This window comes from Accipiter gentilis, chromosome 19 (genome assembly GCF_929443795.1).
Source record: "Accipiter gentilis chromosome 19, bAccGen1.1, whole genome shotgun sequence".
Taxonomy (NCBI): Eukaryota; Metazoa; Chordata; class Aves; order Accipitriformes; family Accipitridae; genus Astur; species Astur gentilis.
The window spans coordinates 27,052,936-27,194,758 of NC_064898.1; the positions used below are offsets into that span (position 1 = coordinate 27,052,936).

General features: G+C 47.3%; 5 protein-coding genes across 7 annotated transcripts; 3 read left to right on the forward strand and 2 right to left on the reverse strand.

The window, feature by feature from the left end:
- Positions 1–208: 208 nt before the first annotated feature.
- POLD3 (DNA polymerase delta 3, accessory subunit) lies at positions 209–30,395 on the reverse strand. 2 transcript variants are annotated; one of them, XM_049823266.1, is made up of 12 exons: positions 30,241–30,395; positions 28,532–28,587; positions 25,936–26,038; positions 23,438–23,477; positions 21,688–21,820; positions 18,602–18,866; positions 17,173–17,245; positions 14,595–14,757; positions 13,163–13,275; positions 7,357–7,454; positions 6,431–6,512; positions 209–2,753 (listed from the first exon to the last, which is right to left on the reverse strand). In XM_049823266.1, exons 1-12 carry the CDS (start codon positions 30,298–30,300, stop codon positions 2,548–2,550), a joined length of 1,392 nt encoding a protein of 463 aa, XP_049679223.1. In that variant the 5' UTR covers positions 30,301–30,395; the 3' UTR covers positions 209–2,547. The 2 variants fall into 2 exon arrangements, with proteins under 2 accessions (XP_049679223.1, XP_049679224.1); XM_049823267.1 differs by having other exon boundaries at positions 210–2,753; positions 7,357–7,451.
- A 16,042-nt stretch (positions 30,396–46,437) lies between these two features.
- LIPT2 (lipoyl(octanoyl) transferase 2) lies at positions 46,438–48,572 on the forward strand. 2 transcript variants are annotated; one of them, XM_049823562.1, is made up of 2 exons: positions 46,438–46,901; positions 47,942–48,572. In XM_049823562.1, exons 1-2 carry the CDS (start codon positions 46,445–46,447, stop codon positions 48,172–48,174), a joined length of 690 nt encoding a protein of 229 aa, XP_049679519.1. In that variant the 5' UTR covers positions 46,438–46,444; the 3' UTR covers positions 48,175–48,572. The 2 variants fall into 2 exon arrangements, with proteins under 2 accessions (XP_049679519.1, XP_049679520.1); XM_049823563.1 differs by having other exon boundaries at positions 48,127–48,572.
- A 2,617-nt stretch (positions 48,573–51,189) lies between these two features.
- KCNE3 (potassium voltage-gated channel subfamily E regulatory subunit 3) lies at positions 51,190–52,124 on the forward strand. Its single transcript, XM_049823094.1, has one exon. The coding sequence runs from the start codon at positions 51,312–51,314 to the stop codon at positions 51,618–51,620; it is 309 nt and encodes a 102-aa protein (XP_049679051.1). The 5' UTR covers positions 51,190–51,311; the 3' UTR covers positions 51,621–52,124.
- Positions 52,125–62,901: 10,777 nt separating this feature from the next.
- PGM2L1 (phosphoglucomutase 2 like 1) lies at positions 62,902–103,910 on the forward strand. Its single transcript, XM_049823093.1, has 15 exons — positions 62,902–62,987; positions 63,082–63,288; positions 77,016–77,183; positions 84,246–84,352; positions 86,553–86,637; positions 87,599–87,682; positions 89,285–89,478; positions 90,420–90,609; positions 90,852–90,949; positions 91,758–91,938; positions 93,565–93,658; positions 94,832–94,961; positions 96,314–96,503; positions 97,033–97,166; positions 99,467–103,910. The coding sequence occupies exons 2-15, from the start codon at positions 63,178–63,180 to the stop codon at positions 99,567–99,569; spliced, it is 1,869 nt and encodes a 622-aa protein (XP_049679050.1). The 5' UTR covers positions 62,902–62,987; positions 63,082–63,177; the 3' UTR covers positions 99,570–103,910.
- A 3,799-nt stretch (positions 103,911–107,709) lies between these two features.
- Positions 107,710–113,634, reverse strand: TPBGL (trophoblast glycoprotein like). Its single transcript, XM_049823500.1, has one exon. The coding sequence runs from the start codon at positions 113,598–113,600 to the stop codon at positions 112,524–112,526; it is 1,077 nt and encodes a 358-aa protein (XP_049679457.1). The 5' UTR covers positions 113,601–113,634; the 3' UTR covers positions 107,710–112,523.
- Positions 113,635–141,823: the final 28,189 nt, after the last annotated feature.

A 141,823-nucleotide genomic window follows, 5' to 3' on the forward strand; every position in this document is an offset into this window, starting at 1 on the left:
TTTCCTTTTAACCAGGAGCTGGGGGGACCCAGCCCCATTCCTCACTCCCACACAGCACTTGGGGACGCTTTGGCCTCACCAAGGGGGCATCCAGGGACCTGAGGCCCCCCTGGGGCTGGCAGCCCATGAAATACAGGAGTGTGGAGTATTAGATCATGATTTTTGGAAGTCTGAAGTTCGCCTATGTCCTGCTTCTTCAGACATTAAGTCATTTTCCTGAGGAAGTTGCATATGACGTTGATCTGGTTATAGAGGGAGTCGGGGTGGAGCAGCAGGCTCCAGCTAGACCATGGTAGAGGTGAGGTGCAAGAGCACTAGGACACTATGTCCTGTCAACATCTGCCACAGAAATCAGACTCAAGGGGTCAGTTCAACACAGATCCTGATAGTTTGAGATGTTCTCACCCACATTTCAGATGCCCTAAAATGCTCAGTTTAATGCTTCCAGCCCTGGTTTTGATGGAAGAACTCTTTACCCATGTCACCAGTGCTATTCTTCCACACAGTCAAATGTTACAGCAACCACTGGAAATCAGGATGTAGCACATCTTTTAATGAACAGCAAGGACAAAAGAAAAATCTGTATTTAATGTGTTTTTGTTACTTATCATCACTTTTCAAAACACACCCCCATTTCTACCAAGAAAAAACAGAAACACTACAGCAGTATTTTTATTTTTTTTTTAACAGTTAAATTTTCTTCAAAGAAGTTAGAACAAGGTTGTTCATTCTTTCCCCATGGACCTTTGCTGCCCACAGCACTCCAACATACCATGGGAGCATGAAACCTTTTTCACCTTGTGCAGCAGGCTCGGTGTTTGGATGTCTGCAAGGACCGTGCCAATTCTGCCTTCCCTCACCCATCTTCCCATTATAAGTCTCCAATTCAGAAAGTCCAGAGTTTAAGTTCTTAACGCTTCTGAGGAGCTACATGGGGAGAGTGCTGAGCTATGTATGAGGTTACCCTTGAACAGCCCCGACAGCAGCGATCCACGCAGTGAGCAGCTGAACCCAGCCAGCCAGGACACAAGCACGGGCACAAATCAAGAGAGATCACTGGTTTTAAGCAGATCCCCTCACATCTGTTCAGGATGCAAGCTGCCTAGGGTGACAGTCAATTCACCAACCCAATCTCCTGGTCAGAACGAGTGTGTAAATACACTCTGTTGGCCCTTTTACTGGCCACAGGTCAGAATACTTTCAGCTGGGTACACGAAGACATTTCTTTCTTGGTCACACTCTTTAGACTTCATCTATCTTTCTGCCAACCACAAACACTTTATAAACCAATACGTGCATACATATCCGTACGTACGTCGGCCTAACACCACTCAACAACTGATGACATCAGTTGCCCATTTGGGAGCCTTCACCAGGCCAAGCTTCAGAAATGCTTAGCACCCATCCTCTGGAAAATCTGCCCTTTTACATATATCTATCAAATTTAGCACCAGAAAACCAGAAGGCATCCAAAATGACGACTCATTTCTGATTAATGGGACTGCAGTGCTTTATTCATCTCCAATAACTGGTTCCTCAGGACCATTCGCTGTGACACACTTCCTTCAGCAGGCAGATGACGAGATGTCCTAGAAAACAACTCTTCTGTTGTCTGGTTTATGCCTGTAAAACAACTTCAGGCAACCCAAAACCTACAAAACCAGAAAGCAGCATGCAATTCTTCACAGACAACGACAGCAGGTACCTCACTGGCGTTATCAGAACTGCCCTCTAATCACCCTTCCCTTTGACTCATTAACTTTCAAGGTTAAAGATAGAGTTGCTTGCCCAATAACAGCGAAGCCTTCCCCCAATTACACTGGAGCCAATTGTGTGGGAAGCCTCAAAGATGTTTTTGCAAAGACAGAGCACCAACAGTGTCCCGGTCTATAATTAGGCATCTGAGCAATTTACAGAGGATATGTTCAAGGAAGAAAAGAGTAAGAGAATTTTATATGCCCTGCTTTGTCCAAAAAAAGATTATGAAAGGCAGAGCAAAAACTATTTACCAGTCTTAGGGGGAAAATTAAGTTCACTTCATTCAGTTAAAGCTGAAGCAGATGTTCAATATTTGTGTGTATGTCTGAAGACCTGCTACATTACAGCTTCTAACCAACGTGAACATTTAGATCAATCTAGAGATCTGGGGGTGTAAAAAGAGGGAAAAAAAATGCCACAACTCAACTCCTAATTTAGTCCATCTACCACTTGTGGAACAGGCTTCAGCACTGAACAGGTGAAAGACCATATTAAAAAAATAAAATTTCATGTGAATAGATTAACAGTCTTTCAAGAGTTCCTCTAGATTTTGCTTCTAGCTGGTGATTCCCATACTGCTTAATAAAGACGACTGAAATTATTGCAGTAACAAATAAAACTCTTCTCTGATACAAAATCTAGTCCAGAGGGCTTACTTACACAGTAAGCAAGATATCTTACGTAACTGAAGATTGCATGTTGTTCTCCTCCAACGCAGCAGGTTTCAGAAAGCCACACAAAAAGAGAAACACTCCCAAGCTGCCAAGAGGACCAGGAGAAAGACCCAGTTCATTTCTTCTGAAAAAAACCCATGATGGAGACCTGTTTGTTGGCTCTGTTGGCAGTGGCTGCCCCTTTCTTCAGGTTCTTCCTTTCTTCCTTTGGTTCTTTCCTCATAGGAAGCACAGGCTGTTTGTGTGCAGCTGGTGGCTTGGACTTGGCAAAGTCATCCTCGCTATCCGTACAGGATTCACTCTCGTAAACCTTCTCCGTCACTGGTTAAGAGAGAAGAACAGATGATGATGGTTAAGCCTGTGTACCAAAGAGCAGAGACCTCCCCACTGCAGCCTTCCCACTGCGTTTCTGGAAATAAGCCTTTTGGGTTCAAGGAGTACAAGCCAGACACAGGAATTCAGTCCATTGCTCAAGGTTATGCAGTAGATCCAGACGACTGGACTGGCTTTCCGTATACCTAGTCAAACTGCCTCCCCTCTTTCTTAAGTATAAGATGGCACCTCTAATGTCATCCAGGTCTTTCAAAATAGCTTGGTGTCACCACACACATTCATTTCCAGGCCATATGCACACCTTAAACAGCAGCAGCCCAAGGGTACCCACTCAGAAGGGCTCTTGAGAGGAGAGCTCCCTCTCCAAACCTATCCAAGCATTGCCTGCTTCTAGAAACAAGGCCCAACTGCGCTGAAGACCATCAATTCATCTTGCAGAGGCTGACAAGGAGCTATCAAAAAGTGATAAAACTGAATGAGACCAGAGTCTGTAGTTTAGCATTAGATGATAGAACACCTATTTTATGGTTAAAAACCACCATTCTGACTTGGTCTGATTTCCACAGGGGCCAAAGCAATCAGATTGTCTTGAAATCCAGACAAGACAACCCAGAGACAGACCCAGCCTTCACTCACCAGCACTGCACACATCAGACAGCCGGGGAGGAGTAAAGCAAACGTAGCACATCTCAGAGATGAGAGAAGGAGCACAAAACCTTGGGGGCAGCTTCTTTCTATACAGGTGGGCAAGCAGGGCAAATATAAAGAAATCCCTTACAAAAAATAAAACCAAACCCGTGACTGAAATCAAGGGCTATGACTGAATGGGATTGCCAGCTCACTGCTGTCAGCATCCAGTGATGGAAAGCTAAGGGATATAAAACAACGCTCACGGAAATTAAACTGGAGTCAGCTCCACTGATGTAAGCCATCATTAGATACTAGTAAATGTTGTTATATCAGCTTTCCCAGCAGTGCTCTGGTATTCTTCTAGTAAGCCATTTTTCTTTAGCAACCGTATTCTTTTAAACAGATGTCCTAACTTCCCTTCTTCTGGGAAACTGGCTTTTACTTGTATTAATGCATCAAAATAAATAAGGTTTTCTACATAACCAGAGACCGGGAAGAGGAATGGTATGAAATCCTGCTCTGCAGTGCTAGCAGATGCTCAAACAGGGACTGTAAACCTAAGCTAACCTCCTTTCAGAGGCAACGGGCTTTTCAGTGAGCAGCTTTAACAGACCACTGGCCACTTACTGAGCTTTAAAAAGTTGTCACGTTGTTACCCCTGTCAGTAACTGTTGGTAACTCCAAAAGCGTGCACTTAATCCCCTCCAATTGCAAGATAACACAGTTTAGATCAAATTTCTTTTACTGAGATCTCAGCTGAACTTAAAAATTCTGTATTTGCAGCAGCTGTGGGCACACAGGTAGATACTTAGCAGTGCTCAGCTCACAGCCAGACTGGCTAAATCACGATAACTCAAATTACATGAGCTCTAACTTAAACCAGTGCTGTAAGACAAATTTACCTACAATGTACACATATATATTCCAATATACAAGTCCTTGTGTGTCCCTTCAAACTTTAGAAAGTACAAGGTATAAATGCACTAGCTTAAACCTCAGTAATTCCCCTTCACTATAGACTAAGAGCAGGCACTCAATTGAGTCACAGCTGATGTGCCTTGTGCTTAACTCCACAGATACTTTAATTGCTCAATTTTCCTCAGGGCTAATCCCTAAATTGGTTTTGCTTTTTGACACCAATTCCTTGTTATTGCAGCTATTGTGAAAATGATCACTTAAAATCACGGAGAAATACAAAGTACAGCCTAATCCTAATGTTAGGATTTAATGTCTCTTGAAACCCAGTCCTTGTTTAAAAAAAAAAAAAAAAAAAGACAGCAGGAAGAGGGGGGAAAAAAGCCCCTATAGTTCAAAGAATAACAACAATTTACATTAGCCCAGGAGATTTGCAAGTTATTTAGACTTCAAATGATTAGGCCTGTGCATGGAAAGGGTGGGGAAGGGAGGGGAGGAGAGAAACTGGACAATAACCAGACAGCAAGTTCTGCACAACAGACTGGTAGGTTTTTAGTACAGAAAGCAGCATCTCCTCCCTACCCAGTTCCTCAGTATCCCAGCTCCATCCCTCCCTCCTCCCTAGATGATCTGTCTCCCAAAGGCACAACTGGGGCTTGCATTTCCCTTTTCATAAAATGGTAGTGGATATGAACTGTAAAACCAAAGGTCTGGATTTCACAAGAGACTATTAAACCCCTTGGGGTTAGGGAGAAGAGAAAGAAAGGCAATCTTCCCAGCCCTGATATGTTTGCAAAAGGCTGAACAGAAAGAGAAGAGCACTCTTCGCTGGAAGCTGAACCCGGAACAGTCATTACTGCGAGCTCTGGACACAGACCTTGTTCAACTCAACTCCCCAGCTAACGCTTTTTTGTTCCATTTTCCTTCCAAGTGTTTTAATGGTTCTATCTGGGATGGGAGAGCAAAACACCCCATAACGCAACTAGCCAAAGCAGTCAATAACTTTGTGCAAGTCCAATTTTTTGACAATAATCCAGTACTTAAGACTTCAGTTACTAGCATAGCCAGTTGCTGAGTGCTAGCTTTATATTTCTTTAAAGGAGACACACAAAGTTAATAGGAAACATAAGATACAACTACACAGACAGGTGCAAACAGACACAAGCTGACTCACGTCCAGGCAGCTCCAAATCTGGGCCAAGCAAGCCTGTATCTATCTATGCTTATGCACAATGACAAACCTGTACAACCACAACAGATCTTCTCCTAGAACTGGCTGAGCTCCCTTGACATCTACTCAGATCAGCAAGGCTGGAGAATGTTAAGCATCCCATACAATTGAGCTGACAACAGCACTAAAAAAACCCCCACATTCCACCCTCTTAAAATTTTTAAAATCTTAAACAAAAAAAACCAAAAAAAATATTCTGAACTCCTGCAGCTCTACTTCAATGTCAGGACACAGAGGAGGACACAAGCACAGTAGTGGTATGCAGCTTTCTCCAGGTCACAGGAGGAAGCAGTGTCCAGTCAGGCTGGAATTCAAAGCCTCTGGCTCTCAGTACTTCTGTAGAGACTCTCTTCCCTGCTGAAAGCAGAGCCATCCTTATCAGAAACAGAAACCCTCTCAAGGATTTAGGCCCCAACTTATTCCTTGTTTATCTGGGATACTTGACGTTTATATTAACATATAATCAAGCTCTGCTGCACAGCTCTGGATCTATCCCCAAAAGAAAAAGAAAAAAAACCAAAAAAAAACAAGCCACACTTCTCCCACCCAGAATTTATCCTCAAACCCAGACCTCTCTCTGCACCATCTTTAAAAGTTTGTGTCTTTGGAAAGGAGAGCAAACGAAGGAGGTGCTCATGCTGGCAGGAGGGAAGGGAGAAGAACTGAAAGGAAATCTGTGAATAATCAAAAAAGAGTAAGGATTCAGCCCCAGCTCCATGACTCCCTACCCAGGCCTTCACCAAAAGGGCAGTTACCTCAGTCTGGGAGCATGAGGTTGAAGGGGAATAACAAAGTGATTTTGTGAACCTCTTTCAAAGCCTGGGAGAGGCTGGCCTGTAAAAATCTTCAACACATCTTCAATGAAGTCAGTTCCACTGAGGTATCTTACCCATGCAGCCTTCCTCTTCGTCAATAAACATCTTGGATTTCAGCACACGCTTCCGTTTCCTCTTCTTCCCTCCAGCTGAAACCTGAAGGACATTGCGATATTGTGAGAAATCAAGAGTCAAGACCCCATGCGCGTACACAGGTCATAAAAGCATCAGCCCCAGGAGTGAAATCTATTCTCTCTAATGAAGCTGAGCATGGATTTGATAACTAATTCTGTCCCTTCCCAGGATATCCTAGTCTCATTTTTGCTAATGCCACAATTTTCCCCATCCTACCAGGACAAATTTCAGAGACACAAAATACAACTTAAAGGAGACAGCAAGCTTTCCTGTCTGCCAGCACAGGGGGTACATCCCTTTTCTGGGGTCTGTAACATTTTTAGTTATGCGAGAAGGTGGCACTGGGGTTCCCCAACATACCTCTGAAGAATGAGGAAATAACAAGGTGTGCGAGACTTCAGAACCCCTGCTGTGACAAACAGCTGGACTTTCAGCAAAACTATGCCTGTTTTCTCAGCTCAGAGGTTAACTTCTTGCCAATCACAGCCCACCACCCTTACGCAGCAGCTTCCCTGCGATACAAGGTTGAATACCAAGAGTCTCTGGTTTCATTTCTGGCTCTGCCCTGACTCCTGAGGCCAAGATTCAGAGGGAAGAGCATTCAAATACAAGCCACAATTCATAGAACCATTAGGAGGGAAAAAAGAGAAGAAAATAGAAAACTGTGCTGTCAGCAGAAAAGCTAGAATTTAAATAATAGTCTAGAAAATGAATGAACCAGTGAACATGGTGGATTCTTTCAAGCAGGATGATGTGATGGACTTGACAGGCAAACAGGACCTCTCCCTTAGCATCTGAAAAGTGGCTGGGCAATCCCCATCAAGTCGGATAAAAACAGAAGTTAATCACCCTAACATGCTCTTACCTCCGTGGATGCAGGCTCCAGTTCAGTTTTCAGAGCAGGTACAGGAGGTGGAGATGGAGCTTTCTCTTCCTCAGGCATGGGAGATGGTGGGATATCTGCTAAGATGATGAACATCTTGATAGTACGTGGGTCTAATGCCCCCTTGCAGCTACCCTTTTGTCTCAGATCACTTCATTTAACTCTGAGCAATTGCTTGTAACCTGTATTCAGATCAAGGTTTACAAGTTCTCACTCAGATTCGTTTAATTCAAGTCAGGACAAATCATCCAAAGCAGTCGGCCTCCAGCCAGACAGCTTGTCCTGTGCTAAGGTGCTATGCACTGCAGTTCCCAAAGGAAGGAGGATGGAGGGTGGGATAGGATGGGAAAAGTGCATTTCAGATTTTTGGTAAACCAAAAATCAGTTCCACCAAATTAAAAAGTAGGCACAAAACCTGGTATGTTTTAGCCATATATTTCACTTGCTCATTAAAAAGAGGGACTGTAATTTGTTTAGAAATTGAAAGAGTCAGGGTTTAAGACTATGCATTCCCAAGTCACTGGATGACCTTAGTTTCTCTACCTCTCCCCCATTCGTAAAACAGTTACTGCTTCACAGGTGGTGCTACACATCCCAAACAATTCATGCCATTAGCTTGGAACTACCTTAATCCATGAATTAAGTGCAATATACTATTACCCATCCTAAAAGATTGTTAAGGGACACCCCAACCTTTCATTTGTAAAACAAAAAAAAACCCAAACCACCCCAAAAAACTAAGCCCATTCTCTCATCTGCCATCATCTATGCTGTCCTCCTGGTGCAAGGACAGAGAAAGTGGAATCCTTTTAATGCCTGACCTGACTGAAATGGTCAAGGTCACCTTCACAAATTTGTACAGAGCAAAACCAGCTCTGGAGCCTCCACCAGCAGTGTCAAACAGGGCTTTAGTGAGACTAGCAGGGCTTATAGACAAATGAGAAAGCCAGGGTCACTCTTCTGTGGGGCTGGCAGAGGGACAGAGCCGTGACGGTGAAGAAAAATCAGCACAGGGCAAGAGGGGAAGGAGCAGCACCTTGCACCACGCAGCAGGCACCATGACTAATCTAAACGGCTTTAAGGAATCCTCTCCAAATCCAAGTGAGAAACGCTGCCATGCAAGTCCTCAAATGTGGGGGAGAGCTAGGAACATGGGGGAAGAAACTCCTCATCTGACCTATTGCTTAATAACAACAACGATGCTGCAGGACGGGAGGACAGAGAGCCTGCTTGGCTTCTCCTCCCAGCTCTGCTGGCTGTAGCACTGCATTCATGCTGTCGTTGTAACACAAATTCTGGATCTGTAGCTGTCCCAACCGATTAGGTCAGTGTTAAGAGTTATGACTGTGCCAGGCATATGGCCAACTGACCTTCATAGGTTAAGAAGGGCTCAAGTGAAACAGTGGTTGGCTGCCAAGGCTAAATAATAAATTACATTCTTCAAACAAGGACTCAGCCTCCTAACTACTTCAGTAAGCGAGGCACAGAAATGCAAACAGAGTGGGATAACATGACTCGGTATTTCACCTTGCTCCAAAGAGCTGGATCTGGCAGCTGTGCAAAGATAAAACCCAACAACGGATCTGCTCTAAGGTGCTAACTGCTGGGGCAGCCAGGACCACAGCCGAGGAGCTGCAGGGAACTCAAAATTCTCAATATTTATCATAGTCTCACAGCAACTGCAGGCTGAAGCGCCCGTATACTGCACAGCACCAAACCTGCTTCACAGACAACCCAGGCTGGCCACATCAATTTGGAAATATTTTTAAGAGAGCATAGGCTGAGGGCTGAAAACCAGCCTGGTGAAAAACTGCCACCTCTGGCATGCTCAAGCAGAGGCTGCTGAAGGTATTTTCAGCATGTCAACTCCACTATGCTTGCTTGGGGGAAATTTGGGCTTTTTTTCAGCCTCCTTCAAACAAGTTCTCCCAGTTTTTGGCAGGCAGAAGGCACCTTCTCCCCACGTCAGTGTTTCGGACTACCATCAAGCTGCGTCTCTATTACTTTATTATCCTCTTCTAGCCAACACAGCCCTCTGACATGTGATAACTCCTGAGTCAACCTCTAGCTGCTGCCCACAGTTTACTCAACAGCAACAGCTGCATGAAATGGATACAAGTTGGGCAATTGGATGTACCAAAGATGTAAATCCTGGCTTTGTTCAGTTTGCTCTGACCCTGCCTGGAAAAACTGTGAGAAGCTTTAGTGCTTCTGCTGCGGCTCTCCGAAACCGATAGAGTTTGTAGGTTACAGTGCCACTGAAATCACCCTCCAAAGTGGCTGTAAAACACTTGTCAACACAGCGAAACGCTGCCTGTGTTGGTATAGCTGAAGCTGCCAAAACCTCCTGTCCTCTGTGGACACACTTGTGTAGTTTATTCTGGCACTGGAAGCAAAACAACCTGCAGTGACTAAGGCACCCTCATACCAATATAACTTTTTAATGAAAAATCATTTAAATGGAGAGGATTGTGCCTTATGCCCTCCCTGTATTTTCAACTTGGTACAATGTGCTGACACTTGTGTAAGAAGAGCTTATTTTGGGCTAATTTCAGTACATTAAGAACAGACTAATATAGAACAACACGAAAGACTTGCCCTGACATAAAAGCACCCATACAGTGCTTCGCATCAGTCGTATGGACCCAGTTTCAAACCCACAAACTGTCGCTAAGTCTGCCTGAAAAAGGGCAGTGGTTTTACTAGCAGTTACACAGGTGGAGCCCTGTCTGAACGCCATTCAATCACAGCAATGGCTGCGGACAAGCGTCCCCTTTTATCTGCAGCTGCACCCGCAGGAAAGGTTAGCACCCCTGCCAGAGGCCATGCCTCCTTGAGTTGCGTGGAGCAGCCTGTGCAAGCACCTCCTCGTTTGCTTCGAGCAGAGGTCAGACAGGTTAGCGTGGCGTGTTAGCATAAGCAGCAGCTAGACTGTTAGCCTTTGGTATCTGCTCTGGTGGTGTAGCTTCCCATATTGCACTTTGCATATTTAAAACTTACCCTTAAATCATCTACGGGTGAATTACGCAGGTGGTGGATGAACCGTGCCCTGTCTGGCAGCGATTTCCAAATGCTGTGCAGCATATGGTGCCTTCCTCCCTGCTCCCAGAGGGATGCAGTGTGGAACAATGTCACTCCAGGCCCCATTTTGCTCACTGATGCTGCTGATTAAAATTGCCCCTGCTCTCTGGAGAAACCCGTTTCCAACCTTTCCAAGGGTAAACACTCTCAAAGTCCAGCTGCTGTATGGTTTTTTTTTCTTCATTTGTTTCATCCAACTTACATTCTTATACTTGAATACAGAACATAATATTGCCTACATTACCAGTTTGGATTCAGTATGAATATTTCAAAGAATTCAAATCTATCTTCTTTCATCCAGTTGGATTTAGAAGGGCAAGCAGCAGAACCAAATGGCTGAATGCAGACCTCATCAGGGTGGTTTGGATAGCCATTAGCTTAAAAAGGAAGAAGAGAGAAGCTCTCTCGATTCTCATCTTTCCCTTTTGAAAGGTAATAGTTCTAAGCTAATCTGAGTAATATACAAATTTATGTACACACACTATAATTTCCATAAATTTACAATTCTAATACACAACACAAAGCTGATCCTTAACATAATGGAAAGAACAAAGAGGACTACAATGCAGGAGGAGCAACAGTGGTGACAAGAAAATTCTCCAAACAGAAAGTCAAACTTTCTGCATATATCTCCAGTATGTTAAATAGGAATAAACCAAAAATCAACCCTCCGTAACAGACGAGTGGGTAGGTAGCCTTACTTGTACTGTTTTCAATGTCTAAAGCTACTGAGAATGAGGTTAATAAGACAATTGGGGTCCCAGCCTGACCAGAGGACCAGACCCATGGTTTCTAATTGCAAATCCAGTTAACTCACACTTCAGAGCACAAACAAAACAAGGCAGAACAACTAAACAGACCTACTGTGTGCACTGAGGTAGAAGTATACGCACAGACTCTAGAACACACCTTGGAAAAAATTAAAACAGAAGGCACCACATTCAAAGGCATTAACCAGTGAGCACATGCTAAGGTAATACAGGTATTCAACAAGAGACCAGAGACCTCTAATACTCAAAGCCAAAAGTAGATAGGCAGCAAGCAGGAGTTTGCAGTACCGTCTACAGAAAGCGCTCCTCGATTTACGACAGTCTTATAGCACTGCTCTTAGTCCCAGAAGTTAAAAGAGCTCTAACAGAAATAGATAAGGAAAACAGACCGTGCGGTCACCTCTCGGCTTGCTGTGTGCTCAGAGCACTGTTGTGAACACAGGATGCTGGGGGTCCCCAACTCACAGTAGCCCAAGGAAGACTGAACCAACAAGCCTTCATGATTCAAAGAGCAGCCTCTCCGCACAGCCCTACTGCATGCCTGAAACACAGGGCTCATTTCTGCCTGCTCTTGCTAGCTGAGAACGGATGAGCTGAGATTCCAGCCCAGCAAGGAGCAGTGCTTCAAGTGGCTAAATGGGCTGATTTCAATCTTCCCTCTTCAGAGCTAAACAACGCAGCTTGTCAGTAGGCTGAGTGATGAGTAAATGGAAAGACCAGATAATAGCTTACAAACATCTAAAGAAATAAATACCAAAGAGTGTGGGCATATATATTTTTTTATGGCCAAACAAGGAGCTGCACACAGGAATGTGATGAAATTAAGGCTGATCATGAAGAACAGCTTCCTGAGAGATTTATCATCCTGTGGAATAGTCTGAGTAGAAGTGATGGATGCCTGATGACAGAGATCACTTGAAATTATGCTGGGCAGAAAGAAACCATGAAAATAGGCCTAAGGTGGCATGGAGACTGCTAAGATATCCAACAATATTCGCCTGTCTAACTTGTATTACTGATTCTCTTAATTTCGTGCTTGTTTCTCATGTGCTAGCCGTAGTAAATAAGCAAACAGCTTCAGCTCTCCTGCTGGAGTCCACCTCCTCGCTAATACAACCTGTTTGCCATTTCACCTTTTTTTACTGGAGCTGTACACCAAACTGGTGGTTTCAATTATTTGTCCATAATGATCACCGAATTCTTTTCCTGATCAGCTTGTTGGATGACTGTTCCATTTCACACATACTCCCTAGCTCAATCCCAATTTATTTTCCAGTTATCTATATTGAACGGCATTTGTCACCTCAATTATCCAAATTCTTTGGAATCTGGCCCTGCTGTTGCTCATTATAAGCCCCAATCTTGCGACGTTCTGGGCACCCTGCTCCTATCAAAGCCAAGAGCCACCGAGGAGACGCAGAGTCGCATCGGATATGGCTCAACTGTTTTGCCTCCAGTTTCTCTATTAATTTTTTTTTTTTGGAAGTCTTGCTTCCAATGCTGTCTTCCAAACCATTTCTATAAACAGACAGAATAAAGATACTAAAAATGACCCTGGGAGGGGGGAGGTCACTTTGCGAGTGTTTACTCACCAAATAAACTGGTTATGACCAGTCCTACAATTCTGGAAGGCGCGATATCTTTCACAAGAGATTTGAGAACCTCCTTCCCACACGTCAGTATGACTGGCAGCACACTTGGTGAGGAGACAGCCAGATCTGAGCTAAGCTAAAACAAAGACTGAATGACTGAAGCATCTCAAATGTATGCCCAAGTGCCTGCAGCACAAGATAAACAGACAGCTCAAGCTACAGCCATTTGCACGGTCTTTAGTCCTCTAAACTATTCCCTCAATCGTTGACCAACAGCCTTGGATAGTAATATTGTCTAAATCAGGCCCCTGACCTACATGCCTTGTTGTTTATGCATCTTTTTACCTTCCTCATCACTGCTGTCAGACTGAAGTTGTTTGATGCGCTTCCTCTTTTTCTTTAGATTTTCAGGAACTCTTTCTTCCTCGTTATCCGACTTGTCCACCCTCTTCATTTTACTGCCACAAAAAGGAAAAAAAAAACCAACCAGGAACAAACGTGTTATCCCTTGTGTGTGGATGAAAACATCAGGCATGTTTAGATGAGCATGCTCCTGACAGACGTACTCCTAGCAAAGAAATCAAATACCTCTGTACCTCTTAAAAACATGAGCATCACAAACGCTGAATTATACTTGCCTATATGATCAGGCATAGGTGCACAAGCATTTTCATGCCTCTCATCCTTAGCAATATCCAAGTCTCCAAAACAAGGAGGATTTCTTTAGCCCCTCTGCAGTTCAATGTTTTGCCCAGTACCTCACCTAGCTTGGCCACAGCAACCTGGCAAGAGGGCATTTCTGATCTTGTCTCTATAGCTCAGGCTCCCAAACACTAATGTCCCCAACAGCGTCGCTCAGAAGCTCTTTTGACAGACTGCTTGCCACTGACTGACTATGAGGTAGTGTCTCAGAATCCTGGAGCCATTTTTAAAGACTACTGGAAAAATAAAATAGCTCCTTTCTTTTTAATGTTGGCGAGACGTGTCAGACTAACAAGCCTGGAGGCTAAAGGCCCACGTATCCTCATAGAGCTGGTACAGCCCAAGTGGCCTTCCCAACACCACACTGCCAACATGCAGTTTCCAGGCCCTTGGCTTTTTGAATAAGATTATCAATAAGACGACCAGTTAGCACTAACTGCCATGGTGGGCTGGGCGGTATGCTTACCTATTTAGTTAGAAACAGATTGAGACCACCAATTAATTACTCATAGGCCACCAGAGAGCCATCAGACTGTAATGATTTTTTGTCTCTGTCAGTTTGGGTTGGATTAAACACAAAGGGCTGAACTTAAAATTTACTTGGAGTTGCAGCCCAAAGTAAACCAGTGGCATTGAAAGCAGCAGTACATTAACTATGGAAATCAACAAGCAGAACTTTGTGTGCTGGAAGCTGTGTACATATAAGCTTGGGAATATAGTACCTTCCCTGCAGTACAGGTGCTCCTGCCAGCCCCCACAGATTGCCTGCAGGGTCTATACCAAGTCTGCTCACAGCGTGAGGTTGTCTCATGGAAAGCCACCCCCTCGCACTGAAGACTACCTGGACCATGTCCCTTCCCATTTCCAATGGCACAAATGGCCCTGAGGCATCTACAGCACTAAATGGAAAAGAAATATTAGGAAAGAATTCTAAGAGAGATAATTTTAGCCAGGTTTAATGCAATTTAGTAGCTGGAAACAGGAGGTGAGCCAGTGCTGTATGACCAGCCAGCTCCATGCAGGCCATTGACAAGGAGGTTAACAGATTACAGGGAACCTGAATGACGTGGCCCACCTTTTTTTGTCCTTTTGCTGAATTCTAGCAGACTCTGTTTTCTTCCCAGGTTTCTCTACTACAGGATTAGGGGATGACTCTGGTTCTGCTACAGGAACTGAAGGCTTGACTACTTCTTTCTCCTCCTTTGGCTGCTCAAGCACGGAGTTGACTTTGAGTTTATCTGTGAATAAACCATTAAAAAAAGAACAAACACTGGGCATTCAGTATGAATGACAACTTACAAAGGAGTTGGCTAAACAATGTGCACCAAGAATACAGAAAACACTACGGATGATATATAACAGCATTAAGGGATCTAGACTGACCAAGCTGTGTCATAGATGACAGAAGGGCATGCTTAAATTTCTAGCTGATTTACCAGTTTGGTTCTGTTCCTGATGGCACAGCCCAAGCATGCTGCAAGCTGAGTGTTCTGCAGCAGTTGAACTCTGCAGAAGAGGGCTAGGAGGCAGCAGCAGAAGCCCTGACAGTCACCAGAACCAAAGGCACCACAGAAGGGTTGGAAGCCCCTCTTCTAGACAGCCCCCTTGACATAAAACCATGTCCATCTTTATAGTCAGTTTATCCCTTCTAAACAAGGGTTTTAGTCAAGCATGAAAGTGCCCAGAAACAGGAGAATCGGGACTGACGAAGAGCAACAAGAGGTGTGCGCAGTCTCCATCCTGCATAACATTAGAGACCATGATTAGTATTTTCAGTAATGTTCTCGTCCCACCCCAACCCCAACGTGATCAAGAACCAGCCTCTTTTGCCTACACAGCACCACATACAAGGACAATTCAAAAGGCTTAATCTAGTACCAGAGAAGAGATAGCAGGTGGGAGTGGACAGCAAAATAATATATTTATCAACCTGATAGGTGGTGCTGTTAGCACACTAGCACCTAATTACAGTCTGTAAGCTTCACTCAGCAGCTTTACACACACCCCACCAAAAGAGAGGAGCAGACAAGTTTGAAACCTGTATCATCCCAAGCACAAGATGTCCGAGTGAAGAAAAAGGATTCAACAATATCTACATTGTCAATAGGAACAGAGGCTGTCGAGAGGGCTAAGACTTCATGCCAATGCCTTTCTGACACTGCTTGGAAAACAGGTTGGCTGCTTCATCAAGCAAAGGAAAACATCTCATACATAAGAACTTGAATGACAGCTCTCTTATTTATGATCAACAGCAGAGAGCCGAAGGACCTAATTATTGCTAACTCAGGACCTTCTGGCAATGGTGTAATCTCTTGAAGCCAGGAGAGATGTGCAACATGTCGGGAATAAATCTTACTCCTGGAATCACCCTATCTTTTCTATACACATAATCATTTGAGTTCTGCTTGGTTTGCTCCTTCCCTGCAGCCACCTCACAAGTTTCCTTGAAGTGCTCCCTGACAGCACTCAGCAGAGAAGTGAACCCCATGGGAAATTGTGGAAATGCATCCACAAAGCTTTCTCCATCACCACTGGGTTATCTTTACCACAGAATTTCAACTTCTTGGGTTTTCAGCATATGAACTTTGGTCTAGGGCTCTTCTCAGATCTTTAGTATTTACTTGAGTTAATTGTAGTTAACTGTGCTTAGGCTTGTGAGGCTTAGGCTGAAAGTGTCCTCAGTCTCACAAAAACAGGAACTCAAAAGTGCCCAACAGTACTGTGCCTTGTGTGTTCAATGCTGGAACTGTAACCTGCAAACTGACAGATGCCTGTTAGAAAGTGAACCTTGCCATTTACTCTCTCCCAGTAACTCTTCTTTGAATCCTCTTGTACTTGTTATTATAAGGGCATCTTTGAAGAAAGTCCTACAGTCCTTTTCCAATGTCTATTTAAAAGCTTCAGCATATTTTCTTTAGACTTGTATAATTTAGGTCAGAAGGGACCTCCAGAGGCCACCTAGTCCAAACCCCTGCTCAAAGGGGAAGGCCACCCCTCATTTTTATCCTCCAGTTATTAGCTCTTCAGTTTTCAGTAAAGAAATTAACCCTAAATCTAACTATAGACTCCTCAGTGATTTGTGATGAAAAGCAAGCATCATTAACACACCCTGCAGAACAGGTTTTGGCAAACATTTTACCAATAGCTAATCTTCCAGCCAGAAGTACTCACTTTAAATCAGATTTCTTCTGCACTAAAAATCCTTCCTGGGTTAGTCTGCACAAATATGTCATTTTAATTGATCTCCATCCAGCAAGCTTTTTGTCTGAAAAATTCCACTTACAACCTTTAATTTTTGTCTTAAGAGCCGCATACAAAAACATTAACCCCTCTGAGTCCAAAAGAGCAGAAGAATAGTATGGAGACCTGTAAGAAAACAGGGGATATAAAGAAAATCCAACAAGTTGGGTGGGGCAGGGGTGGGAAGGAAGAGTTCTGCTCCTTTCTGTTTATGCCTCCTATCACAGCTGCATAACAAGACATCTGGTATCACTGATTTTTTTTTTAATTGCCACTTAGCAAAAAAAAAAAAAAAAAAAAAAAAAAGAGATTTCCAATATCCCTCAAGATTTTTATTTTTGTTATAAACTACAGCAGGCTGGTCCCCGACAATAATGGTTTCGGAAAACAGATGCATGTTATAAAGCACTTACTCATGGCAGCTTTTCCAAAGAAGTTGTTCATTATGTTGCCCTTTGCTGGTGGTTTGCTGCTTACTGCAGACACCTAGAAGCAAACAGAGGAGTAACCACAAGAATTATTCATGCAACACAGCCCTCAAAATGCATAGTACTGCTTCTGGACAAGCAAAATAAATATGTATAATCTGTTGACTGGTCAGTGTCTTTAGATTTCAGTGTGTGTTTAGGAGAATTTGAAGATACTAGATATTACATGCATCAAAGGGTCGAGAGTAAGTTACTTACAACTCCTTAGCTAGGCCTTCAAATCTAACTTGGGTTGCATTCCCATCTGATGGCTGACAGTGTTACTGAAATAAGTGGTTGGGACTTGGATCAGTTCCCAGTAAAAAACTGTTCTTTTTGCAAACTATCAGTGCCTCAATTCATGGTAACCGACAGAGGAAAGAACACAGATTGGCCAAACCATGAAGACTTTATCCAGCTACTCTGGCACGTACACTGTTCTGCTGAGCCGTTTGCAAAAAATATCACTGCTCTTTCCACTAATATAGCCACCACCAAAGTGAAAAAAAATCACACACAGAAGAAAAAAAAAACCAAACACCTAAGGAAGCCTGGCCTCCTAATACCATTTATTCTCATGGAAGGAGAAGGAAAAAAGGGCAACCAGACACTGAAGTTCCCAAAACACACAGACACACAGATTTCACCAGTTCTAAATTCACTATAAAAATCAGAAAAATGAACGAAAATGTACTCAGCTGTTATAAAAAAGCCAAACCATATGCAGGGAACATTACCATTTTAATTCCCATTTACTGGCCACATTGCTTTAAAAACAATTACACTAATTTAAATGTAATCCTATCCTCGATAAAACAGCAGTTGAGAAGATAAACAATTTAGTCTTGCCCAGGTCAAGCTCTGAAACTTCCATCGCAGACCAAGTTTAAACACCTTGATACTTTTAAGACCTGGACTTCTCACGTTTCACTTACTGCTCAAAACAAATCCTTTTAAGCACAATGGAGAGAGCAAGATCCTCAACTGGTGTATATATTGGCATAACTGAAGACAACGGAACAACTGTCTCAATAATGCAGCTATGCTGGTTTATACTTGCCGGAGATTTGGCTCAAGGAAGAATGTTGAAGCGCCAAAGTTATGGCAAATATACATTTGTGGATAGATCAAGAATGTGGCACAATACATTTTTTCCTAAGATGACTGACAGAAGGCACATCTGTACTATACAGTTAAATATTCACAAGACAGTGACTGAGCATTCCCAGTGGACAGCAAGTTTAGCACTAGAAGCAGTGGACGAGGCTGCACTATGGTTGTTAAGGTTATTTAGGTCGAGTATGGGCGAAGCGAGAAGAGCGGTTCATTAAAGCTATTAACCCAGAGGGCTGCCAAAGGGTCTGAGGTAACTTACGCCTGGGGCCTCCTTAGCCTCTGCTTTAGTTTCTTTATTTGTGTCCTGGGGTTTGGAAGCCGCTTTTGCTGCAAACATTCCCATGATCCCTCTGGGCTGCTGCGCGGTCTGTTTTGTGGTCGATGGACCGTGGCCGTTGACCACAGGTACGCTGACAGCATTCGTGTCACTTGGTGTCTGGGAACCAGCCTGTACAGACGTCTGCACTTGAGAAACTTCGGCTGACGTCCTGGGGACTGCAGCAGCACAGTGAATGGCACTAAACCTGCGTGATGGAGCGAAAAATTTAATTAGCCTTTTAACTTCTTATTTTTCACCTCAGTTTCCTCTCTGGTAGAGCCTTGCTTCTCTGGTCCTGTGCTCTCCTGTTATGGAGAGGAAAGGAAAAAAAAAAAAAAAAGGCAATTTAATTTGTGCATGGGATAAGAAAGGCAGGCTGGCACAGAACAAGAGCGTTGGAGACCTCTACTGAAAAGATCAGCTGAACCTGTCAGCAAGAGCCAGAGCATTCAAATGCTAAACAAGCTGTTCAGATTTGGGGGGGGGGGGGGGGGGGGGGGGGCACAAAAAGCCCGTCTCCACACCCAGGGTGGAGATGGAGCAGACTGCATTTTATTCCTAAACGGGTTACACTCTCTAAAGTTTGCAGCATAAATTGTATGGCTGCCTGATGACCTAAAACATTTACAACTTTCAGATGCTTTGACAGTCCACTACTGCTGCAACAAGCAGCCACAATCGCACCAGCCAGGTAAGTAAATCACAACTGAAGCTACACTACTTAAATGGCTCAGAAGATATCCACGACATTCAGACTTAACTATATAAAGTCATTTTCATGTAATCACTGGTAGACAGAGATACATCTCAGCTTGTAACAGTCTGAAACGTGATTGTTTGGGGATACAGATATATAAGAACTAAATGATGTGCTCACAGTTACAATACAATTCCCTGACAGTCAGGAATAGCAGCACCCAAAAATAACTGAACTCTACTCCCCACTGTGCAAATCACAGGCGAGGCTTTCCAGATTTCCTACAGAAATGCCACAAAAGAGCACAGACTCACGCCTTCCAATCCACTGAATTACACAGCGTATTTTTATTTGCATAAGAAACAAACCAGTCTTCTGCCAATTAATTTCTGTGCCTCAGCATTAGCGGCTCACATGCACAGTCCACTTCTAATCAGATCAGGAACTGTAACGTATTAACAAGACAACACCATCTCTACAGCATTTCTAGGCTGCAGCAGCAATCTCTTGACATTCAGACCTTTAAAGGAAGGAAAGAAGACATTGAAGAAAAAAATATTCCTACTTTCAATTTGTTTTCAACATGGTCAACACCACTCTCTGGACAGCTTTCACTCCTACTCCACGCATATCCATAAGTTACACCAACAACCCTCCAGATTACAAATAATGTTTTATCATCAATCGTTATATTGACTGTGCAGCAAGTGCATCTAAACCTCACACATTCCAGGCGCTTGGAAGTTAACTTGCCTCAACGTTGCTGTGTGACTATAGTTTATGGGCTTGATCCAAATTCACAAAATAATCACTGAAAAAACAAGCAATGCTTGGACTATGCTGTGCAAGCAAGGAGCTGCTTCCACTTGGAAAGCTGACATAGCAATATACATTAAATCCAGTTATTTATATTAGTACACCTAGCTGCCTCCACAGCATAACAGGTCCCATACAAACACAGAAGAGAATAAGGATCTTGCCTCAGAGCTTATGAGATATATGGACTGAGAGGGAAGTATAAGAAGCCAGCAGGTTCTGTTTGCTATAAACAAGCACATAGTTAAACCTCTGTCTTTTACAGGTACTGCAGGAATTTTGCCCCAAGTGTAAGAAACAATTCATGTAGTTGACAAATGGGAGGGAACACGGTCAGTCTGAATTTAGTTCAGCCAGGTCACAAATGAAGAAGCTGAATTTTTCTTAAGTTTGCTTGGGAAATCCTGCTCCAAAGCCAGGCAGAAATTTAAACATAGGCTTCAGAAAGCTATTTTAGAATCTGAACTCTCTAAACCTTCTGGATGCACCAGTCTGAAAGGCAGACTCCTCTAAGACACAAGTATTGCCATGCAGGGGTGCCTGAGAATAAACAGACTGGAACAAGACAACTGCAGCCAAACCTACGGCACACATCTTCACTGAAGCAGGGTTTTCTAGCACTTACTAGGGTATTGACATTCACATTTGAAATGCACAACTTCTAGGACATTATTTTTTCAGCCACTCTCTTCTCAATGTTTTGAAGACAGCTACATTTCTACTTTCAAATTCTATACTCTATGACACAACATTCAGGCATCCCCCTTCTAAACCAGATTGGTCATGGCACTGTACATCCTGATTACATCAAGCTGAAGCTGTCGTGGTGGAAACAACATATAAATGAAAAGCCACAGCTGCCAGGCACTGTTCAGGAGAGGGGACAATGACCCCTGGAGACTGAAGTCCCTCTGAATTCCAGGACAACCTTTCTCTAGTTCAACCATGAAGGACATCTGTGCTGCTTGGTCTGCTTTGTATGCTTCCCCTGTGCCTCAGGCTCTCATCTTCTATATGGAGAATGAGCTCCTGCAGGACATCTTCAGGGAGGTGGATGAGTCCAGTGGATGAAAACAAAAGGCAAGCTCATGTTAGCGCTTTGCTGAGTGCATCACTCATGTTGTTATAAGTCTGTTTCAATTTACTCTTCCTGTGTGACTGAGAACTGGATAAAAACGGTCATGATGAAGTGTGGCCTAGAAATGAGTAAAAGGTTTCTAGCCATCAGAGAAGAAAGGTACTGGAACTGTCTGCCCACTGGAGTAATGGAGCAAGTGAACCAACTGTAAGCTGGAAATAGCTTGGTTTACGAAACAATCATACAGCGTGCTGTCTGGGGACTGATCTGGCATGAATTAGAAGATATCTTTTTCTAACTTTCTAAAAATCCAGGCATATCTGGTAACCATTGACTTTTGCTGAAGTGCACTACGTAGCAACATCTCATCAGCCTTAAATCACACAGCATAAGGAAAAAAAAAAAACAAACCAAAAAAACCAAGATGCAACTTACTTGCTGCAGTTGTGCAGGTTTGTCTTGACAATATCATAGTCTGTGTTGTAGAGTGGCCCACTGTCCTTGAGCAAGGCTTTCTGAATGCTGTAGACATGCACACTCGCAATCGTGGCTAGTTTAGACTTCATTGCTGGGGGGGGGGGGGGGGGGTGGGGGGAGAAAAAAGTCCTCTTTTAGCACAGCCTTTACAGAATCAGGTGGTAACTTTAAGTATCAGACTCTACCAAGGATGGAGAAAGACTGACAGAGCACTTGACAGCAAGGACCTGAATATAGAAATGTGTAATGGCACCTTCTTCCAGTGCTCACTAATTGAGAATTCAAGGTAACAGACTCCACAAGCCTGTCAAAACATGTTTTCCACTATACACTCTTGGTTCTTCCACAACTGAATTAAGAGCAATCTCTCTGTGTTTACCTTCAAAGCATCCAGTGTTTGGGATCCAGAATATCTATATGACTACCTAGAGCTAAGGAAGAAAATAGATGGTCATAACTCTGCCCTGCTGGAACCGCTCTCTGCCATTAAGGTGGCATCCACTGTATCGGCTAGTGTCACAGATGTCTTCTCTACTAGTGTGCTGCAATCAATGTTTTGTCTCTTCTATGCTATTTAGACTGTAACCCCCTTGAGACAAGGGCTGTTTTTTTAGGAATTCTTTGTTCATTGCTTATATTGTTCTTTACACACAGTCCTGGTCTGAGACAGAGCTTCTAGGCACTGTAAAAATACACACAGTAATAATTTCTTGGGGCTAGTCCTAGACTATGTAGTCCTACTCCCATCACAAATCTCAGCCTCTTCCAAATGCAAGTCATACCTTTGGCCTGTCTTCTAATACAAAAAACATGAACAACCCTTTCCTCCACAGCAAAACAGAACATTACGCAGCACACATAATTCAACAAACATGACAGATAGTAGTTGCACTGCTTGACAATCTACTACCCTGATGAAGACAACTTTAGCTAGAAATCCACTTCAGATTTCAAAAGGAAAATAAGGGAAGTCTTTCAAACAAGGTTAGAACATTAGCATGGATATTTAAGGTCACAAATGCCACAGTATGTTCTCAAATGCCAAAGATGTTATTTGAAAGGGATGAAGAGCCTGCAGTTGTGTTTCAATTGTTACGGATCAAATCTCATAAGCAGGACCAGACCTGGAAAGATGGTAAGACACCAGACAGTGCGTGGAGAGCAGTTGCAGGAAGCAGTGTTATAGCAGTAGGGTTTTTTTCACCTTTTACTGTGAAAGCAAATACCCCAGACAAAAGTGAGAGCATTCTTGTGGGACGTTTAACTAACACCCACATCACTCAGGGCAAAGCGACTCCAACTGCATTTAACCATTAGCTAGAATTACCTGCTTCAACATCCTTGGGAACTGGAGCTCACAATTGTTCTAAAACACTGTGAGACACTGCTGTACACTACTCAAATATTGTTGCCTTTAAGGAGGAGCCGTCTGGCAGTGGGAGGGAGGTGGAAAAGAATCACTGACTAAAATGTTCAACGTTGGAAAAAAAAAAAAACAAACCAGACCCAAATCACAAGTCTGTGAAGTTACACAGCTGTTGGCTCAGATATTCAAAATTCTGAGAAAAAGCTAGTACAAAACGTACACACCTGAACCCAACAGCCTGACTAGGCATTTACGTGCAGATGGCAAGTTCTGAGCTTTACTCACTTTGCTGTTCTTTCAAAGAAAATAGTTAAACCCACATTATTTTCACGATCTGCTTACCTTCAAGTTTATCCTCTCTCACTACTGCAACCTTGTGGCACTGTAAAAAAATAAACGGCAATCTTAAAATTTGAAAAAAAACTGTTGTACATGACTGATATTTGCAGTTATCTATTGAATAAGAAAGTCTAGTGATTATAGGTGAAGCTTTATAGCTGCAAAGAACACTGCCAATGCCTTTAAACAGTCATCAGCCACTAGTTTTTAAAGCTCTGTCTTCCTACTTTTCTAATAGACTGTTTCACAGACCACTACAACCCTAAAGAAATCCTCTGTCCTCCATTCCTGACACTGGGATACGTGAAACAGATGAAATAAGAACTAAACAACCACGCAGTGCAGTGGAGAAAAGAAAACTAATGCAGCTGATGACCCAACTGCTAGATATCTGCCACACCAGCCCACATCACCCATTTGTATTTAGATGGCCAGTAAACTCTAACATAGCAAGCTGTAGCACAGACAGAGCACCAGAGAAACAAAACACTATGAGAAATTAAACTTTAATTTAAAAGCCAGAAATTAATGTTTCTGGAATTGTGCTCTACAGCCAGTCTTCAAGGACTATACCTGCTCTGTGACATTTAACAAGCTGCAGTTAATACAGAGAGCAGCCAAAGAGACAGACTGGACAAAATCCGACCATTAATTTTGTGTTTAACCAATAACCACAGACTAGCCAGCAAAAGAGTAGGAGGCAAGAAAACATAGGCAACCTGAAACAGTAAATAAAGATGGAGATGCTCCGTCTCTCAGTGAGGCCAATAAAAAGCAGCAAGGAAAGAGTGTGCAGTGCTTAAGACACAATGAGAATTATTTGTGACTGATTTCTATCCGTATTTCCCTTCAGATGAGTCTCGCAGTTGAATCCACAGGCTTGTGGCTACACCTACTGACAGCAGACAGTAGTGCAGGATTACCAGCAAAGAGGGCTGCACCTGAAGCACTTGCATCCCTTTCCTACCCAAAACTGACTTGTGCCAGATACTACCCACCAGCTACTCCAACACCTGCATGTCTTCTGGAAGTACCTTCCAGACCTGACATCTTCTCCCACCTGCTCCGGCTAGTCCTCAGACACCCACTTGGAGGAACTTTAAACTCCTCTTGTGTGGCATTCCTAACCCCAGCATTGCTTCGTCACTGCCCCTAACAACCTTCTGCACCTGCAGGTCACCTTTCATAGCAGGTGCTACTATTGCAGTATTCAAAAACAAGATATCTAAAAACAGGGGAAAAAAAAGTGACCTTTATACGTTTACCTTGGTAGATCTTGTTTTAAAAATATGCAAGCAGCTAAGACAGAGTTAAAAATTATTTGTTCCTGTGTCAGAATTCACTTGTTTGTTTTAAATACATTACGGCAAATTTTAAAAATAATAGAAAGCATTGACAAACCTCTGGCCAGTTCTAGTGAGCCAAGACATGCTACCTTGTTATTTCCAAAAGAAATCCAGGGAAAACTTGTTAAACTCAGGTTATAAATGTGATAGTATCTGTACTGCTTTAAATAAACATATTCCTTTATACAGAACTAATGCAATAAATAATTATCTTCAATTTCAGGCAGATTTTGAGATTTAAAGAGAATATTGTATGCATGTGAACCAGTTTATTATTACGAAAAACAAAAACAGGTTTGTTGGGGGTTTCTTCCAGTCTACAAATAAAAGCCAGGACACCTTGAGATGTACTAATGCTAAATGAAGACTGTGGATTGTATTGTAAGAGATATTTGGGTATCTAAAAACAGGAATAGACACCTCGTGGAATGCCAAAGGCATTTAGTGTTCGGCTATTGAATTCTTCTGAGAGCAAAGGGGAACAGGCACTCAATTTGCTCATTTTCTTTCAAAAACCTCTGGGGTACCTGTCTGAAATTTTAGATGACATTCTTGAAAATCTGACAAGAGCAACGAGAAAAAAATAAATATATTAAGTAGCGATTCCTTTGCTTAGTAACTCAAACCATTCAAAATACAAAATACTGTTAATAAATTTATGCTTCTCTTGTATACCAGGATAAAAAAAAGTTGCTTTATTTAACAAGACTACTTTACTTATTATTCTATTTATTATTATTCTATTCTAACTGAATTCCAAGCTCTCTCCAAGCACTACTCTCCACTCCACAGCTGATTGTGGGAAATGGATTAGCTGATCTCACAAGGGCCCCTCCGGACTATTTTATAATCTTTGCTGTCCAATAATAGCGATAGGATTGAGAGATGCCTGGTAACAGCATTTAAGTTAATTAAAGAAAACCCCTGGTGTGTTATTAGCACTGTATTACCAAATCATGATCAACTGATCTTTCCTCCCCATCATTTGTATGCTGGGACTGAGATAGTGCCTTGTTTTGTACACGTACAGAAACACACTGTGCCTGTTACTGGAAAAAGAGAGCAAGTTCAGCTTTTAACCCAAAGATTACAAAACAAGATGGAAGACACGAGAACAAAGAGCTCACAGACACCTTTGAGAAATGAAACACTCACAATGTGTCCATTCTGGATGAGGTTTCCTGCTACTAAGTAGGTGACATGAAGCTGAGCTCCTGAATTCTCCTTTCGTTTCCTTTCTACATAATCATACAGCATCCTGCACAAAAGAAACCAGTGTTAATCACCTAGAAAGGAAGGAGCCTGTCACCACCCCTTCCGTGAAGCTTACATAAAAAAAAGAGTAAAGCCAGCCTGACATGGAAACATTTCACATAAGCACACTTATTTCACCAGGATTAAATTAATTTTACTGAGACTCCTCTGCCACTTTGGAGAGTCTCAGTCCAACAACCATATAAACCAAAGGTGAAACAAATACAAGTTCTCAAAGCTTTAATAGTTGGTTGCAGATGGTGTCACATCCTCTGGGCAGCTTGTGCCAAAGTCTCCCCTTGAGAAAGGCCATTTCCCTCATTACAACCCAGCATTCTGAAACACCTGACAGAGGAACTGACGTTTTTTGGAACATGATCACATTGCCAGGTGTAGGTATAAAATTCCAGTTACATCCACTGACACAGTGATCAGAAACGGGAGGAAAGAGCATGATTAGTGATGACGAGATTGAACCGAGACTTAATCTTTCAGTTCCCACTTATACCACTGATTTATGATGAGTATCCCACGTGACTGGGCAGAGACACTACCACACACTCCATGAGGATGCCATCTAGTAAAAATACTTGGAAGATCCTCATTGTCACAGAGGCAGACTGCAACTACCATGCTGCCACAGCCAGCACAATCACTAAAATAATTCACTTGTGTTATCAGGCACTTCTCCAGCTTCTAGGAGAGAGTTTAAAGCACAAAGATACCACAGGAGTTCTCCATCTCCAGGTTACTTTCAAGGGTATGAGAAGGTGCCTCCGTTTCACCTGGGCCATCCTCTTCACAGCAAAAAGTTCTCTGGCTCCTTCTAGTTTACTGTATGACCAGAATTGTTCCCAGCAGAGTTCTCCAGTAAGGTCTACACCACCACTGAAGCACACTCAGATTTACACATCATCTAAATCATTCACACACATGCAAAGGAAAGAGACCAAACAAGCTCTTCATTACATTAGATGCCCAAGTTGATTCTCTAGTAGTTTGAACAAGACAGGTGAAGCTGGGCTCAGTACACTGCAGCTGAGCATGCAGCAAATGCCCCTTTAGGTCCAAGCTATAGCCAGAAACAAGGAGAGAAAATATTTGTATTATGGGACTTGACACTCTTACGGAGCCTTCAAATCTTATGCTTAACTTTACTTTGCTGTGTAGCAACAGCCCCAGAAATCTTGAGAGCTCATTCTTTGTTTTATAGTATATTTAAAAGGTTACAGTAATTTTTATTCTTCAAAATACACCAAGACAAGGCTACATATTTATGCTAAATTTGGAGAAGCGAAAACATTCTGACAGCACAGCTGACTTCCCCATCCTTCAAACATTTACCTGTGCCCATCAAACCTGGCAAGTAGTTATTTATAACGGGTCACGCACTACGCAGCAGGGCTATCAGAGCAGATAAGCATTTGCCATACACATGAGCTGCAGCTACTCTTAGTGCGATTTTGCATTTTCCCGACTCTGCTCCCAGCAATATCCACTGATAACGTATGGCATCCTAAGCTGGGTGTATTGGGTTTGCATGGCAAGGTTTTGGTAGCAGGAGGACTTCTGTGAGACACTGTTAGAACCTTCCCCATGTCCAATAGAGCCAATGCCAGCTGGGTCCAAGACGGACTCACTGCTGGCCAAGGAAGAAGTTTGTGGATGATTGTCTCCCATGGGAGGGACCCCGTGCTGGAGCAGGGGAAGAGTGAGAAGTCCTCCCCCTGAGGAGGAAGGAGAGGCAGAAACAACACGTGATGAACTGACCGCAACCCCCATTCCCCATCCCCCTGCACCGCTGGAGGGGGAGGAGGTGAAGAAAACTGGGAGTGAAGTTAAGCCTGGGGGAAGGTGTTTTTAAGATTTGGTTTTATTTCTCATTATCCTACTCTGATTTCATTGGCAATAAATTAAATTAATTTTTCCCCAAGTTGAGTCTGTTTTGCCTGTGACGTGACGGTAATTGACGAACAATCTTCCCCTGTCCTTTTCTCAACCCACAAGCCTTTTGTTATATTTTCTCTCCTCTGTCCAGCTGAGGAAGGGGGAGTGGTAGAGCCTCTTTGGTGGGTGTCAGCACACCACACTGGGATACGCAGCAGCAAATTCTCACAGATGCATAGCTCTGTCTGCTGGACGGGAGCCAAGTTCAGAAAACATACCCGTATTTCAGGATGAAAGGAGCTACATACATTTCTTGTAGTAATATAATGCTAAAACACCTATTCTAACCAACATATTTATGATATAAAGCAGCATAAGGTGTCCAGCTGAGCACTGCTCTCTAAAGCACAACTCTCATCAAAGTTAAGGCAAGACCTACAGGAGGAGTAAGACATGTCGAATAACAAAACCGACTGTACCTGAGAAGACATGCAGGATTTTTAAATATTTCCAGAGAGATAATTTTAATACACCAACCACAATCATGAAAACAGTAATTAACAAGGCTTTGCCACAAAACAAAAGGTTTGTGGGATGCACTAATACTTACTGTTTAGCCTGGTTGACGTGAACTCCCAGAGTGTAGCTTAGCCATTTGTATGTTACCTGTAACAAGGAAAAAAAACCCACTTTAGTAAGAAATCCTCGGTCTCTTGACTTGTTAAACCTCCCATCCTTTGCTTGTTTCATGGGTAAGTCAAACTCTTTAGACCCTACCACCACCCAAGAAATCCAGAGCAAAACCTGTTGGAAGTGAGACCACATGGACACCCACCCACCTATGCTTTAACGAGTAGATTGAATCCCTGAGATCTGAAGAAACTACCTACCCTGAAAGGTGTGGTTTTGGGAATGCCTTCTTGAAATGCCATTGCATAAATGAAAGTCATTTGAAACACCCACACTGCTTAGCTTCATAAAGGAGAAAACAACTAAAAAGCACAATTTTTAATTGAGAGAAGCTCTTATTGCTCTCCCAAACAAATACTGAGGATTTCTTGGATTTCTGCCACCCTCGCCTGTCATGGGGACTCAGGGATATCCAGCTGCATCATAAGTCTGACAGCACAGTGTGCCAAATCTCAGGAGGCTACAGCTTTAAACCCAGTCCTGCTACTGAGTTGCTGTATTATTTAGGCAAGGCATGTCTTTTATACCTGCTTCTCCTCCTGCTCTGCCTTTTTGAACTAATCATCAGGCTAGGGCCTCTCCTGTCTCAAATACAACAAATTAAATTGTTATTAGTCTAGCAGTTTACTGAAACAACCTGTAACGACATAGGCAGTTCATGTTAATACAACTGCTTTGACGGACAAGATGCACCAACTTTACTGTATCACTTCCCAGGCAAAAATCCTTGTTTTGAAAGAAACAGACACACACGCTTACTGATTTTCTGAATTGTCCTAAACAAAGCAAGGCTTCCAAGAGGCTACAGACAATAAGTAGTAATTTTACTTTTAAGCTGAAATAGTGGTCCAGACTGCCTCAATCTTTCATGGAAAAAAACACTATTTCATACACTTGTTGTTTATACCTTGAGCTAAAACACTGCTGTCACTACAGTGGGGTTTGGTTTTGGTTTGGTTTTGGTTTGTGGGTTTTTTTTTTGGGGGGGGGGGGGGGGTGGTGTGTCAGGTTTGGGGGATTTTTTTGAGGAAAAGCAGCTCACCTATTGGGGAGCATAAGGAACTTGGGGAGAGCTCTTTTTCCTGCAATATAAACGACACCATTACCAATTGCCTTCAGAGACATTAAATTAATTTAAAGTCAAAGAGGGAAAAAAAATCCTGACAAGAAAGAATCTCCTGTCCAGCTTAGCAAAAAGCCCACACTAACTCTACCCGTTGTGACCTGTGGAAAAGCAAACACTGCAAACGCACCCGGGCACCGCACATACACCCCCAAAGGTGTCTAAAACTTGAGCAAACAGCCCTGAGGGGAAAGGCGCCCACAGCTGCGGAGGCCTCCTTTCTTCTGCGCCTGCCGAGAGGAGGCTGGGCACCCACGCGTGTCCCGCAGGTGGGTGCGATGGGGGGGGGGAGACCCTGCACACACACAGCCCCCCAGTTCCAGCACCCCCAGAGAGGGTCTGGGGCCCAGCCTGAGGGGGTCCCCCAAACACGCAGGCTGACACACACCCCCCTCAAACGGCAGCCACGCTAGGGGGAGGTGTGGGGGTGTCTCTCCCTCCTGAGGGGGGGTCGCGCAACGGCGTCGGCCTCCCGCACCCCGCGCAGCCCGGCCGGCGGGACTCACGATGCGGTTCTGATCGGTGACGAACTCGTCGATGTTCTCGAGGTAGAGCTCGTCCTCCATGGCGGGGCGGAGCGGATAGGGCCGGGCCGGCTAGGCCGCGGGCGGGAAGATTCCCGCGCAGCTCAGGGCCGCGGCCGCCCGCCCGCCGCCATGGCAACCCGCCGACACGCGGGCGGGGGCGACGGCGGCCGCGCGGGGACAAAAAGGAGCGCGCTGGGCGCGGCGCTGCCGCCGTCGCGTGGTCCCTGTGCCCGCCCCGTTCCGGCTAGGCCACGCCCCGCCGCTCTGCTCGCCCCGCCGCCTCGCGACGTCCTCTCACAGACCCACGCAGTCCCCTCATCGACCCACGCTGGCCCCTCACAAACATACAGACCCACGCTGGCCCCTCACAGGCACACGCTGGGCCCTCACAAACATACAGACCCACGCTGGCCCCTCACACATCCCCACACTGGCCCCTCACAGGCACACGCTGGCCCCTCACAAACATACAGAGCCACGCTGGCCCCTCACACATCCCCACACTGGCCCCTCACAGACACACGCTGGCCCCTCACAAACATACAGACCCACGCTGTCCCCTCACAGACCCACGCTGTCCCCTCCCACAGCCACAGACCCACACTGTCCCCTCACCTGTCCCCACGCTGTCCCCTCACAGATCCCCACACTGTCCCCTCACAGACCCACACTGTCCCCTCACAGACCCACGCTGTCCTCTCACAGACCCACAGACCCACGCTGTCCCCTCACAGTCCCACACTGTCCCCTCACACATCCCCACACTGCCCCCTCACACGTCCCCATGCTGTCCCCTCACACGTCCCCACGCTGTCCCCTCACAGACCCACACTGTCCCCTCACACGTCCCCATGCTGTCCCCTCACAGACCCACGCTGTCCCCTCACAAACATACAGACCCACGCTGGCCCCTCACACATCCCCACACTGTCCCCTCACGGACCCACGCTGGCCCCTCACAGACCCACGCTGTCCTCTCCCACAGCCACAGACCCACACTGTCCCCTCACCTGTCCCTATGCTGTCCCCTCACAGACCCACAGACCCACGCTGTCCCCTCACAGTCCCACGCTGGCCCCTCACAGACCCACAGCCTTCCCACCATCCAGCTGCTCCTTGCCTCCATCATCCCGGCTGCAGGCTGACCCAGCACCTCGTCCCTGACATCCAGGGTGGGATAAGCCGTGGTGTGGAGCAAGGGAGGGTAAAACACCCACTTGTTGGGAATCACCAATTTTCCTTTTGTCCAATTTTCCTGTTTTTTTCACCCCTGCCTGATCCTCACTGGGATGGCGGAGGCAAACCAGGCATTGGAGTCTTGCTGCTCTCTCCCTCAAATAAATGCTGCTGCTGTTGAAAGGCAGGGTGACATGTTATTTTAAACCATTCCTATTCTCAGTTAAACTGTCCCCATATTTCCACTGGTGACCACCTCCAGCACTTCTCACAGCACTTGCTAAATATTACTCTGTGCTTGCTTTTTTTTTTGGAGATAAATAGCAAATGCTGGAACACAAGATTCCCAATCTTTAATTCCCAGTCCTATCCCATGTGCATCCTGTTTTTAATACAGCTTCACAGTAAGCTGAGGACTTCATTGTTACATCTATATTGTTTTTCTAAATACTTCTCTGTGATAAAGTTAATTTAAAATCTGATAAAATCTATGACGTGGTTTTGAGGGTGGGTTTTTTCCCCTTTCAGTGTGGATTATACTACATTTTATTTGCCATGTTTCTTTATTTACCTGTCCTGGCTGGTTTATAGCATGGTCCCAGGCAGGGGCTGTCTGGGTCTGAGAGAAGACAGCATGGGGACGTGGGTCTGCCGTCTCCCACCCTCCCTGGACCTCATCGGCTTGAATCGCTCTGTCTCTGGCACATTTATCAGCTTGGTTTAGCTCAGTGAATTGCTTTTTCCATCTAGTTAGGTTAGCAAAGTGTTGCCTAGAAATTGAGCCTAAGATTTAAATGGTTGGGAATAGTCTGTAGCATATGAGACCCCCCTGAATCGGTTTCACAGACCTCTCCCTTGACTGGGAAAGTAAAATTGTTATGGTAGGGACCTGTTCCCCTGCCGCTGCATGCAGAGGGCTTTCTTCATTTTACTGATGGTTAGGTACAATCAACAGAAAAGAAATAAGTTCTCAGTGTCTATCAGTGCCACGACATCCGTTTCTGTGGGGGAGAACTGATGTGTGTTTCCTCTGCTCTCTGCGTTTTCAGGTGGGCCACAGTGCTGAGCTGAAAAGAAGTGCTTTTAGGGTCAGAAGCGAGTTCCTGTGATGAAGAGATCACTGAAACATTACCTTTATGAGCATTAGGTCTTTTCCTGATTTATGTATTGTCTCGAGGAGTACTGGCATCAGGAGAATCTCAAATGAAATTTGGGTGTGTGAGATGAATGCGTTCATGTATTGGTACTGAGAACTGTAACAGAGGAGAAGCAGAGAGACAGACTCTGCTGGTTTGCAAAGAAAGATCACAAAAATAGCCTTAACATCTCAAAGGGGTAATCTTCCTCTGGGTACCTGAGGTCGTGACACCAGCCTTAACCTTAGTGATGCTGCAAGGTAGACATTTAATTAGCAAGTGCTGAGCAAGAACCTTTCACTCTGTGAAGTCAGAAATTTTCTTTCCAATTTCAAAATGAGCAGGAGAAAGGTCAAAATCATTACCCACATACTACTCTTCATTATAAAAAGGCAATGATTTTTTTTGCAGGTTCTGGGACTTGCTAATTATTCTTGTCACTGGTATGAGACATCTCCAGTTCTGCCCAGAGCTGGTGAAAAGTCATTTTGCAATTTCATCTCGTGAATCAAGTCCTTGGGCAAAAATGCTCCTATCCAACAGTGCTTGAAACACAGCAGCTGAAAGATGAAGAAATGAAAATTACAATCCGTGACCAAAGCGTGGAGCCATTTAATATTAATGTCCTTTTACATTTTTCTTACAGTTAAAAGAAAGGGTGATGTGACAGACAGAACCACTTAAACTCCTGAAATAGCACCACAGAGAGGGATACAAAGAGGCTTGGGGTAAGTTATGAGACTTCCCTGAGGCTGTACATCAGGTCAGGATGGAGGAGGAGAAGAACTATGGTGCACTCATCCCATTTGTGACTTTATGTTCTGAATGCATTGATTCCCATACAAATAGCACAGTCATCAGCTCCAATAAGCTCAAGAAGTGGGTCCATATGAATCTCATGAGGTTCAACAAGGCCAAGTGCAAGGTTCTGCACCTGGGTGGGGGCAACCCCCATTATCCATACAGGCTGGGGGATGAAGGGATGGAGAGCAGCCCTGCAGAGAAGGACTTGGGGGTACTGGTGGACAAAAAGTTGGACATGACCCAGCAGTGTGCGCTCGCAGCCCAGAAAGCCAACTGTGTCTTGGGCTGCATCACCAGCAGCGTGGCCAGCAGGTCGAGGGAGGGGATTCTGCCCCTCTGCTCTGATCGGGTGAGACCTCACCTGCAGTTCTGCGTCCAGCTCGGGGAGACCTTACAGCAGCCTTCCAGTACTTAAAGGGGGCCTACAAGAAAGATGGGGAGGGTCTCTTTATCAGGGAGTATCGTGATAGGACAAGGTGATGGTTTTAAACCAAAAGAGGGGAGATTCAGACCAGATATAAGGAAGAATTTTTTTTACACTGAGGGTGGTGAAACACTGGACCAGGTTGCCCAGAGAGGTGGTCGATGCCCCATCCCTGGAAACATTCAAGGTCAGGTTGGACGGGGCTCTGAGCAACCTGATCTGGTTGAAGATGTCCCTGCCCATGGCAGGGGGGTTGGACTGGATGACCTTGAAAGATCCCTTCCAATCCAAACCGTTCCGTGATTCTATGATCAGCGGAGATCAAACAGCTTGGTAACCGAACACTCATGGACCTCATACTCCAGCTAAGCTAACCAGGAATGTGTGTCATAACCTGGATTTTTCTCCTGTGATCGTACCTCTGCTTGCCCTTCAACCTGGCACATATTGCCACTTTTCAGGTTGTACATACTAGATCCAAGGTGTAAACCAGTTGCATCTCCCTGATATTACTGTAGACAGCAGCAATCTAATTGGAAATTAGTTAGGTCCCTTCTCAGCCCTGGTGGTTTTGGGAGTCCGAGTTTATTCTCTAAGAATCTGGGGTTTCTTTTTGTTTGTTTGTTTGGGGTTTTTTTTGTTGAAAAAGCCAGAAAAGGTGATCTGGAAAGAGATGCAGCAGTGGGGACTCACACAAACCCTGCAGAGCAGTCCTTGGGCCCCAGCAAATTCTCCTGAGGAAAGCAGGGTGTGCAGCGAGCGCCCTAGTAGTACGCACAGCCCAGTTTTCAGTGCCAGCATCAAGACCTGCCAAAGTACAAAATGGCCTTTAAAACATCTCCTTGCAACCTGGGTGGCTTTGTCAATTTTTTTTTATCATAAATCTACTGAATGTTACACTGATCTTGGAAATAAGGACAGCACTAGTTGACTGGGGGGCTGCACAGATCCTTACAGTCTGTAGTGAATGTTAGTTACTTTTGCACATTAAAGTAGAGCCATACAGCTACAGACAGGCTCATTAACTTGAACAAGGAGCTGAAGACTAGAATCCACCCTGTCTCCTTTCCCTGGATGGTAACACTTGTAAATGATCTTTCACAGCTAAGGTATGTAGAGTAATTTTAAAAAGAAGGAGAAATGGGAACTAGAGAAATAATCTCATCATAATGCAGCAAACTGACAGATGCTGAAGCTAATGTGCCTGGGTTTTCTCTCGCACAACTGAAGATGGTAGGGTGTATGAATCCTAATGCAGGATCTGAAAATACTTTGACAGAATTCCCTTAAAAGGTCTGATAATACTCTTTTGTATAAGATTTGCAGTACTTTCATATGAGGCCCTGAAAAAAGGCCCTGAAATATATTAAACATATATTCCTCTTTGAAGAAGAAAAGTGTTATCCCCATTTCAAAGTTGAAGACACTGAAACACAGAGAGGTTATGTGATTTGTCCAAGAATCTTTCAATACTCCCAGGTGTAAAGCCCAAGTATCCCAACTCCCAAACTTTTCTCTCAAAGCACTATAAAGGATTCTTTCAAAGATCGCTTGTTAGAAACTAAATGTCTTGTACTTACAGCTGCCCACAGCCAAAACCACCAGCACCAGCAGACACTGAGCCCGAGGACTTATAATAATGGTTGTTTCACAAGTGCTTTCCAAAAAAACAAAAAAGAATGGGCAGAGTCTCTGGAAATTTATTATATATAGTTGCTGGCAAGCATCTGCCTGAGGAGGAGTTTTGAGTGAAAGGAGTTCTGTTGAAGTTTTAATTAATGCCGTATGAGGGGGGACTTCCTTGAGCAACTGAGCAATGCTGAAGAGAGAACAGAAATGTAGAGATCCCAGTGTCAAAGCACAGTTAATTGAATCTGCCCAAAATTTATCTAGATCCTGGCACCCATTTCCTTTTGGAGCTCATCAAATCTATTAGAGGCTTCTGAAGATCTGGGTTTTGGGCACAAATGCATCCTGTCTGAGCAAAAGTGGAGATTCCAGTTAGGAAATGAAAGTCATAAGACAGATACATAAGGAGGTACAGAGCCTGACCCTCCCCCATTCTTCCACCAAGGTGGGTTGCAAACAAGCAGGTAGAATTAGTGGGATCTTTTCAGTAGGAAACCTGTCTGATGGGCGAGTCATGGCTAAGGAAGGAGTCAAGGCGATGGCTCCTTCATTAACTATACAAAATGGAAAAGCATAGCTGGAAGACTTAGGCTCAAACACAATCAGAAAAACAGTGGGAATTAGAATCATAGAATCATAGAATCATTTAGGTTGGAAAAGACCTTTCAATCATCGAGTCCAACCATAAACCTAACACAATTAATTTGCTTCTAGGCTTGCAAGGGTCAGAATCAGTACAGGCAAGTCCATAAACTAGAACAAAAATTGGCATCACAGGAGACAGCTACATTTGAGACAGATGCATATGTTTGCATGGCTTAATTGTCTTTTCTATGCTCTTTTCTGTGCATTGAGGTGCTCAAAGAGTAAGGCAGTCATAATACTGACAAGGGAGAGGCACCTAAGAAACTACTAAGATAAAATTTCAGGTGGAAGAAGAACATATGAGAAGGAATGCATCTCCCCTCTGACAACCAGAGGAGAACAGCAGTGTGACTGCTGACAGCTGGTTGCTGTCTGTCTTAGCCAAATCACTCCTGGCACCGCTGACAGTACTGACTGCTGTCTCCACTAGCAACATGGAGAGTTTTAGACACCCAGCATATGTGGAGACACCTAAATATAAGTGTCTTAATCTGGAGCTGGTTCCCAGTCCACTCACATATTTTGTGGTGCGTCACAGTGCCACATGCCTTCATGAAGAGAAATGTTGTATTGCTAATGGTACAAGCAGATAGATTTACTTTTATACTTTGTATAGTCTTTTGTGCCAAGATTTCTTGTACTTTTGTATTAAGAGTCCCTTCTCAAAAAATAAAAACGCAAGGTTTAAGCATTGTAGTAGAAGGCAGCACGTGTAGCCATCTGCGAATGTATCAGCCAGAAGAATATAATCTCTGCTACCACCAAGTACATGTTAACACATCTAAACAAAGATGACTGACATGAATGTCTTCAAAAGCATCACGACAAATTTCCAATGTTGAGTCACATTAGTAGCTGGCATTCCTGACTTCAGGTTATTAACTAATACCCACATCTCATTCTGAGCATGTTCGCTGGGCTGTGTGCATGGGAAGGTGGATGGAATAGTTTCCCTATGGACTCCTGTTCTTGATGTCCTTTATTTCAAGATAATTAGTGTGCCTCAGCATGGTGTATTTGACATTTATTCAATAGTAGGATGGGCACAGAAGGAGCTGTGGCAGAACAGCTTGTTTTCTAGCAGTGATGCAGATCTGTTTCCACAAGCAGACAGGCTATTAAAGAAGATAAACAAGAATAACAGCTACAAAATAATGAAAATTCTCTGAAGAATAACTACTGATAAAGCAGAGATGAGAATGAGCAGGAAAGCATCTCCCCAAATACAGGGCAGCGCACAGCTACAGCATTGTGGGGACAAGCAGGCAAGGAGATGTTGGGAGCAAACTCTTAGGAGTCAGCTTAGCTGTGTCACGTACTGTGCCCAGGGTGAGAAAATGGGGCCACTCCTTCCCTTCTCCCTATCCTATTCCCTAGTCGAAGAAAGTTATAAGAAAATTTAAACTACCTCTTGCACTACAAGATCTGAGCTCTGGGAATAGGCTAATGATGGGTTCTTTAATGTCTCTGTACCTCTTTACTGCTAGTGAGATTCAACTTCAAAAAAAGGTGGTTAGTAGATTTGGGGGAAAATAACCCATAACAGAGTTGATAAGCAGGAAGAAACAGCAGTTCTGAAAAAGACCCACTACAGTCATGAGAGGTGTCATCTACTTAACAGAGCTTGCAAATGGGCAAACAGCAATGATAGCTGATGCGGTCTGTGAACACATGGGCCTCATATTGCGGCATGGGCACCACATTTCCAAAATCATTGCTTCTGATGCAATTCCCTGTCTGAGTCAGCAGGTGACAGTTGGACCCCATGCTTGCCTGGCAGCTCTGGAGCTGCAAGCCACCAGCCTGGGCGACGAAGCTCTGCTGCTACTGCTGGGAATAGCAAGAAAGCTACATTACTCTTCAGTTTGTGCAAGCCAGAGCTTCTGCTGCTCTTCCCTGCCTGCTTCCCACCACCCACCGTCTCCTCCTTACTGCCAGCACGAGCATTTGTGCAGGCATGCTGCGAACTGGGTCAGGAAAACTAACTTAGGGTAAAACAAACTTTTTCCTGGACTAATTTTAGTCTGGATGAATCCCTCCCAAACCAGCTCGACACCCTAGCACACAAACACTGCTGCTGGGGAGCAGGAGGATGGTGGCACTGCTGTGTCTGACAGCGTGCAGGCTTATGCCATTTCGAAGTGTTGATGAAGTGGTGGCATGAATCATAGAACCATGGAATCATTTAGGCTGGAAAAGACCTTTAAGATCATCGAGTCCAACTGTTAACCTAACACTGCCAAGTCCGCCACTAAACCATGTCCCCAAACACCACATCTACATGTCTTTTAAATACCTCCAGGGACGGTGACTCAACCACTTCCCTGGGCAGCCTGTTCCAATGCTTGACAACCCTTTTGGTGAAGAAATTTTTCCTAATACCCAACCTAAACCTCCCCTGGCACAACTTGAGGCTGTTTCCTCTCATCCTATCACTAGTTACCTGTTAGAAGAGACCAGTACCCACCTCACTACACCCTCCTTTCAGGTAGTTGTAGACAGAGATAAGGTCTCCCCTCAGCCTTCTTTTCTCCGGGCTAAACAACCCCAGTTCCCTCAGCCGCTCCTCATAAGACACGTACTCCAGGCCCTTCACCAGCTTCGCTGTTCTTTGGATGTGCTCCAGCACCTCAAAGTCTTTCTTGTAGTGAGGGGCCCAAAACTGAACACAGTATTCGAGGTGCAGCCTCACGAGTGCCGAGTACAGGGGGACGATCGCTTCCCTAGTGCTGCTGGCCACACTAGTTCTGGTACGAGCCAGGATGCTGTTGGCCTTCTTGGCCACCTGGGCACACGGCTGGCTCATGTTCAGCTGGCTGTCGACCAACACCCCCAGGTCTTTTTCCACCAGGCAGCTTTGTTGGGGTCGTTGTGAGCCAAGTGCAGGACCTGGCACTGAGCCTTGTTGAACCTCATACAAGCTGTTGCTTCACAGCAACTTCAGCTTATGCAAATTGTGGCTGAGATGGGCCCGCTCCCCTTGATCTCCACTGCACAGTGTGCACTGGCACTTCTGAAACCACCTGCTGGGATGCCTTAAAGAGGTGAGCAAGCTGAATTATAAACAAATATCTGGGTTTTGGGTGAACAGGGTTGTGTGATCCCAGGAGGAACTGTGCTCTTGCACAGCTCCAACAGGCATAGAGTCCCGAAGAAGAACCGCTGGCTGGGGAGGGCACACAGCGATGCCACCCGACAGTAGCCACATTTAGCAGGAGTGTACCTTGTTCTGGGCGAAGTCACTCACTCCATGAGAACTCTGGGCAGATACAGATCCTCACTTGAATGCAACAATTTTTTACCTGGCAAAGGTCGGGGAAGGAAAGTGCACACGTTCAATAAGTGTTAAAATAAACTCCCATGACGCACGTGGCCCCGCAGCGTGCTGGAGTGTTTCTCTAGTGGTCACAACAATCGCATTACTCAGCTGGCATCGTGTTTGTTTTGCTGGTAACAAAATTATATACATCCTCTTCCTCCTGCAGTCCCATGCACTTTCTCTCACACTCTTGTTCCCTCTTTTTCTTCGTTTCACTGTAGCTATTATTGTACTGTGACATTTCGCTCCTGGCTTGACGTTTTTGTCTGGTTTACGGAAGGAGTGCGCAGGTCTTAATACATTACTCATCATTTTTTTAAGAAAAAGTATCTTTTTGTCTTTTGTTTTTTCCTCCTTTAAGTTTCCTGCTTTGAGATTTCTGGATGATTTCCTGACCCAGGTTAACGTGCCTTGTAACTGTGAAATTACAGTTTTCACCTTCAGGGCACAGTGTGTGTGTGTTTTGGTATTGCAGATTGGCTTGAGGGTAAGAACGAGTTTATTGAAGTTCTTAGCTGAGGATTTCTTTTTGGTTTATGAAAATGCTGTGGGGACTGGTTCTGATCTCAGTCATACTTGCTTTATACTGAGGTAACTAGACGGGCACAAGTCGAAACAAGCGAGGTTCGAACTGGATGGAAGGAGAAGCTTTCCCTCCATGAGGATGGTCAAGCAGTGGGACAGGACCCTGGGAAGGTTGTGCATTGCTGTTCTTGGAGGTTTTCAAGACCTGACTGGATAAAGTCCTGAGCAACCCAGCCCGATCTCAGAGCTGACCCTGTTTTGAGCAGGAGGTTGGACCTGAGACCTCCTGAGGTCCACTCCATCCTGAACTGTGATCCTACAAATGAACTTCTGTGATACCTGCTTTGCAGCATGGAAATGAGAGAAGCAGCAGGTCTCTAGTACAGAAGAAAAGAGAAGAAGGGGTAAGAACTTCATTAAAGCCTTAAGATTTATGCTTTTGAGTTTAAAAAGACTTTGAAGACACTGAGCACTGCTAAACAGCATTTTTTAAATTTTAAAATTCTTTCCACTCAGAATCTAAAAGCATTTAACAAATAAAGGCAAACACAGTTGTTTCCACATCACACATGAGTACTCACATCTTTTGACCCCTAACGAGTCTCCTGCCTAGTCTGGGTCCCCAATTCCCACAGCTCACACCTCTCCTGGCTCGTTCTCCGACAGAAGACCACAGAGTGCAGGGAAAAAGGATCATCTGAAGTACAATCATCCCAAAGGGATTCATCCCAGTGCTTCCCACAGGGGCTGACTCCCTGCTGCACAGCACGTGCCTGCGGATGGCTGCACGAGAGGGGTGATGCCAGTGACCTGCCGGCTCTGCAGTAAATAGGATTGCATTTGGGGCTCGTGTGCACCCCAGTGCTGCACGGACTCCCTTAGCAGAGGCTGAGCCAGCAGTGGTTTGCTGGGGGGGGGATGCCTGTGAAAAGATTGGCCACGTTACCCCAAACTGCCAGTGAGGGAGGATGGGGAGCAGGGAGAGTGGGAGGAGGTAGCAGTAATTCAGAGGAGCTGGCCCTGACCTGCAGAAGTCTTGGTGGGGTGAGGAAGAGACAGGAGAAATCAGCGTCTCAAGCTAATAAGGTAGAGGCAGCCATCGCATTGCTGTCTGGAAGGTTGCTGTGGTGGGTTCATGGCCTCTGAGGCCTGCTTTAGCTCAGATTTGGGGAAAAAGGCAGTGTCTTCTGACCCATAACTGTCCCCCATGATGCCAGCCCCGCTCTCCTTCTAGTGACGCTCAAATAGCAAGTACACAGACAGTATAAACTGCAAACCTGCACCTGAAAGTAGCTGAATTCAGCCACACCTCTGTATTTTAAAGGGATATTATTGGTTCAAACACAACTAGAACAGCAACTCCTGCAAATCAGTGTGTGCCAGTAAAAATGGAGTGGGTATCTGAGACGTCTTCTCAAACAAGGTACCCTTATTGCAGCTGCAGCTCACAGCTCCCACATGGACATTTATGGGTTCATCTGCTCCTTGTCACAGCAAGAAAAAGCACCAGGTCTGATCCCTGACAGTTGGAATAAATGATCTTTTTTCCAGTCTGATGTCTGAAATAAGACCTTTTAAAAGAGACAACTGCTTCAAAGCGGAAATAATTTCTCTCAGGAGATTAATCCCTGAAAAAACCATTCTGAACTGGCAGGTTTTTGGCAGCAGAAAGAGAAGACAGAAGGAATAGCAATTTTTACCATCCCGACTGTCACTTTTCACATTTCTTTGAGCAGAGCACAAAGAGAACAGTATCAAATCAAAAGCATCTCAAAATTCATGCTGCGTAGAGATAAAAATGAAGTAGCTGAGATTTGGGTGTGAAGAACTTTACTCACCAGGATGGCAGCACCAGGCCTTGCTAGGGGAGCCACAAGCCCACATTTCTGTTTTCATAACAGTAACTTCTGTCTACTTTGTGCTCATTTTATTAATCCTCTGCCCACATCAGTCCCTGCCTGCATTAGTCTCTGCCTATACTGTGATTGCCAGAGCAGTGTAGCCTGGCATGGCATCTGCAGTGGTCCAGAGGTAGCCAAGACACACATTATTTGATGTAACAGATGAAGTTTGGTAGTGATTTCAAATCAGCACAACTAGGAGGTAAAATGCCTTCACTGCACTGAAACAGCCATCCCTTGCAGAGGGCCTTGCTCTGATCTCTACACATCTGGGCTATGGCTCTGGAGAGATGTCATAGAATCACAGAATCACAGAACGGTTTGGGTTGGAAGGGACCTGTCAAGGTCATCTAGTCCAACCCCCCTGCCATGGGCAGGGACATCTTCAACCAGATCAGGTTGCTCAGAGCCCCGTCCAACCTGACCTTGAACATGTCCAGGGATAGGGCATCGACCACCTTGCTGGGCAACCTGGGCCAGTGTTTCACCACCCTCAGCTTAAAAAATTTCTTCCTTATATCTAGTCTGAATCTGCCCTCTTTTAGTTTAAAACAATTACCCCTTGTCCTATCACTACAGGCCCTACTGAAAAGCCTGTCCCCATCTTTATGTAGGCCCCCTTTAAGTACTGGAAGGCTGCTGTCTCCCCGGAGCCTTCTCTTCTCCAGGCTAAACAATCCCAACTCTCTCAGCCTGTCCTCACAGCAGAGGTGTTCCAGCCCTTGGATCATTTTTGTGGCCTCTTCTGGACCCGCTCCAACAGGTCTGTTGTCTCTCCTGTGCTGAGGACCCCAGAGCTGGACGCAGAACCGCAGGTGGGGTCTCACCTGGCCATGTCCCCAGTGTCCCTTCTGGGGCTGCTGTCCCCAAAGACCTGCCAACATCATTGCGTGATAGCCCGCTCTCTAACTGAGCTCTTCCAGAGGATCCTTCTTAAAACCAATGCTGTGATGAGTGTTTAACCTAACCGGGATGGTTTTGGCAGGTCTGTGAAGTCGTGTTGGTTGACCAGAGGGGAGGGTGACCTCTGGCAGGGTGGCTGGTCAGCAGCTGGGGACAAACCAGAGACAACGGCATCTTTGCTGGGGTCGATGAAGGCCAAAGCATCCCAGCTTTGTGAGTGGAAACACCAGCTCCCAGGGGCACAGGAAGCTCGGAGGAGCGGAGCTGCCTGCCATGTCTGCTCCGAGATGGGTCAAAAGATGACGACGGCTGAGAGAAGGACCATCAACACAGAAACTCACACGGGCTCTGCCCCCTCTCCCCAGGTGCAGCAAGGAGCTTCCTTAACTACTTCCTTAATGCACCCTGTGGTGCACGCACCCTGCGGCACAGCCTTACACGTGTGTTTCCTTGTTTTTCTTCCCCTTTGTCACAGCCTCGGAATGTGATGTTTTTATCAATGAATAGATGGGGGGGTGGGGTGGGGAGACAACAGTTCTGGCTATCGGTCACATCTACTAGGATCCTGCCTGAATGAACTGGAGAGCTCAGCCCTAGCAATTCCCTCTCAGCATCCTCAGGGAAAGGTTTATTATGGAATGAGATGTATTGAAAAAGTTGGTCCTTCCAAATGACTGCAGGACTGGCAGCTAGGGCTTGCAGCACTTGATTGATGCTGGTGTCCTGTGTGGGGAGGTTGGCTGACCCTTCCAGGGTATTGCACAGGAACCTGTGGGCATGCAACTGGTGTAACACGTATCAAGGAAAAATAAATCCATAGCTTAAGCACACAGCACCACCTCCTTACGTACCAAGCCAGGAGACCTCTCTATCACTGGAGGTCTTAGAGACCCAGCTGGACGTCAGTGGAGATGGCCAGCCAGGATCAAACTCCTCCGGGGCAAGGGCGACGGATAAGGTGACCTCTGAGCTCCTTCCAGCCCTACGGCAGAAGGGAGGCACGTGGCGATGATTCCAGAAACGCAGCCAGGGATGCTCTGATGTCTTCGGGATAGGCTTTTTCTTCTGAGCTTGTGTAGCTCATAGCACAGCTGGGCTCTAGCCTACGTGCCAAACTCCTGCACTCTTCAAATAATTCAGGTAATTAGTACAGGCAAACAGAGCAGCCGGTAGCCCTGTTGCTGCTGTGGCCCTCAAGTACAATTTGCTTGAAAAAAACCCACGGGATTTTGCTGAAAGACTTGGGGCTGTCTAGGGAGGGGGTTGCTGTACCTGCAGGTGCGAGGAGCAGCCCAAGCTGGGCACTCCGCTCCTGGCTCTGCCTGTGACAGCTCCATCACCTCTCCATGACATCCCGGCCTTGCCAATGTCAACAGGAATTTTGTCCCGGACTTCATGAGAGCCAAGGTGTTGCCCTTTGCATCCGTCTGTAGCTCTCTGTGAGCTGTGACAGTCCCTCTTGCCAGGCACCTGTTTCACAGCCACCACCTTCGTCCTCCCCTCCCCTTCCTGCTATTAAGCCCTGACTTGCGTTAGCTCTAAAGCTCCCCAAGGGAGGCTCTCGTGCCAGAAAAACGGGCTCTGCAATTAAAGGAATCGGTGAGGATTCAAGAGACTCAGCTAACGTTTAAGGTACCCAAAGGAAAAGGTACGACAGAACAGCAAGTAACTGTACCTTGAAGAAAAAAATACCACTTTAAAAATACTCAAACCCTGACAGAAGGATAAAACGTGACCCATCCGTGGCTCCCGTCCACACAGATTTCCTCCCTGCTTCAAAAGCAGGATATTGACAGTAAATACCCCAGCGACGCAACCACGCTCATCTCTGCCGTCTTATTTACAAGGATCCCAGACCTATTACACACAACTCTCCTCATCTTACGCATGCAGCGCTGCGACAAGCCAAAAAGGAAGAGCATTTGGCTTTGATCTTCAGCAAGAAGTTGATGCTTAATCATAAAAAAAAGGAAATAACTCAATACACACACAATGTTGGTGCAAAATACGAGCCGCTCCTGCCAAGGGCAGAGGCCTGGAGCAGCTCTCCTGAAGTCGGTGGTTGAGGCGATGATCCCACCCGAAGCAAGCTGGGTGCTGCTCCACATGCTCGAATACGAGCTGACGTGCTCACCTGGTGAGGTTTATGGTGGTTTTTTCCCCATTTCCCCGCTCCCCAGGCTGTATTAATTTCATAAGCCATTATAGCGCTTGCTCCTTTTCATCGAGAAAATGACTAAACAAAGGGAAGTGCCTTCCCTTCCTTGCAAATACCCGCACAGAAGTTAACACTGTTGTCAGACGACAGCTGAATTACCTGCGGTGACCAAGGGTAGATTACCAGCGAGGCGTATTTTTGATAAAAACAACAGTTTATTAACACCGTTGATTGCTCTATAAAAACAAAACATACTTTCACACGCTTAATCCGGTCGATAAGTTGGAAGGACTGCAGGCTGGGAACGGTTTGCTCAGGTTTTAATGGTTGACTCATTAGCGGTCCAGCTAGACTTGCTTATTTTCTACATTTGGAATAAAAAGGTGAGGTGGGAACGTCTTATCGCTTTCAAAGCCATGGGGTGACTAATTGCAGCGCAGATCAGCGCTTCGGCAGCACAATAACCTTATTTACAGTCCACGACCTTGAGGTACCACCCCAGAATCCCAATTTTACCCCATTTTGAGCAGGTCTGCGATTGCCCAGCCCACCCTGACCCAGCCCCACCGGGACGCCCCATCCCCGTGTCCTGCCCTCACCCCCTGCCTGTCCTCCCCTCGCCCCGTCCCCCCCCTGGTGCCCTGTGCCCCACACCCGACGGTGACGGGGGCCCTATCTCTCCTCCCCATGCCCCCTCCTGCACCCCTGGGCCCTATCGGCCACCCCCAGGCCCCTGACCTCGTCGCCGTGCCTTATCCCCCCTCCCCAGGCCCCGTCCCCTATCTCTAACCCCCATCCCCGGGCACGATCCCCCCTGTCCCCAATCTCCTACCCCCTGTCCCCATTCCCTCTCTTCCATCCCCCACCACAGGCCCCATCATCCCCTGGTACCCTGTCTTGGGCCATGTCCCATGTCCCCAGGCCCTGTCCCCCATGTCCCAGCCCTGAGCCACCATCCTCTATCCCCCTGTTCTGTCCCCAACCCCTGCTTGTCCCCTATCCCCCCATCCCTGTCTCCTGTCCCCAATCCTCCATCCCTGGTCCCCCCTGTCCTGTCCCCAACCCCTGCTCGTCCCCTATCCCCCCTATTCCTGTCCCCTGTCCCCATCCCTCGCACCTGTCCCGCATCCTCCAGCTCTGTCCCCTCTCCCCTGTCCCCACCATTCCTGTCCCCTCTCCTCTGTCCCCATCCCCCGTGCCTGTCCCCTATCCCTCCATCCCTGTCCCCAATCCTCCATCCCTGGCCCCCCCTCCCCTGTCCCCAACCCCTGCTCGTCCCCTATCCCCCCCATCCCTCTCCCCTGTCCCCCATCCTCCATCTCTGTCCCCTCTCTCCTGTCCCTACCCCCCCGCTCGTCCCCTACCCCCCATCCCTGTCCCCCACCCTCTGTCTCCGTCCCCCCCGTCCCCGTCCCCATCCCCTCCTTCCCCTTCCCCCGCCGCCCCGGGGCTCCCCCCCCCCCCCGCCGCCGAGCTCCGCTCCTCCCGTCCCCCCCACACCGCCTCCCGGCGGGCCGCGGCCTGCCGGTCTCCCGTTCCACCCGGTTCCGCCGGCCGGCCGCCATGTCGCGGGGCCCGGTGCGGGTGCTGCGGCTGGGGCTGCGGCCCTACGCCGAGGCCCTGCGGGCGCAGGAGCGCTGCGTGGAAGCGGCGCGGGCGGCGCGGCTCCCCGTCCCCGTCCCCGGGGAAAGCGTGGTGCTGAGCGAACCGGCGGAGCCCGTCTACGCCTGGGGGCTGCGGGGGGGCCCGGAGGCGGAGGAGGCGGCGCGGCTGCGGCGGCGGGGCGCGGGGCTGGCGGCCGTACGGCGCGGCGGGCGGATCACCTTCCACGGGCCCGGGCAGCTCCTGGCTTTCCCAGTCCTCGACCTCCGCCGCCGCCGCTTGCCGCTGCGGGGCTACGTGGAAGCGCTGGAAGCGCTGGTCCTGCGGCTCTGCCGCCGTTTCGGCCTGCCCGCCGCCCGCGCCCTCCCGCCGCCCTTCACCGGCGTCTGGATGGGCGACAGCAAACTCTGCGCCATCGGTGAGCGCCGAGGAGGAGGAGGAGGAGGAGGAGGAGGAGGCGGGGGGGGGGGGGGGGGCATGGGCCGAGGTGGTGGTGGTGGTGGAGCGGGGGGGGGGGGAGGACGAATTCGGGCCCCCGCAGCCCAGCCGGGGCCTTGCACCCGGAACCGGGGCCCAGCGCTTTGCACCGCGGCCCTTGCAACCCGCGGCTGGGTGCTTGTGCCCTTGTCCCCCGCCTCGCCCTCCTCTCCTGACCCCTTGCCCCCAGCCTTGTCCCCTTTTCCTGCCCCCTTGTCCCCCACCTCGCCCCCCTCTCCTGCCACCTTGTCCTCAGCCTTGTCCCCTTTCTCCTGCCCCCTTGTCCCCCCTCTCCTGCTCCCTTGTACCCCGCCTTGCCCCCTTCTCCTGTCCCTTGTCCCTCGCCTCGCCCCCCTCTCCTGCCCCCTTGTCCCCCGCCTTGCCTCCGTCTCCTGCCCCTTCGTCCCCTTTCTCCTGCCCCCTTGTCCCCTTCCTTGCCCTCCTCTCCTGCCCCCTTGTCTTCAGCCTTGCCCCCTTCTCCTGCCCCCTTGTTCGCCTTCTCCTGCCCCCTTCTCCCCAGCCTTGCCCCCCTTCTCCTGCCCCCTTGTCCCCCGCCTTGCCCCCTTCCCCTCTCCCCCTCCCCAGGCCCCGTGCTGTTCCCCTTCAGGCCAGGCAGACCCCCCACCTCAGCCCCATGTCCCGCACCCCTTCCTGGAGTCCTGCACCCCCAGACAGGCTCTGCTGCCTGGGCTCGGAGCGGGGGTCTTGCAGCCCGGATTCCCCTTTGCACACACTTGAAACCCTAGCGGTGGGAGGTGCTGGGGGATGAGGGGCTGGGGTGGAGGGAGCCGGAGACGCTGTGCCCCACCTGCCCCGAATTTGGGGAGTCTGCCTGCAGGTTAGGGGGTTTTGCTGGCAGAAGCGGGGAATGCGGCATGCAGTGGGGTTTATAGTGGCCTGAGCAGCACAAGCCACTAAATATCTCACGCCGGGGCATCCCTGGGGATGGGTGCTGACGGGTGGGTGCTTTGACCCCCCCAGGGGTGCACTGCGGGAACCACATCACCTCCCACGGGCTGGCACTGAACTGCTGCACCGACCTCACCTGGTTCGACCACATCGTCCCCTGCGGGCTGGAGGGGAAAGGTGTCACCTCGCTGAGCCGCGAGCTGGGGCGGCACATCACCGTCGACCACGTCCTGGAGCCCTTCCTCGATTCCTTCCAGGAGGTGTTCGACTGCACCTTAGTCTTTTCGGAAGACCCCGGGGACTAGGAGAACCAACAGCACCTCCGCTGGGTGTTTCGGCAAATCCTTGGCGTGGCCGACGAATGGCAAAGACAAGAGCTCTCGTGCCTTTGCCTATAGAATGTGCATGAATGGTGACACAGAGGTTTGGGCTGTTGCTTAAACATCCATACTGCCATCGGGGCGGCTTTCCCCAGCCCCGCGGGTCTCCATACCTTGGCTGAGACCCCCAAGGGTACCAGTACCACGTCCCTGTCGCTTGCTGGGGAAATGGCCAAACAGTCACTTTTGTGTGGTTTTTTTCTACCTCCTCCCTGCCAAAATCTGAAATTTGGGTGAATGCTCGCATGCCCTTCGGACAAGAGGAAGAGGGATCATTGCTGCGTAAAAAGAGGCAGGTTTTCTATAAAGAGAGTTGCTGGGAACTTTGGCTGCCGATCCTTTGCTTGTTTATTTACCCCCAGACTTTATGAATAACAACCTTTTTCTTGCCCTGTGCCCAGAGAAATCCTCGCACTGCAAAAATCCTCACCGTGGTGTCAGGGCGGGTGGAAAATCGCTGATAAGAGGCTGTAAACGGTGGTTGAAAGGCCACCGGTGCAATGCCGACACGGTGGGAAAGCGGGAGGAGGAGGGGAAGGGGTTGGGGTGCCCGAGGAGACAAGTGGCAGCCATCCCGGATCCCGTGGGACCACGCAGCGTGGGATTGAGTGTCCCGGCTGGGCAGTGATGACCTGCTTCTGCTGGGCCCGTGGTGCTGGAGGAGATGTCACTGGGGTCTGGTGCAGGCGGCATCAACTCCTCCAAAATGGCTGTCCTGGCCGTGTAGCATCCACGTGGGCTCGCAGCCACTGTCCCGGTTGAAGGGACACGGCCACCCTGGGGTCCCAATGGCACTGGGGTCCGTGCCCATCAATGCAAACCTATAGGTAGACACATATAAACTTGATTTTAATAAACAGGTTTCTGAAGGGGTAAGAAGCCAGCCCGAGGCTGAGCTCCCCAGAGCTGCCTGCCGCCCCTCGGGGATGCTTGCGGCTCTCCTGGTGCATAGGCAGGAGGGGCAGCACCCAGTCTGGGCTCCCCGAAACCTTGCCCTGTTGGTGCGTGGCACGTCCACAGCCATTTCTGAGTCACCCCGGTTACTGGCAGACCCAAAGCCTGTGTCGGAGTCACTGACCATGGGCAGTTGGGAGCAGCCCCGCAGCCAGACAGATGCTTTGGGGTCAGGAGAAATGGAAAATGGCAAATAAAGTCCCCACGCCCCGCTCAGAGCAGGACCTGACCCCTGCCTGCAGCTCCCCCCCACTGCTCCGGGCCTTCTTTCTGCCCCACAAGCTTTGGGGTACCTCTGCCGCTGCGCAGTGCTGGTGGGTCCCCATGAGCCACCCATGGGTGCCTGCCCGTGGGCACCCACCCCACAGCCCCCAGGGCTTTTGTGCTGGGAGCAATAGGGCTGGAAGGGCCATGGTGGGAGGGGGCTTTGGGAGGGAAAATCCTATTTCATGGAGCCAGCTCAGCTCTGGGAAGGGATGGTGAGCGGGGACGAAGGCACCCCAGGCAGGCTTGGTGCCCCATGCGAGGGCTTGGGGACAGCGGGGATGGACGGAGGAGGGACAGGAAAGCGTGACCGGCAGCGTGTGCCAAGAGGGAAACGCAAGGTCCGGCTCTCCCGACCCCGTAAGGCCTCCAGTATCCGGCCAGGGCGAGGGGGCCATGGTGGGACCCGTGGGGTTGGGGACAGGCTGGTGGCCCGTGTCGGGGCTGGGTGGCTTTGGCAGGTGGCTCTGCCCCGGGAAGGGGAGGAGGCTGTGCGGCACTCCCAGCCCGGCCGGCATCCCTTGCCACCGCCCCGCGATGCTCCAGTCCCGGCTCAGCCTGGCAGCAGCACAGGCAGGGAGGGCACCCTGGGTGAGTGCGATCCCCCCTTCCCACCTCCCCGGTCCTCCCTTTCCCTCCCTGTCCCTATCCCCCGCCCCTAACGCGAGGTTCTCCCCATGCCGCAGCCCATCTGTGCATCTCCTCCTGGATAAGTCCAGATCTTGCCCTAAATCTCCCAAATTCAGCCTCTTCCTGCTTCAAACTTGTCTCTAAGTCGGGAAGACAGCCGGGGCTGAGTCCATCCCCGTGGGCTCATGGCTGCTCAGCCCCATCCTCCTCGCTGCTGGGGTCTCGTCCTGGGAAATGCACCTTGGGTTTGGGGTGACCTTTTTTTTGGGGGGGGTCAGCTGCCTGGGCATGAGGCAGAGCTGCCAGTGCTGCAGGCACAGGGTGCTTGGGAGCAGGGGGGGACGGGGTGGCTACCCTGGGGGATTTAACATTGGACAACAGTGGTTTGTGGGGCCGGTGTGTCCCGAAGGATGGCACACATGGGGGACCGTGTCCCCGTGTCCCTTCCCAGCCGGCACCTGCTCCAAGGCCCTGGCGAGACACGAGGGTATGTGAGGGCACATGGGGGTCCAGGGTGGGCTGGCAGAGGGGGTCTGGGACCCATGGGGGGGGAAATCCCCAGGGGGGTTTAGGGCAGTGACCCCTTGGGATGGGTCCACAGGGGTGTGTGGGGAGCTGTGCCCCTCTGCCGGGGCAGTTGTGACTCCTGGCCTCGGGCTAGGACCAACGGGGAGAAAAGGGGGTCCCTGCTCAGCTGGGGGGGACCTGGCCTGGAGTGAGTGGGGTTGATGCATGGCAGGATCAGTCCTGGAGCTGTTATTTAGGGTGGGGGACCCCAGACAGCCCCCCCCAGGGTCCCTTGGGTGCTGGCTCTGCACCCTGGAAGGGTGCAAGATGCAGGTGGTGCCCACCGTCACCACGCATCCCTGTGGGGAGCAGGCTTTGAACAAAACCATCCTGGCACCCTGGGACAGCTGTGTCCCCACATTGTCCCCAGCCCCAGGGAAGAGATGGGGGCAGGCAGCTGCCCCGAAGGTCTGGGTGCTTTATTCCCTCCATGGAGGAGTGAAATTTGGGGAGAAGTCTGCCACGAATGCAAAGGGTTTGGATACCCCTGCTCCTACCCTTGCTGTGTGGCAGAGACACTTCAAGGATCATTGTGGGGTCATCGTTGGGTCTGGCGGGACATCCCTGGCATCGTCCCGGAGGCACTGCTACCATGAGGGCAGCCCCAGCTGAGCCTCCCTGTCCTTCCCCACAGCCTGAAGCAGGACATGGAGGAGGACAACCGGACAGAGACCTGGCACCGAAGCCTCCAGGCAGTGCTTAATGCCTTGAACCAGACGCTGCATGGGGTCATCCTCTGTCCCACTGACCGCCCCACCACCATCGCACGCAACGCCAGCACCCGCGCCGGCCATCCCGGCCGCAACGACAACGCCTACATGTACATCCTCTTCGTCATGACGCTTTTTGCCGCCACGGTGGGGAGCCTCATCCTGGGCTACACCCGCTCCCGCAAAGTGGACAAGCGCAGCGACCCGTACCACGTCTACATCAAGAACAGGGTCTCCATGATCTGAGCCCGGTCCCGACACCTTGGTCCCCGGGAGCTGGTGGGTTTGGGGTCACGTCGCTGCTGTGCATCCCACTGCTTGTAGGATGGGGCAGAGCTGCTGGCCAGCCTGGCCCCAAAACTGCTGGGAAACTGCCCTCCCACCCCCTGTGCCCCCATGGAGGTGCTCAGCCCTGGTGTGAGTAGCGTGGGGACATCCTAGCTGGGTAACAGCTCCCATCTGGCAGGAGCTGGCAGGGTGCAACCCGTGGGCAGGTCCCGGTTCCGCACACCCACCTCGGCTGAGCCCTTGGGCGGGATGGGGATGGCAGAGGCAGCTTCTTTCCCACCGTGGCCTGTCAAGGCTGGCAAGGGTCTTCAAGGAGAAAAATTCACCATTTCCCCGCTCGGATCAGCCAGCGTTGACCTCCGTGGGCTCCCAGCAGCTTCATGACATGGACTAGCGGGCTTTTCTGGTGCTAAAACCCTGTAATTTTTGAGCCAGGCTGGGCCCCGCTTTTCTGGTGGGGAATTAAAGGAGGTGGCGGTTTCCAGTGGGGTTGCGTTTGCTTCTTCTCCAAGCAAAGTGCTCTCTCGGTGCCGGGGGCGATCTGTAGGGCACCTCTCCATGCCGGTGCCCTGCCCTGGCTGCCAGAGCCCAGGAGATGTGGTGAGGGCTAAACCTGCTCCCTGTGTGCTGCCGAGGTGGCATCAAGGGCAACTTCTTGGTGACATCGCAGCCTCCATCCCAGGACGCGAGATGCTTCCTCTCCGCTGCCATCCGGGGAGCATCGCTTGATCCACGGGCACACGCTGCGAGCATGGCCCAAGCCTGGCCGGAGGCATCTGGCTCTGCATGTCCCCAAAGGTCTCTCTGGGCTCCGGACGGTGATGCTGGAGTTTTTCCTGCTTCCTTCCTGCTGTCGGCTGTAGCTTTGGCCTTTTGTACCGCAGGTCCCAAATGTGTTTTCCACGGGGCAAGGGCGCAGCGGTGGACGGGAAGGGGATGTTCTCGGGTGCTGCTGGGGTCCTTGGCTTCAGCTCCGCTATTAAGCTGGCTGGGTTTGGGACTGGCCTGTGGCATGGCTGGTGTCCAGGACAGTAAATGTTCCCGTCTTTCAAAACAGGCTGTGGGGCAGCATCGGTGACCCAGTCCCTCGCATGTCTTAACCCGTTAATAATGGCATAATTAATATCTTTAATTGCAGCTAGATTAGCTGGCCCATAGGGGCCTTTCCGCCTGCATTCAGAGGTTAAACAAGGCTGCGATGCCTGAGCCCAAACAGTGACGCCAAACCTTAATCCAAAAAATAATACTGGATGTGAGCTTGTTTGGGGTAGGGCTGGAAACCTCGGCACCAGAGGCACTGGGATGGCAGCAGCTCAGCAACCAATTCCTGATTTCCCATGCCTTCAGCTTGGGCACAGAACCTGAGGCAAGGGGTTTTGGGGAGCCCTCGGGGGCTGCCTGCTTTGGGGCTGAGCCCGCTGTAAGTTCTGAGCTGGGCATGAGGTGCAGGTCGGGCTTTCTGGGGACATGGGAGCAAATGCCACCAACGTCCCCCGGCACTCAGCCCAAGCAGGAAGTAGCTCAAGAGGCTTCACTGTGTTTGTCTTGCGGTTGCAGCGCTGGGAAAGGAAAATAAACCCTTTATCTGCAAATAATTCAGGGGAATTGGGCCAGGCAGGGACAGCCGAGACGGCAACAATCCGCCGGGTTGCTTTGTGCAAGCACATACCACGCTTGGGTTTTCTCCACTTTCACGGTGTTTGTCCTCCTCTAATTCTAGCTCCTCCGGGGGGATGAGCTGCAGAGCAGCCACTCGCACCAGGGCCAGGATGGGGGTGATGGGATGGGTGCTGGATGGTGAGTGTGGTACCCCAAACCTCCCCGGTGATGTGGTCTTCTTGCCTCTCCTGATGGCCACTGGCCCTCCTGGGACAGGGGGTGGCTGGGGTGGATCTGGTGATCCCAGAGTCTCTTCTGCTGCTGTGACCCTTGGGGACAACTCTGTTACAGGGTGTCATGTCATAAAAATTGAAAAAAAATGCTGCTTTTCCCTAATCCAGACAACCCTAAAGGGGAAAAAAATCCTCCTGCAAGACTTAGCTGCTGCAGTGATTCACCTGATTTCCAATCCATCAGCAGCTCCTCCCGTCCGACCCGCAGTTAAATTCGGAGCAGAGCCCGCGGCAGGGCTGGGGGGGTGCCCTGGGTGCCCCCAGCTCTGGGGCCTCTCTGGCTGGATGCCACCAGGCTGGGTGACAAGGTGCCAGTGCCACCTTGTGGCAGCTGCCTCGGGGTGCCCCTGACACGGGCATCTGCTCCTTCCCCTTGGCACCCTGGGTTCTCCGGGGCCACAGCAGCCAGGCTTGTCCCTTCAGGACCCACAGCTCCAGGCTGGATGGTGTCCCCTTGGGATCCGTGGCTCCAGGCTGGATGGTGTTCCCTTGGGACTCATGTCTCTGGGTCAGCTTGATGAGCTCAGCCTCGCAAAATGGGTTTGCTTCAGCTGCTGGAGGAAGGGTTTCAAGACTAATTAGGTGCTCATCCCAGAGTTCAGAGATTCCTTGTCAAAGCTGATGGGGCTCTGGCCTCGGTCCCTGTGCTGCAGCCCCAGGAGCAGATGATTTCTGGGTAACACTCGTGTGGTTTGTTTTAACAGCAAGGAGATGCACTCAGGTGCACAGAGAGAAGAGCTGGGGAAGCACTGGCTTTGGCTGAATCACTAAACCCAACCATGCAAATCGTAGCTGACTACATTTGGGTTTTAAGCAATGAAGCTAGAAAAAAAAAATAGAGCTCATGTGAAGCCAATTTATTTAAGATTTTTTTCCTTGGCATGCAGCAATGAATCACGGGTGAGACAATGTCTGCAGCAGTTTGCCTGGTACTTGGAAAAGGATATCGAAATGTCATGTGTATGGGAAGTTCAGGCTGACCTTGGCTGGGAGGATTGTCAGAGCAATGGGAATTGTGGAGGTCTGTTCCTGGAACTGCTTCGATGCTGGGCATTTCGATAAGAACTGTGCAAGGTGAAATGGTGGCAGTGCAGTGACTGATAGCAATGGTATCGCCGAGCAATGCCAGCAGGTATCAGTGAATGTTTAGCTAACAGCATGAGGTGCCTCCAGCAGTTTGTACTATACTGGTTTTGACTATGTGGCACAGCAGAACTAAGGGGTGGGAAGGTGTGTTCAAGGGGAGCTGCTTCTCCAAGACAGCAGTCAGTGCTCGGTGGGAATCGGGCGCTGCTGATGGGGCAGGCATGCAGGATCCTAGTGGGCTGCTGGTCTGGGAAGGGCACGCTGCTCTCCTATCAGGTATGCTGAGCCAGGCTCACACGAACGAATGCTTATTTGCAGCCTGTGGTAGACAGGGATCATGATGGGGAAAGTTAATCTTGGGAAACACTAAAAAAAGGGGGGGGAGGGAAGGGGAAAGCACTCCCAGTTCATGGCAGGGCAGAGAAATCCTGGACGAGCATCCCCTGCACTGCAGCAGACAGATGCTGGATGAGCATCCCCGCACTGCAGCGGATGGATGCTGGATGAGCATCCCCGCACTGCAGTGGATGGACGCTGGACAAGCATCCCCTGCACTGCAGCAGATGGATGCAGGACAAGCATCTTCCACGTTGCAGCAGGAGGTTCCCTTGTACATTCCTGGGGTAACTTCCTCAGGCCCCTCTTGCCCTCCCTGTCAGCTGTTCTTGCTGGTTATGCTCGTTGTGCTGGCTGGAGCACGCTGTGATCTGCGGCAGATGCTGCAGCACGATTTGGCTGATAGGTTCGGTGCATAGATACTGCTGGGTGATGTTTATTTGCTAATTAAATGACTGCTAGCTACTAAGGAGTCTTAATGAGCTCTATTTGTCCTATGTATAGAGTACAACTAAATGCTACAAAGCAAGGGGTGGACAAAGCTGGGGCTGGGAAGAGGATTAAGGGCAGTTCGTGCATCAGTGGCAATCGCTACCCACAAGAAATTGGACATGAAGCTGTAACGGTGTCCTGGCTGCACAAGGTGCAAGGCTGTGGGGCTCAGTGCTGCGGGTGTTGGATGAAAACCCTGTGGCACAGCTCACAGCATCCTATGGAAACATGACCGGTTTCAAGCAGTGACATTACTTATTCATTATTGCCTATCTTCCTCTGGAGGGAGAGTAGAGGTGATGTCCTCCTGTGAGGTAACACAATCAGCCCTGCTGAGAGATGGGGTTGGCCATTCCCTGTGCTATCTTAAAAGGATTTTCTGGGAGGTGACGAGGTCATTATTACGGGAAGGGGGCTGCTCCTGGACACACAAGCTTTCGCTTCAGGTCAGAAACTCTCACTGTCCAAAACACATCCATTTCTTCTAAATACATCAGTTCCTCTGACTAGAGACGCAGCCTGTTCCTACAACCTGCCTTGCTGACAGCCCTGTGGCATCACAGCTGGAGCAATACCCTTGTTCAGAGGGATGAGAGAAACAAAAGTGACTTAAACCAAAGAACCTGACCTGTTTGGGAGCTCTGTAGGAATTGCCATGCAGGGTCAGTCGCTTGGAAGTCCTCTGTGGGCCTTTTCCTCTGTTTTCTATCATCCTGCTGCAATGGATGTCTGTCTGGGTCGCCTCTCTCACACCGGTCTGGTGTCAGATGCTTTACATAAAGATGTGGGAAACCAAATAAATTATGTGCAGGCATGAAAAACATTTATTCTGCCCCTCTCAATTTTCTGCCTGTCTGAGCTAGCCCCCTCCAGCCCCTCTGTGAGGTTGGGTGTGCGTGCTGCTGGCAGTGTGGGATGCATCTCTGCACCTGTTCCTGGTGGCGTTTCTCCAGGGAATGCTCAGCACAAAACCCACCTCTGACACGTCCCTTTTCCCTAAAGCCGCTCTGATGTTTCCTGCTGCACTGTTTTTCACTCACAGCCCTCCGTCAAGCAGTGCTGGGCACCTAATCCAGACAAGTCTTGCCCGCTCTTGCCTAACCCAGATAAGTCATTTTACAAGATTTTTTTTTTTAAAGCATACAATGGAAAAATGCAGTGTTCAGGAGACTTTGGTGTTCTGAGCCTCTGTGCAGAGCACCATCTCCTTTCCCTGGTGTCCGGTACCATGGTGACCTGCATGTGCGATGGCACAGCTAGTCGTGTGCGCTCCCAAATTGGCACCGAGAGCTGCCAAATTAATTAGCGGAGGAGCCCTCAGCAGGCAGAATCTGGGTTTGGGGGCTACATTGGACCCTCTCTACATGAGACATGGCCCTGGCCTCCTTTGCACCGCAGCTGTTCCAGCAACGCAGGTCTGTCTGGCTCCTCTTTTCCTGCTCATTTTTTTCCTTTTCCTCCACCGTTCTCATACAGGTGAGAGGAAAGGGAGACCTGGGGTCAGTCCAGCTGAAGGATGATCTGCACGTGCTGGCAATAAGCTATAGCGATGTTATCAAAGGTCTGGTCATAAAATAACTGTTGGGACTGTGCAATCATGGGACAGTTCAGTTCAGCCTGACTGCCCTAGGGGTACCTACAAAACCTGCACCATATGGTAAGAAAAAGCAGCATTTCTTAATAAAGACCAAAGCATCATTTATTTTTCCTGACAATCAGGAAATCCCAGACACCCAGGATCTCATGTACTCTCCTTGCAGAAAGTTTTCAGTACAAATTTTCTCAGTTCCACACAACTTACCTTGTACTTTGGGATTGAGAGGATAAATTGGGGTGAAAAGCCTGGTCCATACTTCTTTCTTGTTCTCTCATCAGAGGAAATGGACCCATCACATCTCTTTTCTGCAGATGGATGTGGCTGGTGGACAACTGCTCAGCAGAACACGCGTGTGGGCTATTAATACCGAGAGGGGAGGATTAAAAATAACCAGGTCTGTGTTTGGTTTCTGGTTTGCAAAGGACAGGCATTGATATACGAGGGGACTGGTGACCGAAGCCAGCTTCCCTGGGGTGCTGAGGCCCCAGCAAGCGGGAAGCACTGAAATTTCCCCCAGTGAAACAGCAGCCCTGGAAGGAGCCCATGCCCCGATCTAAGGGAGGATGTGGAGAGCTGGATCAGTGCCTACTCCAGAGGGGTGCTGGGGACGGGGATGCTCACTGTGGCTTTCCCACACCTACTCCTGGTACACTAGCCCACTCTGCTACTCGGCCTCAGCAAATACCATCACCCCTACACGCAGTAGTTGATTAAGACCTAGGTTAAATGCTTAGTCACCAGAGCCTATAAAATGGTTTTTATCAGCTAGGACAAAAGATTAGGGTGGGAAGAGGTGATGAGCCTGAGTTTCTCTCCGCTTGCTCGCTCAGGGCTGCTGCCTCGGACACATGCCCGCTGGCAGAATTGGACTTGTAGTGTGTTTTTGGCTCCAAGCTGCCCGTTATGAAAGATCTCATCATCAGCATTTGCCGGCTGCGGTGGGGCCCGCAAACTGGAAAGCTGAGACTGTGGCGATGGTGAGGAGAGCTGCTCTTTGCCCTCTCTTTGGGCTGAGAGCAGAGGTTTTTCCAGCAGCTCTGAGTTGCATGTTACATACTGCTTTTAAAGCATAGGTATTTAGGGTGTTATGCTCCTGAGGAAGCCAAGGAGTGTGTTGTCAGTGCAGGGGGCTGCAGGATCAGGCCTTCCCAGGGCTGACATCGTGAAGCGCCAAGCCAGCGGCAGCTGCAGAATTTGGAAGCCATTTCCTAATCCTGGTGGTCCCTGCTGCATCCTTCCCACCTTGCCAGCGTGCTCCCTTTCTTCATGCTCTGCCTGCAGAGCGCCTGCGCTTCTTCAGGACAAAGCACTTCATCTGCTTTGACCCCAGATCAGATTAAAAATGGCATTCAGGCCCAAAAAGGCAACCGCCTCTCCCCATGCAGCATTGTTATCAACTGGCAGGGATGTTATTACTGGATGCGTTTAGAGTTGCACTGCCTTTCTGGCAACACGCTACTCTGAGAGAGGGAAATGAAGGAATGGGAGTCGCTGTGTTATTACCAGGTAACCCAAGAGACACAGGAGAACAGGGTGTTCAGGATACATAAATAATAAAACAAAAGTTGTGTTGCACAGCGAGGGCATGCATAGTGCCTTCTGAGAGGCTCGGCAGCGAGCTGCAAGGATGCACTGGGTTCATCCAGCATGGCCCCGGCTCACTGCAGAAACCAGGGGCAGAAAACCAACCTGGAATATCATGGGAGCCCTGGGCCGTTTGCAGGCGATCCGGAATAAACTGTGTGCGGTAAAATTGCCATGGAAACACTGTACCGGCTGGGTTCAGCCCCGAGGCTCTCCAGCGCAGGGCTGGACAGAGCTGTGCTATCGACAGAGCTAATCTGGTTTCTTGTGGGTGAGGATTTGGTCTGCGGTACCAGATCACTAAGGATGCTCATGTGACTGTAAGATGTTTTTAATTCTGATGTGCGGTGACATCACAGTGTGCTTAGCCCTTCTTTTGCGGAAAAACCCATTAAACACATTGGTAAGAACAAAATATGTGCATCACTGTTCAGGGGTCTGATACTGAGACACTGCAAACCCAACGCTGCCAGGAGGACAGGTACATTTAACCATGTAAAGGAGAATGGATATGCTCTTTACCCCTGCACGGCATAAACGCAAATCCCAAACAAGAGCTATGTGTTATTAACTTACATGCTTTTGTTTAGAGGAAAACTCATGTTAGGGGCACAGACAGTTACCTGCCATTTCATAGTTGCAATTATGCTGCATGTGGGAGCTCTGGGTTTCATAACAGCGGCAGAGAGAGCAGGGCCTTTCCCTGAAAGCAGCAGCAATGCATGCACACAGTCATACATATGCATATGTGGATGCACATGCTCGTTTTGGCTAGGAAGAAGTCATTCCCCCCCCCCCCCCCCCCCCCCCAGCTGAGCCCCGCCATGGTCCCCACTGGCTCTGGCAGCTCCCAGCACACGAGCCGGCGGCTGCCAGCAGCCTGTCAGCCCTTCTCCTCCTAGCCTGGCTCGTATTCATCGCTGGCACTGTGGCCTCTCCCATGGGTTTTAGCCCCCAGACTGTTTGCTGCTGCTCAGTTTGATCTGAGCATGCTGTGCCTCAATTAGGCGAAATGATATGTGAGGTTGAAAACTTAGAAATGTTGGCTTTCCTTCACTTGCAGATTAAATTCCTATTTTCTGGCTTTCCTCCACAGCCATAAGGACTGGAAATTTTGTCGTTAGTAACAGATGATGAATATAGAGATTTCTGCTGGCAACATGTATGGCCAGTGAGTGTGGGGAGGCTCTGCAATCACCCCAAAGTGCCCCGGAGAGCCGTGATTTGCCAGGTCCCAGTGCAGCGCAGTCCAGAGTCATACCAGCTTCTTTGCTATTGCTCTCTGCGACAGCACGAAAGCAGATGGGACTCAGTTTAACTTTCCTGTAGCAACATAATCAGCTTTAAAAATTCTTCTGGTGCTGATTAATCCTCAAATACATTGGACTTAGTTGTCATCTCCCATGAGGTCAGTGTTTTCTCCAGGCCAACACAGCAAATCTCCATAAGCATGATCTAAGCCATATCACCTATAATCTTTTTATATGATTGCCCTGCTCTGGAGTTGCTCGGGCTGCCTGGCATCTGCGATATGTACTGTGGTGCCTCGGAGCTAGTTAACCAATGTCCTCTCACAGGGAAATATTTGGAAGCCAGATTGTCACTCTCTGACTCTGGATACATTGGCAAGAACCCGTGAAGTTTCAAACCCTCCACGCTGTGGTTATTCCTGGTAAAGACATAACAGGAGGAAGCTTTTATTCTCTATGAGGCTGTTTTAGCTGTTCTTCAGGGAAATAATCATGGAGGAGCACTGACATCTGAGAGAATGATAATTCTCCTATCTAGATATCTGAAGGGAAAACCCTGCTTTTAGTCATGGCTATGTAGCTGAACGCTGATAACACAGGGTGTGGGCACAGCTGCTGCTGTCCTGCATGAAACCACTTAATGAGGTTCAAGCTTTCATGTACAGAAAAGAGCCTGCCTGCTCTTCAGAAGAATTTAAAGCTTTCATTAAGCACATAGGGAAAAAAAAGGCAAGAATTGAAGCATTTGAAGTATGAAGTTTCCTTTTAATATCTCTTACTGCCTTTCCAAATAGCTACAGAGTTTTTGTAAGAAACGCTCTTTGGAGAGGTATTTAACACGGCCATTGCCCTTTTTTGAGGGGAAAACAAAGGTTTTATGGGCTGGAGCTCCTATTATGCTGGGCTCTGGTCTCCTTTCCTTGAAGGCAAAACACAAAGGAGGAGAAAAGAGCAGCAAAGGTATGAAAAGCAGGTGCTGTGCCTCTTGCCGACTCTCAGATGCAAATTCACTGCAGGAGTCACCCTTGTCAACTATTCTGAGATCTGGAGAAATGTGCTAGCATCTCGCTGTTTGGGACATGGTTTTAATCAGACTGCTGGGCTCAGGATGGCATCAGCACTGCTACAGATGCCACCTCTTTATGTGGAGATGTACAAGAAAGAGAAAAAATAAGGACGGGAGAGGAAGCAACATGGGGGGTAGGTGGCAATGGGTACAGAAGTCCATGGGGTGAAGCCAGAACTGGTGGGAAGTGTGGAGCTGCGTAGTCCTGCTCACAGGTTGGGCTGGCAGGGCCACCTCTGACTCGTGGTCCTGCAAGGCCCACCACATGGCAGCTCTGGTTATAGGGCCCTTCCCTACTGTCCTGCAGGCTCACTCCTTCTCCGAGCATCAGTACCAAAGGATGGATCCCCCAAATCCATCTGGAGATGGGAATATCCCACTCACTCACTGTTTGAGTCCTCTATTATGCCTGATTTCCTCACTCTAGCTTTATCAGTCTCCAGACTCTTCTCCTTCTATACCAGAAACAGCCTTAGGAGAGTCCTTTAGTGATAACAGAGCACTTATGTTGACTTACTTCCTTCTTATCTTTATCTTCTGTTGACTTCTGTCAGTAATTTACTGTAATAGACCAATTTAAAGGTTCATTTCCCCACACCCAAGTCAGACCTCTGGACTGGAGAATTTGTTTATGTCTGCAGCCAAGAAAGAGGTCCCTTCAGGACGCTGACTTGTGAGCTTTGAAGGGGAGAGGTATTAAACTGAGATTTCTAAGCTTTCTTATGATGGACGATTCCCTTCTGTATTTACAGTTTTCAACAACATCCTTTGCTACACTGCTTGGGTACCCCAAACTGCCTCCCCACATCTTTGCCATCCCTCCATTGCATCTTCCTCTGCATTCAGTCTCTCTTTCCACCTCCCCCAGGAGCCTGTGCCGCCCACAGCCCTGGTATTTTGTTCCTCCCTTCACGTCCAGCGTCCCCCGGGCAGCAGTCCCACTGCCCTCTGCCCACCTTCCTGAAGGCTCGCATCCCTCTGCAGTGCCTGCTGTCACTATGGCAACCTCTGCGAGGATGCTCTGCAGGATGAGGATGCGCTGTGGGATGAGGATGCGCTGCGGGATGTGGTCACTGCCGCGGCCTTCTGCTCGGGGACAGACGATTCAATTAGAACCGAAGCAGCTTGGGGAGGGGAGATGGGGGGGTTATGATTTTCCTCCTAACGGCAACTGAATTGCTGCTGAAGCCCGTCTGGAAGCGCTTCTGAACAACGAGCTCATCCCCGGGGGTTGCGCCATTTCTGTTATCCTTTCAGAGGGAACAGATGATGCACTTGGCAGCATGAAGGCTGCCTCGCAGGCTGAAGGAGGAGGACAACCAGGGAGGTTGTTAGCTTTTCCTCATACAGATCACCCAGGAGGCAGAGAGCGCCTGTTTAGGGGGGTGATAAGAGACACACTGTACATTTTTTTTTTTCTGCATCAAGCTAAAGGAGAGAGCCTCCACCCAGCCCTCTTTGCCTCTACCCTGACCCTGCTCAGGCCTCCTGAGGGCCAGGCGCTCTATGACACTGATGGCCGACGGCTGCCCGCCCGTGGGGCCGGTACCGCCACCCCGGGGAGCCCGGGGCGAGGGCAGGACGGAGCCAGGCTCTCTCCTGAGGGGAGAGACGCGGCTACGGGAGAGGGTGTTCGGCGGGAGAAGCCGGGCCCCCCGCAGCCGGGCCGACTGAGGGAAGCCAAGCCGCTGCCCCCTCAGCCCTGTCCGCTTCCCCTCACCCTGAGGCGAACTAGGCGCGCCGCAAGGCCTGCCGGGAGTCGTAGTTCCTCCCCCGCCCGTCAGCCCCTCTCCTCTGCAGTCGCGGCTGCGCTCGGACTACATTTCCCGTCATGCAATGCCGCCCGGCCCGGCCGCCTTGGAGTGGTCGAGGCGTGATTGGCGGAGCCGCGGCGCGGGGGCGGGGCCGCGGCGTTGTTGTCGAGCGGCGGCTGGCGGGCGGTGCTTGGGCGCGGCGGGAGGGCGGGCGTCCGGACCGCTGTCGGCTGAGGCGGCGATCGCCGTTACTCGGCGTTGAGCTGAGGTAAACAGCGGCCGCGGCGGGGAGCACCGGGCGCCCATCCCCTCTGCTGAGGCACCGGCCCGCCTCGCCTCCTCTCGCTCTTCCCTTCCCTCAGGCGATGCGCGGTGCCGCGGCGGGAGTCGCGAAGTGAAGAAGCGAAGCCGCCGCCGCCGTCGTCGTTGTCCCGCGTTTCCACCCCGCGACCGCCGACATGGGCGAGTGCGGAGCCCCCGGGGACGTCAACTCCAACGTCCTCATCGCCCGCAGCACCGGCGACGCGCAGCTCGACAAGGCGGTGTGGCAGTGGCTGAGCTGGGACAAGGTGGGTGTGTGGCGGGGAACGGAGGCGGCGGGAACAGCCCCCTCCCACCCCACCAGCCCCGGTGGGGGCTTCTCCGCCTTCCCAAGGTTGTTTTGTCATCGGTCCCGTCGCGTATGCCCTCTGCTTCGTCTGCTTCCCATCCTGCCCGGTGCTTTCTCCCTCCCCGGGGTCCGCCGCGTTCCCTCGGCAGGGCCCTTTCCCCGCCCCCCCCGGGGGTTGGGGGTGGCAGGTGCCCTTCGAAAAAATAGCAGTCTGGATCCGGCCAGATCCCCGAAGGCAGCCGTGACTGAGAAATTCTTAAGCTGTCGGAGGGGGAAGGCGATGTATGCGGCCATCCAGGGGCTGTACCTGACGATGGGATGGTATGATGTCATCCTGCTGGCACATGGAGTACGGCACCTGCTTCGTGTTGCCACCGCTTCTTCATTAAGACAGAAACGTGCATCTTGTGAAATGGGATTTAAGGAAGGACTATTTGATGGTTTAAAATGCAGCTAGGGTCAAATGGCGTAATTTAGCTTTACTTAGCTTCCTGAATTTAACACTCTCCCCAGGAAAGAAACAGGCTCCAGAGGTCTAAGTTCTGGCATGCTCCTTTCCTTTTCAGCTCCAGCAGGGTGTGAAGAGGACTGCAGGCTTGGGTTAGTTCTGATTAAACCATCCAAAGCACATTTGGGGCCATAATAATACGGTATTGGAGGTTATTTTGCTGAACTCGTTGTTGAAAGGGTTACTTTCTTTTCAGCTGGTTTATCCAAACATCATGGCCTGTGCTTTAAAAAAAACACAACATCTTGGAGTTGGGGGAGGGTAAGCTACCAGTGGTTTAGGTTTCTGTCTGTGGCTTCTTTCTTTTTTTTTTTTTTCTTTTCACTCTAATGAGAGTGATTGTCAATGTGTTTATACTGTTTCCTCTTTAGTTTCATCTTGTCAGGATCAAAGCAGGAGCGCTACAAGTAAATTCTATGTGATGGCCCTTGGATGAGCTTTCTGCTACTTGGAAATAGGCTCTTTTCTTTCATTTTTGTAGGACTTGACACTTGCACTCTGCACATTCTATGCTCAGAGCTGCTGTTGTGAAACTATCTGGGAATAGTAGCATGGGGGAGGGAAGGAGTCGAAAAGGGAAATAACATTCCTGATAATACCCTTCATAACCCAGATTGAACTCCAGTAAATGGTTTTGGGGTTTTTATATAACCTCTTGTTAGTGTATTGAAAGGTGTTTGTTTGGGTTTTTTTTAACAGATTAATAAATGCTTATCCTAAAAATGTATGAAGTAGGAGAACTTACACTTTTTAATGTTAAGGTTACTGGGGAAAAATATTTTGATTAATACCAGCAACAGTGAAATATTACTGTTTCTATAGCTCCTTCTGAGGCCAAAATTAACTGATAAAATATGAACTGAAGAGTCAGTTTGATTGCACCTGTTTACCCTTACTTCCTGAGGTGATAATCATGACCTTTTCTACAAGGCTGCTTGAACTTAATACTTTGAGAGATTTCAGAGAGAGTTCCTGTGAATTTTGAAAACTCAAAATCACCTGGAGAAGGCGGACTCAGTGCTCCTGCAGGACTTGGGGCTGCACAGGTGGTTCAGAAGCACTTGCAGTTGCTCTGTTGAGGATGTAAACAAAAGAAGTGAAGGTGTTGTGGGATGGGAAGGCGAGGAGAAACCAGCAAGTACGACATGAGGAGGGATTATTTGTCTGATGCTCTCGTATTTCACCAGAAACCTAGGAAATGAGTTCTCTGTAGGTTTGCTGCTTATCAAGCAGCTTGACAAGGAGCTGTCTCTGTCTTGCCCCTTCCCCACCCCCCAGCTTCCTGAGCCATAGGGACTTTTGCTGCCTCTGATCAAGGAAAAAAATCTATGCACTACATTCACAGCTGTATTTAGCTGTGGAGAGCTTTTGTCCTCTAACTTAATTGAAAATTACTTGCTGCTGTAATTAATTCTGAGTTGTGCTATTCATCCTTTTTGATTTGGGTATATATGGTAACCTCTTCTAAAACTGTAACTGATTACAGGCTGGGGGGTGTGTGGGTGGAGGGGACCTGACTATATGATGATCTTTCTGCTTTCCTCCTTTCTCTCAGCAGTTTTGTGCATCTTTATTAATGCTTCTAACAACAGACTTAAAGGAAGCTCACTAACTAAATCTCCCTCCTTTTCCATTCTCTTGCCTTAATTGCTGTGTGTTTACTTTTGTCTTTGAGACAGGCTTGGAGGCAGAAGGCACCCGCCTTTTGTTTGGTCCTCATTGGTAAACTATGTGAACAATTAGTTATAGTTCTCTATTTTCTCCATTTAATTTCTCTTCATCCACTAACTTTCCTATTGTACTTCCACATCTGCCTTGAGTCTCCTAAAGGAGTCTGGCTTGTGTAGAAAGCTGTGATCAGAGCAGTTGTCTCCAAGAAAGCTGCTTCTCTTTAGAGCAAATGTTACAATTTTGGACCTTGGTTGCAGTAATGATTTTATGTGCTTGTCTTAAATGGCTTTATAAAGTGGCAAGAATGTGCCATGCAGAGTGCGGCACGAAAATGAGGTGTGCTCAGTACAGTAGCTGAGGGTTTGTTGTATGTGGCAGCAGAGGAGGTTTTGGTGTAAGTCTGAGAGTCAGATACTGGCTCAGCAGCTAGTGGGAGAGAACAGTATGATCAAGATCCTGATCTACTTAATCAAAAGCCTGGTTCCAAAGAAAGGTTCACAGCTTTGCCTGAAAGTTGGAGTAGATAACAGGTACCCTCTTGCTTTCCCACAGTAAGTCCTCACTCTGTAAAAATGAAGCCTAAGCTCAAGCTGTTGGCTGCTGGTTTATTAATTAGCCCTGTAGGATGGCTGACAAGACTCCTCTGGGCATGCTCAGTGTAGTGTAGCTTTGCCCATCTTCTATAAAGATACGGAGGAGTGTTTGTACACAAACTGTTCCTGGGCTGTGGTTGTTGTGGCGGAGTGTACCTGGGAGAAGGGGATGTTTTATGGTTATTACAAAGGCACTGTTAGAACACCACACGGGGAGAAAAACTCCAATTAGTTCTCCAGGAGCTGTTTATGCAGGCCCCTTTCACTGTACTCTCATTTTATTTTACTAATTCACAGACTCATTGTCAGTGCACAGATGTAGCATGGATAGCTTCCTACTTGCTAACAAGGTGGCTTGGTTGGTTTTAGGGCTTTTTTGGAGTGCTCCTCAGTGTCCTCTTAATTTTTGTGACTTGTAAGATGTGTTTCAAGGGGCAATGGACTTGGTAGTTAAAGACCAATAACCTGCTCTTGCCATTCAACTTGCAATAGTTTTTACTTATTAAGACTTCTAAGTGAATTTTTAAGAATAAAAATGGGAAAATAAAGTCTAGGAATTGGCCACAAGTGAGAAGGTAAGTTCTTCAAAATTACATGTATGCATTGCAAGCTCTAACATTAAAACATGGAAGATAAAATGGTGAATTATTGAAATAGTTCATTCTGGGTCGAGTGAGGCACAAAACCTGTCTTGATACAACTAACGCTACTGAGCATGTAAACAACTTTGTGAAATGGGGGAAGCTTTGAAATAACCCAAGTGCTGTGCTTTAGTGCCTGTTCTAATTCATTAAAGTACATTAAGTCCATCAGGCTAGTCTTGAAACTTATACGTCATGGCATTACTGCCTGTATTGATAAACTGTATTGCTGTTTGTTGTCATGGAGGCGCAAAAGGGTATCGCTCTTCTGTGTTTACACACTAACTTTTGGATATCAGAAATAAGACTTGAGCATTGGCTTGCTTTGTATAATTTGGAACTTCCCTTTGCTAGGTACCTCGGAGTTTGTACATGTAAATATTCTGTGTGGTGTAGGATCTTTTGTGGTTTTTTAACTGCTGGTCTACACATATTTGGTTGGTTTAATGATTTAAGTGTTTTGAGAAATGAATGGTTCTTATTCTGCATCAGATCATAATGAGAGAATTGCAGAAAGAAGGTAGTCCCACCCTTCCTCACTGTTGTACTTCCCCCTTGCTACCTGCCTGAGCTAGAACAATATTCATGCAGTTGTTTAGGGAATGGATCCAGGGTGGTGGGGGGAAGGGAGTGGATTTGTTATTGATCAGACTCACTGCAGCTGCATAAATGTTATTTTTTTCCTGACACAAGAAAGGAGCCAGCATGTTAGTGGGAGCAGTCTGGGAAGCTGTGAATGGCCTCCTTCAGCAGCAGTGAGCTATAAAGCATTACTACAGTAAGTGTCAATCCAGTTCATTTAAAAAGACATGTGGAATTGGTTGTAAAAAAAAAAAAAAGAGGGCAGTTAAGTAAGGTTTTTTGTTTCTTGTTTTGTATTGGGCCAATATAAAAGAGGTGGCTTGTCTGCTGGCCTGTGCAGCTGGCTCCTGGGGAGCCCTGCAGCACCCAGCCCTGGTGCCTTCCACCCACCCAGGTTCCTATGTGCAGCCCTCAGATTTATTCATAGGTACCCTTTAGGTATGTATATTTATATATGTGTGCATATCACATTCATATATACACACACTTATTTAAAGATGCATAAATACAAGGAAACAAGGACAGCAAGGAACAACCCCAAAAGGTTACCAAAAAAGACAGCACAGACTGGAAGAACCAGCCAGTGGGTTCACGAATCAGAAACTTTGAGGAACTTTATGTACTTAAGATGGGTGTTGGGGAGGGTACTCTGTTCATGGCTGTGGGGATTCTCTAGCTGCTGGTAGGGCTGTAGAGGGGTACAGAGATGGAGGGTGGTGATGAGGTTACTTTTGTCTGTGGCTGTGGGGAGCTTCTGTAAGACAATGACAGGGTATGGAGGTGGAGGAATACAGAGCTGGTGGGTGATGTGGAGATCCCTTTGTCCTTAGCTGTGTGGAGCTTCCAGATACCTGTAGCTCCATAATGGGGTGTGGATGTGGAGGGTGGTAGGGTACAGAGATGGTTGGTGGTGTGGTGCTCCCTTTGTCTATGGCTGATGGGCTTCTAGCTACCTGTGGGACCATAATGGGGTGTGGAGATGGAGGGATGGTGTGGAAATCCTTTTGTCCTTAGCTGTGGGGAGCTTCCAGCTGCCTGTAGGACCATGACAGAATTTGCAGAATGTAGGTGGGTGGTGTTCAGAGATCCCTTTGTCCTCAGCTGTGGGGAGCTTCCAGCTGTATGTAGGTCCATGATGCTTGTACAGGCTGGGGCTGTGTGTTTCCTTATTCTTAGGTCAATGTCCTTGTAGAAAGGTGCAGCGCGCTCTGGCTGAGTAGTGGAGCCTCTGGTCTGGTTATGTCCACATCTGGGTCTGCAGCTGTCAAAGAGGTGTACATGTACCCCAAGTGGGTTGTCAGAGACAAGGGGTGTTCTGTAGGGAAACTTCTGCCTCTCAAGTACAGTACCTACAGCCATATGTAGAGGCTGTGATTTGCTCTACCATCACCTTTACCTCTCCCACTGTGGTAACTAGTCTGAGTAACTGCTTGCCTGCAGTTAGCCAACTGATTTTAACATAAAAATGTTGGTGTGGTTGCTGACTAGAAAACAAGCCTTTCTTGCTTCACAAGAGGAAATAACCTACAATTTTCAAGAAATTGTAAATGAGATCTTGATGCAGGTGCCACTGCTGGTCTTAAGTTGTATATATAAGGTGACTAGCTATGCCATGGACAATGCTCCATTTCTCTTCATTAGGAGTTCCTACAAATAGATACTCTGGTGTGTTTGCATCTTAGGAACTGACCTTGACTTTATTTGAAAAAAAAAAAAAGCTTAAAACAATTGCTGATTAAAAACCAAAGGCTGGCTGGCAAAGCTTGATGCACTTAATTTGTGGCTGTTAAATTTGCTGAATTCTAAGCAAATTTGAGACTTATTGTTTTCTTCTCCCAGGCTACATATGCAAAGAGTGTCTGCAAAACAAAAAATGAATTGCTATGAGAGTTGTAAACTGCCACTTATTTTGACAGGGTATTAACTTTGAAACCTAACTCTGGCAGTAAGTACACATTAACAACGTGATTGGGAGTGAAAGAACCAGTGAGAAATATTCAACTAATGCCTTTGTAGTTTAATTCTCCAGTTGTCTCAGATTATGTATCCTGATGAGCCACAAAGAAAGTGTAATTCTTTATCAGTAGGCAACTGTGCAGTACATGTAAAACTGAAGATGAAGAATATATTCAGCAGAGAATATTTTTTTGTCTAATAAAACCTCAAGCCTTTCTTAAATATGTTGATGTTGCAGTCTCAACTACTACCCTGGACTGCTGCAGGACATGACTCTACAGTTCTGCCCTACATCTGATTCTGGCACTGACTTTGAACAACTACTTATAAAAATTATATCTCACATCCCCAGCAGGCTCATCCTTCCCTCTTCTTAAAAGCCATTATAATCACTTTAAACTCCACAGGACCACTAATATAGGTTATGTGAAGTTCCTGAGTGAGAACTAAAATCAGAAACAACACAGGTAACTTGCAAAAAACATTTTATGAGAAAGTAGTGCTAGCTTTCTAGAGATGGAATGTATATATATTAGTGTAATAATTTTATAGGAAAAAATAATGCAGAACTTGCTTTTTTCTGGTGTGCACATAAGTGGCAGAATATGCTCAGACTCTTACCCGTGCAGCAGCCTGTCTCTGTCCCAGATGTTTCTTATTTCCATTTCTTTGTGACTGAATCTGAAGGGGAGGTTCAGATGGTCTCATTCTCTCTCCTCCCAGCTTGTTAGTAATGCAAAACCCTGTTCTCTTTGAGAATGAGAGGCCTCCCTGAATGCACTTGGTAGAGTCTACTTGAAATGGGATAGGAAAACATTGCCTGACCTCTGGTTGCTCTTTACGTCCCATGTATCAAACGGCAAGCCTCAAAGCTATTTAAAAATTAAGAATGCTTCACAAATTTAATCTTAATGGTAGATTAATGTCTCTGAGGGCACTCATATCACATTTGTACGTGCTGCCAGATTGGGAAGTAGACAGTCGGGGGCAGAGCTGCTATTCAGGGGGAAGTAGACAGGTGAGGGGAATGGACCAGCAGGGACGTTCAAGTTAAATTCAGTGAGGACAGGCTGCACTTGAGGAAGAGGGACCCTCTATGGCAATGGAAGCTGGGGCTGGGCTCTGCTGAAAAGGCCCTGGGAGTCTCTGTAGGCAGCAGGCTGAACAGGAGCCAACGGCCACCTCTGGCAGCCGAGGAGGTTGACAGCATCACGGGCTGTTGTGGGGAAGGAATTCTTTCCCTTTGCTCAGCATTTGTTAGCCCACATCCAGATACTGCATCTGGTTTTGAGCCCCCTTCACCCCCCCAGTACAAGACAGGTATTGACAAACTGGTGCAAGTTCAACAGAGGGGCTCCAAGATGACTGGGGGGCTGGAGCACTTGCCCAGTGAGGTGAGACAGGGAACTGGTGCTGTTTTTCTTAGTTATCCTATCCCTGCTGGACCAAGGGGAAAGCCACAGTCAGAAATCCAACTCTAGCCCAGCCACAGGCACCTTCTTTCCTTCTCTGTCCCTTTTTCTGACCCCAACAGTGTATACTCAGGTAGCATGAGCCTCTTCTTCCAGGGCCCTCCCGGCTGCTGTCACCTTATCTGCTGTCTCCTTGCATACTGCTGGCAGTGGCCAGGACCCCTTCCCCACCCGGAGCAGGAGGAACAGCATCTGTTGCCTCTTGATTGCTGCCTTGTCCTGCCTGCTGACCTACATATATATATGTGTGTGTGTGCGCGTGCCCAGCTGCAACGGGTGGAGCCCTGTGGCTTGTCAGATGCGTGGAAAGCTGTTTGGCTGGCAGCAGGCGTCTCCCCATCCCTGCAGGGTCTGTGTGTGGGTCTTGCCTCCCTCTCTAGTGCTGCCCTCTTCCCTGCCCTCTTTGCCTTTGGAAGGTTGGTCTTTGTGGGCTTGAAGGACCCTGCTCTCTGCCAGATGCTTTTTCCACCAGTAAGTAATCCTCTGAAAGCCAGTAGCAGCGTGGGGCTCGAAGGCTTTCAAGAGTCTGTCTCCCCTTTCTTTGGGGAGAGTCAGTGCTGCTTCTGCCAGACATCCTGCCCTGTCCTGGGCTCAGGCCTGTGCACACACGTTCCTATTGCAGCATGCAGACCCTGCTAAAGCCATGGTACTGAAATGGACTCAGCCTCTCCTTTTCCCCCTTCCCTAACCACTTCCTAGTGTGGGACAGCAACTGCAGCCTAGTTACTGGGATATTCCCTGCTCAGCTTCACAGGGCGATGAAGGAGAAACCAGTACTTGGCAGTCAGCCCCTGAACCTCTTGGGGTATCCCGACCAGACAAGTCACCAGTGTGTCTGGAGTGGCTGGGGGACCCTAGGAAAGACCACAAGTCATGTTGGTGGGGTAAGGCTGCAGGCACTGAGCTCACCACAGCACCTTTGCCCTTGGATCGCACCCTCTGTGCCTCCAACAGTGATGCTGCGCTTGCTGGCAGGCACAGCAGCTGGGGTCCCTACGCTGACCTGCATTCCCTGAGCTGCGCTGCTGTCTGTGAGGGCTTTAGCTGCTCTTCCACAAAGTCTTGTTGGCCAGCAGTGCAGAGATTTGGAGTGTTTGGTGGGTATTGAAATAAATGCTCTTTTCATATCTGACATTCGCATACTGCTTGACTTCAGACAAAGCACTGAATTCTGTGGGCTCTTCAAATCACTAAATCCATGAGAAGAATTTGAATTGCTTTGTTAGAGCCATTAGGGATGCAAGCATATTTTAGAGCATTGCTTTTGTTAAGAAATGACTGGTTTTGTATGAAACAGCCTAGTTTATTTCTACTTAGGACAGGAAACTTTAGGCAGTCTTGTGTTGTTGTTTTGTTTTTTTTTTTAAGGGTACTAAAAATAATGTCCAAACACTGTAGTTGATAATCTCTAAGGAACTTCCCTTTTGCTTATGCTAGGCTTCTGCGTTGTGATTAACGGAGCTTACTGATGTACTAATCCAGGCAGCGGTTAACAGTGGGCATTTCAGTTGTTCTGAGTTTGTATTTCTAAGCTAATTGAGTTTGGTGTTAACACTATGCTGCTGCCTTGCTTGCCTTCAGAAGCTTGAGAAATTCTCTTCTAAGCAGTGATCTGTTAGAGTTATTTTTGAATACATCAGTGAACTACTTAAAGCTGCTAGTAAGCCTCTCGCCTCAATGTCACATAATTGCATCCGTAGGTGGGATTGATGATATTTCCTTGGAACTTAGAAATACAATGGGATGCTGCATAGCTTGACTAATCTGATATACCCTCCTAGTGCCTTTTGCTTCACATGACAGGAAAGTTAGTGTTGATAGAGAGAGTGATTGTGCAGTGATACTAATGACTTCAGAAAATGTACTTTGTATAAAGGCATACTAGACTTTCTTCTTTGTAATCCCAGTCTCTAATGTTAAAGTCTGTTCTGTGTTTTAACATTACAACTGTTCCGCTTTGACAAATGAACCTTCGGATTGTGCCATGGATGGTTGTGATAACAGCTGTCTTGAGATCAGTCTTTGATGCATAAGCCAGAGTGTGAGACAGATCATCACCACATCTGAATTTATACCAAGTCTCATAAAATTCCTTCTTTTTGTTGCCCCAGGACTTTCAGGTGATATGTGGAAAGCTTTGACATTTTCTTCTTTTTCACCTTTTTTTCTCCTTCCTTCTTTTCTGACTGCAGGAGATTTTAGCTAACCGAGCACAGCCTGAGCAAATTAAGATGTTATTTGGATGCTATTTTGGCTGACTCATTTTTGTTCCCTAGGAAATAAATAAGGTAGCTTCAATCAAAAATGCACGTTAATCTATTTGTAAAATAAATGTTTGCACTGTTGCTTCAGGAAAGTCTTGCCTTAGTTTTGCAAAACTCCAGACCATAAACTGTGTAATGTACTACATGTTACTCTATTTTTGCAGGCAAGCAATACAGCATATCCTAAAAAGCCATTAAAGTTGCTGTGTAATTTAATAACCTTATTTTAAAGCAAAATTATGTATTGAATTATGATAGTGTGAAATGAGGCTTTCATGTACTCTTGCCTCAGACTCTTCAGATTAGTCATTTGTTTTCTGGTTGGCTGCCTTTGAACTGCTAAAAGAGAAGCTTTCACTTCTGGGATTTAATATTTGTTGTGTCCCATTGTTTTTGTTTTATTCTTAAGCTTTTTTTTAAGCTGTGTTGTGAGTAATGGCTTGCTCTGGTTGGAGAGCCATCTGAGACCCTGAACAATAATGGCTTGCCTTTTTATTTTACAGCACAAAGACATTAAAATTTATTTTAAATTCGCGTGTCTCATCCTGCTAGTGTTCAAGATCTGTTGTCAGGCTGCGGAAATAGTTTCAGATTTTTCAACAAGTTTTATGCAGTATTTTTTTCCTAATGAAAGTGTGCAGCTTGTACCATTGTGCTTTCCCCAGCATTTTTCAAATCCTCCTGAAGAACTTCCCTCTGTGCAGAGCAAGTTTCCCAATGCTGCAGAGCCTGCCTTGTGGCAGGCAGTGTGGGAGCTGAAGCTGGCTGACCTCTATTTTAAATGTCAGGGGTGCTTCACCCTTGCCTTTCAGATTCCATTTGCCTTTTTTAACCCTTCTTTAGGACCCTGCTTGAAGCAGTGCTGTTCTAGAGAAGCACTTGTGCAGCCCGAGCTGTACTGTTACACAGTTGTCATCATTGTTTTTTACAGCTGTGTATCGATTGCCTTCTACACTGTCTGTGTTGTTGGCAAGCCTGACTGGGTTGTGCTATGTTTATAGGATCTGTGAAGTGTCTTGTCCAAACTGGATGTCAGTAGACAGGCTGAGTTTCTTGATGACCAAATGAATTCACTGAGCCTTCAAAATCCCTGTGTTTATAAAATGTGGGTACTTATTGATCCACTTCTTTCAAAACAGCATCCTATGGGTAAAGTGCTCCCTGTTACTACATGTTGTAAAAAGGCAGATGTGGATATTCTTCTATCATTGTTTTTCTTTGTCAAACTGGACTTGCCTTCTCTTGCTTTCCCCCAGGTCTCCCTAGGTGTGTCCAGGATAGTGTGGTTGGTATTACCATGACTATCTAATTCTAATCATCATAGGTAATTAATTTTGAAGTTAACCTATTTTGTCTCATTGTTTCCTAGCCTCAATATCAGTTGAGGGTGCAGAATAACTATGAAGAACAAACTGTGTGTGTGCATTTTGTAGACTTGGAAGTTCATAGCTTCAATGGTGATGCAAGTGTAGGAAAATACTGAATGAGCAGAGGGAGATTTCAATAATCAGTGTCTCTTATCCACCCTCCTACATAACATACTGTGTGCTGCATAGGATTGACTTTAAAACACTCATAGGATTGTAAAATTTCCTACCTTAAGGTAAATATTGAAATTGAGTCTTTCAGAGATGTGTATAATCACTCCCTCAGCTGAACTATGAATGATAACTGTATTCTCTATACATGGACATGACAAACACATTCTTTCGTAATTGCAATGACTCTGTTTAAAATGAAGTGGGTTTCAGATCAGAAGAATTGCTTCTTACTGTTCTATTTAGCCAAACTTTTTCCTTGTCAGGTGGCCATTCGTTTTAGTTGTGGGTTTTAGATGATAAAGGCATGTGATGACAACATTTTTTTGAAATGATCTGTCCTGATTTGTCTGGTGTTTGTAGCCCTTTTGTTGGTACAAGCAGCCTTCCTGTGCAGATCAGGAACTCCCTAAGCAGCAAATACTGAGATCGCCCTTGCATCTTTGTCCAGCTTCCCACCATGATTGCACTGTCCTTATGCCTTTTTTGCAGCCCAGAAAGCCAACCGTGTCCTGGGCTGCATCACCAGCAGCGTGGCCAGCAGGTCAAGGGAGGGGATTCTGCCCCTCTGCTCCGATCGGGTGAGACCTCACCTGCGGCTCTGGGGTCCTCAGCACAGGAGAGACAGGGACCTGTTGGAGCAGGTCCAGAGGAGGGACATGAAAATTATCGGAGGCTTGGAATACCTCTCCTGTGAGGACAGGCTGAGAGAGTTGGGGTGGTTCAGCCTGGAGAAGAGAAGGCTGCAGGGAGACCTTATTGCAACCTTCCAGTACCTAAAGGAGGCCTACAAGAAAGCCAGAGGGGCTTTTTACAAGGGCATGTAGTGATAGGACAAAGGGTAATGGCTTTAAACTGAAGGAGGGCAGGTTTAGATTAGGCATTGGGAAGAAATTCTTCACTGTGAGGGTGGTGAGGCACTGGCACAGGTTGCCCAGAGAAGTTGTGGCTGCCCCATCCCTGGCAGTGTTCAAGGCCAGGTTGGATGGGGCTTGGAGCAACCTGGTCTAGTGGAAGGTGTCGCCGCCCATGGCAGGGTGGTTGGAATGAGATGATCTTTAAGGTCCCTTCCAACTCAAACCGTTCTGTGATTTTTCTAGGCATCTGCTGACAGTTGCTGTCATAGTGCTGGACTAACCAGCCCTTTGGTCTGACTGGGTATGGCCTCTTTCAGGTAACGGCAGAGCAGCTGATGAGCAAGTCCCTGCTGCGATACACACTATACAAACACCAGCACGTAACTGCAGGGAGCTTTCGATTGTAATAAGCTGTGCGAGTGTAGGTGAAGTGGTGTAACAGTTGGCTAACAATGACACCAGAAAGGGAGAATGTCTCTGGCTCTTCCATATAAACCGTAACACTGTTAATATATTGATATACATCAAATTAACTGACTTACATGGTATGTTGATTTTAAATATTTCCTCTGAGTTTGTTGGTGGGTGTATCTTTTCCTGGTTTTGGTGGCAAATCATAAAGCAACTGCTATCTCTTGTGTTCTCTAAGACCAACAAGTGTTTCACTGACATGACTACTGCTTTTGGGAGCAGAATTTTTTTTTCTTCAGAAAGGTGCTAGCTGTTAAAGATACATCTAGTGACTTCTTTGGAGAATTCTTTGTTTAGTGGCTGTATCATGTACTGTGTGAAATGCCTTCTTTCTGAACTTTTAAGTAATTGGAAAATTTTTTTTTAATTCTCTGGTGTTTACTGACAAGATTCTTAAGACCTTTCTAAGTACAGTTAAAAAATCTAAGTTTGGAGAGTAGGGCAATTGGCTGTTACAATGATGCATGTAATACTTACCTTCAGGAACAGGACTTTTTTTTTTCAACCCACTCGTATCCAGTGTAGGTAATGAGAAGGGAAGGTGTCAAAAATGGCTGGGATTTTCTGACGGAAATACCTATCTTTATTTGAGAGTTTGTGATTAATAGGGGCTTTGACTCTCTTGTACCCACCTCACTAAAGATTAATGTAACTTGAAAAGACAAGCTTTATTTTTTGTTTTACAATGTCAGCTTTATTTTGATGTGCCTGTTTACAGACCTTCCCTGCAGGTGGGGAGGAAGGAAATACTGCTTTGAAGTTAGGATTTTTTTCTGTCTTCCAGCAGCACAGATCGAGAATTAACTTGTGCCATCTGCCTTGGAAAAACCTGTTCTGAAGTCTGTGCTCCTCAGTTATGGGCTTCATGTAGCTGGAAGGTGTATTAATGACTAGGCAAACACATGAGTGTATCAATGGCAGCAAGAGATCTTGAATCTTTTATAAATAAGGATGATACAGAAAAGAATACAGTGGAAATGAGTTACGATGAAGGCTAGTTTGTGCAGACAGGCATTTTATAGGATAGGAAGAACTTGTTGCACTGCAGAACTAGGAGTTATTTAAAAACAATGAGCATATAGTTCAGATCCTGATTTCAAGAACTAAATGAAGACCTTAATCTTCTTTTGCAGAACCAAAAAACAAAAGAACAGATTGAAAGCTTGTTACAGAATGGAAAGCATAAAGAGTTACGGGATCGTCTCTGCTGCAGGCTGACCTTTGGGACTGCTGGGCTTCGCTCTGCTATGGGAGCAGGCTTTTGCTACATTAATGATCTTACAGTGATCCAGTCAACACAGGTAAGCTGAATAGTTGCATAGGAGACAACTGAATGATTTCACAGTAAATGTTTGGGTCATACAGTGTACCACTGAAATACAAGCAGCCATTCAACAGTAGAGTGATAATGTGAAATGTTTAGTGCTGAAAGAAAATAAAGTAGCTTGAGCAGGTTTAATTGGACATCCTAGGAGGCAGAATATATTCAATTCCACTGGTATTTGGCCAGTAGTTAAAAGTCTATTATACTGCTCTGTAGTTGACAAATACTGAAAGTTCTTATGACAGATAATGATTTCCAGACTAAACAAAAAACCCCAAGAAAACCCAAAAAGCAAACCCACCTCCAACGAAACAAGCCTTTCCTTTCATTTTTAGCCAAAATTGTGAATAACTATACAAAAATAGCAGGTGTTGCTAAGAAAATGAACAGGAAGGTAAGATGAAAAAGCAAATATAGACTGACTGAGAAGAATATCTGTACTGTAAATTGTTTAACTTCTGGGGAATCCTTCCAGTAACACTTGGTTGTGTTACCTACAACTGGATTGGGTGGCTTTAGAAAATGTTGTGGTTAAGTGCACTGGCATTGCTGTAGCTCTGTCTCTTAGCTCTTCACACTTTTTTAAGTAGAGAAGCAAGAAAATAATTTGAGATACAAACTTAAACTCTCAAACTGCAAATCTTATGTTAAGTATTGTATCAGAGAGGTCAATGATTCATGGTTTATCTATTAGTTTTTGTGTATTTGGGTTAGAGATATTATAGAATTATTTGCTAAGAAAACATTGTAAACAGATGTTGATATTTTTGAGGCTAGTTCTTTGAAGTTTGGAGTATTTTGGGATGGACATCTTGATTTGAATATGGGCAGGGAGATTGTGGAACTTAGATGTAGCTCTTGACTGCCATTTTGACAGTTGTATGTTGTTGTTGGAAAGGGTCTGATGGGATGGGTGTGCATGTGGGGTAAAGTTTTGGTCAGGGCGGCTTTAGTCATAATTTCCTGCTCCTCTTGGTGGTGGCACTGGATACATATTTAGAAGGGCACAAGAGCTGGTACATGGAATTGAGGAACTGGATAGGGGCTGCTGTGGGGACACGAATGATACCAGTGCTGAGGTGGGGAAGGCTGGTGGCAGAGACTCCTCACTTCTGACACATCTTGCTGTTTAATTTAACAACCAGAAATACAATTTTCTGGACTTGTTTCTTCAATATCTTTTACCTTCCTTTTTTCTCTGTTGATTTTGGTCTTGCATGCCAGAAGAGGTTTGGAAAATGATCAGACTCTTCTGTTTCCCCCCCTGCTTCTCTGTCAGACAATGTTAATGATTTGTCCGTGTGTCGATTGTCTGAATGAATCAACCTATTGATTAATATAAGGCTTAATCATATCTGTTTTTCTTTGAAGTGCTCTTTTGTTCAAGGGCAGATGATACAATCTTTCTCAAAGAACTTGGTCCCCAGTTGTCTCACTTTCCCCACCTTTTTGATAAACACCTTTGGAAGGAACAGTTGATATTAGTTTAGTTCTTGATCCAAAGTGATCCATGCTTCTCTTCTATATTGCGCTCTCATAGTGGTTTTGTTCTTAAATTTGCTTATTGTACAGTACTAGGGTGCTTTTCAGCTGATGTGTTCCTCTATCAATTTGTCCCCCAAACAAGGAGATTAAATAACTACTCTTCACAACTTGACCTCATAAGAAGTTAATTCAGAGTACATTTGAAACTGCTTTGATATTATCAAGACTTTGAGCATGTGAAAGAAGAGTCTGAATTTGAACATTATTTAGCTAGGATTGTAGTCTTGTTAAACTATCATTCCTGACTTTGATAGTCATTCTTGCACATATTTTATTATGGTAAATATTAACAAAAAAGCAGTGGGATTCTTAATCTGCAAAATACAGCTTTTTTTCTCACCCCAGTAAAGGTGCCCAGTGGGCAGCAAGGAAAGAGAAGTGTTGAATCCTTTTTCAAAAGAGTAGCATTAGTCAGAAAATGGATGTTCCAGATTTCCTTCCCTTATGAACATCTAAAATACAAATGGGGTTGGACTGTGTATATTAAATATATTTAAACATCTTATCTGACCCCACCTTTAGTCTTGACTATTGAAAATATAATGAACTAGTATATTTGTAACTATTTTACTTGGAACATTCCTAAAGATTTTTCATTATGACAAACCTACAAAATCTTATCGAATTTGTCAAGTACTTCTTTATAAGTGGAGCTGCAGCAATATGATAAAAGGTGTTTTATTGCACGATTTACAAAAGGTTGATAAAATCTCTCATTTAATACCATGTACTTAAACATTTTTAAATAGTTGTCTCTTTGCAGGTTAGTGCTCTGATAGAAAGTCCCTCAGTAGACAGGACTGAAATAATTTATTTTCTGTTGGCTCAGGGTAAAGTGATGTGCTTAAAACTTGGAACAGCTGGGACTCTAAGCTGTTTGACATACTGCTAATGTCTGACTTGTACAACTGGAGCCCAAAATCTTGTGGTGAAACCAAATTCCAATAGCTGTTTATATAGGCTTTGAAAAGGAGAGAAATAATGTGTTGGAGCTCATTGGTAGGGTTTGCAACTCACCTTGTATCTGACCATTTTTTCTCTTCAGTATCATCTTGGGTCTAACAAAGTTTTCTTTACATTTCTAATCTGTAAACTGGACATATCTTAGAATGAGGATTCCTTTATTTCTACCCTTACTGATCTGAGTATACCAAACTCATCTGCTACAAATACTGTAATGGTATGAACAAAGCTTACTAATGTGGTACAGGTGGTCTCGACTGATCCAGTGGGAATGAGCTGAAGAGAGTAAGAAAGAAAACAACTAGTAGTTTGTTGCCACTGGTGAAATTAAGAGTAGCAAAGTTGCTTTAAACAAGTCCTCTTTTCTTTGAAGCAGAGTAAACACTTGATAATGCAGAGGAAGTTAATAACAGTCGTTTTATTTTTTGGCCTGTGTAGTCTGAATTTGGAGTCGCTCAAGCCCTGAGCGACTGAATGTTACATGCTGCCTTTGTGTTTCCAGTCTTATGAAAGTGTGACTGAACTTGGATAGGGTGACTAATATGCATTCTTGGCAGAAAGTGAAAAGTTTCATTTTGGTCAGCAGGGAATGTGTTTGCAAGTTCAATTTCATGGACATCGCTGGCTTCTGAAAGTAACAAACTGGGTTGTATTCACTTGCTTCCTCTGTGGAGCTTCTATTTTTAGCTGCTTATTGAAGCTATATATCAAGTTAGGAAAAGCAATCTCTGGGAAGCAGATTAGAACTTGTTTCTGAAGTAAACTGCATCAGATTTAATCTCTTTGAGTACTCTTGTTTCAGAAGCTAATGACATAAACAGTTTTGCTGAACCTAATCTGGAAATGGGTAACTGTGTCTCTCTGTATTTGTCCTTACCTGCTACAGGAATAAATGACCATTCAAAAAAGTAGACTTCAATGTAATAAAACTTCCTTCAATTAAAATAAACCTTGGTTAAGTTGCATGCTTAAGCGCATGCTGTGTCCTTCATTTGCATAATTATAATGATACCACAAAAAGTCAGATCCAGAAAGGTACAGAATATCCAGAAGTTGCTTTTGACTCTTCTGAGGATTGTTGGTATGTAACCTAAGCATGAAGCCTAGATTTTCCTGCTCAAGTATTGCTTCTGTCCTGCTGAGCCAATTGCTGTTATTAGTAGGTAAGTAACCCACCACTGACCTCCATAATGACAAAACCAGTCATCTTTGCATCATTGCTATGAGTTTTCCTCTGCCTGTGTAAGCAAAGCTAAAGAAAATAGTTGAAAGATTTAAATACTGGGCTTCATAAAGCTGTTACTATCTCTCTTCATTTCATCAACCAAAAATCTTTCCATCCCATTCTTGATACCATCACTTTCCCCTCACTTCTCTTTTGAATTTCATCATAAGGGACTGGACATGCAAGAGGATTATTTAAAACATGGCAGTAGAAGCAGACTAGATCTGTCTGTGAATTTTATCTAGGGAAATCACCTGAACTGTGCAGTGGTATAAATACTTATAATACTTCAGTGCATCTAAAGAGAATTTTGTTTTAGACCCACTGAGGTGGTTATACATTTGTATGCTGACACTTGCTAATAGGTTATTAATTATCACCAAGTATGCAATGGCAAGTTGTTGACTTGGATATCTTCAATTTAGAAGCAGTAGCTATCACAGGAAAAATTAGATGGGGACGCTGTCAAAAACTGAGTCTTGTAAAAAGGAAATAGAAGTTCTTTAAATTTGTTCAAGAAAGAACTTATCCCAAGACGTGTTGGAGTTACTAACTAATTGCTGCCTGAGAAAGGGAGAATATCTGGAAAAAAATAGGTGTGAACTTGAGTAGAGGGTTCAGATAGTGGAGAGACTCTGCATTCACTTCCTCTCACTGTCATTTTTTATTTATTTTTTACTTCCTGCAGCTTTAATAAAGGTATTTGGATAGTAAACAAGTCCAGTAGGGCTAGACTAATGTCAGCTGTGGGATCCTTGGCTAAGCTTAAGGTATTTTGTTCTCATACTTCATATTGCATTGTCTTAATTTTAAGCAAAACTTCTCCATGGCAGAAAGAAAAGACGTTCCTGTTTTCATTCATATGAAATCCTTGATATCTGTCAGTGAAGCTGGTTTAAGATGATGTCCTAGGAAAAATCTTGCCACACCCTTGAGTAGAGTGTTACTTAGATTGTAGTGGCACCCAGGAGCTGCCAAAAATGCTCAGGCAGAAATAGCTGGGATGAGGTACAGGGGAGAAAGTACAGAAGATCAAATCTACTAAAAAAAAAAAAAAAATATAAAAAAATAAATATAGGCCCTGACTTTGCAACAAAAGTAAATCAGCTCTTCAGTGTTTGAGGAATGGAGGGAGTAGGAAGCTGGGAGATGTATAAGGGTGCAGCCATTAGAGCCAAAAAGCCAAAGCAGCTATGATGGTTGTCATTGGGAAGCAAGGGGTGAGGAAGAAATTTGATGCGCAGAATCCTAGAGAAGCTAAAGTTGCCAGAACGTTCAAGGGATGCCTCTGCTGTTGAGGGAAAGCTCCTGGGGGGTAGGTGTGAAATAGAAATCTTGTGTAACTCTTTTACAAATGTAAAGAGTGTTTTGTCATTTATAATATATTGACTTTCTTGTGTGGACAGGAGCGTTAGTTGTTCTAGCTGAACTTACCTTGATTCATGCTGCTTCTGAAAAAGTTTATATGCCTCTGTTTTCTGCTTCTAATTAGTACCAGTTTGTTTAATAGGGTCCTGCTTCTTCTGTAAATATTTTTTGGTGCAGTTTCTTGATGTTTGATGAACTAGTACAGATAAAAAAAACCTCTGCAATGTCCTCTGATCTCAAGATATCACTAGCCTAAATAAGGATCTGTTGATAAGAAATCTGTTGCTCATTGCTTTAAACGTTAGTCAATCTGTTCAAGTCAAACTTGAACAAGTTTTTCCCATTCCTCTGTCTTGTATCTATTTACAACTGTGAATGAAATTTCTTGAAGTTGTCAGGGTGATGTGAACATGTTTGTGTATCAACATGTTTCAGTTCGGTGTGAAGGTGACTTCAGTGGGTGATCATGCCATGGCACAGCTCCCAGTGCCATCAGTATTCAAAGATTTTTATTTATTTTACAAGTTGTTATCTCTCTCTGAATCCCTCTATAGAAGCACTACATCTGTGGCTGAAATGGTTCTCCAAAGAGATGCCAATATCCACTTATTCATATTTGAAGTATATTCTTTGGTGGAAAGAATTAACCATTAAAACCATTTAAAAAATTGAGCTCAACTGAATTTCATGGGTAGGAGTCAGGCTAACTTTCCAACTGAGCGATTGCTTATTGGTGATATCGAGTCAGATTCAGATAAGGACACTGCAGAGAATTGCACTTAATACTGCAGGAAAAATCTGTTTAATTCTAGTATGAAACACCCCCACCCCTCCTGTAAAGAGGAAGCTCGTGCCCTCGTGAGAGGTAGCCATTTTAAGATAAGCTTGGCTATGGTAAGTTCACAGTGCTGTGTTTGTGTTAGGGAAGGCTGCTTTCTGATTGTGGTGAACTGTAGCCTCTGGAAACTTCCATTAACCATAGTGCTTCCATCTTTTTGTCTAAAACTGCTGATCCATCCTGGGTTGTTTCTGTGATGGATCTCCAGAGAGATTCTAACTGGGAAATGAATGGAGGCGAAGGCCACAGGGAAGGTGAAGCTGGAATACCATGTAATGCACTATTTCAAAGAGTGCCTATCTCTTCCTTTTTTGAAAAGAAGGGGTGGCTGACTGAGAGGCTGTTTTTCTTCTGTGTGTGTTTCAGTGCATATTTCTCCTCACCTGCAGTGTGTTTTAAAAGTTTACTCCCTTTATCTGCTTCCCTTTCTTTTCCCTGCATGGGAGCATTCTCTGATATCTTGCCATTGAAAATGTTCTGTCTTGATGTAAAGAAGACAGCTTGTATTTATGCTATTTTATCTGCATAGTATATAAACTGAGGACTCTAATCTCTCCACCTGGAGCAGGTCACTAGTAATAAACTTTTTGTTTGAAAAAGTGCGTATGGATGAAGCATCCTTTTAATGCAAATTTAGAACTAACATTTTGGAACCAGTGCTGAAAAGGTGTCTGACTTATGCTGTGAACACAAAGATAAAGAGTAGCACTAGCCTTACATTGCCTGAGTGGATGGACTTCTAAAAAATGGATTTTTCTCAATCAGGTCTTTAAGAAGATTGTTTGAATACATAAAAGCACAGTATGGATTGAAAACAAGTGTTTGCTGCTTGAGGATTTTGCTGGCTTGAGCTTTCTTTTTATGCTGTTTGGTCACTTATTGTTGTACCGCTTTTATTTCCCACAACTGTTTCTCTGTTTGCTTGCTTTCTTTCTGTGAATACTTTGGGGAAAAATAAATACACTGCTTTTTTAATATCATTATTGATGATTTTGCCTACTGACATTATACATCCTATGTGAAAGATAATTTTTAATGTTTGTGTGTGCTGCACGAGAGCTAATTCTTTGCTACTTTTTTCTTTTTTTTTTTCTTTCCAGGGGATCTACAAGTATCTTGAGAGGTGTTTTTCAGACTTTAAGCAGAGAGGCTTTGTTGTTGGATATGACACACGAGGTCAGGTGACCAGCAACTGCAGCAGTAAGAAGTATGAGTATTGATTACATTTGCAAGACTAGAAATTAAATTGTGGCTTTAAATGCATTCTGTTCTATCAGAATATTTTTGTCATGAACTGCACACACTCTTTCCCCTCCTTTAGTCCATTTTAATAGTAATGAAGAGAGGCATGGACTAAAGCCTTTATAATACCAATTGCCAGCAAATGTGGAATGTAAGGCTAGTCACATCACCAAAGAATTTACAGTCTAAATGCACAAGAACATTAGGCAGACATTAAGAAGTTGATATGCCTGGAGAGAAATTTGAATGTGAAGGTAAATTCAGAATACTAACATCTAGCTTGAAATCACTAAATGTTAATGCACTATTATTAACGCTGTTGTTCTCTTGTATTATGCATTGATTTAAGCTTGCTTGGGGGAGAAGAATTCTACTTGCAGCCTATTGTAACCCGGTATATTGGTACCCTTATGCTAGTCTGCGATTTCAGTGTGTTTCCACATTGGGAATATCTTACCTGGAATGCTTAAAATGTAAACTTTCAGTGATGCCAAATTGTGCTCTTTGCAAGGAAAGGGGATCTGTAAAAGAACTGCTTTCTGAATTCTATAAGCAATCCTAATCCTGTCTCATTTGCGGAGTAAAACACATCTTGTAATGACATCCTTCACAAAAAAAGCCAACGCAGTGGGTAATTATTATTTAGTTAATGAGTAGTTAATTATTGTAGTTAATGTAGTTATTCTAGTTCATTGTTGTAATTAATGTAGTTTTTTATTTTGTTTTTGTCAACATTTAAAATTCTAGGGATGTAAGTTCTTGGTATAATAGAGCACAGAATCTAGTGACTGTCTTGTAAGAGTTTCTCCATTCCCCTGAAGTTTGCCTCTCCATGCCTTCTTGTCTGGTCTTCAGATGTGTGGCACATTATCCACCAGGCTTTGGCATAAGGGTTTTAAACTCCTCTGTTACACTGTGTTTGCAAGACTTCTACCCAAATTGTCTGGGTTATGCAAGCTTAAAAATGTGGAAATGTAAGAAAAACATTCCTTTTCAGCCACACAAAACTTGGAATTCAGACTTGATGACAGCACAGTTGTTTCATGTGTCAAAGGAGCAAATCAGTTCTTAACTACCTGTTTCTTTTGCCCCCTTGGGATGGAACACAGTTACAGTAGTGATAAAATCAAATTGAACCTCCTCAAAAGAGTGTTTTCAATTGGATCAGCGTGCTTATCCAGCGCAGTGTGAGCAGGAGCACCCCTTTCTTTGCATCAGTTCCAGTGCCAAGGGAGATTGCAGACCGTCCGGCTGTATTCCATAATTAAGTTGACGTAAACCATTGTGATACACAAGCAAAATTTCAGTAGCTTCAACTAAGCTGAGCTCTCAAACTCTTAAGTGGTTTCAGGTTACATTTGATAGGTGTTATAGTGAAATTTTGAGTAGCTGAAATTTAAGACTACAGCATACTACTCACCATGGGAAATAAGGAAGCAAGTACTAATGCTTGTCTGTAAAAGCAAGTGAGCAAAGCAAACTTACACTATTCAATCTCTCATCTGTTTTGACTCTGAGACTTCCTATTAATTGCTGAGCTGTGTGTACCTGACTTGAACAGTTTCATATCAAACACCTGAAAGAGAGTGAGTCTCGCTGCTGCTTGAAAGGAAAAGTTTATAATAAAGGCAAAGTTTAAAAACATGGGTGCTGTTACTGTTTCTAAACTTTCTGGAATAAGAGTGGGCTAGTTTGCAGACATATATATTTAGGAATAGATTGGCTTCATGGGTATTGTCTGAAGCTGCTGAACAGGGCTGGCAGACAAGCTCTGCTGTGTGAAATACTGAATCCTTTTCCAAACCTGCTGTTGCAGACATCTGGCACTTTAAACTTCCTGGGAGATTGGTTCTGTCCTTGAATGAAGGACAAATGTCATACCAGTAGGTTCTGTATCTCTGTTTTTTATATCCCTGGTTTATTTAGGTGGTTGACTGTCCCTTGTGTTCTTCAAGCAATGAATAAAAGAGCTGTGTTGGATTCTACAGCCTGAAAACTGTATTAAATTGACTGTGCAAACTGTAGGATACTACTCTCGGTGTAAGCCAAAAAATAACAGAGGGATTTAAGAAACAAGTGAAATGAAGGTTACGGTAATGCCATATGGCTATCGAATTGTCATGGGCAGTTGGGTTGACTGAATGTTTTCTTTTTCACATTGGTAGACTTGCAAAGCTCACTGCAGCAGTCCTGCTGGCTAAAGATGTACCTGTATACTTCTTTTCCACATATGTCCCTACACCATTTGTGGTGAGTCATCTTTTCTTTTATATTGTTGAACCATGCCATTAAGGGAGTATTTGAAAGCTTACTAAAAATGTGAACTAGCAATTTTCTTCTCACATTCCATTATTTAAACAGAAAAATAGAAGCTGCTTGGTACACTTGGCTCTTCAAGGAGGCTGTAACAAGAATGTCACTGAATTCTTCTGTGTGCAGATAGTCAGTAAAATCACATTTCACCCTAGGCTGCTATGCGAGGGCAGTGGTTATTGCAGTCCAGGCTTTGCTGTAGAAGCATTCTGTTCTTCTTTTATCCTGTGCTTTAACACCCAGGTGTTTAATAAGGGTCAGATATGATATTTATGTGTGTGAGAATACATACACATACATAGGGACTGTATGTTTTTGGACATAAGACTTACACTGCTTAAAGTAGAAGAAATTAAGGATTGCCCCTATTTCTAATATATCAAAACCCAGAGCTTTCTATTCTACTCACAGAAGCTTTTTCTTGTAGGGTTTTAAATCTTTTGTTTTCTATTCTGTAAGCTTTTCTAGTGTGCTGTGTATGCTGTGGATCTTGTTTTGAAGGAAGGACTGGATGCTTTTTAGCTGGAAATACCTGTAACTTGTTTTTCAACAAGCCTTTTGGTGAATTCCTTCATTCTGTTTCAACTTGTTTTCTCTTTCTCAAATACTAGTGTAATCTGAGTGTAGACTTTCTTTAGTAGACCTGTTAACAATTGTGTTCATGTAATTGGTGAATGGAATAATGTTCCTATGCAACAGAATAGAACAAGCTTTCTCTCTATTACTAGCTACAGGAAACAGAATGATGAGCATTCATGTATACGATTTTCAAATAAGCGAGTGAAACATTGACCCACTTCTCCTGTAGCATCTTATTTCACAACTGACATAATATAATGTTATTTATGCCAGCTGCAGAACTCTTGGGTAAATAAACATTTCTGGGTTTCCTTTGTAGCCCTATGCTGTTCAGCAGCTCAAAGCTGTAGCTGGTGTGATGATCACAGCATCCCACAACCGGAAGGAGGACAACGGATACAAGGTAAGGCTTGAACTTCAAGTTTGTAGCATGTCACAGCCAGCTGCTTACCAGTATTACCTACGTGCCTTTGGCATTTGGCTGCTTCTGGAGCACACAGTTGTGTGTGCTAGAAGAAGTGATTTCAAGTAACTCATTCTTCTATAATAGAAATTACACATGCTTTCTTCTGTGACTAGAACTTAAGACCATGCTGCTTGTGTATCTTGAGCACAAGTCTGTTGTGACGTTCCATAGTGTCTAATCAGCAGCTGAAGAAATGCTTAAGGAGTTTATTGTGTTCACTTCTCAGACTTAAAAATGAGTTTAAAACTAAGCTAGAACTTAGGTGAATTAGTCCATACAGTACGTAACTGTCCTGGAGATGGTGATGGTTTGAGAGTTGATTAATAAAACTTTGTAGTAGCCTGTTGCTCCCTGTAAGGTTGGTTTTTGGGGGCATTGAGAGAGAGGTGAGTGGCTTCATTTTGAAAGCTTGGAACAGTATAACCACCCATAATAGCAAATGCTGCTTATGCAGTATTGTAACACAGTATTTCCTTTCTAAACTTTATAAGAATCTGAACTAAACTCTAAACTTTAACTAAACTTAGCATTCTAGAAGCTTAGTAACAGGTCAGCAAGTAATGGCAATAATGGGAGAACCAGTCTTACTCTGCACAGAGATAACTCTTGGAGGTGATTGAACTGCACTTGTCCTCTGGAACAAGTTGTGAAGTACTTCACCAGCCTTTACTTTTGCTTAGCTATAGCAATGAATAAGAAAATAAGCCACATCAGTTTTCCAGTTGCTTCATTTATCAAGAAGCTACTATGTTTGTGTCTTCTGATACAAAGCATTTCACTTTTGTCAAGATACTGTTTCTTCTAGTCTTTCACGAGAATTGTTTTATCTTTCATTATTTCCCCTGTGAATTGAGCAGCTTCTGAAGGTTTTGGACAATTTTATCCAAACTTGACAAACCCATAGTTTTGAAGATGCTGAGTACCTATGGGTTTCATGAAAGCCAGTGGACAAGAAAAGAGAGATTGGTCTGAGTAGAAAGTCTGCACTGTGAACTCAACCATGCTACTGAAAACAAACTGTGGGAAAACCATCATCTAAATAATTCTTTAACAAAGACTTTTTATAGTTCAGAATTTGATAATGTTTCCAGCTGAAAGATTACAGTTGTTCAGTTACGGAAAAACATGTACCTTGGCACGTTGCTTATCTCTTTTTGTTTTGATTTCAAAAACAAGTTGTGCTTCTTTTTCAAAAGGAATGCCAGACTATGTAGAAGGTAATCTTTTTCTTCTGTTACAGTTTGCACAACACTCTCAAATGTAAGTGCCCAGTTTTGTTTTCTCACATCTGAATGATTTCAGTCATAATAGTTAAATACCAGCTTTTCTGAAAATAGGTCGTGTTGCTGAGTAGCTGTCATTATATAACTGAAATAAACTGTGATTCCAAATGACTTTTGAGAATCAAGCCAATCTGATGCTAGCCTTTTCTGTATGACTTCAAGAAGCAGGAAGCATGTGGAATCATATAAGTAAAAGAGTTTATCAAGTTAATATTTGTAAACAAACTGTGTCTTGTTTTCCTTAAACTTATACCAGGTTTATTGGGAAAATGGAGCACAGATAACCTCTCCTCATGATAAGGAAATTATAAAATGTATAGAAGAGTGTGTTGAACCATGGAATGGCTCTTGGAATGAGAACCTGGTAGACACCAGTCCCATTAGACAGGATCCTCTGAAGAAAATTTGTGATTGTTACATGGAGGATCTGAAAAAGATCTGTTATCATAGGTATTGTATAAATCAAAATGTACTTAAATTGTGGTTTGGTTTTTTTAAGTAAGCTCTGGGTTACCTGTAGAAAACTGACCGCTGACAGATAGACTTCAATAATAAAGCATGTGATGCTGCTATACATAAACATTTTTGATTTGGGTATAGGGATTGGTCTGTCTTCCAAAATTGTAACAGTTTTGGACCTGCCTGTAATGATTTTTATCGGCACAAATCAGTTGATTTCTGCCTTTGCAGTTCACAGAAGCGAGTGCTGCACTCTGCTACTGACATCACTATCTGGTTGAGGCTGTTGCTGTGTGCTCTTCATGGTGGGAATAATTTTTGGCCATCTCTCTACTCTGTCTCACCCCATCCCTTCTCTGATATGTCACTAAAGTAGATGGTCACCATCATTAGGACTAAACCACGCTTTCTGACAATAAAGCAGCCTGCCTTTGGACACTAGGCTACAGTAAAGCACCCTGATGTGAGCAGTTTGATGCAAATGAGTATGCTGAAAGTTCTGAATAAAATGCAGAAATTCAGAGTAAAGGTGAGGTGTAGATGCATGGGATAGAGGCGAGAAGATGAAGTTAGATGGTTAGATGCGACAGAAGACAAATAAAAGGAGGAGGATGAATAACGTAGGTAGAGTAGAGCCAGAGTAGGATCTTCAGGGTGGTGGAAGAGCTCAAGTTTGATGCAGAAATTAGCAGTTCATTCTTGGGAGACTTTCAGCTGATTCAGCAGATGGTAAATTTCTCATTTTCCAGGAGAAGCACCTTTAAATCAGCAATTTCTAGTGAAAGTCCAAATGAGCGCTTGGTTTGAAATTAATGCAGAAACCAGCAGAATATGACAAAGTATAATTGCATTTTTCTTTTGCTTTCCCACATGAAAGTAGTCTTGTTAAATAACTAAGTAAAGGCTTACTGAAATTCTTTTTTCCTTCTCAGGGAGCTAAATGTGCAAACAAATTTGAAATTTGTTCATACCTCTTTTCATGGAGTTGGACATGACTATGTGCAGTTGGCTTTCAAAGCATTTGGCTTTAAGCCCCCCATTCCAGTACCTGAACAAAAAGATCCAGATCCAGACTTCTCTACTGTCAAATGCCCAAATCCTGAAGAAGGAGAATCTGTGCTGGTATTCTTATTTCTACTTTATCAGATTTCTATGAGCTTTCCTCTGTTTGGATATGATATTGTGTTGAAAAACAAATTGAGGAAGAGAGCAGGGAGTATGGGGCTTTCAGCTGTGTTAATACAGTGGGCAATCCATACGAGATTTTCTTTCACTGCATGTTATATGTAAGTAGGAAGACTGGGGATTTATTTGCTCTTGTGATTTTATTTTATTTTTGTTTCTACACCCTCTTCTCCCACTAGGAGTTGTCACTGAGGCTTGCAGAGAAAGAAAATGCTAAAGTAGTAGTGGCTACTGATCCAGATGCAGATAGACTAGCAGTGGCAGAGCATCAGGAAAAGTAAGTGACGGGACCTTTTATTCTATCTCTTTCTGCAGAAGAGGTAGTGAAAAATGCAGAATGTCCCCAAATGGTAGACAGGCACACACCTTCAACACACTCTTTTGTGTTGTAACTTAGCTATTTGGGTATTTTTCTTGCTAGCTTCATCTTTTGGTATAGCTCCACCTGAAAGAATTTTATTTTAAATAAAATCCGTTAACTCAGAAAAGATTAAATACTTACCAGTGTTACAGTAAATGGCCAAGTAAAACTTAACTGAAAAATTGAGTGGTTACTAAAGACAGTAAAATCTTGTTACTGTTTTTTCACTTCTATTAGGCAAACAAATTCTGCCTTGGGACAATTAACTGTTGTGGGCTTTTTGGGGTGGTTTTTTTTGTTTGGGGTTCTTTTTCCCTCTGGTTTCTTCATATTGAATAGAAATTATTTTTCTTCCACTAACAGGCCAAAATTCTGATCGATGTGTAAGTAACTGTCTATAATGCGCAGTTGTGCAGGCATTGCCTGACTGCAATATATAGACTGCTATACTTCTGTTTGATACATTAAAAAGACCTAAACTGTTTTAAAGCTGAAGTAAGGATACTTAAGTGGTATCTTTGCTATCTAACAGAATGCACTGGGCTTGTAAATCACTGATACGTGATAAATGTGGAGTCCTGTTAGTACAGTGGCTTTGTATAGAGCAGCTTGTCAGTAGTGTGCTCAGATTCCTGTTGTTCTAGTGACTGCAGAAGCATCTTCCCCTGAGTGGATGCTCCTGGGAAACCTGAAAGAGCTCTTACATTTTCTGTCCTGTTTGCAGTGGCTGCTGGAAGGTGTTCACTGGCAACGAGCTAGCAGCTTTGTTTGGGTGGTGGATGTTTTCTTGCTGGAAGGAAAACTGCTCTGAAGATGCTGATGTGAAGAATGTTTACATGTTAGCGACCACAGTCTCCTCAAAAATTTTGAGGGCAATTGCACTTAAAGAGGGATTTCACTTTGAAGTAAGTGTAGTTTTTATGATGTCTTCTTGGCAGAGTAAAATCTGATTGCCATGTTCTCTATCTAGCCACTCCACTTACGACTTTACAAAATGAAAAACACATATGATTTCCAGTCTTTTGGCTGGGAGTTTCTATGCATTCCAACTTGCAGAGAATGCTACTTTACCTAGACAAGCATGATTTCAGCATCTGCAGTTTCTCAATGCATGTTACAGTGAATGCAGACTGTGAGATCAACTTATGCAAAGCTGCAAGGAGGCTGCAACAGGTGATGCAAATTAAAAGGTAAAATATATATAATAGAAATGCCTTTGTCTCAGTTATTTTCCTAGAGATAAACTATTCTGTGTGAGAGAATGAAAGTGTGTGCAACTTGGTGTGTTTACTACAAAAATTGAGTACTTTTTAATGGATTTGTAACAAACACAGGTTACACAATGTTCTTTCAGGTGCCCAGATCACTAGTATGTTTTAAATTTGGTTTTACTTCAAATTGTGACAGAGAGGAACTCTTATGTTCAGATGTTTAATGCAGTTTCATTAAGGACTTGCTAAAAAAGAAAATGGGGGGTGCCCCTGCAGATTGACAGTTATTATTTTAGTTCCTGCATTCAAATTAAGTACTTGCTCTGATTTGAGACTGTTGGATGTTAGCCATAACAGATGCAAGTGCTCTGAAGCTTAGCACAAACATGCAAAGGTCTGGGTCTTGTTTAATACGTCTTAATTAAATCTATGTGCTAGGAAAAAAATTTTTGCCAAACAGTGAGGAATTAAAAACTAAAATTGAAAGCAACTCTGAAAACCGTTTTCAGTGACTGTCCTGATATGCTTAATTGGGTTGGATGTCACTGCCTTGTAGTGAATTTCATTATCTTACTAAATACTGTCTTTTTTTTTTGGTCTGGAAAGGGATACATTTGACTTAAAAAAAAAAAAAAAAAAAAAAAAAAAAAAAAAAAAAAAAAAAAAAAAAAAAGCTAGGTGTTTACAGAACCCCTGGGTCTCCTTTGTACCTTCCTTCTCTCCAAGAAGGACTGTTTCTAAGCTTTTGACTGCTTTTGCATGGTTTGAAGAGCACAAGCAGTGTTCTTCCCTCCCATTACTCAAAATTGCTGTTTATATTTCTCTAACTTTTCCTCTTGAATAACTTTGTACTGTTGTCTCATCTGATAAGCACCACAGAAGATCTTATCTGATCTGAGAGAACCGTAGTCTCAAGCATGCTTACTCCTCGATTTGATATTTACGCCCTAGTTGAGTATTCACTAGTAAAATGCTATCTGGTGACTCTTTACCTTAGATTCATAATCTAAGCTGCAGATATGAGTTGTCTAATGTTTGTGTTTACTGTCCATATTCTGTCAGTTATTTAGATTTAAATTCAGGGAAACTATTTCAAGAAAATCAGGAAAATGTCCTTAAGCTTTAGTGTTTTGACTCTGCAGCAGTCTTTCCCATTGACCTTAAAATTAAAAAAAATGCATCATCATTTTTTACCCTTTTTTGTTGTTGTTGTCTGAAGCATCCCAGAAATGAAAGGAGTAGTGGCTACATTTTCTTCGTGACTTGAAACTAAATAGAAAATGTGTATCTAATGCACTCTCTTTTTTTTTTCTGTTTCAGGAAACACTCCCTGGTTTTAAATGGATTGGAAGTAGAGTAAAAGATCTTCTTGATAATGGAAAAGTAGTTCTCTTTGCATTTGAGGAGTCTATTGGTATGTATGTTAATATCACTTTAAAATGTTGAGAACTGTGTGGGGGAAATGCGACTGAAAAGGAGTGGGTTTAGTTATGAAACAAAACACAAAAGTACTTTATTTTCGTTCTTGTTAGTTATTAGTATTGGTATTTTGCTCTCATCATATCAACTTGCCAACTATCATAATACATGATACACAAATCTCTGATTCTGGTATTGTGCTTGTACAATTTCCTCATACAAACCTGTTCTGATACAGATTGAAAGTCCTGAGATGCCAGAGCCAAACTGCTGTTGCTTTGTGGCCTTTTAGGTGAGATCAAGCATAGGATCTGTTCTTAAGCAGTTTAATACCTTACAGGTCCTCTCTGTGAGGACTTACTATTAATGACTATGTGGAACTGGAAGGTGGCTTGCTTCGGTCATGCTGTCCATCACACCAGTGCTGCAGTTCCTCCAGGAGCTGTATACTGTCCCCTCATACTTCAGAACAATATGTGAGGAATCCAAATGTGCAGGAATAGCATTGAATACCTTATGGAAGTGTGTGAATAGTCCTGCTGACCTTTCCTTGAGCACTCTATCTCTGTAATCTTGCTGATGCCACTTACCTGTAGAGAACTCTGTAGTGAACATTTTGGCTATAGGAATTCTCCACTTAGGATAAATGGCAGCTTTCTGGGACAGCATGTTCACATATAATATGGCATTTGAAAATGAAGCACATGGTGAAGAGGGTGTGTGCTTATGCCAGTTTCATTCATAAAATTAAAGAAGCTTTTAACCATAAGGAGTTAAGATCTTGCTCATGCATCCCTTCAGAAAGAAGGCATCTTGGAAGTACTGTGGAGCAGTGGTTTTTGAGTTACCAAGGCTGTATCTGTATGGGTTCCTTTGGCTCAAATTAGCGGCAAGACTCTTTGCAATATCGGCGTGCTTGCCCAAAACCAGCAAACTTTTATGGTTAGCACTGTACTATGAGAGATCTCCTCAGAGAGTAGATGTTATCAATCTGTAATTAATTTATTATCTTTCCAGCCCTATAACCCCTAAGTCAATTAGGTTTCTTAGGAAAGGGGAATGCATGTATTGGCTAATTTTCTTTTATAGGAAGAAGGTTAAAACTTCAAATAAAGCAGTGTAATAGTATGTCAGATTATTTTTCCACGATCATTTTTTTTATTTCTAGGCTTCATGTGTGGCACATCAGTGTTGGATAAAGATGGTGTAAGTGCAGCTGTAGTTATAGCTGAAATGGCAACCTACCTGGAGGGCAAGAACCTAACACTAGCACAGAAACTCATTGAGATATATGAAATGTAAGTTGTATTTTTCACTAGTATGTTCTACCTAACTATTTTGGAGCTGGGAATAATCTAGTAAATATTTTTAATGTGTCCCTCAGATGTTTTCTCATTGTAAGTTGTTTTTCTATTGCTAAGATGGACTACAGTCTTGAGTATTACAGATACCCCTTGAACACCCTATTTCCCAAAGGACTAAAGAGGCCCTTTCTATCATGTGTCTGCAATAAATTCTGAAAGAGTAGAATTTTGCATATGGATCCACCAGGACAAACTTTTCTCTTCTATTTGATTCATGCTATGTTACTTCTCTTATCTTCTGATGGGTAGCTATATTTTAGTTGTGGTCTGTGTGCTTCTCTTTAAACACTTACTATTTTCACTTAAACACGGTCTGGGGATTGTTAGAAGATCATGCGCTGTTCTTGTAGAGATTTGTAATAGAACAGAGGTTAAAGGAATGGCCTGTGTTCAATAGCTATGGACGCAATTCATGGCAATAAAATGAGGAATATGCTTATGTCGGAATTAAGTCACGTACTGTGATAAGCCCAGTTCATCAGCCAAAGTTTAACAGAACGGGTGGCACAGTTACAGCAAATTGTATATGCCATTCCTTTTCCTGCTGGCCCAGCAGGAGGACAGACTGTGGCCCTTAGAAACTTGGAATGAGGAAGCACAAACGATGGTCAGCATTTATCTCTTTATGGCACTCGGGAATTTGTGCTGTCATATGCAAACTGTAGCAAAAACAGTTCTGGACAGCTGGATTGAAAAAACTGTCAATGATAGTGATAATAGAAGGATTCATCTTCCAGTCACATTTCATTTTGTAAGCTGCAGAGAAAAGGGTCTCTGCAGGATGAGGAATGGGTGGAATATAGTGAAGAACAACTTAAATTTCAATGTGCGAACATGGTTGCTACACTGAGTGCTTGCATTAGGTCTGATTAGGGATAGTGGTTTTAACTTGGATTAAATAATCAGTTACCTTCCTCAGAAGCTGTTGAAATAACCTGTTGTTGTCTGCCATAGCCATGCAAGCAGCCACAATTTTTCATGGTGTCAGAATAATGCTGCATATTAATTTCCTGAGGGCTACCAAGGCTGTACCTAGCCAAATGGTTGGTATTTATTTCTTTGGAACTGAAACCTTTGCTTCAATTTAAAAATAGCTTACATTGATCTGAGTAATGCAGTGAAATCTTCTTCAAAGTCCAAACATTTGTCTATAAGTATCTGTTTCCACAGCTGTGACAACTGCATTCTTTTTCTGCTATTGCTTTTCCAAACAGGGACTTTCTTTAGATACCAAATGTGCAGGGAACTCCTGAATCTTGTGACTGAAAATGTTAATCTGCTTATAGGTATGGATATCACATATCAAAGACTTCCTATTTCTTGTGCTACGATCCTCCTACTATCAAAAGGATATTTGAGAAACTTCGGAACTTCGATGCCCCTCAGTCTTACCCAAAATGTTGTGGTATTTACAATATATTACATGTACGAGATATTACCACTGGCTATGACAGCAGCCAGCCCAATAAGAAATCGGTGAGTTACAAAGTATTTTTGCAGGAGAGGTTCTGTTTTTGAAGAGACTGAAAGTTAAATACACCAAAAAGTATGCAGAAAGGTGTACTATGTTAACTAAGATGACATATAATTACCATCATCTATTAAAACTGCTTAATAACATTTACTGGAGAGGAAACTGCTTAAATGTGAAATGGCTTAGTTATTGTTGAATATTTTGATATAACAATGAATGAACTTTATTAGTTGGAGTGAGCTTGATGCTCCTGCAACTCTTAAGCTGTCTAGCAGGCATCTAGCTGTTGGAATTCCAATGGGAGTAAGGGGCAGTCCTGTTACCCTGAAATACTGAGTCTGGTCTAGGTGATAGGCCTGTCAGGCTGAAATGACTTGTCTAGTCTGTTGCATTGGCTGGTGGATGTATGCTGCAGGGGATTTCAGCATGTTTATTTAGCTTTGTATGTACTGAATGTTGTATTAAAAAAAAAAATCCTACTTTTGTGTGTTGGGGTGTTGTGTAATAGAATGTTGTTGTTCGTTTATGTAGGTGCTGCCAGTGAGTAAGAGCAGTCAGATGATCACTTTCACATTTCAAAATGGTTGTGTTGCCACCCTTCGGACAAGTGGAACAGAACCAAAGATCAAGTACTATGCAGAGATGTGTGCGCTGCCCGAACAGAGGTCAGTAACAGGTCTGCATGCACACATTGCAAGATGCCTTTGGGCTGAAAGGTTAGTACACAGGAATCGATTCCCTGCGTGGTGGGGATTCCTCTGCTGTCCCCTTGGAGACCTGAGCCTCAGCTGACCATTGCAGCCTGTTAAACTGGCCAGAATGATGCACATTCCTGCTCATAAGGGATCCCCTCTGTAGTGGATAAGACAAAGAATTGAATTTTCAGCATCTGCTGCAGTAAGACTTCTTTTATTAACCTGATTTCTCGTTCACTTAGAATTAAAAAGGGACAAAACTGTGCTGCTGCTAGCAAGTATGCTTAAACCCAGGTGCATTCCTCTTGCATTTGGGAATCTGCTGTGTTGCTCTAAGCTACTGGATAGTAACTAGAGGTTTTTCCCCTTTTGACAGCCACCTGGATTGAGCTTCTTCCAGTTTAGAAAGGGTAAAAAAATGTAGGGTATGTTTACACCATTAGAATCAGGAGCTTGAATGAGGAGGCTAGGTTCTCAGTCTAGCTAACAGAGAAGCAGGCCCTTGAACTGGATTCCTAATCTAAATTGCATGAGTACCTTTCCTTTTAGACTCAAGTCCCAACATTCTTGTGGAGTAGAGAATTGAAAATAACATAAAGAGGCCTCTGATTTGGTATTTACTTTTACCTATTGGCAGGAATTCAGGGTGAGTGTATTTTTATCACTGAATGTTTTGCTCAGATTTAGGTAGTCAGTGGATAGTGAGTGGTAGATTGCCTTTGCTTGTGAAATGTGCACGTGAGGGGATACACAGATCCATGCCTAGACGGCTTTCCACAGGTTGCTGAAATATTCTTTAAAACATCTTTTTTTGCTACATGAACTGCATTAACACAGGTATGGCCCATCTTTTGAATCATGTTTTCAAACTATTCTGAACTGACCATGGAATAACAGCAGGTCAGAGAAGTGGTAGGAGTTCTACATCCCCTTTTTCTGAACGGCAGCTCTTGCCAGAAGCTTGTATTTATTTGGTCAGAGAGCTTTCTGATTGTCTGGCATATGAATGCACTTCTCTGTTACATGGGTATGGAAATTCTCACTTCAGTTAAAACATGCTTCCATAAACCTGGGAGTGGGCAAGGTACCATTTGGTGTAAGCGCTGAAGAAAAGGTAGGATATAGTTGAGGCAAACAACTGCACCAACAAGGAAGAAATACTAGAAATACTGTCCTTAACCTAATCTTAACATAAGTGAAGGCCAGACAAGTAAGAGTAGCGGGGAGAGATACAAAGTACCTGAGGATGCTCTGATGCATCATTTGGGCTTCTGTTCATTCTGATAAGTCAGAAAAATACATCAGCCTTTAATTTTAATAATACCTATGGTTAATGGCAGTTATTATCTGGAACATGAAATTGAAAAGCTTTCAAGCTTCCCTGGTTCAAGGCATAAAATGGTCCGTAGGAACCTCAAAAGGCATTCCTCTCTCTAATAGCTTTGCAGATATTTCTACGAGTTGCTGTTTATTGATTATTCTTAAAAGCTGAACATCAGGAAAGTCAGTTTTATTGCAGCATTTTTGGGTGTTTTCTTGAAAATGAAGTGGTGACCTGAAGGGCAATGCTACATTGCCAGTTCCACACATGAGTAAAGCACATGTAAATAAGCCTGTTTTGCCTATTCTGTTAAAACCAGACTGAGTTTCTTTCTTTCCAGTGAGACTTCTGGGGTAGGAGAGGGATTATGCATTTTTAAAAGAGCATTGCAATGCATTAGTGTTTGTGCATGTGGATGTTATCTTTTTACTCAAATGAATGTCTGGGCATTTAAATAGGAAAAGGGTCAGTATATTAGTGTCCTCTTGTGAGCTGTGATGCTTTGCCTGATTACTCAGTCCCCCTGAATTGCACTTTAGTCAAAATACAATCAGATACCCTACATGGGCATCTGGACACCATGTAGAGAAGAATATAGGGTATCTACCTCTTCTATTAGTAGCTCATTCTTACTTTTTAATCCATTTACAGTCTATGTCTGACCAGCCTTGCATCGTTTTTGCAGTTAGTTCTTGTGTCCCCTCTGTTAGCCTAGAGCCCTCTAGTGGTGATTATTTTTTCTTTAATTTAACAAAATTTAAATTAATATTGCAGTAGCCCCTACTGAAAAGTAGCTTGTTAAAGCAAGCAGGTTGGAGTCTTTACATGTTGATGCTCGTAGGAAACATAACAGAGCTAGTTCATCACCATCAGATCTTGCTTTTTATTTCTTTTTAATAGATGTTTGGTGTTTATTAAACCTCTTGACATGGTACTGTTCTCTTTCTAGTGACAGAAGTATGCTAGAAGAAGAACTTCAGAAGCTTATTGAAGCTTTGATTGAGAATTTCCTTGAACCTGATAAGAATGGACTGATCTGGCGCTCTGCTTAGATCTCCTGTAACTGGTGTTCAAAGAAGTGACTGCCTGCACTGCGTCATGTGAAACAAAGGAACCAAGAACAGAACTCAGTTTAATATGTGTGTGTGTGTATGTGTGTTAAACAGCTACATTTTTATTCTATAAAGAAGAAGCATTCTTTTGTCAGGCTTTTCACCAAAGTCTGGGCTAGAAAATTGGGATAAGGAGAGGAAGTAAGGGAAAAGGGTGGAATTTATTATTATCATTTTCTGTCCTTTTGACCAAAAGACTCATTAACCTGCACCAATGCAAATGAACTGCCCTAATAGGTTTAAGGCAGCTAGCTGATCTTAGCCACTAGATCTTATCTTAACTAATTTCAGGTACTCAATAACTTTTGTGTGAAAAGGTTTTTAAAATGGGGTGGTTGCAGTGCTTGAAAGAAGTGATCACTGCAAAAAAGCCTGCTTCTTCCTAGCTGTTGTGCGTGAATGTAGGTATCATTGTCACCAGTCTTAATTTCCAAAAATGTTGAAGTAGAGTTCAGTGCTTAGCATTTCTTGTTTAGGCAAGTTGTTCAATATGACATTTTTCAGCTACTTAAGTATCCTTCTGTTGTTAAAGGTGCTCTTGGTGCATTGTATCTTTCCTGTGTGTATCTTAAAATATTTACTTGACAGTGAAACAATAGTGGCAACACATGTAGTTCCACTTGCAGTCTGGGTTTTGAATTATGTAGTGCCTTTCCAAGGCTTCCAGAGGAGTATAAACTTGTTCATTCCTTGGTTAAATCCCCATGCTAAGTACCATAGGCCTTGTAACCATTTTTTTATCCTGCATCTCCGAAGGGTCGTAAGCTTTTTTTTTTCAATAAAGGTTTCAGAAATTCAGTAACTTTGAATGGAAATTCCAGCTAGTGACTGTTCTGGTTTTGATAGCTTGAATTCATACTGTCTGTGTACTTAAAAAAAAAAAAAGGGGGGGGGGGGGAAAGTGGAGGTGTGACATTGACACCATTGATTAGTTTTTTTTAGTTACTAAATCATTTTTTTGTCATCTAAGCTAATTTCTGTTAGAATAGCAAAATTTCTGTTTGCAAATACTCTTTATCTTCTATGGCAAATTTTTAACATCTTCCCATTATCTGTTTCCTACCATTGCTTGAGTAGAAAGTGATACTGTTAATCACTTTTCCCAAAAAATAGACTGATACAGAAATTCTCAGGTAGATATCTAGGATTTCAGAAAATAAAAGCTGTGTTTTGGCAGAGAAAAGCTGTGGAAGATACTTTAACTGAAACAACCCTTCAAGAAAAATTGCATATTGATTAACTGAGAATAATACTTGTTAATGTGTGCTACAAAATTGTTAATATTCAGAATAAAGTCAGTGATGTTCTAGACACCTCCCTGCTATCACTTTACAGTAATTAAAAGAAATAGATAAGACTGGACGCTTAACAGCAGTATTGAAGGTTATGTGAAAAGACCCTAAGATGCACTTAAGTTAAAGCCATTGTTTTGCCACTATTGTTAAATCTCTAGATTTGTCCTCCATCTTATTATACCCTTACAGCTTGATGCCATAGGATTGTGCAGAGTGTTGTTGTATGTGTTGCATCTAGATGGCTTTAAAGAGCACCAAGGTTTCCGTGTCTGTGCGGGTATTGGGTATTTCATGCTGACAGAAGCTTTGCACTATAACTGTGGATAAGTATTTTGCTGTATATGAATGTACATGTACTGCAGAAGGTCTGTGTTGCACAAATTCTTATTTGCCACTGATTCTTATTTATTTTTTAAGTTAAGAGAAAATATTTCCAAATTGTTCTGCAATTGAGTGAAATGTATCTAATGCCAAAAACCTTTTTTTTTCTTGATTGTACATTTGACTGATGTGGGGAAAATGGGTGAAAGCATTTACACTTAGAGTATACTCATGTTATTGTACAGCGCTGGGTAGGTCTAAGAAGGTGTGAAGGCATTTCTGACTGCTGCTTTGTTTTCAGCTTTCATGAAAAGGTGCAGATCTGGATCCCGACTGCACTGAATTTGAAGAAGGTCTTGACATTTGTTCCACTGGCAGCAGATTAAAGCCTTAGGCGTTTTGGATTTTGTTTTTAAATGGCCTAGTAGTAGTACAGAAGAGAGTACTTGGAATATAATTCTGAACTAAGGTAAACACTGTAAAAAGCGTAGTGTATGTGATGAGGCCAGCTGTGTGTATATTGTAGCAGGTAGCATTAGGAGTTATGTCTTGTGAGTTATGTTTGTGCTCTTACAGAGAGCAGGAATCTGCAATTTCCCAGAGAGATCTACTTTATATCAGTAGGCAAGTGTTATAAATGCAGTATGGAAGAAAATAGTGATTATGTTTTCAAATCAGCATTCTTAGAAGTTGGTAACTGTTCATAGTCTGAATATCTTTAAAAAAAAAAATACGAGGAGTTAAGTATCTGGGATTCTTCTCGTTGATAGATTTGAGCAGTAAGTTATAGATGTCGTAGTGCTTTTGGAATGACAGCAACAGGCACAATGTGTTGAATGTATTCTAAGGGTATAATAACTATTGCTGTTTTAAAACTGCTGCTACTGTTGTTTTCCTACTGTATTTGAACTGTTTGATATATTTATACTGTTCCATTTGTGGAACTCCTCCTTTACCTCCTCCCTCTGATCTTGCTTCCCTTACTTCTGTTACTGTGAAGGACTGTAATTCTCTTACTTCATCACCCTGTAACTTTGTTATACCTCGTGTTAGAGTTTGGGCTTGTGCACAACCTTCTTTCAGTTGTCGGTTGTTCTTTACTACTTTTCAGATAAGAACAAAGGCTTTTCAAACTTGAGTAGGAAGCAGATAATAGATCAAAGTACGCTGTGGATGGTGTTTACTAGGCGCTTCCAGTTAAAATATGCCTTTTCAAAGGCTGGTCTACAGCAAGTCACTTGCTTTAAACTGCAATCATACAGCCAATGATTTGGTTTTAGTATTTGATAAAATTAGGAGGGCTTGGTTTTGTCTCTTCCTTTTTTGATGTGACAGACTTAATCTCTGTCTTACTCAGCTATATGGTAAAGTTGTGTTTCTGTGAGCCTAGGATAGGACCTTTGTAAGTACAGGAGACTTGCCAGGCCAGGTTGAATATCTATGATACAGACCTTGTAGCTGAATTTTTTTCTTCAAGTTGTGATACAGCGTCCAGTCTGTGGATTAAATAGCTTCAAGTGCTCTTCATGTCTCTCCTCCTGCATCTCTAAAGGATGCGTCCTGCCATGGCATGAGCGAACCACAGACTCTTGCATGGAAGAGGAGGAGGGAACGTGTGTAACAGGAGAAAGTTTGACTGGAATCTTCAAGCACAACTCTAGCTATAGGCCAACATAGCATAGCCCTGGCTTTGTTTGCCGTTGGCGTGGTGTCCTGTTCAGGTGGCAAGCCAGTTCTGTTTCACTTGCCCTTTCCCCCAGGTTTCCCTGGGGCTGCAGGAAACTAGGAGCTTGCCCAAATATGTCTCCTCATTTTCTTAATTTTAAATACCCAGCTCTTCCTTCTAAGGAGGGGAAATACATCATTCAGAGTAAATTAAGAATTAAAATTCTATGTGTTCCTGTTTCAGGCATTGAGGTGAGTTACAACATGCTGTACACACTGCCTAGGGCTCCTGTACCTGCCTTGGGCAGTTCTTGACTGATCTCAAGCTGTTGCTGTATTTTTGCTTGGAGGATACTTGCAGCTTGAAATTTCTGGCATTATTCCCTGATTTAACAGTACTCAGGTAGCACACTGTCCCCCTTCTCTGCCTGGCTCCTGAAGTATTAGGGATTTCAGCTCCTGTTTTATTAAAGGGAGTGTGTTTGTGTGAAACTATCAGGGTATTGAGGGAGAAGACACAAGGCAGAATGATGGTTTTGGTTGGTTGGGGCAGGGTGGGATGTGTGGTCTGCTTTAGAAAGCACTTGGATGTTCTCTTTAATTTAAAAACTAATATTGTCATCACTTTGTTTTGTCTTTCCCACCCCTTTTTGCCCTCTTCTCCCCCCCCAAGTAAGGGGGGGGGCTCTTTGCATGGTGAAGCCTGGGTGGTTAGAGTCCATCTTGATAACCAGGACATTTTCCATCCTCTCTCTCCCTTTGTGTGTTCAAGAGGAGCTTTGTTCGAGGTGATTGAAGTATCTGAAGCTGCATCGTTCTCCTTGTCTACAATCCTGGGGAGTTCTGGAGCTCTAATCTTGTTTACCTGATGTCTGTTCTTCTGTAAAACTAGGGCATATTACAAATACAGAGTGAGAATTTGCACTTTTCTGAAGAATTTTTGTGTGTATTGCTATGTGGATTTAGTTGAATGAAGTGTTATAAGTAATAAAATATTCTCTTCGTAGTAGCAATCCTTCATGTTTCTTCGGTGGTCTTTAGTCAAACACTATTGCCCCAAAACCCGAGCTGGGGGATAACTGTTCCTGACTGAGTGTAGGAGGAATATTGACCATATGCCCGCTCGGATATCTAAAGCCCGAGGAACAACAGTGTTTCCTGAAGAAACTGTTCAGAGCCTCATCCTTCTGGTGGTGACGCTAAATGAGTTCTCTGTTTCCCAGGGGCTCAGCACCAAGGACTGACGGGCTTAGTTGTGACCTGAAGTCACCACTGATGCCACCACGGAGCAGGTGGGAAGGGAGTTGGATGTTTGGGGCTGTAGGACAGGCGGGCACAAGCCAGAACGAGGAGAGGCTAGGGTTTTGGGGGTGAATTTGCTTCAGGAAAATCAACAGTCTGGAAGGGAGCTGGGGAGGGGAGCAAGAGGGTCTGTTTGTGAGCCCATGGTGGGGATAAGGGGAGCCGCTGTTGCAGGTGAGCTGGGGTGGGCACTGTGCAGGTGGGAGTGGGTCTAGAGCAGAGGGTCCAACCTGGGGCTGACGCTCACCCAAAAGAAAGGTTTCAGCTCCATATAGAAAGTCCCACCAGGAAAGCTGGTGAGGGAGAGGGACCATCCTCTTGCTGGTCCCTCTCAGGAGATCACCCTCTGCTCAGGATTTTATGGGGTTCTTACGCCCACTGTTAGATGAGTTGATTTCACCCCAGCTTGGCTTTAATATTTTAAGACTACTTTAAAGCATTGTTAAGGTTGATGTAAGATGGTTCCTGGGGCTGCAGCAGCATGTCCAGGAGGGTTCCTGCATCCCTTCAGTGACAGCTGCAGGCTTCATCCCCAGGGGGGTCTGCATCTGAACTGTTGGGGTTTTTTCTCCTTGCCAAGGCTGAAGAGCCCCCCCTGCTCCAGATCAGAGCTCCTCTCCTCCTCCCAGCTCACCAGAATTAGCTCTGAATTATCCCTTGGTGCTTTCCAGGGAGATATTTAACCATACCCCTGTTACAGAGGCTCATGCAATCAAATTCAACAGGTGTTAAAAGTCAGATTTATTCCTCAGTAAGCCTTCAGACTGGTTGTTAAATGAAAAAAAAAAAAAAAAAAAAAAAAAACAACCCAAAAAAACCCCAAAACCAAGCAGTAGAAGGATGCGGAGATGGAGGGCTTTATTCGGGCTGGGGGTGAGGGGAGAGCGGTGTCACCCACGGCCACGGCAGGGCACGGACCGGGTTTGGGGGGGCACACAGGACCCGGACGGGCTCCACCGTCTGTAATTGCAGGAACCGGCGCTGGATGTCACCGTGAGCCCGTACAGAGGGACGCAGCCCCGGTGGGGGCTGCAGCTGCCCGGCTGCGCCCCTCTGAAGGTGCGGGGACAACCGAGGGACGGGCTGGGGACCCCCCGGGCTTGGGGCTGGGGTGCAGAGCAGCCGGGGGGGGGGGGAGAGGAGGACCCTGGGCCCAGGCTCTGCTGCCATGATCCCTGCTGAACTGGGATGTTTCTTCCAGGAACGGCATCTCCCAGCCTTCTCCAAGGCCCGGGGGAGCGGTTTGGGGGACCGGAGCATCGCGTGGAGGCTCTGGGGGTCCGTCCGTGTTGCTGGTCCAGCACTGGGACCCCGGGACATGACTGGGAGCAGCCACGGTCACTGGAGGCTGCTGAGTCCTGGCAGACAGCGATGCCTGGCTTCGCATTCAGGTCTTGTCAATTTAAATGTTAATTTAGTAACTAAATTAATTACTGATACGCCAAGCCCGGCCCACGTGGCCTGTCCCTTGGGCTCAGCTCTCCGGCGGCTCACGAAACATCTCTGGAGCCCGTGTCTGGTGGTTTTCTCCTGCTGGTTGGGTCCATCTCGCCATGGAAGGACGCGGCTGGTGGCCCGGCTGCTGGTGGGGGCTGGGGGCTGGTGTCCGTGCAGCAAGAAGCCATGAGGGTTGCTGCTTCCCATCACGTTATGGGGAAAGCTAATGAATAATTTCTGTGTGCATGCAGCAACGTATGGAGCGTGCCAGAGCACCAGAAGTCCCTTCAGAGGGCTTGGGGTTGGAGCAGGACTGGCAGCCCCCAAAACCTGGTCCCTGGGGTCAAGGGGAGCCCTTCAACTGTGCTGCTCCCTAAAAGGGAAACTGAGGCACAGAGCAAGAAGGAAACACCACCCAAAAGCCCAGCGGTACAGCTAAATACTCAGTCCATGTCCACTGAGCTACCAGCTCTGGTCCATGGGTGACGTACCCTGCTTATGGGTCACTGACCGGTGAGATACGGCAAAGAGGCGGCAGCGATGCTTCTCCCTTGGTGCCAACGCCACGCCAGGCATGGGCAGCTCTCGCTCCTGCCGAGCAGGGAGCGATGAAGCAGGAGGTGAATCCCACGGGACTGTTGCTGCAACCTCGGCTCCCCCCCAGCCTTCAGGGTGCTTACCCTAATGGCACGACGTCAGGCGGTGATTGCTGCGCTGCAGGGGTGTCCCCTTGTTCTGTAAGGGACAGGGAGCTGGGTAGGACCAAGCTGAGCTCCTGGGCTGCTCGTGGTCCCCAGCTCCTCTCCTTTCCCAAGCCTGAGCTACCTGCCAGATGGCTGCAAGTGGTGTATGGAAATCCACCTCTAAGGCTGCCGGTTTGGACCATCCCAAAGGGAAGGGCTGCCCTTCAGCTCTGGAAACCTGTCCCATGGGGATGGAAAGGGATTGATCCTGCCCATGCAGAGCAGCATCTCCACGGCTTTGGGATGCAGGTTCTCCAGAGGCACATCAGAGATGATCTGGGTTCCTCTTCACGAAGAACGTGGGAACATCCCCCAAAAGGGCATCACAGAAAGGTCCTTCTCAGGGGCTTCCTTTGAAGCAGGGAGGTTTGTGCAAGTTGTACCATGATGGGGAGGGAGTGGAGCTGCGAGCAGATGTAGTGTGGCAGCATTACTGAGGCCTGAGCTAAGGGCTGGGGCCAGTCCCACTGGTGTAAAATTGCAGGAGGGGGAAGGACCAGAGAGAGGGAACTGGGTTTGTCTCTATCCAAGTTGAGGATGTGTCCTCTGAGGCTGAGGAGCCTGAACAATTAGAAGTGATGAAGACCATCTAAAAATAGTAATTGTAAATGTCAGGCTGGCGAGTGCTTGGGAAACGTGCTGGGAGGATGGAGCGGCTCTGCGGGGTTATCTGTGCCCGTGCATCCTTATGCAGGATGAGGGACCAATACTCACCTGCCCTGGGTTGATCCTGCTCACCCTGGCTCTCTGAGAGCCCCCCCAAAGCCCCAGAAACTGGCTGACATGGATCACCTTGGACAGCCATGGCCAGAGACATTTTCTGTGCTGCTTTATCCTGACAGGAGCTGCAGAAGATCCCAGCCCTGCTTCGGATGGAAGGTGGGGTGGGAAGACATAGGCTTCGGGGCTGACACCAGTCCCTCAACATAAATTCTTTCTCAGTGGCTTTTGATGGGGGAAAACTTCAGTGAAGACCCCCCCGTTGCCCACAGTAAGCACCATGGGATGATCCCAGCCCCGCAAGTTGGGTGATGTGCTGCCAAAACCACCTAAAAGACGCTCTGGTCCCCACTCTTCAAGCAAACGATGGGAGCCAGGTGGCACAGGAACACCCAGCAGACACATTACCCCTTTCATTGCCTCTACCCCTGCCAGCTTCTCCTCCCCATCCCCAGAATCCCACCTGTCCCCAGCGTGCCAAAAACTTGCTTAAAACAGCTGGGAAAGCAGGTTTATTTTGAAAAAAAAAAAAAATAATCCAGATTGGGGCAGATTAGTGGAAACATGTCCTTCCCCATCTGCCTGGGCTGTGGCTGAAGACACGCGATGAGGCGAAAAACCACCCCAAGGAGGAGGACGAGGTGGCCCCACGCTGGGGACCTGCGTGGCAGGGAGGGCATGAGGTCGTGGGGCTGCAGCCCGAGCTACTGGGGTTCAGACCCTTTTGGGGGTGTGGGGAACTACCTCCCCTCCATCCCAGCTCTGATCAGTCCTAGGTGCCCTGCCTGCCCATCCCTGCCTCTCCGGGTCCCAGATCTGCCTATCCCTTGCCCATCCTGTGCCTGTCCGTCCCTGCCTCAGCATCCTTGCCCTGTGTACCTCTGTCTGTCCCAGCCCATACAAGCCCTGCCTGTCCCTCTCCTGCCTGTCCCTGCCATCCCGGGGCAGGGGGGGCACACCACTGTTCTTGCTGGGGGCTTTGACCTGCCACCCTGTACCCTGGCTGCGTCCCCCCAGCCCCCTCTCCCCCAGGACAGGTCCCCAGCCCCTTCCCTGCCACTGAGGGCTCATCGCTGCCCTGAGTGGGTCAGTGCTCAGCTGCACCGGGAGCCCCCGTCCCCCAGTATTATCCCAACACGGCTAATGAGAAGCACTCACAGATAAATAGGTGGGATCCTATTTAATCGAGACTTTTTTGGGCAAGGTGCAGGGGTCACCTCTGAGCCAGAGGAAGGACAAATAGAGCGGGCACTGTCCCAGGCTTGGAGGTCCCAAAGCTGCCCAGAGTTTTAAGTGAACCCTGCTGAGGTTTTAAATCCATTTCTGTGGGTTTTTGCTCTCAAATCCTTTCCTGCTATCAGGAACTTAGCCCTGCTCGCTTTGTGCCTCGGTTTCCCCAATGCGTGAGGGTGACAGCTCCCGCTTGCTCTTCCTAAAGGAATAAATGAAAAGCAGAGGGTTTCTTCCTTCCTCCAAAGGTGGTTTGGGTTAATCCCTGCTAACAGAGGAGGAGGATGAAGGAGCCTGGAGTGAAGCTTCACAGGGTTGAAGGCACTTGGGCAGAATTACTTGTTATTAATTCTGTGTATTTTTGGAAGGGGGAGGCAGCCAGTGGCTGACTTTCTTCCCTGCCCAAGTGCTGGGGTGTCGCAGCCCTGCGGTCAGCAGGGATGAGGATGATGCTCCAGCCCAGTTATTTCCACTTGACATATCCTGACAAACTTCCACCAAACTTGAGGAAAAATGCTTCTTAAAGCACACCTGGGATGCCCTGGTCCAGCAACGCAAGCCCCTAAAACCCACAAGGATGTGTGCAGGGGGAGGATGGATGCAGGCAGGGCAGGCAGCGTTGCCTGGCCCAACTCTGTCTGCATCCACATCCACCTCCTCGGCTAAATCTCACTGCTTGCCTCTTGGCCGGATCGGCCCAAGAAACAGCAGAGCTCTTTGGGAAATAAGGAAGGAAAAGCAGATCTGAAAGACCATGCTGGGTTGGAAAGCACCGGCAGCTTATAAGCATCTCATATGCAGGGCATATAAATAGACATTTTTGGGGTTTTCCCCTCTTTTTCGGTGACAAGCCACTGCAGAGGGCTCTGAGCATCCTTTGCTTGATTCACACCACAGATGCTGTTTATATCCTGCATTTCAGTCGGCTCAAGGAGCTGTCAGGGTAACTTTCCACTTGGGTGGCAGCTTGCTGCCAAAGTCTCGGGGTGCCGGGAAGTTCGCATCGTCCGCTGAGCCCTTCATGGAAAGGGACCGCACAGAAATGTGATGGCAGCTGGGTTTCTCTAAACGCGCAGCCGTCTTTGGGAACCCAAAAAGCACATTTTGAGTCTCAGCTTGATAACAAGTCTTGGTTTCGCTAATCCAGAGGTTCCCTAATCCTGCTGATTTGTCATGCTTGGGGTATGCGCCATGCAGAATAATATTAACGTTAACAAGCCACAAGAATTACGCTCCTGCAGCTGGTTATCTACCCAACCACCCACATCTGACCGCCCACACGTCACCTTTGCTGGGCTGACGGGGCTTTGCCTCCCTGGAGGGAGTCGGAGCATGCAGCCCGGGGTCTTGGTGCACCCAGTGAGGATGGGGAACGCGATGCTCCGAACCTCCCGCTGCTCAGTGCCAAAAGGAGGAGTGTCCTCATCCCTGGGGACCAAAAGCCACTGCATCCCTCCCTTTGGCCTCAGAAAAGGCTGGAGCAACCGGCTGCCCACGCCAGCTAACCCCTTTGCCAAAGGGCTTCGGGGCCAGGATGTGTTTGGCCACTTTTCTGTCTGCTTGGAGGCAATTTCCTTCCTATCATCTATCACCAGGCACCAGCAGCCGCTGCCAGGCGGATGCTGCGTTCCCTGTCCAACAACCACCCATCTGCCTGCAAAGCCCTCCGGGCACTTCTCCTCCTTGCTGCAAGATGTTAAATCTCACCAGGACTTCCCAGCACTGTACCCATGAATTGATGCTGCTCCGGTGGAGTCGCAGCCCGGGACGCCCCATGATGCTCAGCAGCGCTCACTCCCGGCACGGTGTGCTCTGCCAGATGTGGCTGCCAGATGTGCAAATCCACCCCATTGCCCTTTCTCTTGCTCAGGGTCTGTGTTTTGGCTGCAGGCAGGTGGGAAATGGAGGGAGGAGGGAGGAAAGTGGATGAGGTTGAGGGGCAGGCTGAGATTTCTCCCCCATAAACCTGCCCAGTAACTCATTGCGTGGGGTGGTGAGGTGGGACCAGAGCTCACAAGCTCCTAGGATGAGGAGAAAACCTCGAGAAAAGGTCCCCAAAATGCAACAAGTTTCTGCCGGAGCAACTCATCTCCAGTGAGCTAAGCTGTGGGGGTCTCTGGGGCTTCACTGGGAACTGGGGCAGAGCCAGGACCTGGCTCCAGTGGGGAACCAGCTCCCTGCTCAGCAGGACCAGCCCAGAGCACCCAGGAAACTCATTTTGACTCCTAGTGCCATATCCCTATCTGAATACAGCCCTGGCACACAGCTCTGCACCAGCTCCCCTTTCCGGGCTTGTCTACTTTGATACTGGGCTTTGCAAGGGGAGGAAATGCAAAAGGGGAAAATGCAATAGGGGAAAAAGCAAAGGGGTAAAATGCAAAGGAGCCTGCACCAGGTTGCATCCTTCCTGGGGCCTCCAGGAATGCCTGGGATGGAAATAACTGTGCTTTCCCCCAGCAGAGCTTTCCACCCAGTGCAGGAGCTGGATACACACATGCAGGCTCAGGGGACCATAAATCCCACAGAATTCTTATTTACACACCCAAGATGCTGGGTACCTGCTGCTCCCTGCGTCAAGGATCCCAAAGCACCAGGCAAACACCGGCACTGGTCCCAGCGCGGCTGCAGGGCAGCGAGGATGCAGCCCTGGTCCTCACCTCTGCCCGGCTCTCCCGTATCAGCCTCCCGGTACAGAGAAAGGCAAACACAGATGTATCAAAACGCAACAATTTAAGTTTTCAGCCCGGCACCGAGATTCAGCATTTTAAGCTTAATTTTGGGAAATGTTGTGAGTCACAGCCTTGCACTGCCTCTCCCCACATCTGTAGATGCTCAGCGCTTCAGTGCCTCATGAAATAGGTACCAGAACACCCAGGAGATAAAAACTGCTTTAGAGACCTATTACCTGGATAATTTTCCCAAGTACCTGCCCTGCTACCGGGGAAGGATCAGGACCAACAGAGCCTGAGCTCAGGGCACAATGCAAAACCTCTCTGCATCCCTGGCCACCACACCAGCCCAGGAAAAGAAGTTTCTAAGCACCAGCAAAACTACAGAGGAGCCCACAGCTGCCTTCCTCCGGCAAACCAGCAGTGATAACATCGCCTCAGCCAAGGGGATATTCAGAAGTCATTGCAAGAAGCTTGATACAAAATAGACAATAGAGTGGATGCAGCTTTCAATATATTTGCTCTAGGATATAGTAACAGGCACGGTTCTAAAGCAAACACGGGCGAGTGAACTAGGTCGAGAGCTTTTGCTTCACTCATTTTGAATTACAAAGTGCTGAGACAGCCTAGTCTAGGATATATTTTAGAGTCAGAAGAGGGCTGCCCCCGCATGCCCTGGGGAACATGCACGCAGCCGGCGGAGGCATTTCCTACACAGCTGCATCATTTTGTGCCTGGAAAGAGCTGGAAATGTCATCGAACAGAACCAAATGGATAAATGGGCTCAGAAAAGCACATCGCTTCTCGAGGGGAGCGGCAGGACGGTGTGTTTTCCTCTGTGTTTGGAGAAAAAAAAAAGAAAAAGAAAAAAAAAGAAATCAAGTTTTGCATCTGTCAAATAGAAATCTAATAGGAAAGAGAGCTGTACATGGTCAAAGTCAAGTCCAGGCTCCAGGAACATCCAGGAGGACAGTTTCAGGTATTGCCCGCTGCTTCCCGGGACGTGCCAAGCAAACACTCACGTGTGTGCGGTGCCGAGCCCCGCCGGCAGCGTGGCATCCCGCAGTCCGCCGAAGAAACCTGCCGCTGGAGAGGAGGTGCGGGAAGCAGCTTATAATCCTCCCGGGAACATCGGGGCTCTGTGTGCCGGCATCCCGCGGGGCCGATCCGATGCGATTCCCCCCGCCCGTGGGCACTGGGATGGGGCAGGGGGGGGAACGGATCCAGCCTGGTCCCCTGTGGGAATCAGCGCTATGGGGGGTCGATTAGGGCACGGGCAGGGAGAGCCGGTCCGGAGCCCTCCGGGGAGGGTGCACCCCACTCTGAAGCACCCCAGCACCCATGCCCGAGGCCGGCTCGTCCTCAGAAACTAATTTTTTGGCGGTGCCATGGCGATGGGATGGGAACGGGGCTGGGGCGAGATGGATGCCGGGAGCGGAGGCGTCGAGGGGCGGCATGGCGGGCGGATGCCGGGGAGGCCGGAGGGGCGAGGGTGGGATGCTGAGGGTGCCGTCAGAGGCCGGGGGTGCCGATGGCGCTGGTGCAGCGGGGATCGGCGTCCTGCTCGTAGCGGTAGTGGTAGCCCTCCATCTGGTCGCGACAAGCCTCGCGGAGGTTGTGGAGCCAACGCTTGATGCCGCGGCGGTTCAGGTAGAGCACCATGAGGAAGACGATGCCGATGAGGGCCAACACGATGCCGAAGAAGACGTAAGAAGCCGTCTCCAGCCGACCGGGCTCGCCGCCCTCGGCGGCCGCGCACGCCAGCCCCTCGGGCCGCAGGCGCAGCAGGTTGGCCCCGCGCAGCGGCGGCGGTGCGGCGCAGCGCAGGCCGCGGGCGTCGGGCACGCGGGCGGCGGCGGCGGCGCGCAGCCAGGCGAGGAACGGGCGCAGGGCGCAGTCGCAACTCAACGGGTTGGCCCCCAACGTCAGCCGCAGCCCCCGCAACCCCGGCGCCTCCAGGCTCCGCAGCTCGGCGGCCGCCAGCCGCTGCAGCGAGTTGTTACGCAGGTCCAGCTCCTCCAGGCCGGCGGGCAGCAGGGCGGCCGGCAGCGCCCGCAGCCCGTTGCCCGCCAACTCCAGGCGTCGCAAGCTGAGGTTGCGCAGGGCCGGGGCGAGCTGCTCTTCCAACGGGGCGGCCAGCAGCGCCTGGTTCAGCTGCAGCGTGCGCAGCAGCGGCACGCCGGCGAAGGCGCCGGCGGCCACCGAGAGCAAAGGGTTGTGGCTCAGGTCGAGGGTACGGAGGGCGGGCAAGCCTTGCAGAGCCATGTCCTCGATGGTCTGGATGTTGTTGTGGCGCAAGCGGAGCAGGCGGAGGTCCGGCAGCGGGCGGGCGGCGAAGGCGGCCGGCCGCAGGACGCTCAGGTTGCTCCCGACGATGCTCAGGTTGTGGACGGTGACCGGCAGCTCCCTCGGCGGTTCTTCCAACCTCTCGTACCGGCACTGCACCAGCTCCGGGGTGGCCACGCAATAACAAGCGGACGGGCAACCCCCGGGGGCGACGGCGGGGGGTACGGCCAGCGGCAGCAAGGCGAACCCCAGCCAGGGCAGCCAGCCCCCGCCGCCCGCCGCCCGCTCCTGCCTGCGGGCCATGCTCGCTGCCCGGGCATGCAGGGCCGGGGGGGTGGGGGGGACAAGGGGGGAGGGGGGTAGGACGGGAGGGGGGACCCGGGGGGAGCGGGAGGGCGCGGATGGGGGTGATGGAGGGGTGTGGGGGGACGGACCTGCCTCCCTTCACCTCCCCCCCCCCCCCCCCTCCTCCTCCTCCTCCCCCGCGGGGCTGAGCTGCCTCCGGCGCGGCTCCCGCACACGGCGGCTCTGCTGGGAGCGCTGGCCGCGCCGCTGCCCAAATCCGGCTGGGGGGGAGGAGGAGGAGGAGGAGGAGGAGGAGGAGGAGGAAGGGGGACGGGTTGGGGCTGCCTGGCGCTGCGGGCTGGGCGGAGGAACGCCGCGGGCTGCTGCCGTCGGGGGCGGGAGGCGGCGAGGTGGGGGGGGGGGGGGGGCTCGGGGTGTTTTTGGCACGGCTCGGTTCAGCTCGGCTCGGTTCAGCTCGGCTCGGCACCGTTCGCAAGCCCCATGGTGCCCCCTTCGCTGCGGGAGGGGGGTTGTGGGGGGCCGGGGTCTGATGCGGTCTCCTTCCAGCCCGGGGAGGGAATTAGGGGATGGCTCCGTCCCCATCAAAGTCCGGGGAGGATTTAGAGGGGGGTATCCTGGTCCCCTTTCAACCCGGAGAGGGATTAGGGGATGTCGCGGTCCCTTTCTAGCCCCGGAGAGAGGTTTGGAGCTGTACCGGTCACCTTCCAGCCCGGGGAGGGGTCAGAGGATGTCGCGGTCCCCATCCAGCCCGGGAGGGGGGTTGAGGGCTGTCCCGGTCTCTCTCCAGCCCCGGAGAGGATTTAGGGGGTGTCCAGGTCCTTTTCCAGCCCCGGAGAGCGTTTTGTGGCTGTCCCGGACCCCTTCAAGCCCGGGATGATTTGGAGGTTGTCCCGGTCCTTTTCCAGCATGGGGGCAGTTGGGGGCTGCTGCGGTTCCCGACCCCGCAGCCCTGAGGAGGGGAGGGGGGCTGTCACGGTCCCTTTCCAGCCCAGGGAGGATTTGGGGGCTGTCCCGGTCCCCTTCCAGCCCCGGTCCCCATTCCCCACCCTGCCCTGCCAGCCGGGCACCCCGCAGCATCCCTGAGCGTTGCAGCCTGGAGAGAGATGCAGGCAGGGTTGTCACCGCTGCCTCCAAGTTATCACCGCTTTTGCTTTTCGGGACTTGGTCCTATCATCCCTCGTGGGTCCCCATCCCCTGCCCTGCTTTGTGGGGAGCCATGGGGTCCAGCCACCGGGATGACCCACGCTCCAGGGAGAAGCGATGCTGAGGGACGGAGATGTCATCGCTTTTATTGGACCAGCTTGGAAAAAATCCTGACCGGCGTTGGGCATGCAGCGCTGGCCCGTTGTGCACTCCTGGCTTTATTTTCTCCTTATTGTGGCTAATAAAAGATATTACCTCTGCTGCAAAGCCTGCTTTGGTCTCACCGCCATCCCAGGGGGCTGCCCAGGGCTTGGGGGCTGGGGGGGCACAGGCTGCTGTGTCTAACAGCAGCCAGAGAAATCAAGGAAGCTTGTGGGAGGGGCAGGGGGAGAAGAATAGTTTTGGGAATATGTCAAAAAATTGTGTGCCATCAAATATTTAAGCGTGGGGCAGCATCCACTCTCACACCGAAGGAGAGGGAGTGGGGAGAGCCAGGTGTGCACAGTGGGTCATGCTGAGCCAGCGCTGCAGCACTCATGGATGGAGCCTCCTCTCCCCCAAAATAGCACTTTAGGGCCCATTTATCACATTTAACTGCTATATTTAATGAATCAATAACGCTCTGAAAAACAAGGCAGATGGTGGGCCAGGTCCACCGCTTTGCGTGGAGGTCCTGGCAAGCTCTCATCCACCGGGCTGCAAAAATCCCGGCACCTTTTAGTCCTGCTCCGTGGCTGCTCGGAGAAGGACCATCTGCCGTAAAAACCAAGGCTGAGGCAGGGCACCTTCGCTCCCTCTCCAAAAGCCATAAAACACGGCCGGTGAGCGACATTAGAGGTTATGGGAGAGCACGAGGCTCTCTGCAGCTGAAAGGGAGCCGAACTCCTTGACTTTGAAGGGTGGAGATGCTCCGAGGTCTGGAGGGGGTGTGAGCTCTAGTGCCGTACTGTGGTGGGTGGCTCTGGGGACATGGGGACTCTTGCTCGGTGGGACCACGGTGCCTTCCTTGCCTGTTGCAAACACCCTGGACTTCCCCGGGGACGGCTGGTGTGGGGCATGGCGAGAGGGTGATGAAGTCCCAGCATGGGAGCTGGATGCAACCGTCATCTCAGCAAAGCTGTGAGCCTTTGGGGAGCTGGGGCTGTGCCAGCGTCTGCAACTGTTCCTCCCCTGCTGTCCTTCTGCTCCTCCTTTTCACCTTGTGGCATCGTTGCTCCTCGTTTTAGCCTGGTCCAGCACAAAACCAGCTCAGGACCTCTGTCATTTCAGACACAGGAGTGGAGGACAATTTTTTCCCTCTTTCTCTTCACAGCCACTGTTTTCTGGCCTCTTTTCAGTTGGGTCATAGCTTTCCTGAAGTGCAGAGCCCAAAACTGAGCCTCCAGGCACCCCAAGGAGCAGAAGGACAGCCCCATCTTCTTCCATCCCCAAAAGGATGGGTCGCTTTTGGATTTATGGTCTCCTCTTGCCATCCATCCTATCGGTCCTGTGTGTTCGTCTCGTCTCTAGCAACATCCACGTGTCCTTGGTGGATGGCCCTGGATCAGTTTTCCACCCCTTTTACCAGTCTGCAGTCTCAGTCCTGACATCTCGGCATTGACCACCAGGTTGATGCTCTTCATTCCCAGTTAATAATGGTCACACTGGATCCTGCAGCCCCTCAGACATGTGCTCCCCTTCGAGCTCCTGTTGGACTTGGATTGGTTTTGGGTCCTCCTACACCATCTCCCCCAGACCATAACTCTGCATTTGAAGCAGCATCAAAGTCTTCTTGCTGTTAAAGGCAAGGAGATCTGCATCACCCCAATGCCGGGAGTCCATCGCCATGTCGCAGGACAAGATTAGGTTGGGCCGATGTGATTTATTCCTACAATTAATACAGACCATTACTTATCACCTCATTATCTTCTGGAGGCTTCCAAAGAGAACTGATTACTTGTGCCGTGTCTTCAGTAACCAGTGTAAAGCCACCTGCTCTGCAGTATTGCTTCTCTTTTCCTCTCTTTGATGATGGCCCATGGTATTTTTGTTTTTGCAGCCTGGGGATGTGGAAGCATAGCTCTGGTTCAGAGCTGAAGCCCTTTGGGCTTCCCAGCTCCTCTCCCAGTGCGTCCCATCCTCGTTTCTTTGCTACTGGTGCTGCTCCCGTTGGCCGATTGCAGATGGCTTTTTAGCGAAGGCTGGAACAAAAAGGCACTAAATGATTTGGCCAGCTCCTTCTTGCAGTAAGAATATCGTTCCTTCCTCCTCTATCCCTCCTCATTTTCCATTGCTGCAAAACAAGGCTGAAGGCTCTCCTCGTCCTCCTGCCCACATCGCCCTGTGGTCTTGGGCTGTGTAATGGTCCATCTATTTTTTCTTGCATTTTACTTGGGGTTTGTGGACAGCTTGAAAACCACAGCTTTGGGTGTAAGGCATGCCATGGTTCCAGAGTTTCCTTGCCTACACTTCCACAAAAGAGGAGGGCTGAGAGCAGTGGGGCATGAGACCGTGGACGGTGCAGAAACACTTCTGGTGCTCGCCGGCCTTAAACTGGCAATTAACAGTGTTAAAACCATGACCCTTTGTCTCCCCCGTCACACGGTCATGGGTAAAGGGGAATATCTGAAGACATAATAGATGATTAAAAAAAAAAAAATAAAATTCATTTTCTGGCCTCTGCGCCTCTCCCGGGCACATTTTCAAGTCTTACTCCACAAGCGCAAAGGCTGAATTGCTTTTGTAGAGGGATGCTCTTGCCCAGCCTTGTGCTGCCCCAGGTGTCAGTGTTGGGGAAGAGCTGATGTGCCGGTTGCAATATTGTCGTGAGATGTGTCGGGATGGAGGGGGAAGGAGCAGAGTGGAGCTCGCCACATGCAGCGGCTCTCTGCCTCCTCTGCCCTCTTAGAGGGGGCATTTCCACTTCTTCTGGCTCCCTTTTGTTGGTTTTTTTTGCTGTTCCTTATAGTCCCTTTCAAGTGATGGTTTTCTGCCCTGGCCACATGCTTTGGGGCAGTGTGAGAGCAGCCCTCTTGCTGCTAAGAAATCCTATAATCTGTAAACTGCAGCGTTTCAACCCGGCTCTTAACCTTTGCTCAGCAAACGCCAGCAGCAGCTGAGCACAGCCTCCCTTTAAGATTCATGCCTGTGAGACTGGAATTGCTCATTTCTCTGTGGAAGGATCCTTGGAAAAATGCTGGAAAATGAGGAGTATTTTCTTTTGACAGCTTCCATATGAAGCTGTTGGAAATGGCACTTCTTTCACTTTCAGAAATCCTCCCACCTGTATTTGCAAGGGATTTGGCACTGAAGTGTGAGGTCCTGTTTCAGGTTTTGCTTCGTCCCAGACGATTTCTCTCCCTCACTTGCACCCTTTTGGGATTGCAAAAGGTTTTGTAAAAATCCGCTTTTAGCCCAACGTGGGACAGTCCCCAGGATGCAGGAGAATGGGAGAAAAAGTCCCAGATTTTGTGTCTGGGATGGTGCAAAGATGCGATGGGCGCTGGGGCTGGGGGCCAGGCTGGGACTCCCTGGTCCCGTGGCCAAGCTGTTTCCCCATGACCCAGCAGAAACTGCCTTCCCCCGTCCTGTTTGCTCAGCACAAGCAGATAAGAAGTGGGAAATGAAAGGCAGGCCAGGACGGGCAGACAAAACAAGGCGAGGATGGCATGTCCCCGCAGGCTGTGGCTGGCCATGGCTATTGCTGCAGGCACGAGGTCATCCTGGGGATCGGTGGTCACCAGCAGAGACCCACCACCAGCTGGGTGCTTCACACCACCTCCTTTTCTTGCTCCACAGCTCCCGTGTCCATATGTCCCAGCTGGTAGCACCCAGATCCCGTATGCCATTTGGTTAGAGGATGGTGAGGGTCATTTTGGTAGCGCAGCCACCATCCATCCCGCAGGGTCCCAGGCCACCACGCTTCTGCTAATTGATTCATTGGCATCCAGACAGCCAGGTGGAATTGGACCTGCTGAGCTAATTGGTGCATATTTTAAGATGGTATCAAAGATTTTGCATTTAAACATTGTGGACTTGCAAATGCAGCTGCGGGTGGGCAGGTCTGCTGGGGCTGGTCACGGTCATCATGGTATGAATTGGGTTGCAGCGACTTCGGACCTCCTGGGCACGGGACCTCGAGTCATCAGGGTGGTTTTTCACCCCAAATAAATGAAACCCTGCAGTGCTGGGTTGTGATGGCCAGCTCTCCTCACTGTTTTGTAGCCCCTGGGTTGAGAACAAGGGTGCAGATTAGTGGGTGTCAGGGAGCGGGTGTTTGGGTGCCCACAGCCAGGCTTGGCTTCGCTGCGTACCCAGGACACAACAGATGCAGGGAGCAAACGCTACACCAGCCCAGCAGGGAAAAAAAAAACCCCACCCATGGAAAAGCCACAAGATGCAGGAGGGTAGAGATGGCCCCTCCAGCTCGTCAGGGCTCGAGTACAAAGGCAACGGGTCAGCAGAGCCCGTGTTGTGTTTAACCACTCTATTTATACCGCGATATCCGAAGGAGAGAGGACCTTTTCCCCAAATGTCTGCAGAGCACCGTGCATGCTAGTAATGCTCTATAAATACATTAGCAATAAATAATGAATAACCTGGATGGGCATTAAAGTGTAAACAGGAGGTGAAGGGCTCTCTCCCATTACCAGTCCCCCGAGACACCGGAGCAACCCTCTCTCCAACTCTGGCTTGATGCAATTCCAACTGCCGAGTCACAGCAGCGACAATATCATAGATCAGTGGCTCCATAGTTAAGAAAAACAAGCCAAAAATAGTCCGGAGGGCACAGTCTTCCTCCTGATGGCATGCTCGATTTGCTTGCATCAGCGTTTTTGCCTGCGGTGCTCCTCTGCCTGCGTGGGCTGACACTCCCAAGGAGTCAGAGTCCTCTCCATGGCACTCTCCATCCTCGGAAAGCTTGGGAGCCCCCTGATTTGGGAGGTTTTATCCCCCTCAGATGTAGGAGAAGTGGGGAGCTGTGCCAGCTGGATGTGGTCCCCAAAAGTCCCTGCTCTGTGACCCAGGGTGGCCCCATCCCCTGGATGGGGGGGGACTTGTCCCCATTGCGATGGGGTCAAACAGGATCATTCCCGCAGGTGGTCCCAAGAGACAGCACGGACACTCACCTGAGGTGCAGGGAGAAAAAAAAGTCCCCATAAAATTTAATGTGCATTTTATCTACTAGATCTCTCCCACCCATCACCAAGACCGGGGCCAGTCTGTATCGGTGAGAGTGCATATGTTTAATAAAGCAGCATAAGCCATTAACATACATACAAAAAGGATAATAAATAGGATTGCTGGGCTGCAGCAGAGAGCCACCTCCATCCATCACTGATTCCCCTTCTCCTGGTGTGGCTACGGTGGACGATAACAGCGATGTTGTTTAATTATCTTCCCGACACTTTCTGGCTGCTGCGGGATGGGTAATTAGGCGAAGGGCTCCAAAGCGCTCGCTTGTAGTATCGTCTCTGTCCTCGCTGCAGAACTGCCCCCACCCCCAGCGCCCTTCAGGCCTGTTTATCTTTTTGTGTTGCTTAGGAGAACTATTATTTTAGGCTTTTCAGGGTGTCAAATCCATTTCTAGAGTTTAACAAGCAGGTTGGAAACCACGTTAATGACGTGGTCTGCTGGGGAGGGTGAGCAGGATGGCGCTCACGGAGGAGCGGGGAGAGCCGACCTTCCGCTGCCCCGTGCCGCTCGGGGCTGAGCTTCGTACCCAGGCGACGGCTGATGCGAAGCTGCTTGTAGCATCCCAAATTATCAAGTCAAGTGGAAGCCGAGGGAGTGATGCAATTAGAAAGCAAGCAGCTGACGGGCTGCCGTGCGCTCCCTCCGCAGCTCCGATGTGTGCTTCCCCTTGATATTTTTCATCGCCAGCCAGCTGAGCTCTTGCTACTATACCAAGAAAATAAAAAGCTATAAATTTTCCTGAGCTTGGGACTTGGGGGGGGACACGGGGACGGGATGACGATTACTCATATCAGAGCTGACAATTAATAATGGAGACATGACAAATTACACACTCACCTGCAATAGCGCATGGCACCTTGAGAATATTTAATGAAAGCTCAGTGCTGCGGCTCCCAGCACCCTCAGCATGGAGCTTTGAAGTCCTGGTTTCGATGCCGGACGGCAGAGCTGAACTCAAAGCTCCTCCCATGGGCATGGTGAGGGCAGGACTGAGGGACAGGCATCCTTGGGGACAGGGCCATCACCTGGGGACGTTGCTGTGGGGAAACGCGCTTAGAACAACCTGTTCCTGGGGGTCTTCCCCCTCTATCCTTGCAGGATGGGGGATGGCGTGGAGGAGGCTGATCCTGGCCACCACGGGGCTGTGGTGATGATGATGATGGTGATGGCTCTCCCTGCTTGGGGTCATGGAAATTAGCCCTCGGAGCTGTGAGCGCAGATGGGCTGGAGGCTGTTGTGAATCCTTTTCCTTCCTGCTATGGGAAATTAAAAAATAACCATGGAGGATAAGAAGGGGAGTGGGGGGCACAGGAGAGTCCTGCGGCTTCCCTCTCCCCTTTCTCTGCCTGTTCTGCATCTGCTGGGTCATGGGGCCAGGGTTTAGCATAAGCCAGCATAGTCCTGGCCAGGCTTCCCTCGGTGGTAGCCACCCAAATTTGCTTTCCCTGGAGTGCTACAGACCTGCAAAAATGTTTCCCTATCTGCCCCATGCCGTGTCCCACAGCATGGATGCAGATGTTGGGTCCTGCCTGTGTCTGTTCTGGGGGGAGGCTCTAGGGGCTTCTCCAACCCAGCAAACTGGTGGCCAGTCCTAAACTGGGGTGCAATGAACTGGGGACATCTCTGCACCCTGCCTCCTCAGGGTATTTCTGTCTTCCAGCTGCTGAAATACTGTGGTAGGGCCTGGTTTTGCATTATGCATGTGGCATAAGTGGTCTCCTGAGTCTAAAGGGAAAAAAAAAAGGCAGCTGCCATGGTCATGCCGAGTGTCCCTCTTGCAGAAGGTGATCAGGGGTCACCGTCACCAGTGACAGCCCTGCTCTGGATGGGGACCGGGCAAACGTGCCTTTCTCGGAGACAAGGAGAACCTAATGTAAGACCCCTGCAAAGGAGAGCACGAGGCCTAAGTGTCTCAGAGACCCTAAAGGATAGCTCAGACTTTGTTCCTCATCTCCCACGGGCAACAGGATTTTCATGGTATTCGGGGCTACCTTGGAGTTGGGAGGGATGATGATTGTGTAGCATCCAGCAGCTCACCTGCGATGAACCTGGGCTCAGCGGATGAGGTTTATGGCGAATTCTTCCTAAGGGAGATTTGATGATGATTTCTGAGCAAGGAGTGACAACAGAGCTAATTGCAATGTTTAAAAACTCCTGCCTACTGCCTGCAGAAGGGATGCTCGGGGGAAAAGCGGAGGCCAGCAATCAGCAGGATTATAAATAATTTGCCGTGGGGACCTTCCACCTTCCCTTCTGTGGCACGGTCATAAATAGTTTGCTTTGGGAAGCACCGGTGCATTAGTGAGAGCTGTAAAACATCAAGGGCTTTGGCTTGGCGCTGCTGACTGAAACCCCAGCAAAAACCCGGGGAGAAAAATGAATCCCATTTTCTTTTATGAACCACAGTGATCTGCCGGCTAAAAAGGGATTTTAGGAGACTCACAAACTAAAGCCCAGCAAGGACAGACCTGCCCCGGAGTTTCACCCAGGGGATAAGTTGTTTGAATGAAGGTGATGCAAAATGTGTCCCAGCAGAGCAAACCATGAAGCCACCCCAGGTGTTGTCCCACATTGCAAGATGGCACAGGGAGACACCCACTGGTCATGCTGTCACCTTGGACACTCTGTCCTTGGCGGCACCGTGAGGAAGAGGAGGGGTTCAGAAGGGCAACAGGATGGTCTTGTGGATGCTATTGAGGAGCTCCTCCCCAGGGAGCAATTTGGGACAAAATTGCAACGTGCAAGTGGAAAAGTGGAGGTGTTGGACTTGCGTGGTCGTGGGCAGGACTCAGCCCAGCAATGCCAACTCTTTTAGGGGGATAAATGCTGCCCCAAAAGGGTGGCTGGGGGCCTGGGTTGGTCACCAAGTGGTTGCAGCAGAGCTCTGGGTGGGTGTGGGATGGAGAAGCTGCCCCGCCACCCCGCATGGGCAGGTCTCGTGGCGTTGTGCTTGGAGCAGCCAACACCAGCCAGAGGTGTGGTGAGCTCGGACCTTTTTGCCTTCAGTCTGCAAGATGTCAGTGGCAGGACTGGGGCTGTGCACTATCCATGCTTGGAGAACTTTCCATCCCCATCCATGGTGATGTCTCCAAGCCTCCTCCAAGTCTTTTCCTGACCTTTCCACACCATCCCTGGCCAACGTCTTTGTCCTTCAGCCCAAATTGCACCAAGAGATCCCATTTATGAGGTCTTGAGGAGAGCGTGGTGGCAGCCAGTGGGCTGGAGAGCCCTGGCTGGTCTCCTGCGCCCTTGATAGCTGTCACCCTTGTCCACGTATAGCAAAAACCGGTGGGGTAGGAGGTGTTGTTGGACAGAGGGCTCCCAGCTGGGTGGGGAAGGCGCTTGCAGCAAGGCATTGCTGTTGAAAGCAGCGGCGTGACTCAGCAGAGCAGGCAACCTGATATTTCCCGCAGGAGCATCTCTAGCACCATGAATCAAAGTCACGAACAACCCACAAGGCAACCGCCCTCCAAAGCTTCCTGAGCCTGGGCTGGGGCAGAGCTCTGGCTTTTCACCCTCTGCTGCTCCTCATGCCTTGCACCCAAGCAGGGTGGGCTTTCCTATGCCACCGGAGAGACCTGTGCCACCGTGGGCAGGGCAGCAGAAGTGGTACCTGAGCAAAATGCTGCAGCCAGAACATTTTGCAGGAGAAAATGCAGACAAGGGAGGTGATAACATCTGGTAAATGATCCTTCTGTTATTGCTGTTTTATTGTTGTTTAATGGTTGGCGTATAAAACCCTAACAAGCTTCATCAAGGTTGCGATGAAACCTTCTGAGAATCAAAGCAAGGGCTGCTCTGAAACTGGTGCGTGGGAGGGGGAGCATGGAGAGCCCCCAGCTTTTGACTTCTCAAAGACATTTTCTGAGTCACGTCCCTGAGGACCTCTCTGCTGATGATGTGGGACCTGAGGGAGATGTCATCTCCACAGGGTCCCTACACCAGGGAGGGCAGATAGATACCTTTCAGCAGCCCCCCAAAAGCTTTTACGCTGGGCAAAAAAAACCCCAACCAAAACCAAACCCTGCTACATGGAGAAGATTTTAGGGATGAGAAAGTGGGATGTGATCACGTCCAGGGTTATTATTAACGTCAGAGCTGCCAGAATTGCTTGACTCTGGTGATGCACCAAGGGCGTGGGACCAGGTGGGCTGGGAGCAGAGCCAGCTCCAGTTGCCAGTATCCATCCTCACCTGGAGGCTGATGCACATGGGGAATGGGAGCAGGGAAGGCCACCTCCCTGTGCTGGCTGTTGGGGACACATGGCTGTCCCTGGTGTCTCCTTCTTGGCAGGGGGAATTATTTAGTCTTTGGCAGCCCTGCTCCTCTCCCAGCCACAATCGCCTCTCCAGGATGAAAGATGCTCCTTGGCATCTTCTCCTTGGGCTGCTGTGAAACAGCTTGGGAAGTGTGAAACAGCTATTTCTGCAAGAGGACTCTGTCCCTCCCTCTTTGCCCAGGGTTGTCCCATCCATCTACACTCCAAGGGTCTTTGTCCAGGTACCGTCAGGGTGTAGGATCCTGCTCAAAGCAACCATCTCCATCGTCTCTGTTGAGGAAGCATCTCCCTCCTCTCAAGCACGGACCATGCTAGTCCTTGACGTTTTTCCAGAGCAACCCACCCACGCCTCACCATGGTCACCACTATCCCCAGGGCTGGAAGGAGCCACTTGCCCCTGAAGACCCCAGGACACGGTCCCTGGAAGCAGCTCCCTGCAGAGAGCTGGTGGGTTGTTTAGCACTGGCAGAAGTGATGGTCCAGCCATGGTGGTTCTTGTTTGCTGGTCTGAAGCCTGCAAAAGATTAGGAGAAAACAGATGGCTTCTAATTGGCAGCGCCAGCTTACTTCCTGCTCTCCAGATAAACCATTAAATTAAGGCTTAAATCAAACTTCATACAAGTTAAGAGGCTGCTTGTAATTATTTCGAAATCTAGACAGACTTAAAGGCCTGGATTAAGGCTCTGTTTACTGTAAACGATGAAAAATGCCTGCTGTTTCCTGTAAGGCTGAGCAGCAAAGGGCTGAAGTGCTGGAGATGGGACTAGCAAACTCCTCAGCTCCGATGCCCATGGTTTTGGGGGAAGAGCAAGAGGTCATGGACTTTGGCCATGCTTTTACATAGTAGCAGACCTGTGGGGCCACCTGCAATGGGGCTATTGAGGACAATGCAGCTCACTATGGGACATGCCAACACAAGCAGGAGACTCTGGAGACCCATGGGGAGCGAGAGCTTGGTGGCAGCCAGGGAGCGGTCCAGGGCTGATCGGAGACATGGGATATTTTTAACTGAAGCTGACTTCAATCATATGCAGCTCAATTAAGATAAACAAAAATAAATGAGCTACCCATCAGCTGGGGCTGCTTAAAGGGAGTGATGCCTCTGGAGCGCCTGTGAGCATCCCCCGCCGGAGCAGCACGTGTTTATGGCTGGTCCAAGGATGCACAAATGCATAAACCCATGTGTTTGGGAAAGACCTGTGTCCCTGTGCCAAAGCAGGGGCATTCCCACCAGTCCATTTCCACATTTCCAGGGTGCATGAAGGACCCTTCCTGGCCTGACTCCAGGTGCATTTACATTTCAGAAAAGCCAGGGGACATAAGCACATACCCTAAAGGATTTTCCCAGGTGCTGTGCTTGAAACTTCAGACTTCGCTGGATCAGACCTTCAGTTCCTGACCTGTATGCGTTTGAGGTGTACACAGCATTTGGAGCTATTCGGTTGTCAGTCATGAGTGTGACTCCTTTTTGCCTTCTAGGCAACAAGTAACAACATCTCACTGAAGAACACCAATCCCCCCCCAAAAGTCTCCAGGAGGTGAGATTTTTGTTGTTTGTCCTAGAAGAAACCAACATGCCTGCAACTCTGGCCAAGCGATGTCTGAAACTTCTCCCTTTCTCAGTCCATCCAAGCAAGGAAAATGCCCTCAATTCCACCCTAAAACCACTGAGGAGCTGCTATCTTTTCCTAAGATTTTGTTTGGGTGCCAACATTTAACCTCTGCAGGAGCTTTCTCAGCTTGTTACCACTACGAGCAAAACACAAACCTCCAGAAACCTGGAAAGAGGGGAAATATCTGGAGAATGTTGAGACTCATGATAAGGACCCATCCTTGAGGTATTAAGGCAACCAACTCACCCCGAGTCAGGGTGATTCAGCTTTTTAAGAACTGGGCCCAAAACCCTTGTCTAGGGTCACACTGGGAGTCTGTGGCCCAGGCTCGTATCCAGTGTCAAGGTCTTATGTGCTGGTAAAGCACGGCAGGCGTTGAGCACAGCAAGTTATCGGAAATAAATACTACCCCTTCCCTACTTTAAGTTTTGCAGCTCGTGGTTAAATGCCAAGATTAATTAGAGGGTTCTGCAAATGTAAAAGATTTATTTGGGGGGGGGGGGGGGAAGTGGTTTACTTGAGTATGGCATGAAATTTTAAGCTTGATTGCTACGTGCTTGGCTAGGTCTGTTATCCAACAGCATTTAAAAAGCTATAGATGCTTTGATTTGTGCACCACAGCCCCCTCCTCCCGACGGCTGTGCAGGATTAGCCACCTATCCTGCCACATGCTTTACTCTCTTGTAATGCCCATTAATAAAGTTTTCTTTAATCCCAGATGCTTCACAAGCAGAGGGAAGATGCAAGGGGTAGAGAAGTGGAGCCAGAGCCTCGTGTGTGGCTGAGGTCAGCGCAGCATCCCGGGGCTGCTTTTCCTTTCCCCCTAATTGGGTTTAGGGGATAGCTAAATCTCATCTGAATCCATAATGCCGCATGGCAGGGGAAGGAGAGACATTGGGGAGGGCTGTGATCCTGCACCACCCCCGGAGAGTTTTCCCATGGGAGGTGGGACCACAGGCAAAGGCCACCCAACCCTGCGGCATCTGGCATCCCCCCCCCCCCCCGCTCTCCTCGGCTGCTCCGTCCTTCCTCCCCTTTTGCTCCCTCGTGAACTTTCCTCCCAGGGCAGCTTTGCCGAGCCTTGTTTATTTGGCATCCCTGGCTGACAGCTTGCTGCAGCGCTAATCACTGCTCCAAAATGGCAATTAGATTTGTTGTTCATGTGCATAGTACAAGCAGCCAGATTTACCGTCCTCTGCAGCTTCGCATGCAGGCACTGCTGCTCTATTCAATCTTCATTAGCAGCGCCGTATGCCACACAGGGTGGGGAAAAAGGTGCAATTACAACAGAATTTAAAGGTGCTTTCCCAGGAAAAGTAAGACCCCCTGGGTTTTCTTGCAAAGGATCATCCTGGGCTCCCCTCCTCTGCAGTATCCATCAGCCCAGGAGGAGGTGAAAAGCTCAGATGGGAATCACAGGAATGTTGGTCCAGGCCCCAAGAGCGGATTTAGTATTTACTGAATCACATAGTGAAAATAAGAATAATATAAGTGATGCTAAGGTGTCACCTTGGTGCCTATCCGTGACATGATGGCAGGAGCAGGAGCTTCTGTGCCACTACCTGAGAGGTTGGACCCCATCGGACCCCATCTAGCAGGGAGGGAAAAATTTGGACTCTGTGTCCAGAGAGGTCCCAGCTGTCTCCAGCAGTGAAAGGACACGCTGCTGCATTTCCCTGGCTCAGGGGACCATGCACTGCCGACTGCAGTCCTGCCTCTGCACAGCCACACCTTGCTGAGGCTGGAGCAGGGGATCTTGCTCTCAGCATGGATTTGGCATCCTCTACCCAGGGATGCAGGGACTCATTGCAGCTCAGCACAGTGCTCTGGGTCTGGCCAAGTGACTCACGGTGATTCGAGTGCTGCAACGAGGTTTTGCAGCAATGGTGGCTGCTGCAGGGGCGATGCAAGGCTGCAGGGAGGATAGAGAGCTGCAGGAACAAGGTTGGGCTTCTTCTGATTTACCACGGACTGATCCTAGGGAAGGACGAGGACAGGGTGTTCTCATGATGCGTGCTCTCTCCTCGGTCTTTGCTTGTGCTTTGCTTTGAGTAGCTGGGGTTGGTTTTGGGGCTCTGTGGGGAGCCTTGTTGGGGGACTCCTTTTCATCCATCTGTGCTCATCCTGGGGCTTTGAGACCCCGCTTTGAACGGGGTAAATGGGATCATCACCCAGATCAGTTCCAGCGATGGGGCTCAGAAACCAGAAGTCAGGATGTTTGCTGGACCTCAGGATCTCCATGAAGTATGACTTGCTCTTGACCAGAGGAGCTTTTGCCATGGTGCAAGCTGAGCTGTCGGGAAAGTTTGCTCTGTGATGGTCCTAATCTGAGGGCTCAGCTGAGTGTCTTGGGGCTGAGGGGATCAGGGCTGGACTTGGAGTGCAATTGCAGGTAGAAGCTTCTAAAAAGAGAGACTTTTTTCCCCAGAGTGTTACTTTTTTCCAAGCTGCTGCTGGGTCCTTCCTATCAATGCTTTTCCTGTGGGATCTTAAATCAAGGAGCTGCTTGTTTTTAACGGGGTCTTGACGAGTTTGCAGATTGACTGCACATGCAGCACATGCCCAGGACACCAGTGTCCTCACTGCCGTACCTCCAAACACTGAGAAGTCCTCCCCAGATCCTGCCACACTGGCATGGAAAACTGATTGCCAAAAGAGATTCTTGCCCGCTGTATGGTTTTAGGCTTTCTCTTGAATGTGAGTTTCATTTTTCAAGTTTCCCCCCATATTGTGCAGACTGAAGGGAGAGAAAGAGTATGAACCCCTTGATGGCCATCCCTCTGGAAAGAGAGGCTGGGAGGAGAAAAGAAAGCATCTATCATGGCACTTGGGATGAAAAGGGAATTGGCAATGTTGGATGTGGAGAAAATGGAAATACTGGTAGTGCTCACCTGGGAGAGAGGATCTGGGATGTGGGCATTGCCTGTGGAGTGGGAAGGGAGATGGGCTTATGTCCTAAAGGCCATGTCTCCTTCAGGGGCTGGCACCCTGGCACAGAACAGCAGCTTACTTTGGCCATAAGGAATTGCTCTACAGACCCATGCCACCCCTCGAGCCCCCATTTCCAGTCTCTCCAGCCACCACTGATCTTAGCTCAGGCTGAGCTGAAAATAAAAAAAAAAGAAGGTTTTAATGGAAGCCACTCTAAAATCTCATGAATAACCCATACAGGGATTGTATTAACCTCTCAGCATGAACTATGACTATTGCTAATTAAACCTTTTTTTAGAGCAAATGGCTCCCAACAGGGCAAGTGCCACACCATGTGCCCTGCCTCCTCTGAGATGGTGTCTGAGCATCCTAGAGCTTTGGCAAGCCAGCTGAGCATCCTTCGACGGAGGCGGGAGGGAGAGGTGTTGCAAGCCCCATGCAGCAATCTGTTATCAGCGGTCACGGCACCTCCAAGGAGAGCGACTGACCGAGTGCTACGATGCTGTGGTCCTCCCTGCTAACCCCAGCCCATGCTGACTTCCCCCAAAATCAATTTATGGTGAAAGAAAGGTTGTGGAGAGGAGCTCCATCCCACATCTCCTCTAGCCATGGGCTGCTCCTCCCTGGGATGTGTTGGGCATGGTGAGCAGAGGGCAGGACGTGAGCTGCCATGCACCAAGGAGCCTGGGGATGAAAGCAGGCAGGGTGTAGTGAGAGGGTGACAAAAGCACGAGGAGACAGCAAGGGGACACTGGACACGGTCCTGGGCAACCTCCTCTATGTGGCCCTGCTTGAGCAGGGGGGGGTTGGACACCCAGAGGTCCCTGCCAACCTCATCTAGTTTGTGACTCTGTGATGCTGGGATCATTGAGGGATGCTCCAGCTCCTGACAATCACCATCCCAAGAACTGAATGTCTCTGAAGGGCTTTTAAGCAGAGGGTGTCCCCCGGAGCTGAGCAAATTCTTCACCCAGAGCCAGGACTTTGCATATATTATGGCAAGTAGGAGTTTGTATATATTATAGCAGAGTCTCCTGGCTATAAGACAGACACAGTTGCCCTTGCAGAGGGCAGGTTACAAAGAGGGGTGGCTTTGCTGCCAGCTGGGCTGCGCTGGGACCGACATCATGGTGGTACATCTGGTGGGCCAGGCTCTGCTGCTGCCCTTGTTTGAAGATGGGGGTGATTCACTCCATGTGGTTGCGGTTCCCTGGGGTTACCTTACCCCAACGGACCCTTGTTTCATTTCTGAGGTTTCCCAGACCTACAGAGGAGTGGGGCAGGCTGATCGGGGCTTGGATGTGATGTGGAGGAGGTGATGGTTGGACTCGATGATCTTGAAGGGCTTTTCCAACCTAAATGATTCTATGATTCTATGCTCCCAGGCATCACCAGGCTCAGGACCCAGTGGAACCATCGAAGTGTCCTTGGGAGGCAGCCGCCCTCCTCCCCACCTCTCCCCGCATTGAGGTGCAACACTGCAGGCACCAAGGCCTCGCTAAGGTGGCTGGATTAACGATCCTTGGTGTTTCCCTTCTGCTGGGGGCTGTGGAGAGGAGAGTGTGTTAAAATCAAATTTTGATTTATTGCTGGGCTGAAGAAGGGGAGAGCCAGGAAAGCCCCGGTGATGATGAAAACAGAGCTGAGGCACCGCTAGCTGCAGGTGTTTAGGAGGATGCTGGTTGTCAGTTTAGCCTATTATATCTATGTACTAATTAGCCACACTATTTTATAACAGGATCTTTCCACTTGAACCATTCCCTTTCCATATCCCGAAGTTTCCCTTTTTCCTGTCTCTCCTATTTATTATTTCTTCTCTCCCTTGTGTTGATCTCCAGGCCTTATCTGCAAACTGAGGGAGCTCAAGATGGTCCCTTAAAAGGAACTTTGCCTAAACCAGTAAGTTTTCAATACCACAAGCAAACAAAGACCACAGAAAATCTACGTAATTCAGCGGTATGAAATATTTGCATTTGATCCTTGTCTGGAAACTGCAGGAAAGTGATGAGTAAATGTAAGAAGAAAGAAAAGATGCTTTGAATTAATTAGAAAAGATTATTGCAAAGAGACCTGACAAGGAGTTAGCCTACTAGGAGGTAAAATCTGGGCATCTGCAGGTGGAAGCCTCTGCTTGAGCCTGCGTTCAGCGCTGCAGGAAGGCTAAACCCTCCTTCCTCCTTATCTCTGTTATAGTCATCTTAATCCTTAGAGGGCAACCAGCTATCACTGTACATCCCACCTGCATCTAAGCAAGGTAAAAATTATCTCTACTATGTGATCAAGCTAGTTCTCTGGCTTTCTACCTCTCATTTACCATGTTGCCCAGTAACTTCATTTCCCATCAAACTAATGAAAACTAATTTGACTGCAGCACATCTTGTGGCCACACCTCTGGGAAGGACAAGGGTCTCATTTTAGCTGGAATGGCAGATGCAGAGATATGTTGCAGGCACGGAGGTGCCCCATTTGATCCCCAGCCTATTTCCCATGCTGTTCCACAGATGCTCTACTGCGGGGAAAGAGTTGATGTATTTCTGCGCATTGCCCAAGAGAGATGGTCATACCCCACGCATGGGTACTGAATCCCTGACAATTTCCTAGCAATCTAGAGAAGTATTGATTGTGCCAAACAGCATATTCATGCTTCATCTCAGAGTGAAAAATTCAGTCCTGCCATGCAGTAAATTCAGCAAAGCATTCACAATTAATGCACAGTTCCTGGCCATGCCTTTTGGATAGGGTGCCACAGGCTGATTGATAATAGGAATTTTGCTAACTGCTTTAAGGAGCAAATGAAGGAACAAGTTAAAATATCTGTGCTGTGGGCACTGAAAAACAGCCTCAATGAGTAAGCTTTAAGTCGCATTAGTTTAGATGAGCCTTTCAGCTGTCCCCATAGGATCTGCCTCTTTATCCCCTCCCACCAGCCCCACTGAAAATGAACAACATCCATGGGCACATGGAAAGGCAGACTTAGGGCTCAGTTCTTGCTCCCACAGGAGGTTTCTAAATTCAAGCTCAGCTTATGTATGCCTACGCTGGCAGGCAGACCAAGGTCCAAGCTCAACCGCAGGTCTGAACTCACCCACTACTCCCCCTGTATCCCACAGACCTATGCTTAGTGGTTGTCTCAGCTGGAATTGAGGAGCCCCAGGAGCTCCAGATGAGGCTGGTCACCGGCACTGGCTCAGCCAGGACCGAAGGACTCCATCCAGCACTCTGGATGAGAGGGCAGGGCAGGGCAGAGCAGGCTGCAGCCCTGCCCATACCACAGACATGGCTCTTCCCGATCCCGGTGCAGATGTTTTGGGGCTGGTTGCCACCAGGCTCATGGGCAACACATGGAAGGATACCACAGGAGCCACAGTGCAAACTAACAGGGACGTGGCAGAGGAGAGACTGACACCCACGTGAAGGGCTGCAGGTGCATTTGCCAGCACAGGAAAGATCCGATCAGTGAAAAACCCAACAAAGTGATGATGAAAGGGACTCAAAATGCTATTGCTTTTTTTAGCGGATGGATGCGAAAGCTGGAGGTGCACCAGACCTTACAGCAACAGCTAAGTGCCTCGAAAAACAAATGACTCAAGGAAAGATTGCCTGCTAAATGGAATAACAAATACCAGTATCAATGTTCACTAGAGAGCTCGCGATCACTTCTTCCTTGTCATCCAGGAAAGGAAGTCAGGCAGAACATCTGATAAAAAGAAAAAGGGAAATGTAGAGGCTTAACAAACAAGATCCCTTCAGAAAACACCTCTGAGCGAGGAAAGATGAACAGGACTTTGCACAGAGCAGATGTGCAAAAGGCTGGGCAGGAACAGAGATGCCTTGTTTGCATCCAAATGGGCTGCATGGGAAGGGTTTGGGCACAAAGGACTTTGCCAGTCCAATCTCATAAGACCCAGCTCATAAACCCTCCATTCAGGAGGTTGTTGGGATCTTTCCCATCAAGGTCTATTATTAATTGACCCTCTGCCTCTGCTTGCACTCACACCTTCCTACGGAGCAGCACATTGTAAAATTAAACAGCGCTGAGCTGCACTGTGAAGTCCCTGGAAGGGGAAAGCAATTTCAGGCTGACCGAAGCAATGGCTGGTCTAGTGCTCAGCCAGCTGTGCTTCATAAACACTGAAGACCGAGTTGCCTGTTGAGTGCATGCACCACCAACATAAATGCTTTTGAGCAGCAACGAAGAGGGCTCAGCTCAGCATGTTTATATATTCCAAAGGCTTTGCTGCTATTCTCGTTTCATTTTGAGAATGGCCACATTCAGCTGGATGGTAATACCAACAGGAGAAGTCGTGTAACCCCGGCACAGTTAGATGTCTCTGCAGGAAAAGCAAGCAAAGGTTGTTTAAAGAACAAAGGAGCGCTGAAAAGCCTAATAGCATTGCAGAGTATGCACAGAAAAGGGCTCTAACAGCCCATTGAAAATCAAGTGCCATTAAGGTATGAATAACCAACCGAGGGAAAAAAAAAAAAAGGCCTCCATATTATAAAGAGGGATGAGGAAGAAGGGAGCAATTCACTGTAGGGAATGAAAGTGCTGTATCAGTCTGATGGCTCCATCAACAGCCAGAGGGACTGATCTGTATGTACGCTGGGAAACATGCCACAATCCCAAATGGCGTTTCCCCAGTGCTCTCCCGGTCACAACCCCCTCTCCTGAGTTGTGGGGGTGACTGACTGCAAAACTATCAGGTGCAAAACGCCTCCCTGGGTATGCTGGTGTGACTGGACCCCTCTGCAGAAAGGATCTCCCAGCACAGGGTACGAGGTGGTGTGTTGGCCCGTTTATAACTGCCTGGGATTCCTAGTTGACTTAGAGCTCCTTTTCTGTGTTCCCAAGGACTTCTGCTAAACCCTCGGCCAAGCCTGGCTGGGACATGGGGGATGGAGGGCTCCCAGGAGATAACTTGGCTGTGCAGGATTTTCTTCTCAGACACTGAGCTCTGCCCAGTATTTTTCTAACATGACACATTCAGTCACATCATATCGTACCTTCTCAGAGACACAAAAAACAGCCCATCTGGTTTCCTCCTGTAGATACAGCTGACCTGATCATCCCCATGTCTCTGTGGCTGATGACCACGTCTTTCCGTTTCCCGTCATATTTCATTGCACACTGTCACATCCAGCCCGAGATGCAGAAAACCTCCAAGGCAGAGATTATGTGTTTTTATTTACATGGTACGCTGTTTTTCCAGTCCTGGCTGGCCTCTGAGATCTATGGATAAAGAGATTTTAACAGCAGACAGTTGCAAAATAATAAAGATGATCCAGATGGGCTTGTCTCCATCATCCTGGCCGGCACTCCCATAGGTCTGTGGAAAGTACAAGGCTCCTTTGGTTTGTTCCCAATGTCCTCCAGCTTCCCTGGCTCTCAGTTGTCACTCCTGTCCAGCACACATTGTGTATGAAGTGCTACCCAGCTGTATTAGGTGTGTTTCATGGGAGTAGAGCAGCCAAATAAGCGTCTTTCAGCTCTGGTTCGGGAGAGACTGACAGCATAGCCCACAAAGCAGAAAGTGGCTGAGAAGGCAAGAGCAGGAGCAATGAGGCCCTCTCATAGCTGGGATTAGACAACCAATCCTTCTGATTTCATCCAAGGGGTCCATGAGACCACTTGCACCAGCCAACAGCTTCAAAGCAAAGAGGTTTATGCCGTGAATATGGATGCCAATCTGCAGGTTAGAGTTCTGCTTTGGCAAAACCACCCCTTTAAGGCAGAATTGCCTTCGGATTCATGCATGACCAGACATAAAGAGACTGTAGCTTTAGTCCTGACTCCTCCATGACCTTGGAGCAAAACCATTGGCAAGTTGCAGTGACCCAAGAGTTCAATCGCTGAGCTCTAGAGGCAGAACTTGGAACAAATATTCAGACACATTAAGGGAGGGTAATTGCAGGTAAAGCACTGCCTGGAGACTCCGAAGATATGATTCAATTTCCAGCTCTGTTGGTGGGGTATGGTGTGATCAGAACTGTGCAACCTTTCTGGACTCCGTTCCCAAACTGCAAAACCGAGGTAATTCTGCTCTTTTATTTCTTGACTGTTTTATGTAGGCTGGAAACTCTTTGGGGTTGGTATCATAACAAAGTCTCATTCTTCATGTTCCCTTATAGCATGAGCCGTGAAGGAGGAGCACAAGTAGGACACAGCTGCATTCAAGTGATACCTATGCATCATCTTCATACTAAGTTTCCTGTATAAATGTACAGCACTGTGAATTTCATGGCATCCAGTTGAACTTGGCTGTGGTCCAACTCTTCTCATCTTTTTCTGAAATATTCCTGTCTATCCCACCCCTGCTTTGTGCTGGCCATTTTCCCAGTGGTTGCTGCTCCTTAACAGTTTTTCAGATTCTGAAAACAGATGATAAGGGTAAGGAGAGTGTTTGTGTACTGAAGGAGAGGGGATGCTGATGGGCGACCGGGGAGGAGAGCCAGAAGTGCCAGTGGGTGATGGATGGCTGCGATGTGAGGGGCACGACTGGAAGTGCCTCCTCCCGCAGAGCCTGGGTTACGCAAGGGAGAGATAACAGAGGGGAAGAAGAAGCAGAAAAGTGGACCAAAAGGATTTACAGCTCCTGCACAAGAATGGGGGGAAAACTCTTTGGGGTCATGAGGGAAAAGGCAGGGATGATTGCACTTGGCTTTGCAGCTGGTGTTGCGGGAAGGTGACCCAGATGCCAGGCACTGCAGAGTTAAACAACTCTCTTTGCTTGCTGGCTTCTGACATAGAAATATGATTTGTTTGGGGGAACGCTGTATTTTTACAGCCTTAACATAATGGTGTGACATTCTGAACCTTCAGTATTCCCCTGGCAAAGTGCTGGGTAAATGCCATTGCTGGTAAAGTCTAATGACCTCTCTGGAAATTGAGGGGAAGTTGTACAGTCTTCACTTGGAGGAGGATTTTAAGAGCCTCATCCATGTTGGCAAAAGCCCAAATTCAGACCACTACATATTGAACAGCAAATGTCCCGTGTCCTGTGTCCCATATCCCAGCTGATGCTAACCAGTGTCCCAGTGCATGTCCCAGTGCTACCAGCTGAACACTGCGATCCCAGTCTTCAGACTGGCTGGCGAACAGCAGGAGAGGAGCGTGGTCGTGGTCTGTTGCTGTACAGACAAGGTAGTACATCAAGAAACAGCTGGGAAGAATGTTTTGACATAAAAAAAGGGGGAGGGGGATAAAACTGATAAATGCCCAGGGTGCATGTAGAGAGATATGGAGTGTGCCCCAGGTGCTAGGAAAGTTATTTGTAAGCAGCCATGACTTGTTAAATGAGTTTCCCTGCATTATCTGTCAGGAGCTGACTGCAGCTTCGTCATCTTTGCTCATGACATAGGATTATTGCCAAATTATTTCTTGCTCCGTTGATGGCTCCTGAGCTGTCAGAGCTTCCCTTGCAAACAATTCCAAGCGCAAAACTGGAAGATGTTTTCAGTGAACCCTGGTTCCTCCCTGGCTAATTGACAGGAAGCGGACACGGCAGGGACAGTCACATAGCAGAGGGGATTACTGATTACGGACCTAGGGGAAGAGTAGAGCAATTTTTTCAGTACAGGTTTCTTCCTGAGACAGGCATTAGGGACCGTTTAGGGATATCGTGGAGGATGCAAAGATTTAACTGCTTAACAGCAGAACAAAGCGAGAAAAGGTTTGAAGGCATCTTTGGGTTTTCTTTATACCCGCAGGAGTTTAGGTGGTAGAAATGAGAGTATCTAGGTAGGAATTCCCTCCCAGGGACATCCCATGGTGCTGTGGCTCAGGTATATACCCCAGAGTATCCTCCTCTCTGGGCGTGGGGGGACCACAGAAGCCAGTCTGCCTGTGAAAATGCTTGTGTGTCCAGTCCCCAAATCAGTTGTTGCAATCCTCATCCTCTCCTCCTAGGTCACCACTTCTGCTTGGAGCTCCTTATCCTTCAGTGCAAGCAGCCAGAGATGGTGCACGGTGCTGCTGACTGCATCCCTCACCATGAGCTGTCTTGGGTTTGGGGAAGGAACAAGCTACGTTCACCAAGGCAGAGCCTGCACCTCTTCATGGGAGTCTTGCAGCTCTTGTGCCCTTGTTTCTGCTCTTCTCAAGTCCACAACCATCATTAATCACACCCTGACCAGCTGCTGGAGGGTTTGTTTTAAATCTCCCCAGACGGTTCTGCAGAGAGTTCATTAAACACGAGAGCTTGCCATCCTGAGAGGGAATTAAATGGGAGTTAACACATCTTAATGAGGAACTTAAGTGCCGGGTAATAGAAATAACAGCTGAACACTGCGGATTTCGACACATGGATGGGACACAGGGGACTCGTCGTGAAGTGCCAACTGATCTTACCTCTTGCTGGCAGGTGACCTGATGGAAACCGTCCCAGAAATGGGGATGATGTGCTGTGCTCTGCCCCTAAAGAGTTGCACCATGGTGGCCCTTCTGGGAAAGAAATGTCCCTAGGATCCCACATCCGAAGGCAATTTAGTGCACAGCTGGGTGCAACAGACAGTTGGGTGGAGGAGTTAAGCATGTTTGCAATGTGCTGCTAATGAAAAAGACGGAGAGTGAGGAAGACGGACAAAGAGAAAGGTAAAGCAGGTGGCCAGGGACCGGGAATGCAAGGGTGAGAAATGAAAGGACGCACTGGGATTAGGGGGGGAAACAATGAATGGCCACAGAAACAGCATTGTCCCCTCAGAGGGCAATTAATACTTGATATACTTTGATGTTATTTTGCTCCTACTAAAGTCAAAAAAGCTTAGCAAGGAAGATGCTGGGCTTCGGAGGAGCTGTTGGTACAGCTCAGACAGCTAAAGAACGAACTTTTGCACCTTGGTCGTGAGGTCAGCCTCAAGTGGCAACCCTCTGCTAGCAGATTGGCCCAGCTAATTAGTTAATTGGCTTTGCATGTTGTAAAGTGGCACCTTGAAGGTAAAATCCCCTCCAGGGAGGGTTTCTTCTGCAAGCCCTCTCCCTCTCAATGGGACCTCTGGGAATTAAGCTCAGGTCTGGGTACCATCAGCCCTTCCTTTTGCTTTGCAGAAGCAGCGCAGTCGTGTGAGTGGGCTGTCGCTCTTGGTTTATCAGAAAGGTGGCATAAAAAAAGCACTGAAAAGAAGCTTTAAAATGGTAATGTCTTATTTTTCTGATGTCTCTATATCTGGGGGCTGATAAATATTCGCATTTCCCTTGATAAAAGCCAGTGCTTTAGAACTGTAATGGGAAGTAGGTCTGCTTCGAGGTGGAGTATAGATCTTGATAAATTCTAATCAGCTGCTCAGGAATAGACATGGGGGAGTAGGGAATTGATAGATAAAGCATCAGCTATTAAAAGAAACACCGTACAGCTTCTCTGGGCTGGATAAATCAAGGAGCCCTTTATATTCACATTCACGTGTAACCAAGGAAGGCAAATTGATGAGGACTTGAGTTGTACTCTTGTGTCGGATTAATCTTTGATTTATGGCCTGGAAGATTACATTTAAATGTACCTGCTGGGGAAAATTCTTGTCTCCATTTTTAGCTGTGCTTCTTCCCTAGCAGCTAGGTGGTTAGTCAAGAAAATAAAAACTTTTCTAGGAAAGTCGAAGAGCCAAACACATATTTCAGCTGGGCATGCAGGGGCTAAACTCTGCTCTCCGTTATGTCCATGTGACTCCGCAAGGATCCTTTTGGAAGCAACACGTGCTCAGACCAGAAGAGCTTAAAGTGGCCTCTGACCACTTTTCTCTGATCCAGAGCTGGTGTGTTTGGTGCTGGCACCCCTCCTTGACCCTTGTGGTCTGAGGCATAAGGATTCACACGGTCGAGGGAAATCTCGGTGAGGATGGAAACATCTGAGGCTTTTTCTCACCTTCATGTCGACCCATCTGTGATGGAGCTGCCTGCGGTTTTCCTTTCTCAAGTGGACTGGGTGTATTCATCTCAGCCAGGCTTCACACTGGTGCCGCCAGCAGTGCTGGGGCCAGCCTGGGGCTCTGCACTGCATCGCTGTGGCACTCCTGGGATGCTCTTCAGCATCGAGCCTGACCGCAATGTGTTGTGGGTGCACGTGATGTCTCTTGGTGCTTTATTTAGCTGGGAACTAAGAATCATGAAAAGAGGATGCTGGAAGAGCTCCTTCTTGTCGGGAAGGGAGCTGACAGCACTTAAGGGATCCTGGGTGAATAATTTCTTGGTGCATCTCACTCAGGGGCTTTGCTAGGCTCTGTGTCTTCAGGCTTTTTCTGACTTTTGGTGGCCAGAGAGGTAGGAAGTGGCCAGGGATATGAACAGCAAGGTTCAATATGAGACCTTGGGGATGAAGTCCAACTGCCAGTTGCAGGAGTGACCAGAAAGAGCTTTCCAGACAGAAAGTGAAGGAAGAAATATTGCTCAGGTGATAAAGTAAGAAGGACAAAGCTGGGCAGGGTGACCATGGTGCTGGCCTGCTTGCTCTGGTGTGTCGGGGCCAGGATCGAGTGCTCACCTTGCTCCCTTGGGACCAGCTGCAGTGATGAGCTGGAGCTGGGATTTGTCCCCCTTCCCTGGTGCAAGGTGCCAATTCCCAAAATGGTCATTGCAGCCCTCAGCTGGAGGGTAACCAGGAGGGAGTTGGGTGAGAAATGAAGAGATTTTCCTGATGGTCACTTCAGAGGGGGTCGTATGTGGCTATTGATGTGCTGGGCCTGGCTGGGGAGATTCTGTCCTGTGGGGAAGGGTTGGGATTTGGGGTGGCTGCTTGTAATCACCGAAAATAAAGCAAATACAGACTGGACACTCACCATAGATCTGTTTGTGGGTTTGTTTCTCATTTCATTTCAAGGTTTAATTTATGAACCCTACCTGTCTTCAGCGAGGGATGGCAATGAAGCTGCTGGAGTCTCGGGGCAGCCTGCAGTCTTGATGTGACCTTGGGCACTCCTGGGGACACTGGAAAATAAATTTTGGAGGTAAGCGTTTCCCCAAAGGCACAGACAGGAGTTGGCAGTGTATCCTGCCACCACCAGCCTCATCTGAAAACAGTGAAGGATTCTTACTGACTTCTAATTTGTGGCTTTTGTGTTTCATGCTCTCAGGCTTTCCTCTGAAAGCAGGAGGGCTAGAGAGAATAATAGTTTTGGCATCGCGACTGCTGTTCTCCCATAATCCCCTGACTCCCAGAGCTTCTGCTTTAAGCCAAGTTTTTCTAATGCAGCCTGTGACAGTCCAGGCAGGTGGTCTCATGCTTCTGCATGGCAATGGTTGAGATTGGTCCAGGAGGCACATGGAGAGTGATGGACTGATGTCCCTTCGGTCTGGTCCCCCACATCTTCCAAACCATGAGTCACAGACACCTCCAGATCACACCTCTCCTCTCCTTGGCTCTGTCCCTACCTTGTCCCTGAGCCCAGATATGTTGTGTGACATGGAGCAGTCCATGAAATGCATTTGCCTGGACCTGGCTGCCTGGCTGATGCTTGCCTGAGCTTTCTGTTCCCAGCTTCAGCAAGCCCAGAGCAGGTGCCTTTCTCTTGCTCTGCTGCAGACTACTAGCCTGGATAAAAAACCTGTTTGCAATTACCAAACAGAAGGGAGAGGAGAAAACTGCTCATCATTATCAGATGTGGGAAAGACAAGAAAAGACGAGGTAGACTGAATATCATGTGGGGCAGGGTCTGTCTCGCTCTCCTTCTGAAAAGCTGGTGGAAGACCTTGCCCACTCAGATCCAGAGGCATACCGCCAAGCAAACATCAGTCCTGGGGGGGATGACCTATAGGGCTGAGAAGCAGCACAAATCCAGTATTTATCCCTTTGGGAAAACTGCATTCACTGGGTTTGGCAAAAGCACAGATAAACTGCATGGAGCAGCTTGGAGTGCAGCGTCCAAGCATTGCATGAACATCTCCTTCCATCCTCCCCTGTCCCTGATTCTGCACCTGTGTTTTGGACCTGGTGGCAAACACACCTGGACCCAGGAAGGTGCACGCAGTACTGGTCCCAGGGTGAGCTTTTCAGAGGGGTTTCACCTGTGATAACACCTGGTTCCCCTGCCAAAATCAGTCCTTTTCATCCTGCAGAAAATCTGAAGTCTGCACCTGAACTGCCTACAGCAGGTGAAAGTTTTGAATTGACTTGATGAGAGGAAGGTTTTTAGCCCAGCTGAACTGGGCTGGCTGGGTAGCAACATTGCTTTTCTCTCCCTTTTCCCCCTGGCATGAGGGGACCGTGACATTAATTCACAGAATGGAGCAAATAAATGCATAACTCTGCCTACATGCAGATCTACAACTCACTGTGAATACTGGTGCGCTGAGCCCAGGCCATTACAAACACAGACTTCTTTTTTTTTTTTTTTTTTTTTTTTTTTGGCTGAGCCTGGTTGGAAGTGGCTGAAAGCCCAGACAGTCCTGCTCAGCTGCAATGAGTAAATCCTGTTTCATCCCATCACCTCTCTTCTGGCTAACTCTGTCAAGGCTCATATCCATTCCCAGAAGCAATGTGGGACAGCTGTGGTGGTATATGGAGATGGAGGAGGATGGGGTCACCACCCTCTGTCTACCTGATGCTTTTCATGTCCTGGTGAACGCAGCATCATTTCCGATGTTGGCCTCAGCAAGGCATCATGAAACAACATGGTCTGTCTTCTCCAGGCTGAATATCCCTGATTACCAGTCCCACCAGTTTGCTATGCATCTGCTAGAGAGAGAAGGTGCTCGATGAGGCTGATTTTCCTTCTCTGATCTTGTCCTGGGACTCCCACCCTTTCCCAGACCTGGGGACACTCTCATCAAAGAAAGAGGGCTGTGAAGCATCCAGCTCACCCGTGGTCCTTGGAAACACCTCTGTGTAGTTCCTAGTGCCGAACGAGCCCGGCGTGTTTCTAAGGCAGCGCGAGGGGGAACTCTTCAGAAGCTATTTGGAGTTATTGATAACCCAGGCAGGAAATCCTCATTATCTGATGGAGTGCCAGCAGCCTCCGCAGAGCGGTTTGGAGGAGTGCTACGTGCACCGGCTGCACAAGCGCTTGCAAGATCCCTTGCTTCCCAGGGCAGATCAAACTCTTCTGCACCCTTCCCTCCAGCCCCCGTGGTCGTGGCGGGGTGGGGGTGGGGGAGC

Excerpts from the sequence above, each read along its gene's own strand:
- POLD3 (XM_049823266.1), bottom strand. The coding sequence starts at position 30,300 with ATGGAGGACGAGCTCTACCTCGAGAACATCGACGAGTTCGTCACCGAT. Across the intron at positions 23,478-25,935 it reads TCATCCAGAATGGACACATT|TGCCACAAGGTTGCAGTAGT; the intron begins GTGAGTGTTTCA and ends ATTTTTTTACAG. Across the intron at positions 13,276-14,594 it reads CAGCAAAAGGACAAAAAAAG|TAAAATGAAGAGGGTGGACA; the intron begins GTGGGCCACGTC and ends TTTTTGTGGCAG.
- LIPT2 (XM_049823562.1), top strand. The coding sequence starts at position 46,445 with ATGTCGCGGGGCCCGGTGCGGGTGCTGCGGCTGGGGCTGCGGCCCTAC. Across the intron at positions 46,902-47,941 it reads CAGCAAACTCTGCGCCATCG|GGGTGCACTGCGGGAACCAC; the intron begins GTGAGCGCCGAG and ends TGACCCCCCCAG.
- KCNE3 (XM_049823094.1), top strand. The coding sequence starts at position 51,312 with ATGGAGGAGGACAACCGGACAGAGACCTGGCACCGAAGCCTCCAGGCA.
- PGM2L1 (XM_049823093.1), top strand. The coding sequence starts at position 63,178 with ATGGGCGAGTGCGGAGCCCCCGGGGACGTCAACTCCAACGTCCTCATC. Across the intron at positions 63,289-77,015 it reads AGTGGCTGAGCTGGGACAAG|AACCAAAAAACAAAAGAACA; the intron begins GTGGGTGTGTGG and ends CTTCTTTTGCAG. Across the intron at positions 93,659-94,831 it reads TGCATTTGAGGAGTCTATTG|GCTTCATGTGTGGCACATCA; the intron begins GTATGTATGTTA and ends TTTTATTTCTAG.
- TPBGL (XM_049823500.1), bottom strand. The coding sequence starts at position 113,600 with ATGGCCCGCAGGCAGGAGCGGGCGGCGGGCGGCGGGGGCTGGCTGCCC.